This window comes from Schistocerca piceifrons, chromosome X (assembly GCF_021461385.2).
Source record: "Schistocerca piceifrons isolate TAMUIC-IGC-003096 chromosome X, iqSchPice1.1, whole genome shotgun sequence".
NCBI lineage: Eukaryota > Metazoa > Arthropoda > Insecta > Orthoptera > Acrididae > Schistocerca > Schistocerca piceifrons.
The window spans coordinates 233,809,357-233,953,535 of NC_060149.1; the positions used below are offsets into that span (position 1 = coordinate 233,809,357).

A 144,179-nucleotide genomic window follows, 5' to 3' on the forward strand; every position below is an offset into this window, starting at 1 on the left:
TGCAGCACACTTTCCAAACAAATTAGAAGTATTTGGAATATTTTTGAACCTGCTTAGGCTTATTAAAAAAATTACAAAGAAATTGATGCAACTTTTTTTTCCAAAATGCTTCCTCAAATTGAGTTACCATTTAATCCAATGTCATACATTTGAAGGAGACCAAATTTTTACCAGATATGCATGACATGTTGGCTGAGGTACTAGACCTATTTAATTTCACCTACTATGTATATTACAAGGATAAAAAATATCAAATCTTACATTTTAATTTTTATAATTTTTTTCACAATAAAAATATTTTTTCTATAATTTAGTTGATTCTGCTATAAATCATAGGTCTACTACATAAGTATGGACCATTGAAAGTTACAGAAAAAATTAGATCAATGCTTTATAAACTTTAGGAAATATGTGTACCTGAATCCTGAAAAATACAACTTGCGGGAAACTGTGAATGAAGACATGAGTCCAATCAAACTGTTCCTCAGAACATTCCTGAAGCATAGTCTTCATCCTGCAGCATTTCTTCATCTTCAAGCTTCCTCTTAGCATTCATTTTAGCACTTCTTGCTTCTTTGGTAACATGAAGAACGAATCTTTCAGCTTCATGCACCTGTCATCTGTCACACGCAAGCAATTGATCTTCCATGTTAGAGTCACATTTTACGCCTAAATTTCCTAGGTCTTCCAACCTTCCTATCACTTCATCATTGAAACATATCACTTCATCTAGTACACCAACTTTTAATGTATGTAGTCATACAAAAACATTCTTGGGTAATCTTTCCCATAGACGATGGTTGAAACTTTCATTTGTATTTTGAGTGCACCCTTGAAGACATTTACTAAAAAAAACAGGGTCACTCAGGTCTCTAAAAATTTGTTCTATTTCATTCCTAACAGGCTCAGAAAGAGAATGCTTATGATGGTATATTTGACCACTTTCTTTTGCTTTTTGGGAACCACACCAAGAATCTGCTCCTTTAGGGCAAAGTCTGCGAACAGAGTGGTCATCTATGGACAAGTAGGTGGCCCATACAGCTTTTCTCACTGCTGTAACATCATTCAGAGGTGCAGTTCATCTAATGGCCAGTCCATAATAACTCTGAAGATGGTCTATTTCAGTTTCTGTCAATCTGTCCCAGCCAGACAGAGATTTTCCATCTTTCCTTTCATTTCTCTTCGAAGCTTCCTCAATCTAGCACCCATCCTCTTTTGCACATGTTCACAACACTCCAGTTTTGTTACCAGGGTATCACTATAAACATTGAACTCATTAATTTTATTGAAAGCTTTAAGAGTCCCCATCGCCTAGGTACTTTGTATATCTAACGTTATAAATGGGCACCAACCTCTAAAATATTTGTAGAGCTCCATCACACTCCATACCTCCACTGTAACCACCATAATTCTTAGAACACTGGTGTTCAATATGTTCTTCAGTGTTACTGTGGCAGTACTTAGATAAGCACTCAACATCAACAACTTTTGCTTTCTCCAGAGATGTAGCACTTACAACACCATATGAGGAACCACGTCCTCGACATTGCAATGTCCCATCAAGTGCGAAAGCAATACCTCTGGTTCCACTAATATTTACAGTTTCCCCTACTGCACATTTCATAGATGCTTTAGCCACAACTGTCAAGGCACCTAAAAGTATTTTTATCTACTTGCTGAACCTATTGGGAGGAGGAGGAAGGTCCATCAAACCACAAAACGTTTGAGCAGCCTTTTTACCTTTTCCTATTGCACACATTGCATACACTAACTTCAAACTGACATCATACGCATTATGCACAATATTTTAAGTCATTTTCAAGGTAGATTTATTGCAGGATCTACACAGAACAACTAATTTTGACGCTAAGCCCTTCCTGCTACTTTGTTTTTCAGTTACTTCCAGACAGCCTATGCCATCACATTGTTTACATTTTGCAACTTCCTTTATCAAAGAAGATAAGATGCTCACACCAACAACAACAAATCCACTACAAACAGCGTCATTGTTAACACAGAAATTTTAATCACCAGGAGGCATTCCATATGGGAGGTTCTTCCCTGAAGAACTGATACATAGGTTACTTTCAACAGTGTGGCTTGCTTTGTTTGTGAACTGGTTACCACAGAATTTCCTTTCATTGAATTTCTTGATGCGTGGCATAGTTTTCATAGTTCATATTTAATGCACACTAAAGGATATATACTTCCACAAATAGCTGTAGCACTTGGGCAACAAACATTCAGTATCGCGTGAACAAACTGCTTCAGCAAAACAAAAGTAAATACTAGCAAAGATAATCATTTACAGACACTAGAAACGTGCACTGTTACCAACATATACAACGTATCACATGTGTAATTCCTGGAAACAGAAAGTTCACAGTTCTTTTCTAAATAATACTGGTTTCCGTAACAGAAATAAAGGTGGCGTGGTGGCATACATGACCATAACTTTAAAATTTGGTATATATAGGTAATTTTTCATTTGAAACCCTGTAATGTATATATCAATGTAATCAGGAAAGAGTATAAAATTTAATAAAGCCATTAAAACTTGATTTTTCCACAATTTTAAGTACCCTGTATCGTTAAGGAACATACTTCAGTCATTGGCCTTACTCATGATAATCCTCTTTGACAAAGCAGGAGACTGCACTAGACCTAAGTTCTGCTGCTAGCTTCACTATACATCATACAGCTTTGGCTTCATACATAACAGTAACAAATGTAGCAGCCCACCTCTCAACTGCTTCAAAGTCTTCATTTAATTTGACGTAGTGCAGATCCCAAATACTCAAATATGATTCCACAATGGGTAGCACTAGTGTCATATATGCAGTCTCCTTTACAGATGAATAATGTTTTCCTAAAATTCTCCCAATAAACTGAAGTCAACTGTTCACCTTCCCTACTACAGTCCTTACATGTCATTCCATTTCATATTGCTTTGCAATGAGATACTTAATTGACTTGACACTGTCAAACAGCACACTACTAATAATGTATTTGAACATTATGGGTTTGCTTTTCTTACTCATCTGCATTAACTTAAATTTTTCTACACATAGAGTTAGCTGCCATCCATCATACCACCTAGAAATTTTGGCTAAGTCATCTTGTATCCTCCAACAGTCACTCAACAACAACACCTTCCCATGCACAACAGCATCAACAGTAAAAGCTGCATACTGCTGCTTATCCTGTCCGCCAGATCATTTATGTATGTAGAAACTAACAGCACTCCTGACGATACCCTTGTCTCTGATGAACACTCACCATTGAGGACAACATACATTTGAAGTGTCCCAATTCCATGCACACACAGCTACAGAGTCATCCTTTTTTTTTTAACATGTATAATTTGAGCAAGAAACTACCAGTTTTGGCCAACATCAGTCATCTTTAGATTTACAAGATAGACTACAATGAAAATAAGTTTAAAATATGAAACTATATGGAATACATAAAAAATGTTGTTGTTGTTGTTGTGGTCTTCAGTCCTGAGACTGGTTTGATGCAGCTCTCCATGCTACTCTATCCTGTGCAAGCTTCTTCATCTCCCAGTACTTACTGCAACCTACATCCTTCTGAATCTGCTTAGTGTATTCATCTCTTGGTCTCCCTCTACAATTTTTACCCTCCACGCTGCCCTCCAATGCTAAATTTGTGATCCCTTGATGCCTCAGAACATGTCCTACCAACCGATCCCTTTTTCTTGTCAAGTTGTGCCACAAACTCCTCTTCTCCCCAATTCTATTCAATACCTCCTCATTAGTTATGTGATCTACCCATCTAATATTCAGCATTCTTCTGTAGCACCACATTTCGAAAGCTTCTACTCTCTTCTTGTCCAAACTATTTATCGTCCATGTTTCACTTCCATACATGGCTACACTCCATACAAATACTTTCAGAACGACTTCCTGACACTTAAATCTATACTCGATGTTAACAAATTTCAGAGCTATTTTAAAGTGATTCCCCACTCTACTGCTTCCTGTGCAAATAGAAAAGAAGTCCAGCCAACAATGAATTCTTGTCTCATGGGTATGATCAAGTAGCCTGTTATAAATTGCTCTGATATACTGAAAGTGTGGCCTAACAGTTCCTTGGACAAACTGTGCATACTAAAGGATAGCATTAATTTAAATTATATGCCTGCATTTAATTCCATTAAGCTGTGAAGGAATTATAAATATGATTCTTTATTCTCAAATATCCTGCTAGAACATTTAATGAAATATAATTAATTACTCCTATAGAAAACAATTTCAGATCACTGAAATACTTACCATGTCAGTGAAGAAAATAAATAATGGGACAATATGTATTACTGGGCTTATTTCTATGTTATATTGTTATCTTTTATCAGTGGTGAAAAGTGTTTTATGTATCAGCATATATGACAGTGGTCTCTACAACAAGATTTACCAGATCACATCTTGTCTGCACCGAGAGCACCACTCTATGCAGGTGAAACTCGCACCAGAGCCAAATTGGTGTGAAACTGTGGCTCTGGGACTGCATAGGACTAGTGCAGTGAGCTCCAGCATTTGTTTTTGTACACTTAATGTTCATAAGCTAAAATCTGGTCGCTTCTCTGATAACAACTACTGCTATACCCAAAGAGTTTCTACAGTTTGTTGTGTTGGCTGAATTCTCGTTAGTACTTCACTGGTAACTACACCTGGACTTGGTTCTGTCCATTGGAATTTTGCTTTCTACAAACTGTTCTTCAGCTTTGTGTTCAATACATAAGATAAGTATATCTTTACAATGGCAATGAGTAGCTCTGACTCAATGTATGTATACTATGAACTAGGCAATTGTGCAGCTGTTAGCACAGCAACAGCAGCAATTAGGTTTCCCGCAGAAAATACTGATGACTTTAAAACAACAGCTCCAACAACCACAACAAAAACAACAGTAGGCCACAACTCGAGAGGAACAACAGCTTTAGCAGATGGCTGCACAACAACAACAGTTAGCAGCATTGTTAGCTGCATCCTCAGCAACACCTGTTGTTCCACCACTCCTATCATTTCAAGACAGAATTAATGACTAGAAAATGCACCTGCATCGACTACATCATCATCATTTTTCCACTTTCAGTGTAAACGAATTTGATTTTCAGAACTCTTTCTTCCTGCCTTGGTTATCTGAGAGAGTAGTGTGTCTTCTTAGAAAATGAACCCCAAATGACAACTCTGATAAGTTGTCATTCTCTACGATTTGTGAAATTCTTTCAGAATATTACAGTTGCAAAATGCATATAGTAATTTGTAGATTGGGAGTCTAGCACTGCTGGAAATTGTAATCTGAATCATACTGTGACTAGGTGTCAACTCTTACACAATTTTGTGTGTGCAAATCAACAATGCAAACAATCTTATCCTGATTCCCTAATCAGGGAGTGTGTTCTTCACAACACACCTAACAAGGAACTACATTCTCAGATGTTAATGTCTTTGGAAAAAGATTACCAAATTGCACAAGTTTTGCATTCACACAAGAGACTAAAGAGCATTGGCAAACACATACTACATTGTGCGTGGCTATGAGACACAAACAACAGTGAAGAAGCTGGCTGCAATTAGGAATAGAAATCCTAGACAACTGAGTTAACCAAAATGTTTGCTCCTGGAGCAAAATAGGCAAACAACTACACAGTATTGCTCAGATTCCGAATCTTCCTCTGGTGATTCTAGTCACAGTTCAGTTATATTCTTGTTCCAAGTGTTTTGTACAGTGCCAACACTATACTCGGAAATCACAATTCATGAAAACTGTTAATAGGTTTACCCATTTTAGATAAAACAATAGTATTTCACTTGGGCATAGGAGCAGCTGCACCACTTATTAATTTGAATACATATGTAGCTCTTGGATCACCTTCACTGTAACCATTTGCCAAAAAAGTTATGACGTAGTGGTCTCAATTTGCAGATAAAAGCAACATACTAAGCTGAAGTATCATACAAGTATGTAGCTACAAAAATTTCCTTTTTAGTCATTAGTTATTTCCATACTGACATTTTTTGTCTAGTCCTTTCCAACAATTTGATGAATTATGAAGTCTCCTCAAAAAAATAAAAAAATTAAAAAATCTGGAATTTTGCCACAAAATTTTACTACACTTACCTTTTAATCATCTGCGAATTTTCTTTTATCTTGTGTATTGTCACAAATCTTCATCCTTTCAATGAAGTTTGGTCTCAACATCATAACTGCAGACCCATATCTTATCACCAGTTATTATTCTCTTAAGGAACATCTCATTCTCATTTGCACAATCCAAAAGCTCATCACAGATTGTGAGGTGAAAGTCTTTCTGGTCTCAACTCATGAGCCACAGGACGAACTTGGCGACAAGATGTATTCCAAGATGCTGTGTCAAGATTTCATGACGAGATCGAACTGCAATGTTACATTCTTCTGCAACATCTCCGACAATCAGTCTTCGATTGGCATGCACAATTTGATTGATGTTCCCGACATGAGCGTTGTCGGCAGATGGAAGGGCTACCTGAACAAGCGGAATGTTTAACTTACATCCAGCCACTTTTCAAACTGTGTGAAGCATTCCTAACACTGAGTGCAGTTAAGAACTTATCATCGTAGGCTTTCTACATTATTTGGTGTGTCTCTGTAAAGGTTTTCTTGAGTTTCAAACAAAATGTATTGCAGACATGTTGCTCCTCTAACTCTGCCATCTTGAAATTCGCAAACAGTGTGACACAATGTTCTACTCAACACAGCACTGAACAATAACAGACATACAGCACTGAAACTCCTAGCAATTACACATTATACACCGCGATATGCAGGGGTGCCAACCACATTTCGCTCCAACACACCATTGGCGAGAAATTATGAATGTTCTGGAATTTCTTGAACAGACCTCTTATACACAAACTTCTGATCTTTTCTCTTGTGGTTAGGCTGTGAAAAAAAGACATACAAGCTGAAATTCATGTCAAGCCAACTGCAATTCCCCAGTTTGAAGAAGCCTGACCTATAACCCACAATCTGCATGACGGAGTTACAATGAAATATGGCTGCCTACAGAAACATAACGACATTATGCTCATGTCATCTAGTTCCTGGGTGTGTCTGTTAATAATGATTCAGAAGCCAAATGGCTGCCCTAGACTTTATGTGGACTTCAAAGCAGTAAATTCTCCAGTTGTTGTAGATACATTTCCAGTTCCTTGTCCCAAAGATTATTTTCCACACTAAAAGGAGGTGAATATTACATGTAGGTTGATCCATCCAACATATATTTACAACTTCCAGTGCGTCCAGATTTCCAACAGGCTTTAGTTTGAAACACACCATTTGAGTTAGATAGGTATCAGTATCAAAGACATTCATACAGAATTTCCAGTTTCCCTGCAATTTTTCATGTGCTATCCAGAAGAGCTGATCCACAATATTCCTGTTGTTATTTTGCAGACATAATTGTTATGAATGCCAATATACATGAACAGATACAGAACCTGCAGATACTATTTGCTACATTTCAGGATGTGTGCCTGACACGCAGTCTGAAGAAATGTGAATTTTTCCAACTACTTGTGGAATATCTAATTTTCATAATCAACAAAATAGTTATTCTTTCCACATGACAACATGCATAGGCCATTGACAGCATGCCCCCTTCATGTGAAAAGTAAACCATTACAGTGGGTTCATTGTCAACATAGCACAAATGTGTCACCCCTCAACACACTTCAGCAGGAGGGAGCACATTTCATATGGCCATTAGCATATGACAGAGCAATTCGTACCCTCAAACACAAGTTACAGTCTGCACCTTGTCTATCCTGTACTCTCCAAGGAAACAACTGATACTAGCAACTGATGAATTCTAGTATGATATCAGGGCTCTTTCACTCTCCAATAAGACTATATTTGAAGACACTGAACTAGGCCCAGGAGAATTACGCGCAAATAAATAAAAAGTCCTGCAGTTATCTATGCTGTATGCAAATTCCATACATGGTGCCAAGTTTCACCTAATGACCATCCACAAACCACTGTTGGCAACGTTCGTTCATTGATCTCCTTTAGAAGGTAGGGCAGCCCAACGCTTACAATGGTGGGCTCAGTGATTACCAGCATATGTGTATCACATCAAGCCAATGTTGATGCACTACCTAGGCTTCTGGCTGGTCAAGATAATGATGTCAATTCTCAGGACATCATTTGTTTTAAGATTTACACAGAGGTATAACACATTCAAAAAATTTCTATTACCAAACTGACAATTGTGGAAGAGGAAAGGATACCATACTACCAGAAGTCTTGAAAAGGCTGAAGGATGGCTGACAGGACAACTTATGGACACAGAACGATCCCATGTTGAAATGCCTTTTGCTTTAATGCATCACTTAACAGCTCAAGACAGTGAGTTACTATTTGGCACAACAAAACGAGTCCCACAGGATGGCCATTCCATACTCTCTCCACCACTGCCAGATGCAGGACATTGGGGCACAACCCACCTGAAGATACAATTCTGCTGCTATGTCTTTTGGCCAGCAGTAAATAAGGAGATTGAGCTCCTTGCCCGCTCATACTCAGATTGTGCTCCTCAACTAGCTTTTACCCGCAATGTCTTTTCTCCATGGCCTCAACCATTTGGTCCTTGGCATCAGGTTCACATTGATTTCATGAGCCATTTTTTTAACATGATGACTCTTTCTCAAAATTTTCACACATGCAGCAGATACGTTATACAATGGCAGAGACTGCAATCAAGAAACTGACTTGAACCTTCATTACTGAAGGCCCACCATGGACAGTAATCACAGACAAGGGTCCCCAATTCATGTCTGTCCCCTTCACAGTTTTGCGTTCAGTACCTCCTTACTGTCTTCTTAAACCCAAAATCCAATGAGGACATAGAGCAGACTGTCAGCAACTTGTGAGAAGAAAATTAAGGCAGTGATCCAGTCAATATCCACGGAGGATGGCCTAACAATATTTTTAAATATTTACAGGGCCACACTGATTGATGATAAGAGCCTAGTGGAGCTCCTGCATGCCAGACAGCCATGGATCCTCCTCCATTTGTTTCAGCTGCAGCAGCATGAGTGGAGATGATCATGCCATTTTTCACACATGACCACCAATCTGTATGGATGCCTGCAACAGACACTGGAGCCCTGTATGCAGCCCCTACTATGTGGATGGCTGTAGGGCACAAGTCACACCCGCCAGGACCTTGCAGTCCATGTGAATTTCAACCTAGATCACTGATGCCTTGTCTATCACCATCACCACTTCATCACCACCTCCAGGAGCAGTGAACCTTGTAGCTGCTGACACTCCATGAGTACGATGGATTGGCTCTCTGCCTCACCCTCACAGCTGCCAGCTGCAGCCTCTGCCCCATTGACTGGTTCTGAAGACCACAGCACCAACACCTCATCAGTGAGCTGGGATGGTTATCCAACTGTAGCTCCACTGTTCAGAAGAGCCTGAGGAGTACTTTCATCCATTTCACTAATGAATACTCCACCTGGCCAATATGAAATGTTAATGATGCTCCTGTTGATATGCAAGTGGCAAGCTTTAAGAGGTAATGATTAGCAAGTGGTCTTATATGGAATGGAAAATATTATTACTTGGTAGGATTTCACATTCAGTAAATAAAAGCAAGGTCATTTAAGTGTCAGCACTAGTTCAATCAGACAGAGATAGCACAGCCAACATAGCCCAGCAAATGTGATAAGAATTTTCCTGGTGTTCATTTGAAGCAACTAAATAAATCCAAGGAAAGCATGAATTACATTAAACAGAACATGATTTGTACATCCTCTGCTGCCAAATAAACATTTAAGCTACAGTATGACCACTGGTGGGGGTGATAGTGCTGGTGGTGACAGGAATTGTACATCGCAGGATGAAGAGAATAGCGACATGATCAATAGTGAATACTGCTGTGCAGGCGCGGCTCGTGGTTTCTATACCGGGGAAGGCTGTGGCATTTATCGATCGGAGCCAACATAGACCTCGGGTAACGCTACAGATTAGTCTGACATAAACAACTAAGAATTCAGGGGGAGGGGGTGGGAGATCACTCTCTACCCATAAATTTACGTACTGTATCTTCTATAATCAGGTATTAAATATCATTAGAAGCTAACTTCGAGTTAAAATCTTAGGTTAGTGTTTTTATATGTCATCATTACATTTTCTGACACTTTGCAGCAAATCATATGAAAAGATGCGTTTCGGAGAGATCTTTAATGCGGGTCTGGATGCACCAAGTTCTTTCACTTTCATCCTATGGCCGTGTTCCACGTTTTTACCTATTAAATTGCACACTGTATTCATATTGCGCATGTTTCACACTCGCGGTATGTCGCAGATATTCACCAGCAAGTAAAACTCACTAAAATCTTGCAAAATATACTCCGAAAAAGAAACTTGCTAATATCACACGGTATCAACAAAAGCAGTGAGAGCATCAGCAAGCAAGGAAAGTAAAGTAACGGGACAAATTTCGCGCGCTTTGTCCTCTAACCACTTATGAAACTCTCGCTAGATGGCAGTACTGTTATGTTACTGTAGTGTAGTGCACTCTGGCGGGATATTTGCAAATTTATTCTAAATGTGGATAAACTAGCCAACGGCAGAAACAAAACAACTACGTAAAACATTATCAAAACAATAATACTAAACGTCGATTAATGACGCATCGAAGCGTATTAGAGATGTGCAGAGACAGAGACTGGGTAGCGAAGTTTCGGCCACTCTACATTCCTTTCTTACATAGATACTGGAACCTGAAAAATGTGTGGTGGTTGGTATGACACCCTTAGGCTGCAAGCTCTGAGCCTTCAGGTCACCCATAAAGAGAAGTACTATGTACAAGCCACGTCCCCAAACCGCTACAACATGCAGCTTATGGACGTTCCAAGGCGCAGCCTAAACACTACTAACCGTTCGGAAAACATCTATCGATACAAACAGTTCCAAAAACGTTGACTGCCGTTATTTTAATCGGAATGGGAAATATGCGAAATTCGTCCTGATAACTTAAATTATGTAATACGTTCTTGCGAAATTTACTTTAACATATATTTTGGGGCGGCTCCGCCTCAGAGCCTTTAATTACGAGCCGCGCCTGCTGCTGTGGTTTGGAAAAGTGCTACTTTCTGTGAGTAATGACGGAAACGATTCTGTTGTTGAATGAAGACTGAATACATTATGAAAGGCATTACAGATTTCTCATAAAACATATCTTAGCATCATAACTCAATAACTTCATGCATGTTTTGCACATGCAGAGCAAAGTTCTACATGATGTCATTGACTGCATAGATGTTGCTACATTCTTTTAAAGCCACACCTGGCTTTATCAAGTTTACAATCTAATGTAACTTTACAATTTTATTCCTTTTATTAAGTAGAAGCATAAGAAAGATTAGACAGTGAGTAGATAATTGTACAGTTACTTTATTATATTACTGAACTTGGCATCTTCCACATAATGTTCCCCTTAAGTTGAATTTTCACGCTGTTCATTTCTGAAATAATTTGACTTCTTAATTACTTTGATTTTCAGTTTTTGCTTCTAAGAGTTAAATTCCTGTCTTGTGTAATTGTGCTGTAAATTAAATAAATGACCCGAATCAGAGATTGTTGGATGCTGCAGTACCATTTGAGTACTGCTCATTTTTGCTGCACCTATAATTAAGTTCTAGGTACAAATTTAAATTGCACGGATGATGTGTTTTGATATAAATTTTATTCCAGAATGTTTCTTATTGCTATTGATGGTTAAAGTACTACCAAATATTACGCATCTGTATTTTCAGGTAAAAGCTCAAACTTACAGGATAAAATGGAAACAAAATATTACACTGAGAGCTATTTCATTCCATCAATGCCCATTTATTAAATAAGCAAACAATAAAAATATTTTGTACATATATTAACTTCCAGTTTAGTGCTGTGTGGTCCTTTTAATTTCAACAAATAAAATTTACAGAATTAAAAAAATGTAGAACAATTACTTTCAGCCTTTGTGTTATCTGGATAAAGGCTGACACTTTAAACAACTGGCCATTGTCTCTGATGAAAATTCTTCAATCTGTATGGTAAGGTTATGTATTCCATATTTGTGCCTCATCTTATATGTTGCCCTTTCCAGCACTTTCACCGACTCCACTGATGAATCTATAACAAAATAAAACAAAGTACATAAAATACAAGTCAAATACAACATTAAAAAAGACTTAATTGATAAACATTGAGAAATGTAAAGGAACATTTGTTTTTAACTGATTATCTCTGGAAAAAGGGAGGAGGATTAAAGTTAAATGCTGAATTAGTGAAAAGTTCATTTGAGATGGGCTACAAGCTCAAAGAGGACAAAAATGGGGAAAAAGATTGAGAGTAATTATCATGACATTTGCCTTTATCAGTTTACGAAAATCAAAATCTGGATCGTCTTATGAGGACTTGAACACTGCTAAAATACTAGTCCAATTCTCATACACTTGTAATAACAATTTTACAATGTTGAAGTTACTTTTCATGTGCATAACATCGAATTTAAATCATTTCCACGAGAGTACGTCACAACAGACAGGCTTTCAATAAGTGCTGCCAAAGCAACACCAGCAACACACATCCACAAACTACGCCATGTGAATGTACCATTCAAGCAGTTAATTACTTTCACGGGGTTACATGACACATTCCCATAGCACATGTCAGAGGACACAAACTTTTTAATTATGAAATGATCAAAATCCACTGTGATCACATTGGGCATTTCTTTACCAAGATTTCAGGATGAACACTCCCTGCTTCTGGAAGATGACAACAGATATTGTGGCATGTATGTCTCCCGTTATAAAACACTCATAGATACAAGCAAATTTTATATTTCCCCCTGTCGTACTGCAACTCAAAATTATGTAAATGAACTGAGAAAATTTGTAGTTGTTCCTGAATAAAAAAATCCCATGTGCAAACAATAACAGCAGCTGGTAAAGAACACTGAATGCTTAGAACCAGAGCAACTACTAAATGTTAACTATGGTGCCTGGCATATCACTACTTATGCACCTCACTCATGCACATGGGGGTGAAGCTGATTCCTGCACATGGTGTCCTGCGTAGGTACCTGGTTTAGACTTTCAGGTACTGAACTGAACATCAGCACTCCAGAAGCAATTCAATGGTCAATATGGGTAACAAAAAATGCCCCTACTCTGATCCACAACTATCCATCATCTCAATGAATACTGAAAGTCTTTCACCTAATAAGCAAGAATTATTAAGTCAGGTGTGTCATGACCAGCATAGTGATTTAATATGCATTCTGGAAACACACAGAGACTTGAGCCCCTGCTGTCCCAAAATCAAAGGGATGAGCCTAGTACTTGAACATCTTCACTGACAACATAGCACTGCCACCTTTGTCAAGCCTCATATTCAGGTCCTCTCCATGGGAATATCAGTGGAAGAACATACAAAAATTCTCATACTAGAGCTGAGTAACTGTTCCACAACATCTGTGTATAAACCTACAGGCTCTGAATTTAGATTTGTGGAATTTAATAGCTTCCAGTACAATATATTAAGTTTGTGATTGGCGACTTAAGTAACTTTAATGCTGTATAAAGATACTCAAATACTGACAGAAGTGGAGAAGCTGTAGCGGAGTGGGCAGGTTCTCATGTGACCCCAACCTACTACATGATGACAAACTTTCAGTATCATTCAACAGTGCAATATGGAAGCATGGTTCTAATCCAGATCTCATCCTTGTGAGCAAACAAGTCTCCCAATTACTAACGAAATCAGTGCAACTGATAATTCCTTACACATAACACCATCCTGTTATATGCCATATATATACACTGTAATCTGACCACAGACACTTCCTTTTCAAAGAAGGTATAATTTTAAGAAAGCTGAAGGGGATAAATTCATCTCAGTGCTGGACTAGAGCATCCTTACTACTGATTCAATTCCAGACTTGTAACATGACTTTGCAAATTTTGTGAAGCATTGTCCTGTATCCGAATCCCATGAGGCTGCAGATAACAACATATAAAGGGACTGACTTCAGAAACTTAGAAAAATTTGGGGAACTAACCTGATCTCTTGAATAATGACACTCTGAGTAAAGAGACTCTGCAGGCTGGAAAAGATCTATTAACAGCAATTTCTAAGAACAAGGAAGGTGCTTGGTGTAAATTCATGTAGGAGAGAGATTTGAGCAAGAGTAGCCACAAAGCCTGGAAGCTTCTCAGTTGAGCCTGAAAACTACAGGGCAACATCCTTGTTGTGCAATCTGTTCAGAATTTTCTAACAAATGTAGTTGATTGATTGATTCATGTTGTAGAGCCAGTTCTAATACAAGAACAAGCAGGTTTCCGATCAGGAGAAAGCTGTACATTTCAGGACCTCAGTCTCACATAATTTATTGAGAATGGTTCTGAAACCCAGAAAATTATAGACGTAGCTTTGATTCAACTGACAGCTGCTTCTGACACTTTCAGTCACTGTGCATTGTCAAAGAACATCTATGGGATAATGGAAGAGTATGGTTCCATCAATATTGATGATGATGAAGTCCCATATTCCGTGATGGAGCGTAGGGGAACGATGCAGGAAACCCGCACTGCCGTACTAGGCAAGGTCCTAGTGGAGGTGGTTTGCCATTGCCTTCCTTTGACCATAATGGGGATGAATGATGATGATGATGACGACGACACGACGACACAACAACACCCCGTCATCTTGAGGCAGGAAAAATCCCTGACCCCTCCGGGAATCGAACCCGGGACCCCGTGCTCGGGAAGCGAGAACACTACTGCGAGACCACGAGAAGCGGACCCACCAATATTATTCAAAGTTTATTCCAAAACAGTAGATTTAATGTGGTCTTCCACGGTCAGTGTAGTTGATACAGATGTCAAAAGAAATTTCTTACTACAGAGAAGTGCTCTTAACATCTACACAAATCACCAAACACTTCCAGCAAACACAAGGAGTTTCCTTTATGTCGATGACCTGGCATTAGCAAGTCAAGGGAAATCTATAAAATGTTGAATTTCACCTGATATATGAATTGTGGGAGTTGTGTGTCTATTAGTATAACAATCAGTTTTGTCCAAACTTATCTAAAACTCTAGTCAGTTTTCATCTTAAGCACAATCAGACATGTCACAAACATAACGTCACATGGCATGGAATATAAGCAGTAAATATGCCCCTTCCAAAATATCTGGGAGTCACTCTGGATGTCACTCTGAAGTAAATGCAGCACTGCAACAATACAAGAATAAAGATGGAAGCCAGAAATAATATCTTTTACAAGGCTGCTGGTAGCACTTGGTGCTCTAGACCACCAACTTTGAGAACGATAGCAACAGCAACATGCTACTGTGCTGCAGAGTATGCATGCCCAGTGTGGTACAAATCTACCCAAGCAAGCTTGGTGGTCAACATGCTAAATGAGATGTGTAAACTTATTATAGGCTGTTTGAAACCTATACCATTAGGAAAGCTCTATGAGCACGTAGGCACAGTACCTCCAGACATTCATCGTGAATCAGCTGCTAACAGAAAGAACTCATTGGGCTCAATGTGAAACCCATTCATTACAAGTGCGTGTCCAAGTAGCCCCAAGATTGAGGTCCTGAAGAATTTTCATCAAGAACACTTTGGTCTTGCAAACAACAGCAGTTATAGCAAGGAAACAACTGTGGATTTCTTGACTTGACAAAAACTCCACCTGGCCTCTACCTTCAGAACTCCTCCCACCTCGGTCTGAACAGAATTGAATCCTGTGGAAGTCACACAGCTGTCTTCTTTCTGGAGTTTGAAGATTCAGGAGTACCCTCCAGAAATGACACTTCCCTGTGGATAACACCAACTGTGACTGCAGAGAACCGCAGACTGTGGAACACCTTCAGGATTGTCAACTGTATCTTACATCTTGTACAAAACAAGATCTTCTGCTTGTGACTCTGAGTGCAATTGAAGCAGCACAATTTTGATCAAGGGTAATGCACCTTGATTATTCTTTCTTTAACTTACTTTTCATGGTAACAACCATCTATTTTATTTCTTTCTGACTCAAATAACCAATAACTCAACAGATAAAAAAGGATATGTTCCCTGACCAAAACTGATCTGCTGTGTATGACATATCATACGTTAAAAGTTTTTCTCAGTGAGGTCCTGAGACTCATTATATTTAGGATGACAATGAGACAGAAAAATGTCCAATTTGTAGTTGCTGAGGATGGAACAGCTGCTGCTGGACTGAAATACTCACAGTGAATCTTTAATTTTTGTGTCTACAAACAGATCCTTTGTTACAATGAAGGTAAGTAGGAAATAAGAGAAAGTGGAGAACACATGTGCAGATAAAGGAGAGAAGCAGAGAAAACTGCAAATTATACATCAGAGACACTAAAGGAACATCTTATACAGTTAAAGAGACCACAAGAAACAGTATCAGCAGAATGTGAAAAAGGGAGGGGAAATTTGTAAAATGGAGCAAAATAAGGAACCTTCACAGCACACTCGACTTAGTGACTGAAATCACTGAAAGATGTGAAATGAGAAAGGAAACATCACAATCTATTATAGTCACAAGGGAAACTGCCCATTGCACCCCCTCAGATTTAATGGTAAAATGGCCCAGCAGAGAGCCTGTCAAAAATTGAACACATATCAAGCATGAAAACAGGAAGAAGGTGTACTGAACTGTAAAAAAGAAGCTAACTAGAAACAGTGAATGATCCAAGCTCAAGATATGCAATATTGAGCGAGTTGCAAGAAGCACTGTGTCATGGTTGTGTGCTCACTGTGTTGGACTGCAAAGTGAGATATCCGTGTTCAAACCCTCTTGCCCCCCACCCCACTCCCGCCCCCTTCACCCTCTTCTTTTTCTTCTTCTTCTTCTTTTTTGTTCACAAAATTATAGATTTTCCGTCCAGTCACTGATGCATCTGTTCTCCTTCAGTAGTCTTGGCAGTTGTCATATTATACACTGGTTATGGAACACGAGTCGTGGTAAGAATATATTACTGCCACAAGTAAATGTGATGAATAGCAAAAGCAGGCAAGATGCCGCATAGACCTCTCACAGACATGAAAAAAAATGTTACCTATGTTACAACACATGAATTCAAGAGTCAAAATTTCCCAAACAGAATGCAAGAGTCATAACATGTGGTACTTGTGTAGAATAGGAGGTCCCATCCTTCACCCCATTGTTGCAAACAGATGACGTTAGACCATGACACAAATTTAAATACGGTGAACAGATATGTCAATGATCAGATGGACAGTTCATAATTCTGTGAAAAAAAATTATTGGGGTAGGAGGAAGATTTGAACACAGACATTTCTTTTCGCAGTCAAACACCATGACCACATGACTACTACGCTTCGACTACTCATATACGCTCAATGTTGCACATTTTGCACTTGGACGGTTCACTCTTTTGATTTTCCTTTCTTTTTTCACAGTTCACTACACCTTCTTCCTGTTTTCATGCTTGATGTGTGTTCAGTTTTTGACTGTCTGCTGGGCCATCTTACCACTAAATCTGAGGGAGGTGCGATGGATAGTTTCCCTTCTCAGCTTGATGAACAGTGCCAAACTTGGGTTGGAGGATGTGATCGCTGCCATACTTTAAGCAGTATTATCAATGATGATGATGATGATGATGATGGTGATGATGGTATGATTTTGTGGGCACACGACAGCATGGTCTTTAACACTCACAATAAAACATAAGGACACGGGTGTGGAGGAATATCATAAAATGACTATAATGAGAACTGCAAATAAAAAACTAAAGAAAGTCTTGGAAAACTTGAATGCGCACGCGCGTGCACACACAAAATGCAATGAAAATCACATTGCCAAAACTAACACACTAAAAAAAGGAAAAATCAATGGAATGTATTAAAAGGTAAGTGCTGACAACTGTGCTTGGCTGATTGCTGAACCAGCCACTTTGCAATTCACTACAATCTCCAGCCTAAAAGCTTTGGCCACAGTCCAGACACATCACAAAATTTTAAAAGTTTGAGCACACTCATCTCATAATCAATTAAAGTAGAGCACAGAGCCCCACTCAAATTTGCTTCCGCCTGCTTGTCATAAAATAAAATGCACCCAATTAAAATGTGGCATTTGCCAACTTGCATGCCACAGGCATCACAGATAAGGAGGTCCTCTCGCTGGAGTGCAAAGCCACGTGTGAAGGGACAGTGTCCAATGATCATCAAGAGTAAATGATGCATTTAAAATTCTAAGCTTAGTTTAATGATATATTGCTTCCCACACCTTGCTGAGATTATAAGTTTATCAGTACTCGCCCAAATTTTCCTGATAGCATGCCAGTGTACATACAATAAAAAAGCATTGGTTGCCTCTTTCTCCATAACTTTGTCCATTTTCACAAATTGCAGTGTAGTGGAGGGGAAGAGAGCATGCCTAATCTGTCAGTCCTAGTAACCGTTTTGTCTGGAACGCAGTTCTGAGGTTTCCACATCCTGAGAAAAATTCTCTGCATCTAAGGTGGTGCGCCCCCTACGTACTAATGTTTTTAGTACCCCATTCCGCTGTGCAGAATGGTGGCAGCTGTCTGCATGCAAGTACAGGTCAGTGTGCATTTTATTCCAATACACACCTTGACCCAGAGTGCCATCGGCTCTTCTCTTGACCTTGATGTCAAGGAATGGTAGTCCTCCTGCCTCAGTCTCCATAATGAATTTGATGTTGGGATGAATGCAGTTCAGATGTGCAAGGAAGTTATTGAGTTTGTCACTTCCCTGGGACCAGATGGCAAATGTCGTGTCTATATAATGGAAAAAGCAAGTAGGTTTCCATCTGGACGACTTCAAGGCTTCCTCCTGAAAGTGCTCCATATATAAATTCTCAACCACAGGTGAGAGTGGACTGTCCATTGTGACTCTCTCTCTGTTTGTTCATAGTTATTGTTGCCATTAGCTAGTTCAGTAACTTCGTGATGTGACCTCTCTGAGTTGACGTGGAACATAAAATCCCAGTATGTTTTTCCATTTCTGCCAATCTCGGGCTTCCTGTTGCCAACTGAATCCCACTGTCTTTCTTAAGTCCCTCTCCCATCTGTCTGGTGGTCTTCCCCTTGGCCCTTTTTATAAAGTGGGCTCCAATCTCCTATTTGATTTGACCAAGTGCCATCCTTTCTTTGGCCCACATGACCAGTCCATTGTCATTTCAAGGTAATTCTTTTTTTCACTATGTCACTGAGCTTCAGTGTATGTATGATATTTACTACATCTTTCTGTAGCCCAACACTGATCTTCCCATTCCTCTTTGAGCTGCCAGGAGTTTTCTGATAATAAATTCACCCATATCTCACAGCCGTAAGTTGTTATCGGTACTACGCATTGGTCAAAAACGCTTTTCTTCAGCTCAGTCAACATCTTAAAACTTGAAAATTAAATAGTACCTTCCATAAGCCAATTTAACACATCAAAATATTTCTGGTTTTAAGTAATTTTTCGTGTTTAAAAGTTTACTACTCAGATAGATATGTTCCATGACCACTTGTAGTTCTGTACTTCTAGCACATGCATTTCCTTCTGGTGTCAACTCATTTGGTTTTATCGTAATTAGTTTTTAGACCAACATCAGAGCAGACTAATGCAAGTTTGCTAATTAATATTTGAAGTTGTTCTATGTTATTTGCAAGTAGAGCAGTATCATTAGCAAATCTCAGATTATTTAATTTCGTTCACAGAACTTGGATTCCTTTTCTTTTCCAATTCAGTTTACACAAAGATTTTTCAGGGATACTGAAAATAGCCTTTGGAAAAATATAGTCAGCCGGTTTTACACCATTTTCAATGGGAAATTCACTGGTTTCTCCAACAACATTCACAAATGCTGTGGTGGTTTTGTACATGTTGTATACGATTTTAACAAAGCCTTGTTCTACTCCTTGTTCTGTTAGAGCCTCAAACATAGCTGGGGGACTGAGTCAATCAAATGCCTTTCCAAAATTTATAAAGGCAGGGCAACAAGGTAGAGGGTAATCATTTTTTCGCGGAGAGTGAGGATGTGGTCAATTGTATTAAATCATGTGCAGAACCCAGCTTGCTCAATGGGTTGAGCCAGATCAAGTGTAGCGCTCAATCTGCTAGTTGAAATTATAGTGAAAACTTTGTACAGTGAGGACACAAGACTGATAGGGCAAGAGTTGTTTATGCCCTTAGTACTACCTATCTTGTATATAAAGATTATTTTGGCTTTATTCCAATCCCTTGATAATGTTTCACAGTGTAAAGAACTTGAAAATATTTCAGCTAAATGTTTTACAGATTCCTCATCCAACAGCTTTAAAATACGGGCTGAGAAGTCATCACTACCTGGAACAGTTCCTATCTTCTTCTTGTGTTCTTTAATGCTCTGTCTCAGAGTTTTCTACAGTTCTGTGTATTCTCTCTTATTTTGTCTCTTTCTGTTTTCCTTTTTCTTTTCTTCTCCATCATACATATCATTTGATTTCTCAGTTTCTTTGGTTGGTTTTGTGATTTACATAAGCCATCCACTTTTTCAGCTGTCACAATTAGTACCTTTGTTACTTCTTCCATTTTATATTATTTTAATTTTCCTCTTCATTCTTTCTTGACAGTCATTTTTCCGTTCTTTGAGATTTAAAATTTCTCTCTTCCTATGAGTTTCAATCTTTCATTTTTCTTATTGACTTCATATTCTGCACTTATTAGTTGATGATCACTGTTTGTATTGAGCCTGTTCAGCACAGAGATCTTTAACAGTTTGAGGCCTATTTGTGAGAATGAAGCCTATCTCATTTTTCACTTCAAACTTGGATCCCCTCCAATTGTGACAGATGTTTCTTGACAAATGTATATTCGTAATATGTGTTTTCATGCATTCTGCACATTGAACCAATCTCTCACATCTTGCATGTATTCCATATTTGTCGATAACTGAATAACCTTACTTCTGTATTACAACATTGGCATTAAAGTCACCAATTAGGAATTTATGAAAGCAATCTCTCCGTTTTTTACAGGTTTCTTTCAGACACTCATTGAAGGATTCTATCTCTCCATCAGAATGACTAGAAGTAGGTGCATATGCTTGAACTATTTGGATTTTATACCTTTCTGATATATTTAGGACCAAATGTGCAATTCTGCTTGAAGTTCCTTCTAATATTGCTATCTTTTCTTTGATGGTTTTGCTCACTAAAAATTCAATTCCCTTTAGTTTTCCATTGTTCATAGGATTCTCCATTAAATTGAAAATACATAGAGGTCAAGACATGTCAGAAAAGGTTAGTCATCTTCCCGTAAAATTTATGATCAATGAACTCAAGTGACTCTCATAAAGGCACCCTGGTGTAAAGCAAAACAAGTCAAAGCTCACCAGAATATCTGGGTCCTTCAGCCCGAAGTCATCTCTCAAAATCCACAGAATTGCAGATGTGATGTGGGCCTTTACCCACATAAGGGATTAGTATTTCTTTCAGGTATTTTGCCAGCAAATACGTAGGAGCCTGAAGTTGCTGACAATGGGGCATAATGGGACTCCATCTTCATGGAATTTAGGGAGTCCGTAATGCCTTTGTGGTGCTGATGCTGAGTAAGTCTTTAAGAAGATCAAACAGCTAAAGTCATTAGTCTCCTATTCACCCCCATGACAGAAATAGTGTACCTAATCCTTCTGTGTGTAGAGTAAATTCTGTATGCAAGTGTGAGAAAGTATTCTAGATGTTTGCATAGTGTGTATCTGAAGTGGAACATGGGAACCAGCACACTACTCACCTAGTGGGATGTGGGGAACTGCCTAACAACCACATCCAGCCTGACCAGAACACTGACCCCTCATCGTTAACCCACCAGGCAGATTTGATCTGGGATCGGCATACCTATGTGTCATGGAAGGGGTCCCATTAACATGCTTGGCTACCCTGGCAGGTGGTCCTTGTGGTAACAAGATGCCGTCTGATAAGGGCTCTAACATTTCTGAAGAGATGTTGTGTCAAGCATGTTGTGCTGAACTTTGCTAAGGTGACACCTCATATAAATTCAGTGGCAACCAGGGGAATCAGGGAGCAGGCTAGCCTTGCCTTGGTATGTATGAGGAGCATTGAGAACAACTCCCAGGAACTATATTTACACTGGCCACTAATTTTAAACCTCTCCCTGTCCTCCCCAGGAGGCCAGTTTGTTAGTGAATATGATAATGGTGACATGTCTGATACCCAAAATAGTGTGTCCATAGGACACTATGAACTGACAGTACACCCTTGGATTGTTTGACCGACAAATATCAGCCAGAGAAACTGAAGAATCACGTTGCCTCTAACAGTTTGTCACTTTTTCTAGTTTGATTTCATGGTCACTCACTAATGTTTAAATTAGTCATCATTCACAGTGCTTCACTATAGTCCAATTTAAACTAGTTAGCATTTGACAGTGATCAGGCTTGATTGACTTGACCAGCAATAAATCAATGGGAGCCTGCCATTGTCGGTTCCCACTGAACTGCCACTTCCACTGCACAAACCATTAATGTTGGCCATTTATTAGTTGGCTGTCGCAGTAAAGGATTTTCGTAGCATTTAGTTTCGCTTGCCTGACAATTTCTGATGGAAGTAGGCAAAAGAGGAGCATAAGAGAAACCCTTTAAACTTTATATTTGTTACAAGCTAAACATTAACAAAACTGCAAGAATAATTCCATCTTCTAAGGCTTATAAATATAAAACACAATGCAATACACAACTTTTGAAAGGTCTGTTGTTGAGAGATATTGAGAGATCAACAGTTTTTGTGACTTGACATGATAAGTTTGAAGCTGTTTCCTGGGCTGGAAATTTTCACTTGTATAAGTAAATAAATAAACAAATAAAAACTTAAAATATCTCTGAGCTTAATTAACATTAAGTATAGACTTTTTTACATGCTTAGAGGCAGTACAGTGATTCATACCATTCATTAATTTCACATTATTTCAGATTATTAAGTGATTTTCTAAAACCATGGAGAATGGAGCACTATGCCAACTGCCAGCAGACAGTACCTGTCATGGTAATGCCACAGCTTTGAACCTCGAAAGTCAGATGCCAATGAATTTGTATCAGTTCATAATTACCAGAAAAAGTATTAGCTACAAACTGACATTACCATTCTCAAAAACTATTGGTTGTGTGTGCTAATGAAAGTTTGTGTAAACAATGTTGCAGGAACTAAGTGGAAAATGCATCAACCTCACTGTATCTTCCACAACTGTACTTGTTCTGCCTCACACTAAAGGGAAAAACTTCACATCTGTTAACCAAAATCAAATACACATAACAATACAGTAGGATAAGAAGGAATCTGATTTTGATCTTTTTTAAGATCCTATCCGTGTTGAAAAGTTAGTTGCGCCCATTGAGTGGTTATTAGTTTGCATACACTAGCAGCTTTAAAGTAATTACTTAACTACAGCACAAATGCATTGCATTGCAATATTATGAGATAATAAGTGAAATGACATAAGAAACACAGAGACCATTTAGAGATCATGTTTGTGCTTTAAGGCAACTAATTTCATCCCCTCTGCCTAAATTTCAATGTTTCCAAGATACCATTAACCAATTTCTGAACATTAAAAAATTGAATATTATACATGAGAAGGCTATAGTGTAAAGTGTGGTGGTGGCAGCAGTTAGGATGTGGTACACACACCTTCATAAGTATACTATTATCAGTATTACAACTAATGCAAGTACATTTCTTTAGTACAACTCAATGATAAACAAATTAGATCACCAACTAAAGGAATATTGAATTGTCATCTGTCCCAGTCACAGCTCTCAATAGTTCCATTAATACACATTATATGTTTCATGAAAAATTTCTTACCTATAGCGAGATGAACAGTTAAAACCGCTTTGTTGACAGACAAGAGCCACACATGTAAGTCATGTACATTCCGTACACCATCAATGTTGTTAAGTGTCTGCATAATTGTTTCATAATTTAGATGCTTTGGAAAACCCTCCAAGAGAATACGCACTGTTTCCATGAATACTGACACAGTTGTTGTCAACACCAGAATGGAAAACACAAATGTACATAAGGGATCAGCTATCTTTGCCCCAGGCTGAAACAGAAAATGGTTATCATCTGCTAAATGATTATCAGCTGACAAGTGATATAAACAATTGCAAATAATAATAGTGGACATTTATGAAGCCAATTAAATCAGCAGGCTTCTGAAAAAAATTAACTCATACATCTATCCACATATTTTTAACTTATAGTTCAGCAGTTACAAACCAGAAATAAGATACACTAGCTTTCACAAAGAGTATTTCCTTCATCCACCAGAAGAAACAATGGTTTAAGAACATAAGCTTAATCAGGGATTCATTAGGAATGTCCCATAGGATTCTAATTCAACGAAAGAACAAGACAAGATGAGAAGAGAAGAAACTGATCATTGCATCATCATTTGCCTTCACATGTTCACTTTGGAAACACCAAACATGTCACAATGTTTTGTGTCAATAAGAAAGACTGAATATAATCTTATTCAGCATAGTCTTAGATTTCCCCCCGTTTTGCATACATGAAATTCATACGGACATACCTTTTCCCTCTTTCTTCTATTCCTCTCTTACCTTTCATTCTTTATGGTTTTCCCTTTCTCTGTTCATTTTTTTTTTTTTTTAAATTTAATGTGCTTTGAAAGTTCCAGCTTGAGTATTTTATGTTTCAACTCTATAAAAGTTGCTTAATTTTAATGGCATGCTGGCAATAACATAAAGGCGTGCAACCGTTTTACATTATTTATCTGAATTTGTTTTTTGATAAGTTCTATCTTGAGCAAACACAATTTTTTCTCCTTTCTAGATAAACATGTTTTGCTGAAGTTACAGCATCATCAATTGGTTTTTAATTTTCTTTCTTGTTAGCACAAGCTGTGATGTTCTATATTCTGAATTGTAGACTTTTTCTTTCACGTTTCCCCATTAATTTTCACAGTGAAAATGCACTTTTAAACTTGAGCTGTGTCACTGTTTACAAGCTACAGAAAAAAAAGAAAAATTGTGTTTCTCAACACGGAATAATCCACAAACAAATTTATTAGTAAGCCAACATGGGTACAGAGAGTGAGCTTCAACATCAAGATGAATAATAGTTATCTTTGTTTCTTTTTTGGATACTGTGTCAGATATGTATGTACGTTCCCTGAAATGTTATGTTACCCTATTGTGTGCTATCACATAACCCTGACAGAGTTCTAAGATGGGATCTTGGCCTCTGCTTTCTGTCTCCTCATCTCAGCTTTGTCTCTCAAAATATAACTTATTTTTCACAGACATAATCTATTTTTTGGCGAATTTTGTATCAACTAATAATTTTTCCTTACAAAGGTACCTTCAATTAACATGTCTGCAAGAATTAACCTATGCTTCTTACTGAAGTAGTTGAACTGTAAACTTAACAACAGAAACATTAGAGTGCCACTGTAGTTAACTTTTTTTCTTTTTTGCTGAAAATGATTTATTCTGCTTCACTTTTTGATTCATGAATAATTGATAAATTAGTGTCATAAAAGTGAGATTTCATTGTTTTTCAGATGCCATTAGTAATCAAGGGTGTAGATCTCAACCACTTTTGATTTGGAATAATGAAACAGATATAACAGTTTATAAATGGCACATGCTGACCTGTCTTATGCTAGAGAGACCGTTACCTTCTAAATAATACAGATTTCCTTTATTGTATCTGTATTTCAATTCTGCAGTTTAAAAAATTCCATTTCAGCCAATGAAGTGCCCAATAAAAAGTGTAAAATCTACTTCTTTGTCTTCTTCCTGGTCTTTATCCCATATCTTCATGGGGTGGGTTTGTTAATTTCTGGATTTTTCAATGTTACTGGTTGAAGGTGGCCCCTATGCCATTGCTGTCGCCATACTGATCATACTTCCAAACTCTATCATTAATGGTAAGTACATGCAATTTGGCAAGACACAACTCTTGTCATCTAAAGAGTTTTAATGATAACATACAGAGTAATTATTTGAGCCATTATCCACCTACTCACAAAACGAGGTTACTTCATATTTCCTTGTAGAGCATTCAAGGTCTTTTAATGCAAGATGAAATATTTTATGAAGTATGCAAACTGCACAATTGTAATTGTTCCAGACTGAAGCTAGAACATGTACGGTACCTAAACCATACGGGAGGTGGCAGGAGATGAAAAATAGTAATACTAAAAAGGAGGAGGAGGACAAGCAAGATTCGAAAAGCTGTCTTGTACTACAATTCAAACAGGTTACATCAGATTTCTGCTGGTATTACTAAAATGTATATACTGGAGAGAAAACAGTGAAGATGACACAACACAGCAAAATGCAAAGACATATGAAAATAAAATACATATTACATCAGAATGAAATATTCAGTTTTCATAAAATTATAAGAGGACAAAATGCCAGCCAGGAATTACCTTCAGAATGGGAAATTCAAAGCACTGCCCACAGACCAAAAAAGAAAGAAAGAAATTCTATTCTTGAATGAGTTTTTCACTCTGCCGCGGAGCGTGCGCTGATATGAAACTTCCTGGCAGATTAAAACTGTGTGCCCGACCGAGACTTGAACTCGGGACCTTTGCCTTTCGCGGGCAAGTGCTCTACCATCTGAGCTACCGAAGCACGACTCACGCCCGGTACTCACAGCTTTACTTCTGCCAGTATCTGTAAAGTTTGGAAGGTAGGAGACAAATAAATCTCCTCGGTCACTGCTCCCACGAATGAACTCAGAACACTTTCCTTATCACTGAGTGCCACTCAAGCCTTGAATGCCTTAATAAATTAATTACATTGCCACAGTTATGAATTTCTCAAGTCAAGCCTTGAAATGAGATCATGTCTATCAGATACCCTCCCCACAATACCCACTGTCACCTTCCACTGTTCTCCTAACCTCTGCAACATCCTTACAAACAGTATGAAAACCCCAGACTGCTATCCCTACCCCAAGGTTCCTAATCTTGCAATAACTCTCACTGTAAAATCTGCTCCATCCACCCAGCCACAACCATTTACTCCAGCCACATCACTCATACACATTGCAACATCAGAGCAGAGCAACATGTGAAGCCAAACACTTCCACTTTCCTCCTAGTTCTTAATTGCACTAATCATTTCAATTCTCATTTTTATTCCTCTCAATCCATCGTTACTTTTCATTCTGTCTTCCTATCACCTCTGGACTGAAGCTAATACAGCCCTTACCAATGCACAATATTTGACCTCCTACTTTCTCTGACATCTCCCCTTCATCTTAGTCCCCTCTTGTCCTTACAAGAGGTGGCAACATGTGACCTGTCCCTCCTTTTTAACCTCACTCATCATACCTCTGTTACCTCCACGAGAAAGGAACTTAGACTAGGATACTTTTTTGTATGTTGGTGTATGTCTAACAGCAGTACTTAATATTTTGCCTGTCTCCATGTACTTTTATAAATTTCTCAGGTGTATTTTCCTTTCCACAACATTAGTTTTCAGATTACTTATTGCAAAGACTGTACCACAATATGCTTGTGGGTCACAATAAAAGTAAAACTGTCCTCAACCTGAAGATTGGTTTTGAACACCACAGTGCTTCTCAAATGGATGTTACATGTTTTTTCTGTCTTACGGAGGGAATTACTCAGTCACTTACGGGGGCTTTTTTTTTTTTAAAAAAAAAAAAGGTGCTGACCAGCCGCCGTGTCATCCTCAGCCCACAGGCGTCACTGGATGAGGATATGGAGGGGCATGTGGTCAGCACACCGCTCTCCCGGCCGTATGTCAGTTTCCGAGACTGGAGCTGCTACTTCTCAATTAAGTAGCTCGTCAGTTTGCCTCACAAGGGCTGAGTGCACCCCGCTTGCCAACAGCGCTAGGCAGACTGGATGGTCACCCATCCAAGTGCTAGCCCAACCTGACAGCACTTAACTTCAGTGATCTGATGGGAACCGGTGTTACCACTGCAGCAAGGCCATTGGCCACTTATGGGGAAGCTACAGTTTAATGTGGACTTCAAAAAAATGCTACATCTTGATATTTTTCACATATACCAATCACTGATGGTAATGAAAGAAATGATAACTTAAAAAAATCTGTGGACTGACCAGGATTAAATCCTAACCATTGGATTTTTAGTATGACATCCACTCAGTCAAAGTGCCATATATGGACTACAAACACACAATTTTATTATTTGCAATAGAGGCATGTACTACTTTCTTTAACGGTGTCAGCCTAAAGAGGGGAAATATTTTTAAAATTGTGTATAACAGCTGAAAAAGATATGACTGGAGGTAATTAATAATTATTCGAAACACTCTTTTAAGTTGTTGTACGTATAATGCACATGGTATCATTTTTTTGAATATCAATGAAAAAACACGAAATGAATGAAATCATAGAAGTTTGTCAGTGTTTCACAGAATAAAACCAAACTTGTCACTAACAGAATTTACCAGTTCAGTTTCCCTGTATAATCAAAGAACACTATGAAAAAGCTCGATTAAGAAAGGTTACCATGTGGAAATCCTGCACTGACAAAGTAACTTGTGCAGACTAATACTACATATAGTGAACATAACATTTTAAAGAGGACAATGGGTGCACTTGTGCCAATGCTATTCTATACTAAAAAAAAAACTGAAATAAAGAGCAACTTGTTGCCATATGCATATTTAGTTACAAAGTTACACCCACAAGGCTCCAGTTTGTTCTGGAAGCTGGAAGAAAGTTTCACCAATTAAAACTTTCTTCATAGTACAAGGTAGTTTAAAGGATAGTCTCTTGGCTGTTTCCATATAGATTACCTTGAATTAACGTGGCTCATAGATGATCTGGTCTTGCACTTTATCTTCACCCCTTCGACCATTTGCTTCTCCATAGCCCACAGCAAGTATGTTAGGAGGTTGTAACAATAAGCAAGTGTTGCATATGGCTCAATTAAGATTAAGAGAGGACACAGTGACATATCTTGGGTTTCATGAGATATTTCAGGAGGCTCTTTCCTTCCAAGATTTATGGGCAGGGCTATCAGAGCATTATCAGAGGAAAAATATATTTAGATACCACTGGAAACAGCTGAACAGCATATCTCAAAGACAGCGAGAGCCATAGAAAATTTTGTAGGTAGGATTAGGAAACTGAATATCAACACTTAACTGACAATGATAGCACTCATAAAGCCCTACTACATGAAGCAAAACAAAGATAGCTACACACAGTCCTGTGGGGCTTGCTGCTGGAGTTTCATGAAAGGTGCAAACAAAATTTTCTAAATCAGTGAATAAAGTTGTGGTGACTGCAATGGCTGTGTCAAAAACAGAGGCAGTGGGTGGAACTAAAGAGAAAATGTTAATATTTAACACTGAAGTTAAGAGTAAATGACATCTCTGCTAAAGGGATAGTAGGAAGATGCAACCAATACAAACTAAAACTGGTGGGGAGAGAGAGGCAGTTATGTTGAATGTGTTTTTCACATCTATTTTAAGTACGGTTATGAGATTTTTGATTACATACAGTAATGTGACATAAGAGTGTTTGCAAAGCAAGAGTTCTCCAGAAATAAGGGATCAGTCACTGATGGTTGATTTAACTGTAACAGTATGATGTAAAACCAAAAGCCCCAAACATGATTTTTTCCTGTGTTTAGTACTGTGTGTAATTTTTTTCTATGTTTTTTCCATACAAGTCTTCTAATATTTAACGCTCTAATACAGCTGAATGTAAATACCCACTGGCACACACTGACACTGTTGCGTAGAACCACAGTAAGACAGCAGTACTAGGAATTTAAGTGTTGTATGAAACAGTGTCAACCACTGATTTTGTTGATCAATCTACATACTTTAAATAAGTGTGAAAACAGTATAAAATTGCAGCCCAGAACATCAGGTGTTCAAGTGTGTATACATAACAGCTAATGTAGTCTCTTTTACAAGCATCCATTTAATAGTTTCTCAGGAACCAGTCCCAAGGGAGAATTCGTCGATTAAATTCCCTGAAGAGGGAAGGAACATGTGATCTAATATTATATCACACTTTCCACATTTGTTACTGAACATTGCACACAGCTAACAATTTCAGTGGTGCACTGATCACTACAAGTATTATTGCAGCATTATGGCAAGCCATCAGGATGGGTGCCAAATCAGCATTGCAGCTACCAGTTCTGTATGAAGCCACTGCAAACAGCAGCAAAACAAACTACCACCAAGGCATTATTTATGAATTCCCAACCAGTAAACAGGGCATCAAACTATTCAGCCACTCAATCTGTCCAGTCACCATCTGGCTATAAGCAGTGTAGTGTAGACAGCCAGCTGCCATCACATGAGCTCTCAGCTGGAGCCTGACATAACACTGTGTAAGGTGCGTCCATCCCACAGCCACTTCCCCAGCTGGGTCCTCATGTTTCCTGCAATTTCCAAAGAGCCACACTCCACATGGTCTGGGGAATGATAACAGATAGCAGTTGCAGGATGTGGGTGCCTGTTTGAATCCAGCAATGTTCTACCCTGTTGTTAATATGAGAATTTGTGCAGTTGCTGGCATCTCACTGACTGGACCAAGACCACCACAACCATCGTTCAAATGAAATACGCCTGGATAGTGCGATGCCATCCTGATCAAGAAAAGATGGCTTTGCACCCCTCCAGTAGCAGTCTTACAAACCTCACTGCTACACATATAACACACAATTATGACACATTTCTTTACTTGTCACGGAAATGAAAATATCAAGTTTAAATTAAGTGGTTACAATACAGAAGAACGGTATACTATGCACACCTGACAAGAGCAATACATAAACATTTTGCTACTACTGCAATGTGGACACTTCTAAAATGTTATAGCATGTCCACATATTGTTGTTATTAAGTGGGTATACTGTTCCATTCCACTGTGTTTTAATACCTTCATGGAAACTCTACATTTGAAATTTGATGACAAATAAGGGAGGAACATATGACAACATAGCAACTTCTATTTTGAGCACTACAGCTCTGCAAGCTTTTTGCCAAATAATACCTTATTTATGGCTTGTAAATCTGATGACCATAATTATTCCTTACTGCACTCATGTTCAGGAAAAAATAGAACACCTCAAATGACTAGAGATAGGAGATCCATATTCACAGGACATGTACATTAGTATGTTCTGCAGAAATGATTAATATTTCACTCACCTCCATTCTGCATGTGTCCTGTTGCCTAGTAGGCACAGGGTCCACCACGGATCCTCACAACTTGTAATATGCATGATGACATTGATGTATATAAAACATGAATAGCGCCCTGTGGTATAGCCATTCATACTGCATTCACCTGGTTCCAAAGTTCATCCGTGGTGGTTGGCACTGGGTCACAGCACAGCATCCATTGTTTCACCATATTCCACACATTTTTGACTGGCAACAAGTCTGATGATTCGGCAAACCAGGGCAAATGGCTGACATCCTGTGACACCATGAAGGCACGTGTTCATGCAGTAACATGTGGTCATGCATTGTCATACTGAAAAATGGCACCTGGGGTACTGCGTAGAAACAGTATGGCTACTGGTCACAGGATGTCATTCACGTAGGGCACACCGGTCACAGTGCCCTGGACACATACCAACAGTGATTTGTGGTTGTACCCAATAGCACCCCACATCATAAGGCCATGAGTTGGCACTGTATGTCTTGCATCAATGCAATCCCTCCGATTCCGCTCCCCTTGTCTGTGACAAAACAAAATGCAGTCATCATTTTCAAATAAACAGAATCTGGATTCGTCCAACAACACTGTATGATGCCATTCTTGTCCCCAGTGGCGTGGTTCCATCCGCCGTTGCTGTCTAGCACATTTCTGAACATTTGTCAATGGTACGTGGAGAAGTGGAGGACACGCATGTAACCCATGCCATAATAAACGGCTGTGGGTGGTCACCCCTGATAGTGTATGCAGATCTGTCTTGCAATGCTATTCAGATGAGGTGTCGATCTTCTTGCAGGGGGGTCTGGGTGCTGTGACCTTACCCATTTCGTCATATTCTACGGCCTTCAGCGAACCATTCTGCACACACAAGTTGCACTGCTGAAACACTTCATTCCACATGAGCAGCAAGCTATTCAGCCACTTGCTGCTCATGTGGAAGATGGATGCATCATACTCTCTCATGTCAATAATTTGTTCTCTTTCAAACTCACTGATTTGATGGTACGGTTCGTGTATATGTCTGCTCAAGTCACACTGATTCATTACCTTTGGTTTATAGCGACAAAGAGAGCCACAGTCATATTTTACTGGTAGGTGGTGTTGCACTGTGATATCGAAGTTGACCTTGAACCCGCAGGTTGACATGGTTCAAATGTTAATCATTTCTGCAGAACATACTAATGTGCATGTCCTGTGAATATGAATGTCCTATCTCTAACCATTCAAGGTGTTCTGTTTTTCTTCCTGAACATGAGTATACATGGCACAACTTCTTCAGCAACCTGTGCCTCTGTTAGTCTTTAGATTTGTTAACTTTCAAACACTTTTGTACACAGATGCAGAATCTTACAGATACATTACCTTGACATATGCTAGAACAGGCACATCTCTGTATTTCTAAATAATTTTTATTTTGTTTTATCTATTCAAGCTGGGGTACTTCCCTTGTTACTTTTTTGTAACGAAATTATTGTTTTGCAAATCATATGCACAAAACATGGACACACAATTTTCAATCTTCAGACAAGATTTATACCTTAATAACTAAAAATAATAATTGGATCCATTGTAATGATCTGTTTATAAAGTTAAGGAGTCTAACTGTGCCATGTGAAAACATCCAGCAATCTATTATGAACATTACTATAAAACATGCACCAATTCTAACCATGATCTTGGAGCACAAGACAGCTTTATTTTCATTCAACAAGGAAAAAATAAATGATAAACTCAAAACAACATTTTCTACCAGGGAATATAACTGTGCAACAAGATTACTTGGGTAACTAAAACAAACATATTTAAGATGATAGTAAAAGAGTATCTTTACAAAATACATTCTACGTAAACAGAGTGATTATAATTAAAGTTACACTTTCAAAAAACTGTAAAGAAAGAACCACTGCCCCAGAACATCATCAAATTTGAACAGGATATTATCAAAGAAGGGTGAAACATTATGGGAAAAAAAATTACCACTAGATGGCAGTGCAAGTGGCAGAAAGATGTGAGGTACATGGCTGTTCCTCTATTTGCATCTGAGACATTTACCATGACTGTCTAAATGCAGGATCATGCACTGCCAGTAAAACTCTTTCACAAGAATGATGATTGTGTGCCAACAGCTTTGCAGAAGTTCTGGAAGCTTGAGGGAATGAAAAAAGGCATAGGTTCAATGTCTGCCAAGGGTTTGGAAAAAATTATTACAAAATTTGAAAAGACAGGTTCTTCTGAAGTGAAATGTAGCAGAGGGAAGAAAACTATTGAACCAATGCCAGTACATGACATATCCACAGAATAGCAGGAGGGGGCGAGCAGTGATGCACAAATATCGACTGCATGGGGAACTGCCCCAGCTTTGAACACATGTGTGAGCTCTGTGCATAAAATTCTACAGAACATCCTGGATTGTTATCCGCACAAAATTATCCATGTTCAGGAGTTACTTCATACTGACCTGCCAGTAAGATTAGTGTTTGCTCCAGAATATCTTGCTCTCATGAAAGTGGACAATGAATGGCTATGTAACATTCTGTGAACAGGCAAAACCCATTTCAATCTACAAGGGCATGTCAATACACAGAACTGCAGGATATGGGCAACATGAAATCCTCTTGCACATCAATTGTTACTGCTTCATTTTGCAAAGGTAACTGTGTGCTGCAGGTTGATGGAATCATTTATCATAGGGCAGAGAGACTTCCATGCACCACCATCATTCCAATCCTTCAACAGTATGGATGTATGGATAGGATCACTTTTTTGCAAGATGGCGCTCCTCCACACATTGCACAGGCAGTGAAGTAGCTGCTACAGAGACATTTTGGGAATGATAGAATTATCGGCCAGCCAGCCTGGCCATCCAGATCATCTGATCTTAATCCGTGTGACTTCTGGCTGTTGGGTTATCTGAAAGATGCTGTGTTCAGTGCTCTGATTCCAAAAGCAGCTGAACTGAAGGTACACATTGTGCAACATATTCTGAGCGAGACCCCCTGTGACACTCTAATCTGTTATGGGACATGTTGTTTCCTGATTTCAATTTGTGACAGAAAACTGTGGACACCATACTGAACAGGTCTTGCACCAGTCTGATGACAATTAGAAACTGATTTCATTGTTGATTTCCATGCAGTTTATAGCCTCGGAACAATTAAAAACTTATGTCATTGTTGCTTCTGTGTGTTTTTGACCTCGGGGCAATTAAAAACTGGTTTTTCCCATCTGATGTGGTATGACCTTGGCATGGTGGGCAGGCTTACCTAACAGTGCCACAACTGTTGAATGCCAAACTTGTGCAGCTCACATCTTGGCCATCTTATTGTGATCCATCTGTCATTTGTAGCCAAATCCATTCATGTTATGATGCTTACAGTGGCATCTAGTGTGAAAATTTTTGTCAATATCTTTTTTTCCCCTTCTTACAGCAATTTTGAAAGTGGAACTTTACTTATAATCACTCTGTATTAAAGTTATCTAGATAACATACAATAGAGGTTGGTAAAAAAAATAACATAAATAAAATATTAATCACCTTTGTCATTCTAAACTATATCTTCACAGCAAAACACATCATATAAAAAACTATATTACTTGTGATGTTTAATAATGATCTTCTTTCATCTTTCTGAAATGAACATTTCATTCATTGTGGAGGGATGGTGGCCCAATCAACCAGATAGAAAATTACGAAAGCTCGAAGGTCATAACCAAAAAAGCACGAGTATTGAGTACTGTCAGGACCATGAGATTAGCAGAGAGAGAGAGAGAGAGAGAGAGAGAGAGAGAGAGAGAGAGAGAGAGAGAATGTGGGGGCACTGAGTAATTAGTGATCACGTGTGACTGAATAATGAAAAACTAATTTTGACACTCTCAGATAATTTGTTTGTAGCTACGTAAATGCAAAAAAAAGCCGACCTGTAAGCAATTAAAAGCCTGTAAGTATGAATTAACTAGTTTTTCATTATGTTTTCTCTTTATGTTAAGCTGATATATTATTACTGCAAAAATAATTCGCGGGTAAGTACACAATTACTATTTATACTTTTTACACTCTTGCAGACTGCATTGTTTTCTTTTTCTCTCACCTGCTGAGAAAGTGCATCTGCTATTTTGTTTTTCCTGTTACTCATCAAAATTCTTCCGCAACACCAATATCCAATTAAATATGTAGGAAGTTTCATAATACGCACATTTCTCTTGGCAGTATACTTGAATGGGGTTTATTTTATGGTGACTGAACCACATATCTGCAACTACTTGCTGGTTCCTGGAGGAGATTTATGTTAGCTGGTATTATTTCATTTCTCTTTGACAAATGATATTTTTTGATTCCTGCATATTAATCAATATGGCAAGTTCTAATTACTGTAGATTATAGCATATAACTTATTTCACATATACTACACAAGTCATTTCAGACTGGAAGACCCCCCAGTTATTGAACAATCTGTTAAAACCAGCCATGGTAAAACCGTTAAGCAGATGTGGTAAAATTTGTAATTGAATCCTACCACTCACCACACAGATCGTGGATGCATAGTTCTCGCTGGTTCATAAACAAGCTTTTATTTTTTCATGTCAGCTAGTCATGTCACCCTGCCTGGACTCTGTGGTAAGTGGCAGCTTCCAGTTTATATCACAAAGTGGTCTGGAAGAACAGACATTGTAGTAAGATTATTTGAAAACACCTTGAAACAGCAGGGAACGTTTTATCCATACCTATGAGAACTGGACATTTTTATGTGAAAGAAGTCAGTAAGTTGAAAGAGTGAGAAAACATTCTAGTTCTTGATACGGGTAAATATCACCGAATTTCAGTAAATCAAGTTCATAATAGTTGGATTATCGCCATAAGAATACATGCATTAATGGTTGTGAAGAAATGTATCCATACATTGGCTTCAGAAATACAGACAATCTAATGTTCTCATGTGTTAGTTACCATTACAGTTGTAGCTATAAACATAAGAAAATGTATCTGCAATATTGCTTTCAATCAAAGGAAACAAAATTAAATCACTGATTTCAAGAAATTTCAAAATTCTGTGTAGCTCTCCCCACCTCCCCTTCATCATTCTATTGCATATGTTGCACTTCATCTTAAATGTTAATGAAATCTTTCTTCTCAGTCATTGTTTGTATTACATCAAGAGTTTCTCATTATTGTCATAAAGCATATACCAGTGGCACAGCTAGCAGTCTCAACAGTATAAGCATTGAGTACAGAAGAGCCTAAAACAGCTTTTATCTCATCTTGCACATTTAATATTTGTATTATGCAGGACAAGATACACCATGTGGCATGTAAGTCACAAGGTATTAGCACCATTTGCCCCCTACCTAGTCCACAAATCAATTAGATGGTGAGTATGAACGAATTATAATGACTGCCAGTAAATGAGCCTGTACTATTTCAATCATTACATGACAGGTTCGTGGACCATATGCCGGGGTAGTAATATGTTCATGGATGGCACGGTCTCTGGAAACTACATATTGCACACTATTGGCTATTAAAATTGCAACATCAGAAAGGATAGAAAATAATGAAATTTTTTTACTGTGCATACACAGTATAGTACGAAAAATACATGATTATACACTGACTGACAAAAAAAGTGAAGCACCCAAAAGACATGGTCGGACATCAATGTAACTCTGTACAACTACATACCCTTGGTGGCTATGTAAATGATTAGAGTCAGTGACGGGTAGAACTGCCACCAGTTCGTTAGTTTATTCAGTTTAATTGTTGTTACCAGGCCTGGTAGGGTATATAAGGGGAATGAACAGCATCAGATGTTGACTGATCACTGTGAAGGACACAGAGGTGTCTTGTACTTGTTTGTGACAGTGTTATCAGCACCTAACAGAGTTTGAAAGGGGCCTCATTGTGAGTCTCCTTTTGGCTGGCTGATCGAATCAAGCAAGATCAAGATTTGATGGGTATTCAGATGTGACAGTGACTCGATGTTGGACTGCATGGGAACATGAGGGAGCCATACTCGTCAAAAAGTTCTGGTCAATCACATCTGACCACCACAAGGAAGATGTGCAACAAGCACATTATAGCCCTTCACGTCTGCACCTGCAATCCGAGAGCAAATAATGGACTTCCAGCAACATTCTGTCATTCCACATCATTGGTTAGAGAGTAGCAGTGACCAGATTAGGGAATTATTGTCCTATGCACAGGCTGCCGTTAACACCACAACAAAATGGCTGTGTTTGGGATGGTCCCATGACTGGGAAGCATGGCCTACTGATGAACTGCATCAAATTGTGTTCAGCAAAGAATCATGGTTCTGCACTACCTCGTATGACCACTGTCGGTGAGTATGCTGGTGACCTGAGGAGAGGTCTCATTCTTCCAATGTTTTGGAGAAGCACAATGGTGGTGTGGTGTAGGGAGCTATAGGGCATGACTTCAGGTCATGGCTGACAGCGACTGAGGGAACTCTGATAGCACAACAGTACAGCATGGGCATCCTGAGCCCTCATGTGTTGCTCACATGTAACACTATTGCAGTACCATTTTTCAAAAGGATAATGCTTGTAAACATATGACATGTCTCTTTGTCAAATGTTTGAGTGATGTTGAGGTACTCCTGTGGCCAGTACGAACCTGAGATCATCTCTGGTAGAACATGTGTGGCATCAGCTTGGATGCACGCTCTGCCCCATACCAGTGCCCCAGATATCAAGGACCAGTTACAACAGCTGCAGGCCAGCTTGCCTCAGGGAAGGATACAATGGCTTTATCAGGGTGTATATGCAGATGAGGAAAATAAATTCCTGGATTTTTCCAGATTTCCCAGTTAAAAATACACTTTTTTCCGGGTGAAAATACACTTTTCCCATGTTAGGCGATGGTATACTTTTCCTCTGAACTGTAAAACTTATCAATCCATTGAATCGTTATGGTCTTATAAATGGGGGAAAAAACACGTTTTGAAAAGATCTGTTATGTGCAGCAACATGTACGCTGCACATTTTCATATTATGAAAGTATAAAGTCTAATTCCACCACACACCACATGTTACTTTCCGAAGCATTGACATCGAGATTGCCGTTCACTTTTGTAAGCCAGTCATAGCTCATGTCACTCGATCTCGCCAGCTGATAATGGCGGATATTCAGAGCATAGGACACGTGATGTAATCAGCCAATAGCAACATCACTATTAAGTAGCGAGACCACACAAATAGGAAACGTTAATGGTTTAAATTAATATAAATAGTGTTGCTACAAGAAAAGCAAAGCTTTCGCACGTAATATTGGTCTCTAAGATTATTCGGCTGCAAATTTAAGCTTTCATCTATAATGTTGATCTGTTTTGAACATTACACTTTAAGATACATCACACAAATGTGCCAGTAAAATGTTTAATAACAACATTAATGTCTGATCAACTAGGCTAGAAATTCTTCAAATGATTATCCTCACAGAGTTGATTTTTAAATGAGAGTCAAATGCTCTGTGATTTAAGAAATTCATTATACATTCTCACACACAGTTCATCTTGTGTAAAAGGAAATTTACTTTGAAAGTAATGCTTTTCGAACCACCATTCCCAATATTTCCCAGTGACCTGTTAGAAATAAGTTCGTTTCATCAGTTGCCAGAGAGTGCCAGGTAACAGGCGTCATTGCACTTGCACAGCTACGATGAAGCAGGTAGCCCATATGATCGTACATGTAAAACATTAAAGGATCTTATATTACGCCATAAAAGAAACAAGACATCAGAGGATACTCCAAGAGCATCGGAATTTTGTGAACCATACTAAAATGCATAATTTGGCTTAAATTGCACATTCGGATGTAAATTTTCTTGGAGTACCAGTACTATATTATCTCGTGTTTGGTTCTTTATTATGGCATAATGCCATACGTGCTAGAAGATGAAAACGTGCACTTGAAATGCAACGAACAGTTGAAAGCAGCCAGTAGTATGGAATTAAACACTTCATTTCAAATAAACGGATTGTCTCAGCGGAAAAAGAGTAATAAAAGCCAAATTTCTTTAGCAAATCAGCAAAAATAACTTCATTGTTCTGCAAGGCAACTAATGGTTGACAGTTAGAAAGGTGGAAATAAAATCAAATCTGAATCTAATAACTTATTTTAGCCTTCCGTAATTATGTGAATGTATTTTAATTCACGATAGCTCCCGGCCACAGAAATTTGTTCTGTTTTCATTTGATGTGACAGCAATAAATGAAGAGGAAACAGCAAAGTCACTAAACGTAAACACGGGTCACGTGGAGGCTACCCTCCTCCCCACTACAACTCAAGAGAGTCCTCTGTCACGGATCTATGATATTTCTGAAGCGGGGCAATACTAGATAGTGGCGCCATCCCTCACCCCCATTCCTCCAGCATTTGAGGTAGGACGCTGAAAATTAAATCACCTTTTCAAAAAATGTTCGTTTTATCGCGCATATCTTTCTGCAGAGTCTGATACATAAAACATGTGTCTTTGAGGAAATGTGTGCCAAAGTGCAGTGTCACACCACTTCACACAGCATTCTTTCATCGCACTTCACTGTATTTTGCTCTGTTGAATTCACATGTGTATATTTTGTAACAGATGCCATCAAACTATATTCAGGACAGTGGAAATTAAAATGTCCTGTGGTGCCTAACCTGCTCCATCAGCCGGTTTCACATCCTGCACTTTTTTTTTTTTAAAACCCTTGCAATTAATACTGGATGGGATTATTTGTAACCAGGACAGAACAAGAGCTCTTCAGAAAATTTGCACTCTTTATTGCCTATTAGCTAACAACTTGTAGTTTTGTGTGACATAAAAGTAAATATAGGATACATAAAACCAGTAAAGACAAGAGACAAGTAAGACACAGTACACATTTCTCCAATCCTTAAGTCCTAGGATTTTTTTCTCTCTCTAATCGTGCTACAGCTTTACATGGCATGTTTTCCTTTCTGCGAAAGAATTTATTACCTCATCGAAGTTTGTCAAACCTTTTGGCATATGAAAAAACGAAATGTCGTCGTCTAATACTGAAAAAGCTGTTAATACAAATAGTACCCAAGACTGGTGTTGTTTCTGGAGCTGATTACATGTATTTTGTCAATGTCTGCTAGATAAAACAAAATAGGCCTGTCTAATATTGCAGCAATTGTAATACACCCCACATAAACGAGACTGTTTTGGAGCAAATGGTCATTTTTACGACACGACAGAATATAATTCACGAAGAACCACTATCAAACGTCCAATAGGCCTACTACAAGCAAAAAGCTTTATGTTAGGAAATAGTTTCACATTTCATTCATGCGCTCCAGCTTCTCATCTTCTCCTTCCTCATTCTAACAATCAATCTTTTCATCAGTAATTCTGTAGCTATTCCTACCTGTGTCAAAACTTATTCTCCGGTTAATTTCACTAACCCTGCTACAATCACCGATTTAGTTATCCTGCATTTATTCTCTGGTTAGGCGTTATTATGTGTTCGCACAACACTTTTTCCGTGCTACTCCCAGAATAGAACTTAAGGCCTGCTGGCCGGGGACTGTACAACTGGCCCTTACTAGTGTAGCGGTCTGGCCAAAAACTTTCTATCAAAATTTCATTTTCTTGGATACACCAAGAAGATAACAAGTAATCTTTCTTACCTGTTATTCCTGTTAATCATTTATTTCCACTCTGGTAGTCTGAATCTTTGGCTTTCACTAGTAATTATAACAACGCCGATCATTTGCAAACCCAGTCAACCACACAAACAATGGCATTCACCCGTTCAGCTTCATTCCGCTCAGCTCGTATGGCCCCGTCCCCTTTTGTCTGCAAGGAAGTTTATTTCTAGATTCAACAGGGATTCCCCTGGCAGCAACATCACGTACACTATGCACGCATTCAAAAATCAGCTTACGATTCATTCAGAAATCAACTCAGAATGCATTCAAAAATTTCAAAAACCAACAGGGATGTGTTTCAAAATCATGTGGATAATTGATAGAGACCAACATGCGCTGGATGCTAGTCACTTCGTGAAACAAGGTTTCCCCCCCCCCCCCCCCCCTCTCCACACCCTGAAATTGCAGCCCAGGGCAGACACCCTGGTTTGTCCCTCCCCTCTTCTGTCCCCTAGATCTGGGCCTGTTGTGCAAGAATGAATTTGGCAGCTTGGGCGCGCCAGTAAAATTTTTCCATGTAGCATCTGGCTGCTTGATGCTACTGCTTATATAGCTAACAACCACACTTCCATAGCCAGAAGCGGGAGAAGGTACTACTCATACGTGACTTAACTGTGCATGCTCATGAGCCTGCTCACGCCTGCTCACAACTGCTCAAAGGAATCAAATGTAAACAGTTGTGACGTCACTCTCATCAGTGGTACTTTCTTGTTCTGAAGCATTGCATAGTCTTCCTAAAGCCTTTGACACATTTTGCTGTTGTCAGATGCTTGTATGAGCACTGTGTTTTGTTGTTGTATATGGAGCATTTCATTTGTAACTTAAGTTTTATTTTCTTTTTTTTCCTCTCATTCATGTCTTATTGCTGCAGTATTATTCTGCAGTACCGGCATACAGTAATATCCTTTGTTAGAATATTGGTTCTTACGAGCCAAATCTACGAAAATCTAACTGAAAACTAAAACAATGAAAAATTCCTTGAATTCTGCAGAATTACCAGGCTTTTCCCCTTTTCTCCCGGATGAAAAAATTCCCGTATTTTTGCCAGATCTCCTGGTTGTCCCGGGTCGTATACACCCTGTTTATGGCACTTCACAAATGAATCAGTGCACGCATCCAGGATAGATGGGGTGTATCATCATACAGATAAATGTGCTCTTACTGTCAAGTTCTTTGTAAATGTGACTCAAGTTTATAAGCACTGAAATAACATCACATGCCCTCTCAACCTATGGAGTTTCATTTTGTTCCCTACTCTCCTTGTGGGGTGCCTCACCTTTTTTGTCAGGTAGTGTATTTGTAGCCGATTTTGTGGTCTACAAGGTGTGGAATTTGTGACACAGAACTATCACTTCTGGCAGTTAACAACGACATTAACCCATCTGGGCAGTGAGTCAAACTGTGTGTGAATGACAAATATGGGTATGTCAATCCATGCTGTTTGAACTCTATGCCAGAATTCATTAATCATAGTGGCTTTTGAGCTAGTCTCTAAGGAATACATGATCAGTTATTTTCAGTGGGTTAGAGATATGGAAAACATGCTGATCAAGACGACAGTTGAACACCCTCTGCATTGAGGTAGGTCATGACAGCATGGGAAACATGTAGTCTTAAATTACCTTGTTGAAACATAATGTTACAGAGACCTCAAATACGGGGCACACACCCACTGGCTTTAAAATGTCGGAAGTGTTAATATCTTCTGTCCAGATTAAAACCTATGCAAACCAGACGTGATTATGTTGTGTACCCAATGGCATCTCATATCATACACCAGGTGCTGGACCTGTACTACAATGATGAATGCAGTTTGAAAACGTTCATTCTCCTTGGAGCCTCTACACCAGCATACACTCATCATGGTGTTGTATACAGAATGAGAGCGTATCTGAAAAGATAACACGGTGCCACTCCTGAGAACAGTGTTGTCATATGATGCGCCACTGTCAGCATGACTCACTCTGCTGTTATTCCAAGTGAAGCTGCAACAGTGGTTCATGGTGCTCTAGACATTGTCATCTTATCCATGAGGATACTTGTATTGCTGCAAATAAGTCCATTTTACAACTCAGGGTATTCCAAATTCATAAGACAGCCATGAGATCCTAAACAACATACAACAACAACAATAAACTAGTCTTGATAGACCACAAACCTGCCACTATGGAATTCCGACACACACACACACACACACACACACACACACACACACACCGGTAGCTGTTTCTCCTTCCACACGAGGCAGCATAACGTTCTCGCGAACAACCAAGATTCAAATGTTTTTAAATTTCTGAATGAGTAATCTTTACTTACATATAGAATGTACATAGCTTTACTCCTACCTACTTTGCCCAGCTGTATTGGAATGTTTATCATTTGTGTATCCCAAGTATGCACGACACTACGTGCCAATTTGACATTTGTTGCACATTGTCTTCATAGTGTTGCAATTTTAATGGTTAGCAGTGTATGTAGCTTCTCTCTCAGCAAATAGTCGATCACTTTTATGACTCTCTGGTGATAACAAAATAAACCCATGCAAAATTATGTAACTGTTCTTTGTACCATTTCCCTGTGAGAAAACAGGGAGATGCTACATGGAAGAGGAACATTATGAATGTAATGTGGTAAGACATGGAGACAGGGAAACAATACTCAACAACAGGTCTTACATGTGTTCTGAAAATAATTTCTTCACAGATTTGTAAAGCTTCCCAGAAACTCGCTCAACAATTCTCTGTCTCATGATTACTTCCTTTATTAAGAGATTTTTGTGACTGTTCCATATTGTCACATGCTCATCGCACCTAATTCATAAACACAAGCAGCTATCTAATTTTATACTCATTAAAGATTGTGGAATGTTGACAGACTGCAATAAATGCCATTAATTGCGTAATGATAGAAATATGCCATATACACATTTTATACTTGGGGAAGCAACTACAAGATCTTACCTCACACATTATTGGGTAATTGGTACATTGATGCGTGCCACATAAAGTCTACTTATGCAATACATTTGTCACTAAACAACCATTTCTTTCAAACTTCTTGGCAGATTAAAACTGTGTGCCAGACCGTGACTCAAACTTGGGATCTTTGCCTCTCATGGGGCAAGTACTCTACAACTCGGCTAACCAAGTACGACACACAACCAGTCCTCACAGCCTTACTTCCATCAGTACCTCATCGCTTACCTTCCAAACTTAACAGATGCTCTCCTGTGAAACTTGCAACACTAGTACTTCTGGAAGAAAGACTAATGCAGAGACATGGCTTACCTACAGCATGGGGGATGCTTCCAGAATGAAATATTCACTCTGCAGCAGAGTGTACAGTGATATGAAACTTCCTGGCAGATTAAAACTGTGTTCAGCAACTCTCTCGCATACACACGACCATTGCACTCCACTATATGATGAGTAGCAATCTATCTCTTTCATAATATTGTCATTATTCTATCCCAGATTTTCCACTGTTTCTTGGTGTTACAATAACTGTGATTTTAACATTTTTTTATCTAACTGGAAAAGCTCAAACAACAGTGTTATTTCTCTGAGTGAAAGACTGAAATCCTCACCAAAACTACAGAAATACAGTTAGTGAAAATGAATATAAAAACAAAAGGCCATATATGTCATCTATTGCTAAGTTCATTTTTCTAACTGAAAGCTGAGATATGGGATATAAAAAACAGCAAAAGAAAAATAACCACTGTACATAGCTGAAATGTATCTGCTAGAATGCAATACAAATTAATGACATCACATGCGGTGATCACAAATGACAATCAGTCAGGCACTCATGCACAAACACGAGGGGAACAGTTTTTTAAATGCTTTTTCCTTTTCCACATATGACACTTCACCTCAATGAAGAACCGTTTTTCTTGTTTTGTTTCAAACATCATAAAATTCTACAAAGTGATGGAGCAATTACAATGACAAGGTACATGAAATTGAAAATCAGTAGGGAACAATGGCAGCAATTAATTTAGACCTAAAATCAAATGTCTGAGAATAACTACTTCTAAAATAAAGGCTTCCAAAGCAAAGCAAAGCAAAGAGTTTCAGAAAACATATTTCATAGCAGAGCCAGAACTGGAGATACAAATGTTCAGCGAGAAAAAATACATTCAAATAACCTTTGAATCCTTAAAATATGTTTACAAAAGTGCAGTATGTTGAATAAAACCAGAATATATAAACTGTAACTCACATAAAAATGTATTACAACTGCTGATACAAAAACACCTATGCTCTGGAGCAAGTCTCCAATTACATGTATCACTGCTGCCCTGACGTTTATGCCAGATCTGCTATGGCTGAATTCACTGTGGGTGTGCCCGTGTGCACCTCTGAGACTGTTACAGGATCCATGCAGCACCAATCCCATGCTAAAACAAAATTAAATCATAAATATCCTCTCCACAACTTTCCATATTAACTGCAATACACCACCGTATTTCATACCATATTTTAATTATTCAAATAACTCTTTAAATAAATCATTCATAAATAAATTAATCTTTTGAGAGTTTTAAAAATGGCACAGACCTAGTGGGAGTAATGTTTCCAATAGAAACACAGAAAGAAAAAATTTCAAGCTTATAAAAACTACACCACCGAGAGCCACAAGGGGAAACAATGTGGAAGATAAGGGCTGAGTAGCTGCAATGATGAATGTGACCAAAAGTTGGTAATTACAAAGTAAAAACCTTCCTTGTCTTTACCCCCCCCCCCCCCCCCCCCACACACACACACAAATAAAATAAAACCACACACAAAGAGATGAATGCAGCAGTCAACTACTTCCGAAATTTTTAGCAAGATTTGTCTAATCTAATAAACCTGCCACATGCATTAACAGTAGCAGAATTTAATAGAAGGGTTGGATGAGTATCCAATGGGGCTGTGACACAATGATTAACTTCCATGAAATACAAGATCGTAAGTATCTTAAAAGGGTTGCATGAGCTCAGAAAGTCACTTTTCGATCCACAAAGGATTTCCTACAAATATTAATTCATGACTGACTCTCTGAAGGGATGTTTGGAGAACATCTGACCCCCCCCCCCCCCCCCCCCCCACAATTTAATCCAGTTGGCATATCCGCAAAATGCTGTGATAAATAATAAAAAAGAAGGATACACTTATTTACAAGCAAGGAATTTCCAAATGCTCAAAACTAGGTTGGAGCACTACCATGGCATGAAAACCCCATTTTTTCTAATTTGAACCCACATAACCTTTTACAAATTGTGTTACAGAGATCGGTTTATGTTGGTTGACTTTGTCTTACAGTGTCAGGCTACTGCTGGAAACTAATGAAATGCTATAGCTCAGTATTTTTTATATTTCTTCCATCCACTTGTTGAGGTAATGATACACACCAAATCTGGCTCTCTATCAAGCTGACTGAAGACATATGTGCTATTAGGTACTTATTCCATAACATTTCCATCCTGTCAATGTCCTATCATTTATATTTTCATTTTAGCTGTTCTATTTGTTCATATGTATACACTTTAGTGATATTATAATGACCACCTACTAAAACTGTAAGTAAGTGTTTCCCATCTGCACTATGCACAACAGCCAGAAAAGGTGTACGAGAGAGATGTCTGGTGCTGACATGTCTTCTTGTGTGTATGGAGCTAAGTTGTCTGTAGAGCTACCCACAACTGATGAAGGCTGTGATGTGAATGATTCACAAAGTGAACATGACACAGGTACAAAGTACCTTCCAAAATGCACTGTATGGTGGCTTCCCACGTATATGAGTAGGCGATGTGGTCTCACAGATGTTCAATTGGTCAAGATCTGACATTCCCTGATATACATACATCCTTGACCAGTAACACATCTACATATGTAGTCTGCAAATCACTGAACAGTGCATGATGGAGGGTACTGTGTACCAATATTTATTGCTTCCTTTCTTATTCAGTTTGCAGATGAAGCATGGGAAAAAGAAGAGTCAGTATGTTTCCAAATTCACTGAAATTCGTGTTATTTATTCCAATGGTGCCAAAGCAAGATATATGATGCAGTAGAACTGTTACACAGAGTACACTGAATAGTGGTTTTCTAAAGTTACCAACAGGGTTTCAAAGGAAATAATGTCAATGCCTTTCATCAGGACTACTTGATAAGTAATTACATATTTAAATTATATGCTAGCTGTCACATCTAGGCAGTTGTAATAATAATGAGAGCCGAGAGTGTCCTTTGTTTTGGCAGTTTATTTTAATATTGCCCATGCTCTTCCTGATTTCATGACTGCTCTGATATTTTGAGGAGATTATAATTATGTAAGGCAAGCAGTTAACCTATGATGTGTCACACACTTCTTGCTGTTACAGCTTTTTCTTACCTAAATTCTACAGGTGACAGATTTGACAAGCAGCAGCTCCAAAAAAGTTTCGAAGTTTCCAGAAATATGAGGCTGAGTATTTAGCTACACCTCAATGTATTTACTCTGCTAGCAGCCTTAGCACATCTGAGAGATGGTACTTCACGCATACTGTCACTTAGCTCGATTCCTGCTCCAGCCACAGATACTGTTGGGGGAAGAATAGCTTTTAGTAAGCCTCAGTGTGAGTTCAAAGAATTCTAATTTTACTTTCATTGCCTTTTCATGAGATTATGTAAGTTGACTATTATGAAAGTACACTCTTGGAATTTTAACAGTAAACCACATCACGGCACAGTGCTCGTCTCTTTGTAATATCTGCTACTGAAGTTAGATAAATATTTTCATTATACTTTTGCACTTACTAAGTCAACCCATGATGAAATGTCATGCTCTTCCTTGTATCTTGTCTATTTCCCCTCTCAATACTACAGTGAAACCCCGCTTTTACACTTTTCAAGGGACTTTTAAAAAAATTGTGTAAAATGTGGGGAAAATAATGTTTTAAGCTGTGAAAGTTACGTATAGGATACCACTTGTATTTTAGCACTTTGTGTATGTGCACATAACAGGCATCAAAATACTTGTTAGGGACTTGTTTATTATCTAATAAAAACTGATGATATAATGGGAACTGATAATTGGGATGCAGAAATGTTTGTCTCAATTTCATACGTCATTATCAATGTTTTTGGAATGCCTGCAGCTGTTATTCATTATTTAAATAATGAAACTCTGCATCAGTTACATATTTTTTCATGCTTAGCACAGTGTTTTTCGAGAATTTTTTCTCGATATCAAGTGCAAATATTTACATAAGTATTTTGTGTGGTGTTTGCATATGTGGTGTTCTGCGTCTTTTGAACTGTAGTCATCTTTTTCATGTTATCTGGTACTGGGCTTCTTCAGTTATGTTGGAAACCACAAACACACAAACTATCATTCACATTGTTTTTTGTGTAACATCACAAAAAATACATACATAAATATTGCACTTAACAAAGAGAATAAATCTTTGAAACATGTTTTGCTCAGCATGAGAATATACATAATTCGCGCTGTGTTTAAACCAAAAAGATTTGAGCAATGCAAACTGAATGAAGGTGTCAACGAGTGCTACAAGCAGCCAAACGAAAAAACACAATAAATATGGTTCAACAGAGGTGTGATGATGATTACGACAATCACAAAACTGTGCATGCGCTGTAGAGACAGTTTGGAAATGGTTGTGATTGGTCATTATGCCTTTATTCATACGAACCTAGTTACTTCTATCAGTCACCATGCAGAGTAGAGTTTGGCAGTGGGAGGAGATACAGCATGAATTGTTCCAACTTATACATGTTTAGCAGTTTAAATCTGCTAAGTAGAGCACCCTGGTGTCAAGAAACTTAACCACACAATGTCTGTAAACACTACTTGAAGGCCAACATCATGCCAGCGTCATTTTATGTCAGTTTTTTCCCCCATGAACAATTTTTCATAACGCATAAATTGTGGGAAAATTATAAATATGTTGATGCAAAATCAGGTGTGAATTAACATTGTGGACATAGGAAATTTGACGGGAGCAATAAAAAATGTCATAAACGGAGGGAAATTGTTAATTCTGGGAAAATAAAACCAAACTTATACTGTACCTAGTAAGGGCCCTGGACTCGGGAGCAATACTCAAACTTCTGTCGGATGACGGTTTTGTATGGTCTCTCTCCTTTATGGATAGACTACAGTTACTGAGGATTCTTCCAATGAATCTCAGTCTGCCTTCCCTACAATTCGTTTTATGTGGTCAAACCACTTAAAATCACTCTGTACACATACTCCCAGATATTAAAAGGATGTGACTGTTCAGCAACCATGTAATCAAATAACAACAGATCTCCCTGCATACTTAGCATAGTACATTTCATTTGTTTATGATGAGGGTCAACTGAAGATCCCAGCACCAAGCATCAAGTCCCTGCAGATCTTCCGGCATGGTGTTACAATTTTCTATCACTGCTATTTCTGTATATACAACAGCATCATCTGTATAAAGCCTCTTAGAGCTTCTAATGTTATCCACCAGGTCATTTATGTGAACTGCAAACTCTAATGTTTTTTTTTTATTCAAAAAACTTTACCAACAGCCGTATGTTTTGTTTATTTTATTTTATACCTCAAATGCTACCAGTTTTGGCAACTCAATATTGCCACCTTCAGGACCTATACACTATTATTGTATTAACAATCTTATTGAATGGTGCCAGTGTCACCCATTGGAGTTAGTGTCACCTGTTCACAGGAATCTATTGCATGACGATTGGATTTATGATTCGAGTTTTATGGCACCATTCGATAAGATTGTTAATATGATAATAGTGTATGGGGCCTGAAGATGGCAATAATGAGTTGTCGAAACTGTTAGTATTTGAGATATAAAATAAAATAAACCAAAACATGTGGCTGTTGGTAAAGTTTTTGGAATGAAGAAAAATATACCAGCCAATGCCCCCAGGCCATAATGGACTGACAGAAATAGCAAACTCTAATGGTCGTTCACATTTAACTGGGGGTAGGTTGAAAGATGCTTTTACATCAGACCCGAGTGAGATGACATAGTGGTTAGCAGACTGGACTCGCATTCGGGAGAACAGTGATTCAAATCCGTATCCAGCCATTGTGATTCCCCTACATTGCTCCAGGAAAATGCTGGGATGGTCCCTTTGAAAGGCCGTGGTCAATTTTCTTCCCCATCCTTGAAACAATCCAAGCTTGTGCTCCATTTCTAATGACCTCAATGTCGATTGGATATTAAACCCGAATCTTTCTTCTTTTTTACAACAGAAGATTTCTCTGCATTAAGAGTGATGGATTTTCTACACACTCTTTAGGTCAATCACAATTCTGATATGATTTTTCTTATGCTTATATTCTGTTCATTACTATTACTAAGCACCAACTGCACATAAATGTATCATTATGAACATGTCGTTTTGTATATTCCAAGTATGGAGTTCCATTACATACTATGATGGATTACTAATCTAAATAAACAAGTATTTTCTTTAAAGCCAGAATCAGGAGGAAACAACAATAAAAAAACAACCAGAACATTATCTATATGTCTTGTCTAGAATTTCTGGAGGGAAAATTGACACACAATTTTTGGTGTGACATCATGTGCGCTGGACTGCTGTTGAAATTGCTCGTCAATATTCTTAAAGTTTTAGTCTTCAGTTACTTATTTTAAAATTTATTTGTGTTAATATTTGCTGTAAAAGTAACTTATCAGTGGATTTTCATTAATCTCAGTCTTTCTTCCTGTTTTAGTGACTCGAGTAGTCTGTTATTTGTGAGTGTGCTTACGTCGTTCGTCCAAGCCTCACGCCTCAGTAGTGTGTTTACATTTTGTGGCGTGCAGTTGCACCTGTAGTAGTCATAAAGCTAAGTACTGACAAAGTTATTTGTGCACTGTTATGCAATTATTAAATTTAATAGTTTTTAGTGGTGTTTGTGGTGAAATAACGAAGTTGTTTAGTAAATTTCATGCTTTAGTTTTCAGCTGATGTTTCTTACTGTTTCTTGTGAAATATTTCAGTAAAATTTTCATTCAGTGTTTTAACTTTGTTGAGTGTTCCAGTGGCCACTTGAATTTTTGGTTTTAGCTAATAATTTTGTGAAGTTTTGTTGGTATTGGTATTAGTTGTGGTTTAGTAGTATTAATACAAGTAGTTGCTTTCTTAGTACAGACAGAATTTTGAGAGCGTTATTGTTAGTTCTATAAATAGCTCTACTGGTGTAACTGAACTTACGTAACGTACACGTATAGTTTATTTTCCAGTAACTGTAGAATTTTACCATGAGTGAGAAGTGTGGCCTCTTTTGTAGGTTTGTGAGTAGTGGGTTAAGGTGTGGGATTTGTTCAAAGTATTTGCATTGGGGGGAATGCAGTGGGGAAGCCTGTGGGCATTCTACCGCTCTCCTCTCCTGGGAATGCAGAATCTGTAGTAGAAATAAGTTGATAGAGGAGCAAGAGCGTAAGATCTGTGGCCTTCAGGTGCAGTTACAACACGCAGAGAAGGAACTAGATACGTTGAAGAGGGTGAAGCGTGCTGGGGAACGGGAACTGGCAGTTGACAAGAAAGCAGCTAGGAGGAGGAGGTATTCAGACAGTTACACCTTGTGTATATGCAATACATTTGACCAACTGTCAGAGTTGAGTGGAGAGGAGCCTCTTGTAACTGTAGGTGTAGGGAACATTTTGTATATGATGGTGCAAGAAAAATGATGTTGGTAGATCTCCTAAACTAATATGATCTGATGCAGACTGTTTTTTTCCAACTAGGGTACAGGGGAACAGTAGCACAGCCATAGACAATATTTTTATCCATTCTTCATTACTAGATGGGCATTCTGTTAGTAAAAGGGTGAGTGGCCTTTCAGACCATGATGCACAAATTTTAACACTAAAAGGCCTTTGTACTCAAACCAATGTCATATTTAATTACAAACTATGTAGAAAAGTTAATCCAACAGCAATACAGAGTTTTTTAAACCTTGTCAAGGAGCAAGAGTGGCAGGATGTTTATAGTATCGATAACTTAGATGATAAATACACTATTGGCCATTAAAATTGCTACACCACGAAGATGACGTGCTACAGACGCGAAATTTAACCAACAGGAAGAAGATGCTGTGATATGCAAATGATTAGCTTTTCAGAGCATTTACACAAGGTTGGCGCTGGCGACACCTACAATGTGCTGACATGAGGAAAGTTTCCAACCGATTTCTCATACGCAAACAGCAGTTGACTGGCATTGCCTGGTGAAACGTTGTTGTGATGCCTTGTGTAAGGAGGAGAAATGCGTACCATCACATTTCCGACTTTGATAAAGGTCAGATTGTAGCCTATCACGATTGCGGTTTATCAGATCGCAACATTGCTGCTCGCGTTGGTCGAGATCCAATCACTGTTCGCAGAATATGGAATCAGTGGATTCAGGAGGGTAATACAGAACACCGTGCTGGATCCCAACGGCCTCGTATCACTAGCAGTCGAGATGACAGGCATCTTATCCGCATCACTGTAACGGATCATGCAGCCACGTCTCGATCTCTGAGTCCACAGATGGGGACGTTTGCAAGACAACAACCACCTGCATAAACAGTTCGACGACATTTACAGCAGCATGGACTATCAGCTCTGAGACCATGGCTGCGGTTACCCTTGATGCTGCATCACAGACAGGAGCGCCTGCAATGCTGTACTCAACAACGAACCTGGGTGCACAAATGGCAAAATGTCATTTTTCGGATGAATCCAGGTTCTGTTTACAGCATCACGATGGTCGCATCCATGTTTGGCGACATCGCGGTGAACGCACATTGGAAGCGTGTATTCGTCATCGCCATACTGGCATATCACCCGGCGTGATGGTATGGGGTGACATTGGAAACACGTCTCAGTCACCTCTTGTTCGCATTGATGGCACTTTGAACAGTGGATGTTACATTTCAGATGTGTTACGACCCGTGGCTCTATCCTTCATTCGATCCCTCCGAAACCATACATTTCAGCAGGTCGTGTATGGGCCTTTCTGGATACAGAAAATGTTCTACTGCTGCCCTGGCCAGCACATTCTCCAGATCTCTCACCAATTGAAAACGTCTGGTCAATGGTGGCAGAGCAACTGGCTCGTCACAATATGCCAGTCACTACTCTTGATGAACTGTGGTATTGTGTTGAAGCTGCATGGGCAGCTTTACCTGTACACGCCATTCAAGCTCTGTTTGACTCAATGCCCAGGCATATCAAGGCCGTTATTACGGCCAGAGTTGGTTGTTCTGGATACTGATTTCTCAGGATCTATGCACCCAAATTGAATGAAAATGTAATCACATGTCATTTCTAGTATAATATATTTGTCCAATGAATACCCGTTTATCATCTGCATTTCTTCTTGGCGTAGCAATTTTAATGGCCAGTAGTGTACAATGCTTTCCTTAACACATTTCTCATGCTCTTTGAGAGTTGCTTTACATTAGAACACTTTTAACGAGGTACTAGCAGTAATGGGCAGCCCAGGTGGGTGACTAGTGGGATTAGGATATCATGTAGAACAAAGCGGGAATTATATCAAAATGTTAGACGTAGTCACAATCAATCTACAGTAGCCCATTACAAACAGTATTGTAAGGCACTTAAAAATATTCTTAGGAAGGCAAAGAGTATGTGGTATGCAAATAGAATAGCTAATTCACACGCTAAAATCAAAACCATATGGCCAGTAGTGAAGGAAGTGTGTGGTCAGCAACACAAGGTTGACAATATAAAGTCAGTTCGCAGTAAAAATGTGTCTGTTACTGATAAATCAGATATATGTACAGTATTTAACAATCGTTTTCTGAGCATTGATGGTGAATTAAATAAAATTTAGTTTCTACAGGAAATCATAACTTTCTTCGCAAATGCCTTTCTGAGATTGATGTCTGAAATACTCCTCTGTAATACAGACAAGAGGGAGATTGAGTCAATAACTAAATCAATGAAGACTAAGGACTCTCATGGTTATGATGGAGTGTCTAGCAGAACATTCAAGTACTGTGCTGCACATATTAGCCCTGTATATAGCCATATTTGTTATTTTTCCTTTAGGAATGGTCAGTTTCCTGAGTGATTAAAGTACTCAGTAGTAAACCCGCTTTATAAAAATGGAGAAAGGGATAATGTAGATAATTTTAGACCTATTTCTATGCCATCAGTTTTTGCAAACGTTATTGAAAAGGCTGTGTATGTAAGGATAAATGATCATTTTATATCACACGATTTGCTATCAAATGTACATATTGGCTTTAGATGTCGTTTAACAACTGAAAATGCTATATTCTCTTTTCTCTGTAAGCTACTGGATGGGCTAAACAAAAAGGCTTCGAACGCTTGGCATATTTTTTGATTTAACTAAGGAATTTGTGTTGATCACAAAATATTGCTCCAGGTGTTGGACCATTACGGAATACGGGGAGTAGCTCACAATTGGTTCACCTCTTACTTTAGCAACAGGCAGCAGAAGGTAATTTTTCACAATGTTGACAATGACTGTGATGTGGAGTATGAGTGGGGTACAGTCAAGTGGGAGGTGCCCCAGGGATCAGTGTTGGGGCCACTCCTGTTCCTTATTTATATAGATGATATGCCCACTAATATTATAGGTAACTCTGAAATATTTCTGTTTGCTGATAACACTAGCTTGATATAAAGGATGTTGTGCGCAACATTTGCTTGGTTTCAAATAGTGCAGTTTACAGTTACTAACACACAATTCAACAAATCCTGACATTTTAATTTCACAGAATAGACATACAATTAGTGAAACTGAACAGTTCAAATTTCTAGGTGTTCAGATACATAGTAAACTGTCGTGGAAAGTCCATGTTCACGATCTTGTTCAAAGACTTAATGCTGCCGTTTTTACTGCTGGAACAGTATCTGAAGTGAGTGATCGTTCAACACAAAGATTAGTCTACTTTGCTTATTTTCATTCACTTATGTAATATGGTATTATATTTTGGGTAACTCTTCCCATTCTAAAAGGATATTTTTGGCTCAGAAGTGGGTGGTTCGGGCAATAAGTGGTATAAGTTCACGAACCACTTGTAGACCCCTGTTCACGAGCCTGAATATTTTGACATCGTCTTCTCAATGTCTATATTCCTTACTGGCATTTCTTGTTAACAATATTAACTTATTCCCAAGAATAATCAACTTTCACTCAGTTAATACTTGCCAGAAATCAAACCTGCATTTGGATCAGACTTCCTTAACTCTTGCGCAGGAAGGTGTGCAGTATACTGCAGCATCCATTTTCAATAAGCTACCACCAGAATTCAAAAATCTTAGCAGTAATCCATGTGCTTTCAAATCGAAACTGAAGAGTTTCCTCATGGGTCACTCCTCCTATTCTGTCGAGGAGTTCCTTGAAAAATTAAGCTGATTCTTGTCATATTGTTGATTGTGTTTACTTACCAAACTTATGGCTTGACTTTTTTTAGGTCCATAAACATAATATTTTTATCTGTTATTACTTTTAAGTTGTAATTTCATGTATTGGCACATTCCATGACCTTGGAGATTTGCTCCTCAATTTGGTCTTATGGAACTTTTTTGAAGTGTAAATAATAAATGAATAAAGTGGTTAACCATTTCGACATACTTCACAAAGCCAACGTAACACAACAAATATTTTTGTATAAATTTGCACCATGCAAAAGTAATGACAATTATTAGTGCTAAATAATGCAGATTTACACTATGATTATGATGATCATGGTGCTGAAACTGTTATTTGTTTTCAGTGTCCCATTTGTCAGTAGCATATGAAATATTATGCAAGCAATTGCCTTACTCACTATGTCATTTCTCTTGGCAAAAGTTCTTTAATGAAGATTAATTGCTTCCTTTTACATGCAGTACTTAAAAAGATCCTCTTTCATCCCATTTTGTTGCATGTGCTGCTTTTCCATCAGTTGAAGCAAATTTATGATGGTTTTTGACAATTTTCAATTTTTATGCACATCACAACATCCTGATATTTACACCCACCTCTGCTACTAGATCCAAAGAACCACTTGCAAAATTCCTGCAATTTCTGATGAAAACCTAAGTAAGACATGAAAAGACATACAAGTATTTCTCAGTAACCTGAAACCTTTTCTCCCTGAAAAGTGACCTGAAGGGAGTTAACACAAAAAGTTTAAGGGAAGAATTATGTGTCATTACCAGAATAGCTACTGAGTCAATGGACCATGGCTCGTCACAAGAAAACGCTACACACACAATGTTCTGTTGCGTTAGCAACTTACTAGTTCTCTCCGATTTTAATAAATGTATGGGCAATATCAGTATATATTAATACTTGCTACTTCTACAGAGACAGCAGTTTTACATTCCATAGTACGGCAAGTGTTTGTATGATATTTATCTGAGCTTGGTTGTCGGTAGGGTTCTTTCCCTTAATCCAGTTTGTTTATTATGGTCTATGGTACTTTATGAATCTGACAGCATTTCAAATTCCCCACCCAGCCCACATACTGACATCAACATTCAGTCAGAAATAATTAGGTTGTCCAGCCTGTCTGTTCTAGTGGTCTCTGTGGAACTGTTCAGTGCAAATTCTCACGGACATGAAATTTGTTTCCACCTATTCCCGAGTAGGATAGACAAGTGGGAATGAGAACATCCCTCACTGTGTAACTAGTCAGCATTCAGCCTAAGTCCTGAGTTTCTGAAGTTGTGTCAGCAGCAGTGGAATTGCATCAGCAAATGTTCCAACAGCAGTTTACCAACCAACAAGAACAGCATGGAGAATAGAAAGTGACATTAGCAGCAACTGGGAACAGCAACAGCAGCAGATATTGTAGCAGCAGCTAGCAAACCAATAGCAAAACAGTGGCAGATGTTAAAACTGCTATAACAGCAGCAGCACAACAACAACAACAACAACAACAACCACAAACTACTCTGATGAAACGAAGAAGAGTTGGATGGTCTACTTGCATAATTTTTTTATTCATTGCAAGGTACGTCGAATAACTGAGCCTGATCATTAGAGTACCCTTTTACTGTTTTCTTATAACAAAATGTATGAAGCAATAAAGAAATTACGGTTGCTCTTGGGCCCCAGGAGTTTTTCTAATGTTTGTGGTTAGCTGACTGACTACTAAGGCCACCAAACCCCGGTGGTGGTGACTAGTCTCAAATTTAATTAGTGTGTTAAGCAATGTATACAAACATACACAGAATGGGCTGCAGATCCGCGAGACTTAGTATGTAAGCAGAGGTAGAGTTGCAGAAGCTCACATTAGTACTGGAAGTCACCAGTGAAGGTCAGACTTTCAGTTGGACACAGGCACAGATGTATGTTCGATTAACATGAAAATGTACTCGCTCACTGATTCATCACGGCTGTAGTACATTCAGCACAAAGTGTTGACATATGATAGGCAGTCAATGCCATTACAGGACCAAATGTCAATCCAAATGAAGAAAACAAAAGCTAGACATCTAAACTTGTGGGTATTAAATTCTTGGACAGTAACTAATTTTTTGGGACAGATACTTTTGCACTTTTTGGCTTTCAAATTCAAGACCACGTAAATATAGTTTCAACCATGATTCTATTCCAGGCATATTATTTTGTATGTGCACAGTTCACGCAACTGTTCAAAACTACATTATGGTTTGCATGGTATTTTCAAGCACACACAGCATTAAAGCTATCTGCAGCACCTAAGTTTTGCAGAGCATGCCTAGAGCCATTCACCATGCTTGATTAAGTTAAGGCAGAAGTAGATACATTAAAAATCACTGGAGTAATATCCCTGATTTCTTCTTCAGTATCCAACAGTGATTTGTACTCCCTACCCACCCCAAGTATCAATATGGAGGAAAGATCAAGGATACTTGAGCTTCATACCATGGCTGCACAGTACAATTGCAGGTATGTAATATGGGCCCATCCACCGATGTGACAGTGTCCATAAATATCATGGCACCACACTTGTCCGGCAGCTCTCACTACTCTCTGAAGCTTTCAATACTCGCCACTGATGGCAGACTGCTTTACCTGCTTACGTTTCTCAAATCAGGTCACTCTCTAGAAAATTTGTTTATGCTTTTGATGACTTTCACTGTACTCTGAACTTTTCTTCTAGCTAGCCATTCACTTTGTGAACTCCACTGTCATTGAAAAATGGAACTGACTGTTTGTTCCACAGGTTTCTGCGTTACCATGAGTGCAAGTGCTTGTAATCTGTGTTCTACCTATGCTGAGATGCACACGATATTCTTCAAGCCAGTGGCCAAATCAAATGGTAGTCATAAAAATGCCTAATGGCTCAATCAGAACATGTGGTCATTATAATTCTAATGTTAATCTCCAATTACACACAGATTTGCATCAAATTCCAAGGTTAGAGGTATTGTTAACCAGTTTGGGTCTGAAACAGATCTTTCTTATGCTTATTTACAGTTGTCTGTCAATAGCAGGACTAAACAAATTGAAGTAATTAATATGCTATTCACTAATGTACCAGTGCAGCTGATTACCATTTGAGGTTCAAAGTACCCACACAATATTTAAGACAGGCAGCCAAAACATCAGCTCGCAAGCCCTGCCCTGGTCCATGTGACATAGCACTCAGCCAGGATGAACACTTCCACCATTGTCACACCACACTGTGTGGGAGGAGGGGGACGAGGGGAAAACTGCAAATATGCTGTATTTAGATGGCAATGCAGTCGCATTGCATATAACTCTGTTTTATATTTCATACTCCTCAACAACATAGATCACAAAGAAAACAACTTTTCACTATTTTATTATTATTTTTGGTACACTGATGGCATAACATAATTTTTATCTGTTACACACTGTGGGAAATACAGACAGTCACAGACAATTTCACAGATTTTTGCACTCAGGTTGCCACGTAATAGTAACTGACTTAGTTGCGTGACAGAGAAAGGTTCTTCCACACACTTATGTTAACTGAAATATTGTAGCACTTTTGCAACCTCATTATGGAGTTGTGAAAATGCTACCTAAGGAAAACAATTTTGATGTCCTGGGCAGTTTTAACATAAAACTATTTGTGTTTGAAACAAGAGTTACAGTGCAGATCAATCAATTACATCTGCAAGTGCACAGGAGTGCTTCCAACTGAAATGGCAAATCGTCTTGAAAACAGCTTCGAAATAGATACAAGATGAGCAGTGTCCTCAAAATATTAGTAAACTATTGCTGTAATTCTTTCAAGGTTACAATGAATTTTCATATCTTTTTTTTCTCTTTAATACCATTAAGCTTAGGGAACTGGACTGTTTTTGTCAGAATGTGCCTCTTCTACAACACGATTTTCTTTTTAAATGCATCCTCATGAAATCAGAAAGAAGTTGTTTCCCATCTTGCAGTGTGTGATGGTGGGCAGTGTGCAGTCAAGTCCACTTAAAATGTGCGGTCTGTAGTCCATTCTGCATGTTCTAATTTTCATTCCTGCCCTCCCTCCTTCCTTCATAAATTCACCAATAACGAATGGTCAGCAGTGCTGACAGCACAATTCTACTGAACAGAAATGAGTTGTGTCAACCAAAAAATGGCACCCTGCAATACTAAATGAAATGGCACATCATGGCCAGCCCTGATTTAAGAGGTACCCCAACTACCAATTCATGGCATTCCAAACTTTGCAAATTGCTTAGATGACATAATGGTAATGGGGTCATGTGGGAGCAGCATTTGCAAAGTCTACTAGCATTATTTGACTGACTTAAAGTCTATGGTCTGCATTTTCAGCTATTTTCTTTTTACAATGAGTGTAAAATACTGGTGGAGCATGTTGAGTAAGAAAGAGCTAATGCTCATGCAGGTCCACGCAGCTGCGATAAACTTACCAGTTCATAAGAATGTAAAAGAGTTACAGCCATTTGTAGGAAAAGTTAATTATTACAGGCTGCCCAACTCTCCCATTTCCTCATCAATGAAGTAAAAAGGGGTTCACATTTTTTTTGGACAGAAACATGTAAGAAAGCATTTTATAACCTTAAAATAGAACTAAGAACTTCCACCTACCAATGACTTGGATACTGGCACAGTGTTATCTAACAAATATACCAATGACACATAAAAGCAAATGCATTCACTTTGAAAATGTTAACTGCAGCTCAACAAAACTTCAAAAACTGAAGTGGTGTTAAGATTCATACACAGTGTCATCAAATTTCACGTTTATCCATATGCAACAAAACTATATCTGAATGCAGATCACAAGTCCCTAGTTGCTATGTTTGACCACCAATCTAAGCTCTCTGATAACACAGCCTAATGACTGCATGAGTACGGCTTATTTCTTAGTAATTACAATTACAAAATCCACTATCGACCCAACACACAGCACGCAAATTCAGTTGCACTTTAACATGTGCCTTGCAGACCAGACAAAAATTTGACAGGCACAAAGCACAGTGTTCTGCCTTGGACATAACCAGCCATGCATCCCTGGAAAATTCCCAATCACAGCACACTAAGTAACAAAAGACACAGGCTGTAGCTTGCAGCATTAATGTCCACTAAGAAGTGTCCAGATATTTTTGAATAGATAGTGTAACAGTTCATCCGTGCCAACAGATGAAGTCCAGCTGAAGTATGTTATGGGCATGGATCACATACTCTCAACATACTGCTGCACCTGGACCAGTGAGCCCATTGTTCTTGCACAGTCATATTACAATGCAGTCTCCCACAGATGGGTTCATACATGGTGACAAATGTTTGAAGTTGTGTCTAGTCCAAACATTAGAACTGGCTGCGCAGTCATCAACCACAGCAAGCACCACAGCCACATCTCTGATTCCTCCACAACAGACTTGGGCCCATAGACACAGACACAACCACAACAAAACCACACTGCTTTCCCAACCTCCCCTATAGCCTGCCTGTCACTATCATTATACTCCTGCCCCCTAGCACCAGTGATAAAAGGGGTCACAACGACCCCCGTTGGGAACTGATGGAGGTGTAACCATTGCCATCCCCTAAGCCTCTTCTTGTTCCCACCACCGAAGACCTTCTTGACAAAGCAGAAAATGGAGTGGAAATCAAATGTTAAGACAATGAGATGTCTGCAGACACAGAGCAGCTGCTGCTGCCCACCAAGGCACTACTGACATCCATTTCCCTGCAGGTATGTCCAAGTAGTTCCCCATAGGCAATCAGTCACTACTACTACCCATGGTCCTCACACTGATATCAGATCTCGTCAATCACAACAGAAATGCCATGAGTCCCTCTGCTGGGGAATCCAGCATCTTTCTCTCACCTTCTTTGGTGGTTCAGTTGCAAATATGTCCATCTCAAGTCCTACATGCCACTTTAAGGGGGAGATGTTTAATATCTGATAGCGACTCAGATTCCCTGTCCAGCCAGAGTATTGATATTGATGCACAGTAAGAGATACTCAGACTGCCCAGTCAGTAAGCTGTCCCGTACAGCCGTGGAGGGCACAACTGATGTGTCACAACACAAGTAATAAATACTGCAAACACAGACAGCTCAGGCACTCTGTTGTCTTCTATGAAACTACAGATATCGCACCTCACATAGAGTTCTCTGCTGATAATTTATTATTGATCTCCCTATGGATCACACAATGTACACATTTATCATGCTTTACTACAATATTCTCTGTGTTCTGGATTTTGCTTCTGACCAACCATTCACTCTGCCACTGTTAACTGACTGGACCTGCCTGTCAGTTCCACCAGTCTCTGTATCACTGTCTATGTGGCTAATCACAGGCCTTGTTTCTATCAACTCACAAGACAGAAAACTCCTCAAAATGAATTTTTTTAAGCTCATGATGGGCAAGCTGTTATAACACACACATTGTAGTCCAATCACGTCAAAAACCCATTGAGTCACATATAGTACCAACACTGGTTGAGTGCTCCAACACTTTTTTAGCTTGATTTTCTCAATAAATTTATAAAATGTTGATCTTAAAGCTACTGGTGAACTATTTATTCAATAGAAAAGGAGAAACATCATCAAAACCTGCAACCTGAAGGTACTGATTAGTTGAAATGACAACTGCAGGCTGCCTGCAAAAGTTCATCTCATTTTCACTATCATGTCTATATTCACATATTGGCTTCAGGTGGTTCTCATGATGCTAGTATTCTATGGAACTTCCTGATATATCTTGTTTATCTCTTAGCGGGATCCTCTTTGTTTATGTGCAATGGTTTCAGTTTAATTTTTACCTTCATTTTGGCGTTTTAATTGTATTCTGTCTACAAGTTTGGTTTAGAGTAGATTGTGTCCTTATAGTTTTTTTTTTCCCATCCTGTTTTGCTTTCTTCATAATTTCTACACATCATTTTAGTGGTTGTGTGTTTCTTTCCATTTTATGGATGAAACAACAAGGGTACATTAAACTAGAATACGCACAAAATAAATAAGAAATTTTAAAAATTCCAGGAGATTTATTTTGAAGTCTGAGTTGCAGTTGCTATGTGGCAACATGTTAATATATATGCTCAGTCATCCTAAAGCTTGTAATGATGCAAGATTGATGGCCTATAATCTTTACTACATCCATTGACACCCATAAATAAAATTACTGATGCTGTTTTGTATAAATTTGCAGATATTTCAGTTTTTGCAGGGATCTTGTTGTATCCATATTATTTTCAGTATTAGATTTCCTTTCTTCTGATTGAAGTTTATTTGAGAATTTTGTATATAGTGTGCCCCAGAGGTATTGTCAATATTGAAGGATGTGACAGGAATGATCATTCAAAATAAAAAGTTAAGTAAACATGGGTTCTCAAAAGGCATACCTTTCTGAAACATATCTCTTCTACTGACTACTTGCTGATTGCTTTTAAGGGGTGCATTTTGAAGCTCATGTTTACTAGACCTTTTTGCTTGAAATGATCATTCCTGTCATATTCCTGAATACTGACCATTCCTCCTGGTACACCATGTATACTCAGAAGACATAATTATAACATCTCTCAAAAGGTTAGTCATCCAGGGAGTCTTATGGTCTATTAAAATAGAACTTACACCTTTGAAAGTTATCTTTGCTACATTATAGTCCTCAGTCGTACATTGGAACCAAGTGTGGCAAGCGAGTTGTTCTGAGGTATGGTTAAGTTACGGACTGTGGTGGCAATGTACTGAATTTGTTATGAGCAGCATTTGCTGTTAATGTAATTACTTCAAGAGTTTGACAAGTTTATATGAAATGATTTGTGAACTTTATGGATGTGGCATCAAAGCATATAATAAAAATGTCGAGATCTAAGAAAAGTACTTCAGTCATTTTGTAGCAAGCTCATTTTTGGAATATCTCCACGGAATTTAGCTGCCCCTGGACACTTATACCTCAGCAAGATAAGTTGAAACGATATTTTTCTTTTTTTAATTTATGAAGTCAGTACCACACATGAAATCATCTTCAATTGGATAGATTAGTAGTTTCGGCCAACATCTAGCCGTCTTCAGATATAAGCTATAAAACAGATTTTATAGTATGTTACCCACATACAACAGCTTACAGAGCTGTGCATAATATTGTAGTAGGGTTCAATAATATATTCCAATAAAACATTCTTGATTAGTGGTGGTGACACTGCAGCTTCACACTTCATCAAAATCTTTCTTAAAATGACAACACCCATGTATGACAGGTAAAAACAGCTTTTCAATCATTCATGGCCAGGGTAATTGAACAATGGTCATAAAACTGGAAATTTACATTAATATAAAGAAGATGCAGTGCAAATAAAAGAACAATATTTGCATATGGAACTATTCACTAAAATCACTTCATGTAAAAAGTTTTGTCTCCTGTAATTAATTCATGGATATACTGTAGAACCCTATTAAAATCTTACATGCAGTTCTATAAACTGTTGCATGCTGCTTACATGTGAAAAAATCTGTTTATATCTTAGATCTGAAGATGGCTAAATGTTAGCCGAAACTAGTAATCCATTCAAATAAAGAAGATATCACGTGCAATCTTGACTTCATGGGTTTCCAATCCCTCACATAAATAAAAATACGGTTGATGATCAAACAGTCTTGATCTTTTTTCTCCTTTCTTCCACCATTACTGTTATAATATTCATGCCATTGCAATAAATATGGTACAAACATAATATGCAATGCTGATAATTCATCTACACAATTCATTATTATTTACTGCTTGACAGTTGTCAGGGTTTAGGAACCTAATTTTCCTCCTTTCTTCACCTAAACCTTTCTTTATTATCTGTGAGTAATTCACTTTTTCAGATGCCATCAGCTCCAATCATTTAGGAACAGTTCCCTTTTATTCAAAACTGTATTCCCCTTCTTTTCCTAACACAATAATGATATAACAGGTGCAGAGGCTAAATGCTGTAGCTGTAATTCGGTAGGCCCATGTTAAAATTCTGTTCTAGCCTTTTAGCACCATCTCACACGGTTCCTTTCAAATGACTGAAGCCTCCATCAACGTTTAAATTAAAACTGTGCCACGAACCCCCCCCCCCCCCCCAATAATCGTGTTGTGGCTGATGTGAACACTCAACAGAGATGAACTGGAAAGAAAAAGATGTGTCAAAGGAATGGGTTTGACTCTTGAAGAAATGGTTCACGGGTGAATGGGTGGATATCAGTATCCAATGGGCACAATGTTTCGGCAAGCAACCACATTCCCATCATCAGGTGCACTGATGAACTGAGCACTGGGGGCCCCCCGCAAATATCTATTATATCTATTCCTCCCTTTCTTATGATCTGCCGTTCTATGCGCTGCCCATGCCCAGCATCTCCTCACCCACTCTTCCCACCAACACATTGCTCTGTCCTAGGTTCACGCTCAGGTACATTTGCTGTTGGCACTTCTGCTGTTCCTCCACCTGCCCCTAAAGTCAGTTTGTAGTGGAATATCTCCTTCCTAAGGCAAATTGTGGGTACCCTGACTTTAAGAAGGATGTAGCCACTCTCAGGACTGATCAGTGGTTCCCTTACTTGAATTTTGATAGATTAAATAATGACACAGTTAAATGTGTGTCAGAACCAAGGTGTGGTCATAATCTATTTTGTATAATTTGGGAAGGCTAGGTTCTGCAACTGCCAACTTGTTAGGGTGGTGGAATCCGGTGTGCCGTTGATGCTCTCTGGAACAATCTTTGACAGTTCACACCATCTGTTCTATATATGCCTGACACATTGGCAGAGTATCTGACATACGCAAGAGATGTTCACATTCTTAGTTGAGACTTTGTCAGAGGGAATACGAGCCCTATAAATGAATGTTTTGAGCATGCCATTCCTCTGTGCCCGATGGCGGCAACTGCCTGAATATGGGATCTGTTCAAAAAATTATGGAATGTTCATAATTTCAGGCCACTGGTGTGTTTGAGCAAAGTCGGTTGGCATCCCCTGCATGTGCCTGTGTTTAACGTGTAGCTGCCAAAACTTTCATTGTTGTGTGTTACTGTTCAGTACTGTATTGTTGTGTCGCACAGTTTGAGAACTTTGAGATGGCAGAGTTAGAGGAGCAATGCATCTACATTAAATTTTGCGTGAAACTCAAGAAAACCTTTACAGATACACACCAAATGATGCAGGAAGCCTACGATGATGAGTGCTTAATCCATACTCGGTGTTACAAATGGTTCACACAATTTACAAATGGTCAGTTGGAGTCAATGATGACCTTCATTCAGGACGTCTACCGACGATGCTCATGTTAGTAATGTCAACGAAACTGTGCATGCCAATTGAAGACTGACAGTCAGCAAGACTGCAGAAGAATGTAACATTTCAGCTGGATTATGTCATGAAATCCTGACACAGCATCTTGAGATGCATCGTGTTGCAGTCAAGTTCGTCGCACAGCTCATGAGTCAAGACCAAAAATACCTTTCCTCGCAATCTATGAAGAGGTTTTGGATCATGCTAATGAGAATGAGATGTTCCTTAAGATAATTGTATGGCCCCTCCAGACTTTTTTTTTAATTTCCAAAGCTGAAAATCTTGTTGAAAGGATGAAGATTTGCAATGACACACGAGATAAAAGAAAATTCGCAAATGGCACTTCGCACAATCCAGCAAGAGGCATACCAAGACTGCTTCTGGAAGTGGAAACCGCATTGGGAGCAGTGTATCAATTGTGGAGGAGAATATTTCGCAGGAGACTATGGACAGTAAGTTAAAGTAAGTGTAGAAAAATTTTGTGGACAAAGTTACAGAATTTTTTGAAAAGGCCTCGTATAAGTATAGGTTGGTGTGTGTCTTCTTCCGGTACACAATACAGCCCAATGTGCCTGCCACTCTTCATTTTAACAAGACTTCCAGAAAGGGGAGCACTCCATCCACTTTCACTTCCATGGTAAAACTGATGTTTGGGTGTATGGAACTGAGATGTATGATGAAGTAATTCAGCTTCTCTCTTCCATATAGCCATATTACAATGGTGTCATCTACATATCAGAAGAAAAAGGCAGCCAATTGGGCGGAGTCCAGGGTTTCCTCCTCAAAATGTTCCACATACATGTTGGCAAAACTGGTGGAAGTGGACACTCCATGGCTACTAGTTCCGTCTGCTCGTAGTAGCCACAGTCGAAAAAAGAAAGTACATCAACATCAAAACACGCCTAAAAAGGTTGGTCTTCTCTATGTCAAATTTACGGCCAATAAGTTCAAAGGATTCTTGTAAAGGCACTTGCACTCTAATCAAAACAGACACAAAATCAAAATTTTCGAGGACGATGGTGTCCTTAAAATTAATGCTGTTAAGGTGTCCCACAAAATCCACATAGTAGTGAATGCGATGTGAACACTTCCTGACGTAAGTGTTAAGCAAATTCTTCAGGTATTTAGTGAGTAGGTACGTTGGGGCAGCATTGTTACTAATGAGGCATAAAGGTACCCCATATTTGTGAACTTTCGGCAGTCGCTAAAGTCCCAGTGGAAATGATGCTCTGTTGCAGCTTCTTAACAACCTTGCCTGAAAAGCCAGATACTTGGAGAAGTGCCATGGTCTTCCTCTCCGCCTTCTTCATAGAATTTTGTCGATTTTCCAGTATGCACCGTCTTCCAGCAGGCCAAACATTTTCTCAATCTAATCTTTGTGAGATAGGACAACAGTTGCTTTGCCTTTGATGACTGATAAAAGTGCATATCTGAATCTCCTCTTAATTCCCATAAGGCTGCCCACTACCTGCAAAAGACAATCAGTTTCCCATGTCTTGTTCATGTGACAGCACAATAGATTTCACGATGCACTTCTTCAGCTGCTTCAGGTGAAATGCATGTGGTTGCCTGTTCCACTGCACTGATGATGTCCATGATAGGTGAGAATTTAGGAGTGGGTGCAAAACTGAGACCTTTCTTAAGAACTGAAACCACAACATCATCCAGTTGCTTGGCCGTGAGATTGCTGATAATCTTACAGGGAGCATCAGAAGGCTGTCTCTCTGATGTGTTCCAATTTTGATGTTTGATGTCTGGTGGCCTTCCTTTGCGCGGAGTTCTTTGTGGCCCACGTGACAGCACCAATCCATTTCCAGGTCCAGGAACTGAACTACTGCTCCAGCTGTAGATGTAATTTAAAAAGTTCTTTGTTAGTCGAGTCCAGGCTGCAGCAAGTGGCTAGGCTGGTGTGTTTATCAATTCTTATGGCTGCCTCTGAGTCGATGTGATGTGTTATCTTGGTGAAGTTCAGCACCAGATGTTCTTCACAGCATCTCATAAGAAATACAAATGCACTCAGCAAGTGGCTCATCTGGTGGTGCAGCTTGTCAAGTCTTTTCATGCTGCAATACATTTCCTCCCAACAGAATTATGTGATGACTCTTGTTCTGATACTTTCTTACATCAACATGAAGAAATTTTAACACAATTTGCCATTTATTAATTAAGTTACAATTTTAATTGTGAATGTACACTACTACTTCAAATGAAGTACGTATAATTATACTAAACATGAAATTGTTCACATGGAAACATTAACACTTTCACCAGAAAATGAATTCACACATTATCCACCTAAGTGCTCCATGTAGTATGTCGGTCAGGCATAAGACTACTCTGACTTTCCCTCATTTCATTATTCTGAAACTGTCTAAATAATGTGTACATTAATTATTTCAGGAAGAGGGACACATTCAGAATAAGGTAATATTTCATAATATATACTTACATTGCATTTACCACAATTCCTAATCCTGCTACCAGCATCATTGTTTGTGTTTTTATTGCATATTTCCCACTTAACATTCGATGTACTGCCAAGTACACAAAAACTGCAGTTATTAACCATATGAGCAGTATGCTTGCAAGGGCACATAAAATTTCTGAAAAAGGAAAAAAAGTCAGTACCTTCAGTTGAAACAACTACACTACTCCATATCAATAGCCAAAAATAAACCCCAACACAAATTAAACAAGTTAGAAATCATGTAATCTTCCTTAATGAATATAATGCACACAAAAGCTTTGAATAAATTACTGACATTAATTCTTTTGTAACACATTTCAACTGTTTAAGACTTCAACTTCAATGTAGAATCCTCCTGTAGAATACAGGGTACTTCAACAAAGCAAAACCATGCTCTTCACAATACAAGATATACACTCCTGGAAATGGAAAAAAGAACACATTGACACCGGTGTGTCAGACCCACCATACTTGCTCCGGACACTGCGAGAGGGCTGTACAAGCAATGATCACACGCACGGCACAGCGGACACACCAGGAACCGCGGTGTTGGCCGTCGAATGGCGCTAGCTGCGCAGCATTTGTGCACCGCCGCCGTCAGTGTCAGCCAGTTTGCCGTGGCATACGGAGCTCCATCGCAGTCTTTAACACTGGTAGCATGCCGTGACAGTGTGGACGTGAACCGTATGTGCAGTTGACGGACTTTGAGCGAGGGCGTATAGTGGGCATGCGTGAGGCCGGGTGGACGTACCGCCGAATTGCTCAGCACGTGGGGCGTGAGGTCTCCACGGTACATCGATGTTGTCGCCAGTGGTCGGCGGAAGGTGCACGTGCCCGTCGACCTGGGACCGGACCGCAGCGACGCACGGATGCACGCCAAGACCGTAGGATCCTACGCAGTGCCGTAGGGGACCGCACTGCCACTTCCCAGCAAATTAGGGACACTGTTGCTCCTGGGGTATCGGCGAGGACCATTTGCAACCGTCTCCATGAAGCTGGGCTACGGTCCCGCACGCCGTTAGGCCGTCTTCCGCTCACGCCCCAACATCGTGCAGCCCGCCTCCAGTGGTGTCGCGACAGGCGTGAATGGAGGGACGAATGGAGACGTGTCGTCTTCAGCGATGAGAGTCGCTTCTGCCTTGGTGCCAATGATGGTCGTATGCGTGTTTGGCGCCGTGCAGGTGAGCGCCACAATCAGGACTGCATACGACCGAGGCACACAGGGCCAACACCCGGCATCATGGTGTGGGGAGCGATCTCCTACACTGGCCGTACACCACTGGTAATCGTCGAGGGGACGCTGAATAGTGCACGGTACATCCAAACCGTCATCGAACCCATCGTTCTACCATTCCTAGACCGGCAAGGGAACTTGCTGTTCCAACAGGACAATGCACGTCCGCATGCATCCCGTGCCACCCAACGTGCTCTAGAAGGTGTAAGTCAACTACCCTGGCCAGCAAGATCTCCGGATCTGTCCCCCATTGAGCATGTTTGGGACTGGATGAAGCGTCGTCTCACGCGGTCTGCACGTCCAGCACGAACGCTGGTCCAACTGAGGCGCCAGGTGGAAATGGCATAGCAAGCCGTTCCACAGGACTACATCTAGCATCTCTACGATCGTCTCCATGGGAGAATAGCAGCCTGCATTGCTGCGACAGGTGGATATACACTGTACTAGTGCCGACATTGTGCATGCTCTGTTGCCTGTGTCTATGTGCCTGTGGTTCTGTCAGTGTGATCATGTGATGTATCTGACCCCAGGAATGTGTCAATAAAGTTTCCCCTTCCTGGGACAATGAATTCACGGTGTTCTTATTTCAATTTCCAGGAGTGTAGTTTACGGCATAAAATCAAATCAGTGTATACCAAGGAAATTGTTTTTAGGGGGAGCCGGATTGATCCATCTCCTCCGTGTTAATTTTAGCAAATAGAAAGAACATTTTTTCTAAAACCATTAAATATATTGCTCTGAAATTTGGACTAACATGTTCAGTGAATATTTATCTACAAAGTTATACTGCCATGTTAAGAAATATTTATTGGTTTTTGTTTTACAATTTTTTTTAACAGATGTTTATTTTTTTCTCTAAAATTTTGCACTGTTTCTTCTATAACTCTTGAATTATACAATACAAATTCATTGATATACTGTTAGCAGTTTTTGAGAAAATGTTCCTCGAAGATGAAAATTTTAAAGTTACAGGAAATGGCTTCCAAAGTTTTTTAATACATTCCTGCCCCATACGATGGGCATCCTCTTCTTTTTCCAGTGTTAGTTTCCTTTTCACTGGTCTTTTCTTTCATTTTCCTGCATGTTGTAGGCTTTTGTCTCTTCTTCCTGCACATCTTAGTCTTTCTTCATCAATCAGGCGCATTGTGGAAATGGTGGTGTGTCCTGGTTGGAAACCGAAACCTTTCAGCACATCACATTTGATAATGTTTCCTTCATTGTATGTTGCCACTGCATCATACACTCCAAAATGAAATGTTTTTATCTGTACAAACACACTTTTCGGAATCCTAATCCAAATTAAATTATTTACACTTTCGTTTGGATTTTGTGTTTTCCCATGTAAACACTTTTCCAATAAACTTGGCTGTGATAAATCTCTCAATATGGGATTAATTACATCAATTACAGCATTTGGCAAACTGCTTTTACAGGCATCTTCCTTTCCTGATTGGTACTTACACCATGAGTCATCACCTGTGGGGCACAGTACATGTTGCGGGTGCTCATTTGTTGATGCAGTATGAAAAAATAATGCCCATACTGCTCTCCTCATATGCTTAATGCTTTTTGTATTTTGCCTAATTGCTCACCCATAATACTTCTGTAATCTATCTATTGCTTGATCTGTCAATCTTCCTCTTCCTCCAAGGGTCTTACCATTACTAAGCTTCTGGGATCCTAATGTCTGCTTTAGTTTGTGCAAGTGAGCCCCCATGTGTTTCTGCACATGTCCAATGCACTCCTGTTTTTTAATGTGGATTTCATGGCAATAAGGTTTGGGTTCCTCTACAGCTTTATATCCCTTAGACTCACCATCTCCTGCATAGTTAGTGTATCGTACATTATACCACTCCTGTGATCTGGAAAAAATTGCTTTCACTCCCTCTACTTCATCGCTCCACTCGTGCCATAAAAATTTGCTTCACAGCTTTCACTATGTTCGACCTTGGAACTGCCCTTACATCTACAATGTTTTGAGAAAATAGCAACATCAATTACTTTGCAACTATCTCCACTGGTAGCTGTCACAACTCCATTTAGAGATTTATGACCTCTACGTTGCCATGATCCATCTAAAGCAACAGTTAAATCTCTACAATTCCCATTATCTGTCACAGCTTCTTCAACTGCTTTCTTCATTGTTGTTTGAGCAATATCTTCAGCAGAAGATCCCACCAATTCATTATAAAATCTAAACTTTGTTGGTGGTTTTGGGAAGTTCATAATTCCACATAACATTGTCCCTGCAGCACTGCCCTTGCCAATGCAACGCAAGCCATACACTAGCCTAAAATTTATATCATACACCTTCTTTCCACTATTACCACTATGAGGAATACTGTTTGAATTAGAAAATGAAACTTCTGCAGCACATTTGTTACACTTCAATAACGTTTTACATGCCAAACCACTGTGTGAAGTTATTTTCAATTCCAGTCCTCTTTCTTTGCAAACTTGGCATAATACATTATGTTTCAAAATATTAGAAAGCAAGGAAATGTTAATTATTTCATTCACGTAATTACTGTCACTTTCATAGTTTTCACATTTTTCTTTGCTGTCACAAAGTTTCTTGCTGGAAGAAGTTATATCACATTCATTTGGAGTAGTCGGTGAAGCAGTCTGAGCAGCATCTCCCTTCGATACAACAAAATATTTCTTCTTCCACTCATTGTGCCTTTTCTTAAGCACTCAATTGCTGAAACGGAGCATATTGATATCCACAAACCAAATACGTAAAACAGGTACGAGCAAAATTCGTCAAATACGCAGAATTGAACAGCTAAACAACACAAAGCAAACTCTACAAGTAAACACACATGGTATAGCGTTTATGTTTACTGATATGAACAGTCACTTGTCACAGAGATAAAGCCATACAACACTGGAAAACAAAACACTGTCTAATTCCACAAAGATACCCTGCTTGCAGCCAGCGAGCGTCGTCGTCAGAGGTGACACACAAAGTCGCTACAACCGTTTGCACGTCGCGTCAACTTTGCAGTGATAAAACACACTTAGAATTCACTTAGAAGAGTGAAACTTGATTTGTTTTACTCAGAAAACTCCAAATAATTTTACAATGAAAAAACCAAAAAACGTTAATTTGGTCATTTTCATTGTTCCGGCTCCCCGTAACTTTTACTGATCATTGTGATAAAAAAATTAAAAAAGGAAAAGCATTGCTGTAGTGCAGGTTCCAAATTCACAAGACTCACAAGGCAAAAATTATACAAGACAATTAAATAGAGTAATACAGAAAGAAACACATTAATGAGGATACTCACTAAGGAAATAATTAAACAGGCCAAACAAACATGACATCCAATGTCAAGTTCACAGGAATGCTTTCAGAGTCCATCAAGATAAAAGCCAGAGTCAGGCAGGAAGATGGGGGATCTTCCCCCTACTCTTTAATTACATCCTTGATAAAATGTCAGGGAATGGATATGAAAAATGAAAGGAATGGATGTAATTTGATTTGTGTACAAGAAAAAAAGGAAACAAAGACAGACTGTCTGACACGACTGTGGTAGTCAAAAGTACTCAGGTCCAGAGACGAGGCTAAGCAAGTTTACAGATCTCTCCTCAGAAGATATGTATATAACCAACATCAAGACAGCTCCTAGATGGATGACATTATGAATAGAGAAATCCCTAAGCAAAGGGATAGAAACTACTCTGACAGAAAAAGCAGCTGTGTGGACACAATGAATTTAGCATACAAGCTCATTGTGAACATCTACTAGATTAGATTAGATACACTTTGTTACATCGATCCATAAAGAGAAGATCATCAAGGTTGTAGAACACATCACAAAACAAGCATATATAACTCATATTTATAAAAAAAATATATAAGGTGTTATAACCTTTATTCACCAATAATTGCGTGGATATTCAAACACACTCACTTAGAAACAATAGCTGGTTACATGATAACAACTCAGTATCTCTTATTCGACTGCCGTGCCGTGACATGCGGCCGGCGCCGTTCATAGCCAGGTGGCGCTCCCGCACTCAGCCGAGTTGCGGAGCACCTCTATCGCCGTTTGCGCGTACTGTCGTGGCAGCACTGTTAAATGTCGTGGCACTGTCACAACACTTTTCCCCCCCCTTGGAAAAAAAAACACACTCACTTCCTTGGAGACATGGACAGTGTGGAGACATCCATGGCCTCTTGCGAGGCCCCGAGAAGATCCCGCGGAGAGACACGAGAGTATGGTCGAAAATGTCCAGGACGGAAGCTTGTGCGTGGAACGTGCCTCCTGGACGAGATGATGGGTGAAAACTCCGGAGCTGCATCCATAGGTGTCGTGGACCTGGGGGTGTGCTCCAGCGAGATGGGTCCCGGAGAAGGCGGCGTCGCGACTGGGGCCGGTTCCGGCGTACTCTGAAGCAGTAGCGACGTCGGCTGCATCAACACGTACGGTAGATAGGCAGCAGCGACAGGACTGGCTTCTCGGGCTGGTGGAGGCAAAGGAAGGGGCAGTGGCACCGGCGTGGCCACCACTCGTGGGCGCATCTGGTCATAATGGCGAACAACCATGCCGTCGTCCGTACGTATTTCACAAAGCCAGCGGCCGCGAAGAGCCTTGACCACCCCTGGAATACATTTAGGGCGAGATCCATACCCTCGAGCCCACATGTCGGCACCCACCGAGTATTTTCCCGCACTAGGGGACACAGCACAAGGCCTGACAGGATGAAGCATGAGCAGTAGAGCGCGCGGTTGGCGGCCATGCAAGACTTCAGCAGGGCTGCGATCACCCAGAGGCGTGAAGCGATAAGAACTCAGAAATTGCAGCAGAGCATCATCTGTGGAAAAATCACTAAAGAATTTATTCATCTGGCTTTTGAAAGTGCGGACAAGGCACTCGACCTCCCCATTCGATTGCGAATGGAAGGGCAGTGCTGTAACATGATGAATCCCTTGTCCAGTACAAAAATCATGGAAGGCCTGCGAAGAGAACTGAGGGCCATTGTCCGTGACGATCGTGGATGGAAGAGCTTCTAGCGCAAAGATTTTGGACAAAGCCAGTGTCGTCACCACAGTGGTGGGCGATGGACATCGAACAACAAACGGAAACTTCGAGAAGGCGTCAATCAGCAATAAGTACCGAGGAAGGGGCCGGCAAAGTCAGCGTGCACCCGTTCCCATGGCTGCGCCGGATCAGGCCACGGAGAGGGCATTGTACGAGGTGCAGCCAGTTGTTGAGCACACTGACCACGCGCAGCAACCATGTGGGCGATGTCCGAATCAATACCGGCCAATAAATGTGCCTGCGGGCCAGGGACTTAGTCCGAGAAATACCCCAATGGCCTTCATGCAACAGTTTGAGAGCATCTTTGCGAAGAGAGGCTGGCACCACGACCTGTGGAGATGCGCCATCCGTAGGCAGAAGAACAACACCATCACAAACAGACAGACGAAGGTGCAAGGCATGGTAGTTGCGAAGGGGATCCGATGCCCGGCCCTGGGTCCTGTCCGGCCAACCCCGTTGAACAAAACCGATCACCTGACGCAGGACCGGGTCCCGCGCAGTAGGCGACGTGACCTGCGAACCTGTAAGTGGAAAACCCTCGACCGCATGACGTTCTTCCTCATCAATGTGGAAACAGAGTAGTTCATCACGATCGCAAACCGGGCCGGGGCCCATCGGCAATCGCGACAATGTGTCAGCGTTGGCGTGCTGGGCCGTGGGGCGATAGTGAATCTCATAGTGAAAACGAGACAAGTATAAGGCCCAACGTTGCAGGCGGTGAGCTGCCTTATCCGGAAGCGACGCCGATGGGCTGAACAGAGAGACCAGCGGCTTGTGGTCGGTGATGAGGTGAAACTTAGAACCATACAAAAAAACGCTGAACTTTTTTAGAGCATAAACGATAGCGAGCGCCTCATTTTCGATTTGAGAGTAACGCCGTTGCGCATCATTGAGGGTCTTGGAAGCACAGGCGATGGCTCGTTCCCACCCATCCTCATACTGATGGGCGCGAACAGCCCCTAGGCCATACTGTGATGCATCAGTCGCCAGAACCAAGCGCAGACCCGGACGGAATGTGGCAAGACAAGGCTCCGACTGCAAATGAGCCTTCAGGCGGACAAAAGCCTGCTCACACTTGTCGGACCAACAGAAAGAGACGTTTTTGCATAACAGTTGATGCAGAGGATGAGCTACCGCCACCGCGGATGGAATGAATTTGTGGTAATAAGCAATCTTGCCTAGAAATGGCTGAAGTTCTTTGACCGTAGACGGCCGGGGTAGAGCGTTAATGGCCGCAACGTGCTGACGTAGAGGACGTATACCCTCACGGGAGAAGTGGAAACCAAGATACACAATGAAGGGTTGGAAGAACTGTGACTTGTCCAGATTGCACCTCAACCCAGCCGAATGCAAAACCCGAAACAGTGAACGCAAATTGCGAAGGTGCTCCTCAGTGGAGGCCCCCATGACAACAATGTCATCCAGATAGTTTATGCAGCCGGGAACGGAAGCCGTGAGCTGTTCCAAAAACCGCTGAAAAATGGCCAGCGCGCTAGCGACGCCAAATGGTAACCGCTGGTACTGATACAACCCACAAGGTGTGTTGATGATGAGAAATTCCATGGAAGAAGCATCCAACGGCAACTGATGGTACGCCTCCGATAAGTCAAGTTTGGAAACTGGCCCCCAGCGAGCTTGGTAAATAACTCCTCAGGACGGGGAAGAGGATAAGTGTCAATGAGGCTCTGAGCGTTGACAGTGGCTTTAAAATCACAACACAATCGCAGACTCCCGTTTGGTTTAGAAACCACCACGATTGGCGATGCCCATTCGCTGGAGGTAACAGGAAGGAGAATCCCTGAAGCTGTTAACCTGTCTATCTCAGCCTTGACAGGTGCACGCAACGCCACCGGAATAGGGCATGCCCGGAAAAACTTAGGGCGAGCTGTAGGTCTAAGAGTAATGTGGGCATCAAAATCCTTGGCACGACCCAGACCAGCAAAGAACACGGACGAAAATTCAGAACACAATCCATCCAGCTGTTGATACGGAATATCCTCAGATATGAGGTGCACATCATCATCAATGGAGAACAACTGGAAAGCATCATAAGCGAACAGGTTTTCAGTGCCCGCATGATCCACCACATAAAACGTGAGGGGCCTAACAACAGACTTGTAGGCAGTGGAAGCATCAAACTGGCCAATGATAGGAATTTTCTGTTTATTATAAGTTCTCAGATTTCGCGTAACTGGAGACAAGGGAGGGGAACCCAACTCCAAATACGTGTGAGAATTAATGAGAGTTACCGCAGAGCCAGTGTCCACTTGCATGCGAATGTCTTTATCCAGAACACGAACAGTAACAAACTTATTTGTTTGAGAAAGCACACAGTTAACGTCCATGTCCGATGCCTCGTCCTTGTCGACAGGAACCTTAGGGGACTGACACACAGAAGCAATGTGGCCTTTTTTCCTACATGAATTACATGTGGCCCAACGTTTTGGACACGCGGCCCTGTCACGCTGTACGAAACAACATGGACAAGAAGGAAGTGCGGATCGAACCTGCTTCTGTGGTTGCTGTTTTCGCTGTGAGCGTTGCGGCCCAACGCGACGTTGTTTACGCGAGTGAACCGCCGCCACATCTTCGTTCTCCTGTGAAACAGGCAAATTGTCCGTGTCGGAAGTTGACTGTACAGCGTCTACATCACACCACGTGTTTCAAAGGATTGAGCGATGCTTAGAACTTCCGACAATGACGGGTTTGGCAGTTGTAGGGCACGTTGCCGAACTTCTTTATCAGGAGCAAGCCATAGAATAGCATCCCTAACCATTGAATCAGCATAAGACTCATGATGAGTGTCCGTGACACTCAGACCGTGTAGTTCCGCCGCCCAAGCCCGGTAAGATTGATGGGGCTGTTTACGACACCGGTAGAACGCCACGCGGGCGGCAACGACGTGGGTGTTTTTTCGGTAATAGTTAGACAATAAGTCACACATTTCTTGGAAGGACAGAGAGGCAGGTTCCCGCAGAGGGGCTAACTGAGATAGCAGCTGATAGATCCGTGGGGAAATCCAAGATAGAAATAACGACTTACACATAGGAGCGTCGACAATGCCAAAAGCCAAGAAGTGTTGCCACAAACGCTTCTCATAATCCTCCCCAGTCTTCAGCAGCCTCATCGTAAGGAGGGAATGGAGGCGGAGAAGAGGAAGACAGACGATGAGTAAGCGACGTCGACAACGCCTGAATAGCAGCCATCAGCTGTGTTTGTTGTTCAATGAGCGCTTGCATAAGCTGTTCCATGTCTGCCCCGTCACGAACACACAAATCCACAACGCAGTGAAAATATCCAACCTCGTCGCCAAAAAGTGTTATAACCTTTAATCACCAATAATTGCGTGAATATTCAAACACACTCACTTAGAAACAATAGCTGGTTACATGATAACAACTCAGTATCTCTTATTCGACTGCCGTGCCGTGACATGCGGCCGGCGCCGTTCGTAGCTAGGTGGCGCTCCCGCGCTCAGCCGAGTTGCGGAGCACCTCTATCGCCGTTTGCGCGTACTGTCGTGGCGGCACTGTTAAATGTCGTGGCACTGTCACAACATAAGGTAATGTCCGTTTAACAAATCCTAAGTGAAATGGTCATTATGAATGTAGAATAAATCAAAAAATATTTTTGCTCAATAGGTAATACCAAACTTGTTTAAAAGAATTCGTTTGATCGATGCAACATTATGACATTACCAGACAGTGGGCTGCTATGAAGCCTTATACACAGCAGGAAGTCTGAATCTATTAAGAACAAGATTGCTTAGGAGGATAGCAACTGTCGAACACAAACTCACAGCAGGATATTGAAATCTTAAAGAACAGCAGACAGTGAAATCAAGAATTATATACCCAATTAGAGAGGAAGTTGAACACCATCAAGAAAAGAAGGAATATGTTTTCACTGTCGCACTCAGTGCAGGTACCAAAAGTTTAGTTTCACTCACCAGAAAGTGAAGCAGTGGCTTGTGGAACTAATGACATTTCCAAGTGATTGGTAATCACAAAGTTCACTTAGTTAATGGCTGTTAGAAACAGAGTCCAAAACAGCGCAATGTTGTCATAAGTGCACAAGATCAGTCAAGAGCGAACACCAAAAGATCAAAAACTACAAAACAATGACCCTACAGTGTATCAAATGGTGTGAACTGAAGGCTACAAGTGATATCAGGTAAATAGCAGTATGCGACTATGTCCATGTATTTAAGAGCAGAATGCCGCTAGAGGGCATGCTCATGCTCATGCTCATGCTCATTGTACTCTCATGCTCACTGTACTCTTGGCTTGTGCCATCTGCAGAGACACAAGGAACTGTATCTACTTGCTGGCTGCTGTATTCAGACCCCATGGTGAACGTGCAGTTTGATGGGAATCTGCATTACCCTGATACAAAAACGTTAAATGGACATGTCCTTAGAAAGGACCACAGCAGGGAAACAACAGATATTAAAATTTCTGGCGAGTAAGAGAAACAAACTAGACTGGATTCAACAGGTTAAAAGGGATTTGAAAGAAATGTGATTTCAGGAAACAGATTTACAACAAGGTAAGTTTCAAATACAAATTAAGGCTGTCATAGGTTTTCAGGGCAGAATTAGATCAGGACAAAAACAACATGCACAAAAGAGCAAAGTAAGTTCCAAAGTATGAGAATGAAAGAATACTAGACATGGACAAAGACTATAAGAAAATAAGCTGACACGATGAAACAGCCAGAATAAAACTTATAATGTGATATTTTAGAAAAATGTTCAGAAGAGTGAAGAAGCAGTCAGTACATGCTCAGTTCCCAAGAAAGTATGAACATTCTGGGTAACATATGATTTGATTTTTTCATGCAGGAATATAGTGCTGATGTGAGCAACCATTATCCATTTAACCAAAATAAATGTTGATATTCTGTGATGTCCTACCTAACCACTACTTTTAATTCTATACAATGCAGCCAAATACAGTGTGAATCAGTTATGGCAAGGGCGTTGCTGCAGACCATATTTTAATATGTTGCATTAGACAAGTATGACTACACGACACGCAATTTGAAATTATCGACAATCCTGCCTGTGTGAATTAGATATCAGCTATTGCTTTGGAGAAGTTTTAACAAAACTGTTGTGGATTGGCAAGAGAGCCAACCCGTTACGAGAGGAAGCCGAAAGGCACACGTTTTAGCTCACGCAAGCTGGCTTGAGGTCTGGAACAGGTCAAGGAAATTAGACTAGCAAAAACGGACGTAGCTGTGGAATACTTAACTTTAATCCATAAATGGTGAACATCGCTCTTGAAGGTACATGTTTTACAGCATCAATAGTAACTGGTAATGGTGCCTTGCTAGGTCGTAGCAAATGACGTAGCTGAAGGCTATGCTAACTATTGTCTCGGCAAATGAGAGCGTATTTTGTCAGTGAACCATCGCTAGCAAAGTCGGCTGTACAACTGGGGCGAGTGCTAGGAAGTCTCTCTAGACCTGGCGTGTGGCGGCGCTCGGTCTGCAATCACTGATAGTGGCGACACGCGGGTCCGACGTATACTAACGGACCGCTGCGGATTTAAAGGCTACCACCTAGCAAGTGTGGTGTCTGGAGGTGACACCACAAAAACATCACAGGAGTCTGCTTCAGTAAACACCACAAACTATACTTCTCAAGTCTCCTTAAGAACTCAAAAGACACTATTTCTTGTCTAGCCTGCTCATATGGCGTGATGAGTATGAAAAAGTGTGAGGTACAATGTAAAAGTCAATATAGACTATCGACATACTATCAGCAGATGTGGTTTCTTGTTTTGTTTCACAAGATTCTGTAGGCTCACTTTAAGATTAATTGGTCACAGTCACAATTAGCAGTTTTAAAAACAAAGTGATGTGTTAACTCAAGACATCCTATGAATATGGGCATTCTAACTACAAAATGGATCTCATGAGCCCTGAACTGTTACCCTGTGTCTCATTTTGTTATGACGTTAAAAATGATGTTGATATTGCCTTTTAGACAATAAAAACATATGTAAATATGCAGATGTATTTGTGTCAATAACCAAAAGAAATCAATGAAAAGTAGAAGACCCTGTTAACCACCAGTTGTGCAAATGTTTCAAAATGAATGGGAATTAAATCTTTGGCACAATTCATTTTCATATTACTGCTTCAGATACAATTGTAACAGAAACTACAACATTTCTATATCACAATAGGTTTAAGGCTGTGATCTGCTTTATGAACACCATAGTTTTCCCAGACAACAAGCCACATTTCAGTAGTACTGAGGTACCTTCAGAGAGAATGTTTTTATTGGCTAACCCGCAAATATTTCCAATGGGAGAAAACTATTACATTATCTGTTAGATGACAATTTTATCTACACTATATGATAAAAAATGTTAGCTTGCTTTATGTTAACCTACCTGGTTCTGAGTTCTTAGTATAGGGGATGGGGTGGACAAAACTGGCAGTTAGGAAGGAAAATATGCAACTAAACAACAGTAACTAGTAGGCTTTAATCCTGGTTCTGGCAATGTCAAAGTACATTCTGTTATATAAATCTTTGAAGTGCGTCCAGAAGAGATAAAAATAGTTTCTGCCAATTTACTGTTTGCTATATGATTTGGGAACATGAAGATCATTGCTATGTTTTCTGAATTTTTGCATAGATTGAACAAATAATGTATATGAGAAGTTTACCTGCCCTGAAGAATCCAAAAGTAAATTTCCTTGTAGGAGAATGTCTGCTCAACCAGATAGCAAATAAACTCACAAGGAATGCAACAACATCAGACATAAGATGCACTGCATCTGTCATGACAGCTAAGCTCCCAGCTGCATAGCCACCTATTATTTCTGCAACCTGCAAAATCAAATGCCATTACAACAAACATGTTGATATAAAATGTGATGCTTAATTTGTAGTAATTATTGTATAAAATGAGTATAATGTATCCATCCACAAGTCATACCATCAAAAACAACAGATTCTCTTTTAGGTGGTGTAACGATAAAATACTGAGCCTTTATTTGAGAGCAGTACAAATCTCAATATGATTGTTCTGACTAACATTTATAGTCATTAAAATACTCAAGATACGAAATGAAAATTCTTGAAGGAGGTCATATCTGTTCTCCAACAGTTCCCAAACTGGCATGTGTTCTGTTCCTGTAGTCCAAGCCATCAATGGTACATCCTACTATAAGAAATAAAGAGAGTGAAACATTCCAAATTTAACATTATTTCTTTATTAATGAGTTTGCTTTGTCCACTTTTATCTCAATCCCACACAGTATGAATTCTCGTATAGCTTCTCCTCCCCTTTTTGGCAGCATGAAACAAACTGAAACTACATGGCAAATTAAAGCTGTGTGCCAGACTAAGACTCATACTCTGGACCCCTGCCTTTTGCGGGCAAGTGCTCTACCAACTGAGCTACCCAGGCCTGACTCACAACCCATCTTTGCAGCTTTATTTCCACCAGTACCTAATCTCCTACCTTCTAAACTTCACAGAAGCTCCCCTAGAAACCTGCAAAACCAGTGCTCCTGGAAGCAAGGATATTGTGGAGACATGGCTTAGCCACAGCCTGCGGGATGTTTCCAGAATGAAATTCTCACTATGCAGCAGAGTTACACTGATATGAACCTTGATGCCGAATTAAATCTGTGTGCTAGATTGAGATTCGAACTCGGGACCCATCCTCACAGCTTTAGGTTCACCAGTAAAAAAAATCCTCACAATTCAATTTGGAGAACTGTGATCAAGTACAACTGGTTTATGAACAATCTACACATTGAGTACAGATAAAATTTGTCTTACAATCAGAATACAATCTGGATTTTATAGCCATATAAAAAGGTCACTGTACTTTCTTTTTTCTTCCTGTCCATGCTCCTGCATTTGGCTACACTATTAGATGCAACCAACTGTATCAGAATAGGCTGCATGCGCCAGAACAAAAGCCAGCAGAAAGAGCATTTGGAGTTTCGGTGATAGCTGCAATTGGGTGATATCTTGGTCTTACTTCTCAAGTCTTAATTGAAACACAATAGAAGCACTAAGCTAGGAAGAAAGATTAAGGTTTCAAGCCCCTTGGACAATAAAATCATACAAGATGGAGCACAAGCTCGGATTTAGCAGAGATGGGGAAGGAAAGTGGATATGTTCCTTGGGGGTTGTTTGGGAAAGGAGACTAGACAGCGAGGTCATCGGTCTCATTGGATTAGGGAAGGATGGGGAAGGAAGTCGGCCGTGCCCTTTCAGAGGAACCATCCCGGCATTTGCCTGGAGTCATTTAGGGAAATCACGGAAAACCTAAATCAGGATGGCCGGACGCGGGATTGAACCGTCGTCCTCTCGAATGCGAGTCCAGTGTCTAACCACTGCGCCACCTCGCTCGGTATGTTCCTTGAGCATACAAGAAACTGAACTAGAGGGTTACAGGCACTTGGGAAAGTCTCACATGTCTGTGATGTGTGTGTGTGTGTGAGAGAGAGAGAGAGAGAGAGAGAGAGAGAGAGAGAGAGAGAGAGAGAGAGAATGAACTTCACACAGCTTGGTGGAAATGGTTGAAGATGGCAAATACTACCTCATCTAATGACAGTGCTGAGTGCTCAGTGCATATGGCCATGCACACTCGCTCGGATGTGCCCACTTGCGCATATGTTGCGAAATCTCATGGGCAAAATGTGCTTCAGTTACTCACCGCAACACTTTACACTGCACGGTTAACACCAGCATTTTATATACCGGTACTGAAATCAATACAGTCCATTCCACATTTAGACATAGATTCTACAATAACCACCATTCTTTTAAATATTGATGGTGTTATCAAGATTGAGGCCATTAAATACAGAATATTTGTGAATATCTATATCTTATTGCCAGGAAGTTTAATATCTATATGGGTCGCAAAATAAAATGTTCATCGCCTTGCAAAAGGATCTAATTCTGTGATTACCTCAACTGATTAGCAAACAATGAGAAAATTCTATACGCTGAGGTGGCAAAAATCATGGGATAATTCCTAATATTGTGTTGGATCTCCTTTTACCTGGCATAGTGCAGCAACTCAGTGTGGCATGGATTCAACAAGGTGCATGTAAACACAGTCCACATCATTATGGAGCCACCACCAGCTTGCACAGTGCCTTAGTGACAACCTGGGTCTATGCCTTCATGGGATCTGCACCACACTTTAACCCTACCATCAGCTCTTACCGACTGAAATTGGGACTCGTCTGACCAGGTCACATTTTTGCAGTCATTCAGGGTCCAACCATTTGAGCCCAGGACAGGTACTGCTGCCAATGTCATGCTGTCAGCAATGGCACTCACATCAGTCATCTGCTGCCATAGCCCATGAACGCCAAATTTCGTGGCACTGTCCTAACGGATACATTCGTAATGCGTCCCACATTGATTTCTGTGGTTAATTCACACAGTGTTGCTTTCTGTTAGCACTGACAACTCTACGCAAATTCCGCTGCTCTCAGTAGTTAAGTGAAGGCTGTTTGCTACTGTTTTGTCCATGGTGAGAGGTAATGCTTCAAATCTGGTATTCTCTGTACACTCTCGAAATAATGAATTCCCTAACGATGTCAAAGCTGGAATATCCCTCAAGTCTAGCTTCAACTGCAATTCCATGTTCAAAGTCTGTTAATTCCCATCATGCTGCCATAATCATGCCAGAAACCTTTCCACATGGATTACCTGAGTACTAACGACAGCTCTCCCAATGCACTGCCCTGTTATACCTTGTGTACACGATACGACCATCATCTGTATGTATCACCTCATTGTATTCCACTACTATGTTATTATCTGACTGGCAGCAGCAGACGTCAAGAAGAACTTGTTACTCTGAATAAAAAATACAGATACAGGATATTGTAGAAATGAAGATGCAGTCCCTTAACAAATTCACTACTTACCATGAAGACAATGCACATGCCAGTAGCCAACAACAGTTTCCTGCATTCTGATGAAGTATAAGGTTGCGATGAAACATGATGACAGTGTGTTGTCTCACAAGGTGTGAATGTTGTGATGTTGCTGTCGCCATTAGAAAACTGAAAATAACAGAACAGAGCTATAGCCAGTTTAGTGAAAGCAGCCACTAAAAAACAAACCTCACATACAACAAAAACAAAAAGAACGACACATGATGAAGAAATTATCTCAATGGGATGGAGATCAGTAGATGTGAAGTACATGTACACACAAAAAATTATTACAATTTCAGAAAACTTGGATGATTTACTCAAGAGAAAGAGCTTGACAAATCGAGCAAGTCAATAGCATGTTAATCCATCTCTGGCCCTTGTGCAAGCACTTATTTGGTTTGGCATTGACCGATAGAGCTGTTGGATGCCTTACTGAGGGAAATCGTGTCAAATTCTGTCCAATTGGCATTTTAGATCAACAAATCCAAAGCTGGTTGGAGGCCCTTGCCCATATTGTTCCAAACATTGTCAACTGGGGAGAGATTGGCAACCTTGTTGGACATGGTAGAGTTTGTCAAGCATGAAGACTGGCTGAAGAAACTAACTGTGTGCAGCCATGCACCATCTTGCTGAAATGTAAGCCCAGGATGGCTTGCCATGAAGGGCAATGAAACAAGGTGTCGAATATTGTCAAGATACCGCTGTGCCGTGTGAGTGCTGTGGATGACAAGGAAAGGGGTTCTGCTATGAAATGTGCTGTCCCGTAAGAGTGCTGTGGATGACAACCAAAGGGATCCTGCTATGAAACATAATGGCACCCCACACCATGACTCCCAGTTGTCAGGCCATATGGTGGGCGACAGTCAGGTTGGTATCCCACTGCTGCCCATGGTGTCTCCAGACATCTCTGGTCTGGAATCTCCCTGACTGAAGTAAAATTGTCTTCAATGGTGAGTCGCAAGCTGATACCTGAAGACCAGAGGAGATATGCCAGGATATGCCCGAGACGGCAGTGGGTACCAACCTGACAGTCACCTGCCACAAGCCCAACAACCAGGAGTGATGCTCTAGGGTGCCACTTCATTTCATAGCAGGCTCTCTTTGATTGTCATTTGCAGTACTCTTACAGCACAACAGTATGTCAATAATATTTTATGCCCTGTTTTGTTGTCCTTCACAGCAAGCCATCATGGGCTTACGTATCACCAAGATGCCCTTCCACAAATGGCGAGGATTTCTACTGCATGTCTACACGTTTGCCAAACCCTACCTTGGCCAAGAAGGTCACTGGATTTCTCGTCAACTGGAACTTTACAAGCATGGCCCTCCAACCATCTCAGTATTTTGATGATCTAACCTGCCAATTGGGTAGAATTTGACATAATAGCTCTCAGGAGGGCATCCAACAATTCTAACAATCAATGCTAAACCGAATAACTGTGTGCAAAAGGGCCAGAGATGCACCAACACATCACTGACTTGCTCAATTTGTGACACACTTCCTCTTGGATGAATCATCCATTTTTCTGAAATTGTATCATTTGTTTGTCTGTACATTAATATGACATCTACTGATTTCCATCCCATTTGGATAATTCCTTCATGGAGCATCATCTTTCCTTTTGTCTTACACTGTGTATCAATTCTGTAACAGGCACCATCCATAAATTTTCACCTTCCTGTTGCATTTACATTTATCTGAAACTTTGGAGTTTCATACACTTAAATATTGTACAGCATAACTGCAAGAATTATTCAGGGCAAGAAATATCTTAACAGGACTCACATGGAGTATTCAAAATAAAGTCTGAATTGAATGAATATCTCTCTGCAATTGCTTTTGATTTGTACTGCTAATGGGTAACAACTGCGATTCTTAAAATTTTCTTGGACGATTAAATGGTGTGCTATTTTTTGGGCATGCATCAAGAACATAATTATGTTCTGAAATTCTGGGCCTATACCTTTCTGCCACAGCCACGGTGAAGCTGTGACGGACCTCTGGCATGAATTTACACTTCAAAGTCAGTTATGGATTTGATAAGATTATGTTTGCAAGATTTTCTGCTTAAATAATGGAAGAAGAAACAAAATGTTCCAGTTCCATGCCTGACTTCTGGTGAAACAAGTACTGGTACATCTTGGCATCCAGAATGTAAGACCACATACAGTCATTACCAAGTTGTTGTTAACATATGCTCCATAGGGGGCAAAATATACAGGTATTGGCACATTACACGGGCATTCACAGGAACTACAATGAGTTAAATGCAAACATCTTTAGTAATGGGTGTAATATTGGTTGGAAATAATAAATTACATGACATGAGAGGTGTAGTTGTTTATCAGCTTGTATTTACTGGCCACTAGAGGGTGACCCAAACGAATGATCAATATTCTAGGACATCAATGAAAGCAAAAATCACGCAGAAATATGCTCTATTCTAAATGTGTCTAAGTCAGAACACATTTAATTTATATCTTTTTCCACTATTGATGAGGGACTTTTATTTTGTCAGGCTATTGGTCTATTCTTTGCTTTGTACGTGTGTGATCTGAATATCTTTTCTGCCGTGAAACTCTGCAATAAAATTCACATCAACTGTTGTTTGTTTTGAATAAATGAGTTTGACTGATTACAAACTCATCAGAGGGAAATAACAGGTTACTCTGTATCTCCAGCATGGTGGAATTAAACAGGTCAGCAACTTTCATGTTATTATAAAACTGTTAAACTGTCTTCAGTTATGCTGGAATTTTATTTATTCCCTGATGACTAGTTTCGGGCAGTATTATCAAATCATCCAGAGGAAAAAACACAATAGATGTTACAATAAATCACAATAGAGACAAAATTCCAACACTGTCCAAAGGTACGTTTAAACATTGCACTATACTGCTCTAACAGTCCACAGGTGTACTGCTGGTCCATAGTGTCCAATGAGCTGTATACATGTGGACTGTTCGAGCAAAAAATGCGCAAGGAGAAACTGAAGAATCACATTGCACTATACTGATTGCACACTTTTACTTGGCCCCTGAGCAGAGGATCCTGGGAGTGGAAGCTTGCGACTAGCTCACAGCACATACACTGCTCAGAAAAGCTCCGCCTCCTTCTGCCATAGTAGCCAGCTTATAGCTTATAAAAGATATGAATATGGAATGGATTAAAGTGATACAAAAGATCACGGCCAGTTGGTAGCATGTCCAGGTATAGCCTATCCGCTCATTTCTGTAAATGATATGAACAATCAGTATGCATAACACTGCACATGGATAAACTCTGCATTCATAACTGTTACTTATTGTTACAGCACACATTTCTGTTTCACAGTTAAGGCTGCCACTGAGCATAAACATTCCAGAGTGCCACAAAGCCAGTCGACTTCCACTGATCACAAAGGAGAAAAGTAAAAGTGTGTGATCAGTACCACATAGTGTCAGCATGTGAACATTGCCGTGTGTCAGAATGTAAACTGATACTGAGGAGTACCTCCAGTGAACATATAAGCTAGGCCAGAGGCCGCTAGTGGCGGCATGTATCAATGGATTGGGGCACTTTATTCTAAAATAACTGAAGTTTACAAAATCATTGGTAAAGTACAATATTAACAAATTGCGAAGAGTCTACATGATAAAATGTTATAAAATATAAAAATGAATGAACATTTGGTAATCTCATGCCACACGTGGTGTACTCTAAAACTGTCACACAAGGGAAGGCTTTATGGCAGATCAGCTACACTAGAAACAGATCAACAAAACATAGACTGGTGTAAGGTGTTTGTATTGTGTGGGTGTGATGTCCCATATTATACAAACTTGCACAGTTGTAGTTATGTTCTTCATTAATATCAAACATAAACACAACAAAATATCATTCTAACTACAGAAGTAAATACATGAAATGAGAAAATAATAATAATAAAAAGAAGGGTTATGGTAGCACTTGTACAAAAGGGTTTGTATGTTTGACAAAGATAAGAGCCATCTAGGTGGAAGCGTTACACTAACAGTACTGTTAAGACATAAAATTACAAAGCTACTGTTGAAGCGGAACAACCCACCACGTTAGCCGAGAGCGCTAATGCGCTGCTTCCTGGACTCGGATAGGCGCGCCAGCCCCATACCAAATCCACCTGGTGGACTGAAGACGAGGGCCGGTGTGCTGGCCAGCCTGGATATGGTTTTTAGGCAGTTTTCCACATCCCACTAGGTGAATACCGGGCTGGTCCCCACATACTGCCTCAGTTACATGCCTTGCAGACATTTGAAAAACGTTCGCACTCTTTCATGGTTACACTAGACGCAGACAGCTGGGGTACACTACTGCCGTCCCAAGGGGGTATGGGGTGGCGGCAGGAAGGGCATCTGGCCACCCCTTAAAATTAGCCATGTCAAATCTCTACTTAACCCTGCCAACCATGTGCACAATTTGGGACACAGGTAGTAGCAAAAGACTGTTGAAGCAGAACTGCAAACATTTCTGGGGTTACAAAGGAGTATAATACCAGACTATGATATCTGCATAAAAAGTATTGTATGCCACCCAGCAGTATTTTTTATAAAACATTATATAATAAACTGAAACGGAGGAATACACTGAAACCCAGATAATGCAAAGGTGCACATCTGTAACTCCATTGTACGGCTGTGTGCCACTTTGCTTAACCATATGTATTGTATATGATATTGTCATCCCCTCCCCTTCTGTTATGTTAAATCTCTTCACATATGTTTGGACACATAGAAGGTTTACAGTATTAACATATACCGCTTTATTATATAGTGTACTAAAAAAATGCTGCCATGCAGCATACAATGGTTTTTATGTAAATGTCTTAGTCTGCAGTTATACTTCTTTGTAACTCTCGGTAATTTTTGCATTCTGCTTCAACAGTAGCAATGCAATTTTATGTCTCCATGTTTTGTACTGTAAGAACAATGCTTCAGCAGAGATGACTTGTTATCTTTGTCAAACATACATACAAACAAACAAACCCTATTGTGCAAGGGCTACCATAACCCTTAATTTTACCATTTTGTATATTTACCTTCTGTAGTCAAGATGGAATATTGTTCCATTTATATTTGATGTACGTGAAGAATGTAACTGCATCCATGCCGTTTTGTATAATGTGAAACACCATGCCTACATTATACAAATGCCTTACATCAGGCTACAATTCGTTAATCTGTTCGTATTGCAGTTGACCCGCCATAAAGTGTTTCCTTGTTTCCCAGTGTGATAGTTTTAGAGTACACTGTGCGCTGTCAGTATACCTGATGTACATTTATTCTTTAATTCTATAACGTTTTATCACATAGACTCTATGCAACTTGTTGAGATTGTACTTTATCAATGATTTTGTAAACTGTAATTGTGTTACAATAAAGTACCCCAATTCTTTGATGTTTACTGCCACTAGTGGCCTCCGACTAGTTTACATGGTCGCTGGAGGTACTCCTCTGTATAGGTTTACAGTCTGACATACAAAAATGTTCATATGTTGATGCAACATCTACATATTTTGTGGCCCCCATGAACCATAGACCTTGCCATTGGTGCAGAGGCTTGCGATACAGATAGCTGTACCGTAGGTGCAACCACAACGGAGGTTGTCCTTCCATGTAGACACATTCTTGTTTGCATTAAATGTGCACCTTCTAGTTCACAGTATGATGTGTGTTGGAAAGATGTTTCAACTGCACTAAGAACATATTGTCATAATGTTTTTCATTTATTAGTATAAAGGAGCAGTATCTGTTGAGAGACCAGATAAATGTGTGGTTCCTGAAGAGGGGCAGCAGCCTTTTCAATAGTTGCAGGGGCAACAGTCTGGATGATTGATTGATTTGGCCTTGTAACATTAACCAAAACGGCCTTGCTATGCTGGTACTGCGAATGGCTGAAAGCAAGGGGAAACTAAAGTCGTAATTTTTCCCGAGGGCATGCGGCTTTACTGTATGGTTAAATGATAATGGCTTCCTCTTGGGTAAAATATTCCAGAGGTAAAATAGTCCCCCATTCGGATCTCCAGGCGGGGACTACTCAGGAGGACGTCGTCGTCAGGAGAAAGAAAACTGGCGTTCTACGGATCAGAGCATGGAATGTCAGATGCCTTAATCGGGCAGGTAGGTTGCAAAATTTAAAAAGGGAAATGGATAGGTTAAAGTTAGATGTAGTGGGAATTAGTGAAGTTTGGTGGAAGGAGGAACAAGACTTCTGGTCAAGTGAATGCAGGGCTATAAATGTGAAATCAAATGGGGGTAATGCAGGAGTAGGTTTAATAATGAATAAAAAATAGGAGTGCCGGTAAGCTACTATGAACAGCACAGTGAACGCATTATTGTAGCCAAGATAGACACGAAGCCCACGCCTACTACAGTAGTACAAGTTTATATGCCAACTAGCTCTGCAGATGACAAAGAAATTGAAGAAATGTATGATGAGAAAAAAGAAATTATTCAGACAGTGAAGGGAGACGAAAATTTAATAGTCATGGGTGACTGGAATTCGATGGTAGGAAAAGGAAGAGAAGGAAACGTGGTAGGTGAATATGGGTTGGGGGTAAGAAATGAAAGAGGAAGCAGTCTAGTAGAATTTTCAACAGAGCATAACTTAATCATAGCTAACACTTGGTACAAGAGTCATGAAAGAAGGTTGTATACATGGAAGAAGCCTGGAGATCCTAGAAGGTATCAGACAGATTATATAATGGTAAGACAGAGATTTAGGAACCATGTTTTAAATTGTAAGACATTTCCAGGGGCAGATGTGGACTGATCACAATCTATCAAGTAGGTAAAAAGACGAGGGCTCGTAAAAATCCTTGGGTAACAGAAGAAATATTGAATTTATTTGATGAAAGGAGAAAATATAAAAATGCAGTAAATGAAGCAGGCAAAAAGGATTACAAACATCTCAAAAATGAAATCGACAGGAAGTACAAAATTGCTAACCAGGGATGGCTAGAGGACAAATGTAAGGATGTAGAGGCTTATCTCACTAGGGGTAAGATAGATACTGCCTACAGGAAAATTAAAGAGACCTTTGTAGAAAAGAGAACCACTTGTATGAATATCAAGAGCTCAGATGGAAACCCAGTTCTAAGCAAAGAAGGGAAAGCAGAAAGGTGGAAGGAGTGCATAGAGGGTCTATACAAGGGCGATGTACTTGAGGACAATATTATAGAAATGGAAGAGGATGTAGATGAAGATGAAATGGGAGATATGATACAGTGTGAAGAGTTTGACAGAGCACTGAAAAACCTAAGTCGAAACAAGGCCCCAGGAGTAGACAACATTCCATTTGAACTACTGACAGCCTCGGGAGAGCCTGACCTGACAAAACTCTTCCATCTGGTGAGCAAGATGTATGAGACTGGCAAAATACCTTCAGACTTCAAGAAGAATAGAATTATTCCAATCCCAAAGAAAGCAGGTGTTAACAGATGTGAAAATTACTGAACTATCAGTTTAATAAGTCACGGCTACAAAATACTAATGCTAATTCTTTACAGACGAATGGAAAAACTGGTAGTAGCTGACCTCGGGGAAGATCAGTTTGGATTCCGTAGAAATACGGGAACACGTGAGGCAATACTGACCCTATGACTTATCTTAGAAGCTAGATTAAGGAAAAGCAAACCTACGTTTCTAGCAATTGTAGACTTAGAGAAAGCTTTTGACAATGTTGATTGGAATACTCTTGCAAATTCTGAAGGTGGCAGGGGTAAAATACAGGGAGCGAAAGCCTATTTACAATTTGTACAGAAACCAGATGGCAGTTATAAGAGTCGAGGGGCATGAAAGGGAAGCAGGGGTTGGGAAGGGAGTGAGACAGGGTTGTAGCCTCTCCCCGATGTTATTCAATCTGTATACTGAGGAAGCAGTTAAGGAAACAAAATAAAAATTTGTAGTAGGTATTAAAATCCATGGAGAAGAAATAAAAACTTTGAGGTTTGCCGATGACATTGTAATTCTGCCAGACACATCAAAGGACCTGGAAGAGCAGCTGAACAGAATGGACAGTGTCTTGAAAGGAGGATATAAGATGAACATCAACAAAAGCAAAACGAGGATAATGGAATGTAGTCTAATTAAATCAGGTTATGCTGAGGGAATTGGATTAGGAAATGAGACACTTAAAGTAGTAAAGGAGTTTTGCTATTTGGGGAGCAAAATAACTGATGATGGTCGAAGTAGAGAGGATATAAAATGTAGACTGGCAATGGCATGGAAAGCGTTTCTGAAGAAGAGAAATTTGTTAACAGAGTACAGATTTAAGTGTCAGAAAGTCGTTTCTGGAAGTATGTGTATGGAGTGTAGCCATGTATGGAAGTGAAACGTGGATGATAAATAGTTTGGACAAGAAGAGAATAGGAGCTTTCGAAATGTGGTGCTACAGAAGAATGCTGAAGATTAGATGGGTACATCACATAACTAATGAGGAGGTATTGAACAGAATTGGAGACAAGAGGAGTTTGTGGCACAACTTGACTAGAAGATGGGATCGGTTGGTAGGACGTATTCTGAGGCATCAAGGGATCACCAATTTAGTATTGGAGGGCAGTGTGGAGGGTAAAAATCATAGAGGGAGACCAAGAGATGAATACACTAACCAGATTCAGAAGGATGTAGGCTGCAGTATGTACTGGGAGATGAAGCAGCTTGCACAGCATCGAGTATCGTGGAGAGCTGCATGAAACCAGCCTCAGGACTGAAGACCACAACAACAATAACGCAAGTCTGGTTGTAATACAAGACTTATCTACATGGTATGTTATCTACCTTTGGACAGTACTGGAATTTTATTTTGCCTTCGCTACTACGTATTGTAACATTTACTGTATTTTTTTCATCAGGATGATTTTATAACAGGCAAGCTGCCCAAAAGTAGTCATCAGTGAATAAACTTCCCACGAAACTTAAGATGGTTTCTTTAAGAGTTAATGTAACAAGAAGTAATTGTTGGTAGAAGTTGACAATAAAATTACACCCCTCCACTATGTGGAATAGATGGATATGGTTTATGTTTACGATGTCCACTTTGAAAATGCTTTTGCTGCTGTAGATGAAAACCATCAACATAGAGTAACTTCTTGTGTTTCAGATCACAAAGTGTTTTCCACAGCTTTCAGTACACTGAAGGAGGTAGGTTGCAACATGAAGTATGTTGTTGGTTAAATGTCACTGATGTTCTACTGTTAACACTATTTACTTATGAGCTCATATTTATACAGGAAGGGATCAATATAAAATGTCATAACAATAGGCAGTTACAGGCCAACCCACATGACACAGGAATACCAAACTTCCAAGTTTATTTCTCAGTTAATGTGTGATGACAAAATCAGTGATATTTTCATAGATCCCACTAATCTGGAAGAACAAATAGCAGGACATTATTACTTGAATTTTTTTTGAGAAGCCCTTAATGTGCCTGCACAGTATGATCAAGCATAGTGTGGATAACTGAGATGAGCTATTAGGCCACAGTGTGTTGTCATAAAGAAACGTAGAGCTGCACTACAAGAAGCATCACAATATACTCTCCTGAGAGCACAAAAACCCCACTTAAGCTAAACCTGGATTCTTTGAAAACCTTATGCAAATTGTTTAAAATTTACTTTGAAATACTGAATATTCAGAATTGTGAAAAATGTGTTATGAACAACTGTAAATCTGTTATCTGACAAATAATAAACAATGGAGTAACATTATTTTGTAATGATGATGAACATTTATAAGCATTTTTGTTAGGACACACTTGAGTATCATACATCTATATTAACTTTTGTGCTTCTGTAAATCTCGCAAAATATGACCCCTCTTGCTGAAAACAAAACCACAATCACTGTACTTTAGTAAACATACACAGATCTTTTGCCCAGGATGCCTAGTTTCAAGAAATGGGCCAGAAAATTGGTTTCCAGTCCTTTTTAAATAAAAATGTGGGTAGATAAAAGTTCTTCACAGCATGCAGATACAATAGAAGCTTTTCTTGTTGCCAACAACAATTCAATCTGCAGGACTGTGTATGATTTTCAGGAAGCATATTCTTCATTCTCAGCTTGTAGTGAACTGCCTCTGGCTAATAATTCAGTTCCTCATACAGGTATTGGGTGTGTGTGTGTTTTTTTTTAGGACAGTTTAATTTTTTACCTTCGAAAAATCTTGGCGATCACTTTGGAACCATTCATACATATAAGCAAGATTATGCTCCACTGCAGTGGGCAGTGAAGAGCCATCCATCAAACAGGGCCAAGCAACTGTTACATTTCTTGCAGTGACTGTTACCATTATTCAAATGACAGCATATAAGAAAATGAATTAACACACTAGCACTACACCAGAAGAAGAGAGGAGAAAATGTGCTTCTAAAATATCTGTGGGCACACACTGTTACAGTACTGTGAAGCTTTTATACCAATGTTGCGGTGCCACGCAGGTTTTTGTGGCCAGTGTTTATTTCCATTGTGACACCTTAATTGTGAGACTTAGCTGTGGTCTATGGCATATGTTTCTGTCTAAGATGTTGTCATCTGCTGCAAGAGACTTTGTCAGATTACCTACATACTCTGTAAGCCGCCATATGGTGAATAACAGAGGATACTTTGTACCACTACTTGTCATTCCATTTCCCATTCCACTTGCAAATGGAGCATGGGAAAAACGACTGTCTATATGCCTCGGTATAAGTGTGAAATTCTCTTATCTCGTCTTTGCAGTCCTAACACAAAAAGTACATTGGTGGCAGTAGAATAGTTCTGCAGCCAGCTGCAAATGTCGGTTATCTAAATTTGACCATCTGTCTTTTCACAAAAAGAACATTGTCTTCCCTCCATAGATTCCCATTTGAGTTCACAAAGCATCTTTGAAATACTCATGTGTTGGCTGTACCTCCTGGTATCAAATATAACAGCATGCCTCTGAATTACCATGACATCCTTTAAAGAGACCTGGCGGGGATCCCAAACTCTTAAGCAGTACTCAAGATTTAGTTGCAGTGGTGTTCTATGTGCTTTCCTCCTTTATAGGTGAGCTACACTTTCCTAGAATTCTCCCAGTAAACTGAAATCGATCCTTCACCTTTTTAGTACCAACCTTACAAGTTCACTCCATTTCATATCACTTTGCAATATAATGCCTATATAATTTTATCAACATAATTGTGTCAAGCTGCACATCACTAATACTGTATTTGAACAATACAGATTTATTTTTCCTACTCATTAACTTACATTTTTCTACATTTAGAAGCTGTCATCCACCACACCAACTAGAAACTTTGTCTACATCATCTCATATCTTCCTACAGTCACTCAAGAATGATACCTTCCCACACACCACAGCAATACCAGCAAACTGTCACAGATTGCTGCTCACGCTATCCATCAGATCATTTATGTATACGGAGAATAAGAGCGGTCCTGCCACACCTTCCTGGGCACTCCTGACAATACACTTGACCCTGATGAACACTCGCTGCCCAGGACAACATACTTGGTTCTATTATGTAAGAAGTATCTGAGCCCCTCACATGTCTGAGAACCTATTCTATATGCCTGGATATTCTTAACAGTCTGTGAGTTATATTAAATTTAATTGCATGATTGTACTCATTGCTGGTGTGCTTAATATTTGTAACTGATACATACAGAATTCATGACCCAATTCTTCTCAGTTATGCAGCTACCATAAAACATCACATACACAGTATATCATTCGTGCCTTTATTAATATTGTCTCAGTTCTCCGCTTAAAAACAGTCACAAATGAGCAGATCTATGAACAATTTTAATTTCTCATTTTAAGATGGCTACCATGATTTGTATCATACAAATCAGATCTCCGCAAGCCACCTGACGGTGTGTGGCAGAGGGTACTTTGAGTACCTCTATTGGTTCTGCTTTCTATTCCAGTCTTGTATTGTTTGTGGAAAGAAAGACTGTCGGTACGCCTCTGTGTGGGCTCTAACCTCTCTGATTTTATCCCCATGGTCTCTTCATGAGATATATATAGGAGGGAGCAATATACTGCTTGACTCCTCGGTGAAGGTATGTTCTCGAAACTTTAACAAAAGCCCATACCGAGCTACTGAGCGTCTCTCTTGCAGAGTCTTCCACGGGAGTTTATCTATTATCTTAACGCTTTCGCGATTACTAAATGATCCTATAACGAAGTGTGCTGCTCTCCGTTGGATCTTCTCCATCTCTTCTATCAACCCTATCTGGTACGGATCCCACACTGGTGAGCAGTATTCAAGCAGTGGGTGAACAAGTGTACTGTAACCTACTTCCTTTGTTTTCAGACGGCATTTCCTTAGGACTCTTCCAATGAATCTCAGTCTGGCATTTGCTTTACCGACGATTAATTGTATATGGTCATTCCATTTTAAATCACTCCTAATGCGTACTCCCAGATAATTTATGGCATTAACTGCTTCCAGTTGCTGACCTGCTATATTATAGCTAAATGATAAAGGATCTTTCTTTCTATGTATTCACAGCACATTACACTTGTCTACACTTAGATTCAATTGCCAGTCCCTGCACAATGCGTCAATTCGTTGCAGATCCTCCTGCATTTCAGTACAATTTTCCATTGTTACAACCTCTCGATATACTACAGCATCATCCGCAAATAGCCTAAGTGAACTTCCGATGTTATCCACAATGTCATTTATATATATATTGTGAATAGCAACGGTCCTATGACACTCCTCTGTGGCACACCCGAAATCACTCTTACTTCGGAAGACTTCTCTCCATTGAGAATGACATGCTGCGTTCTGTTATCTAGGACCTCTACAATCCAATCACACAATTCCGACCTTTCCACTATTTCCCTAAGGGGCTCCATCACCCGCCTAACATTGGAGCTCCCAACCACTAAAAACCCTTCCCCCCGTGTGCCTGCCGGCCACATGTCTACTCACAGACAGAGCCGGCGATGCCACATGGCCAGCCTCCACATCGACCCTCCGCCTCGTGCGATACGAACGCCGTTGAACCCACCACTCCCCTCGGGGAGAGGATGGCCCAACCACGACCAGTACCCGCGAAGATGTCTCAACAGCAGGGACCGTGGGTGAAGCATGCAACACCTGGGGTGTACTATGCGACACACCAGACTCCCCACTGCTGCTACACTCTGAGGCAGCAGTCTGAAGATGGCTGACCATGGCCATCAGCACGTTCAGCTGTTCGCGAACAGAGGCCAGCTCCTCCTGCGTCCGTACACAGCAGCCACACATCCTATCCATCCTAAGAAATCAACAATTTACTGTAGAGAGTTAAGTAATCAACTTTTAACTAGACTGGTAATTCAGTAAAGGCGGCTGATAGCTGACTAAACTGCGCTTACTAGGCACTTCTTGTTGGAAACAATGAAAATAAGCACTAACTGTCTCTGGACTGTATTCAAAACAAACACGAAATCTATGGAACACTATTACTATTACTTGAAAATTAAAGCTTCCTTAAAGCAAAAACGCACAGAAAAAGAAGTGACAAGTAAGAAAAACACAGTTAATACTTAAATTTATGTAGCTTGCTGCACAGGAGATGTGAAGCAGACGGCAGTTATGACGACACTTGGAAGTTCTACATGTAATAAGCTTTCACATACCAACATAAGTTAACCAGGCAATATATGGAAAACTTTTACCATAGATGTAAATATTTTAAAACAGAAAATACCTCACATTATGTGGGGAGGTGCAAGATTTGTACCAACTTTCCCAGAATCTAAAAGTTCAAAATAAATTCCTTAAAATACATACATCTATTGCATATCTCTGAATATGTATGGGCTATGATTCAACTGGAGTAGAGAATGAAACAGAGAGCCTTATGAGTCAAAAATAAATATCTTTACTGTAAAAACAAATAAATATCAGTACGTTTGAATGTGCACACCTTTGCACATCTATGAAATAAAAATCTGCTGCCGAGTAATGTTCAATACTGAGTTGCTACATCTTGTGCATTGTAACAATATTGGCCCTCGTCCTTGTAGGCATACTGTCTACAAGGTTGTTGATATATTGCCACTCTTTGATTATGATCCTCCTGAGGCCACTTAATGTGAAGACAGTTCCTGTGATAATGCACTGCACATTACAAGTGGTTCCAAGCATGCTCAATTGGGTTCATGTCAGCAGATTCTATAGGCTTTTTCATTTATTCTCCCTGGAGAAATGTGGTGATGAGATGGATGTGTTGTGATCATGTCTTATCTTGAAAGATGAATCCATTGCCAAAATGTCAACAGCATGGCTGGAAAATAGATTGGAGGACCCTGAACAAACACTGCACAACCCCTAGAATACTCTAAATAGCAGTGACAATATCCAACATCTGTACACGATACACGCTCATGACTGATCCCTCCTTGCTGTACCTGTGGGTTTGTGTGTCAGAGAACTACACTGAAACCTGAATGCCTCCATAAACTTCTATGATTATCAACAGGTGCCAGACTAACGCAATTGCCAGTGGAACAAACATGGTGTCATTGATCCAGGGCCCATTCTAGGTGTTCCTTGTTCACCTTCTTTACGAATGACAGCACTAGGGGCATCTAATGATACTTACAATGGATGCCTAGAAGCCATATTAATTGTATGAAGACAGTTGCATACTGTCCAGGTTAGCACAGCTTTCCCTTATGCCTCCAGTAAGGCAGCACATAGTTCTGTTGCATCTTGCTCAGTATACCCACCAGTCATAATTTGTAGATAAGTCACAGAATGATCTTTTTTTACAATGTGCAACCACTACAAGGTAAACCTACAACGTTTTGGGTGCTACAAAGCAATGGAATATTCAAATGCTGTCACTGTGGTATGTACCAGTTTGATGGACAACTTGCCACACAGACAACCCTTCTTACTGTAAAGTGACTATGCAGACATGCTCTACACTTGAAATGACCCTGTGAGCCACACTCACAGACTAAACAAGGTACACAAGTCACTTTCTCCCATTCGCAACTGGAGACAGTGTTCTACTGAACTGCTCTGAGAATGAAGTTAGCTTCACAGGTGGCAACACACAGCCATCTTCAGTGGTTGACACAATACTGAGAAAGAGGTAAAATATAACCATGCAATGATTGTCATAATCACTGGTGCAGCTTCCAGGTTGGAAGGCCGTGCTCCATGGAACTTTTTCAATCCTGACATTTTGTCCAACTTAGCATCGGACATCTTTAGAGGTGTTCCCTATTCTGCAGAGTTGACAAGACTCCGTGGATCCAGGAGAACCTCTAAGGATGTCCCATGAAACAACCTGAAAGATCCTTAGCAGCTATTTCAATACTGGTTGATTTGTATGTGTCACGAAAGCCACCTTGCTGTCCTACATTAGAATTTATGTAATAAGTTACTCAAAAATAAAGTTTTTACTGATCAATATACTTATAACTTCATATTGCCTCAAGAAACACAATATGAGCATGTGCCTAATGTACACTCATTACACAACTCCAGCCTTTCTGAAAGTTCAGCTGCCACGGCCCGCCAGGCATTACAACAATGTGTCTGCATCCAAATGAATGCTATGTCAAGCAATACATTTCCTAAGGCAATTGAGACATTTCTGTCACTGAATTAAACTCTCTGATGAATTAGTTCTCTTAAGTTAAGCCACGTTTGCAACATTAACAACATTACATCCAAAAACGAAGTGTGTGCCAAGTAAAACTAACATGCAAATGCCATATTATCATCATTTAATTAATGTGTACTAATATTCTATAGAGCCACATTCCACTGCAAGATGCATTAGGAGTCAGCGAATGCAAATATTGATATTGTGTATGTAGCTGTTAAATTTACGCCCAGTGTCATTACATATTACTACCATGCAAATCACTCACTATATACACAATGACTTCTGAGTACAGAGTAATGTTAAATGCGGACGTAAGCGTACGTTGACAAGTAGGTCACGAACGGACTACGAAATTGCGTGGCTTGATGAAACATGCTATCCAACTCAGTGGATTTGGTATGTAAATAATTTTGAACGACGTTACTCATATGACCCTCTGTTACAAACAAACGACAACTAGGGAATAATAACAATTATGTTACAAATGGGGCGTCTGCTACTAACAAGATTTTTGTCATTCGTGTCTTCCGCGCTCGAAGCACATACGTTATTGACGCTCACACACAAGTGTCTACTACTCCTGCCTTCTGAACATCTCATGCAAAAACTCGCTTCTTCCGTTTTAAGCAGAGGATTAGAAAGCGACGCGTCCTCCTCGAAAGTTTCTTCGTCTGATGAATTGTCAGCATGCTGTTGTTCATACATTCCAGTTAGTCATGTAACAATGATGTTAACGCACATTTACTGTTACGGGGTCATACTAATTCCACTAAATGCAAGCACATACGATCAAAATACTTTTTACGCGCACTCACTATAAAGTATTTGTTTTTAAACCACGACACCAAAATACACCAGAGAAATATATGCAATAATATGCATTCAAAGATATTACTGCCAAAGGTGGCCTTTTAAATATATCTACACGAAGCTTTGTTTACTACAGTTTCATTTCTGCCTATATAAGACATTTCGTCAGTAAGAGCAGGATGAAAACATGATGTTTTCTCTATTAAGTAGGCATAGTTTTACCAGAAGTCAACATTGCGTAACAGCTAACTACCCACACAAGGGACCGATTGATCCAACCAACCACACAAATCTGAATCAGAGTACAATTTATAACATGTTAATCTACACGTTTCCTCAGTAGTGTACTCCAGCAGTCTCAAATATTGAGCTATATGAACCTTGCAAATGGAAAAGAATACGTTATGGAAAGATAAGTTTGTTTGGAGATTGTAAATACTATGTTCGTTAGTAGTTCAAGAGTAGTAGACCAAGCGCTGGATATATACGTACCTAGTAGAACAGTTCATAATGGGAAGGATAATTCATGATATACGCTGTTAAGAAACTTCTAAATAGACAACAATTACTGTATAGTGTCATAGGGCTACATAGCTGAATGAAACGCATTCGGCTCTCAAAATGGTAATACGCAAAGTCTTCTTGCTCATCGTTGCTGAATCTCATCAAAAGATCTCTGACAAAACCCAAATAAATTTTGTTTGTTTGTAAAGGACGTTAACGGTAACAAAATTAGTGTAAAGACTAGTCAAATGAAGCTATATGGCTCCAGAGACCTTTTCAAGACTCTAACATATATTATGTATATATGCTGACTGAAGCGACGAATGAAAATTTATACCAAGCCCATGTTAGAATGCTGGCCTTGGTACAAATTTTCATTTGTCGCTTCAATCTGCATATATACGTCATAGTGTAAAAACATTCATGAATGACAGAGAAATCGAAACTGAGTGAATCAAAGTGAAAGCAGAAACGCTGAACTCCATTTTCAAATGTTCCCTTAGAAAGAAGGTACACTTGCAGTACCTCAGTTTAATTCTCGCACCACTGCAAAGACAGGGATACGGATATTAGAGGCAAGGCGTTCAAAAATAGTTGCAAGTAAACAAGGTTCCAGGGTCCGATATAATACCTCTCAGATACTACACTGAATTAACCGTTGAAGTAGCTCTCATTTCTGCCATAGTATACCATAGATCACTTGAACAAAAAATCTCGCCCACTTGTTGAGAGAATGCACAGGTCATCTCTGTCTTCAAGAAGGGTAGCAGAAGTGATCCATGAAACTACTGTCAAAATCTCTTTGACACTCCTCTGATGAAGAACACATTCTTAGCTGAAAAGTTGTGAGGTATATATAGAGCGTCCTGAAGACCACACATGAAAGCATGCAGTGTTTCTTGACATCCCAAAACTTTTAACCAGATACTAAACCAACGTTTACTAACAAAAGTACAATCACATGGAGCATCAAATTAAATTTATTGCTGGATTGAGAACGATTTCATAGGAAGGCCGCAGTAACAGAAGCAGAAGTAACTCCAGGTTAGCCTTAGGAAAGTGTGCTTGGAGTCTTATTGTTCAAATTTATATTCAAACTTTTTGCAAATGCTGCATTCTTTGTAATTAAGTATTACTGGTGAAGGAAAAAACCTGCACAGTGAGCTACTGACAGGGTTTGAAAATGGTGGAAAGATTGGCAATTTGCTTTAAATGTACAGAAATGTAAAGCTGCACTCTGCACAAAATGAAGAAAGTAGTATCCTATGGCTACAACAGCAATGAATCACAGCTAGAATCAGTCACATCATACAAATACATCGCTGAAACCTTTTTTATGGATATGAAATTCAATGGTCATATATGCTCAGTCATAATTGCAGTAGGTGACTTTCTTTAGTATATTGGCAGAATGCTGGGAAAAGGCAGCCAGTCTATAGAGACGATTGAAAATGAAATACTCATTCGATCCACCCTACAGTACTGTTCAAATGTATGAGAAATGTACCAAATAGGACTAACTGGATATACTGAAAGTGTTCAAAGAAGGGCATCAAGGATGCTCACATGTGTGTTTGACTCACTGGAGAGTATCACAGAAATACCGAAGAATAAGAACTGGCTAAAATTTGAAGACAGACGTAAATTATTCACTGAAAACCTAATTACAAATTTTCCAAAACTAGCATTAACTGAAGGCTCTAGAAATATACATCAGCCCCCTAGAATCGCTCCTGTAGGGACCGAGAAGACAAGGTTAAACAAAGTACAGCGCACACAGAATCATTTGGGTAATCATTCTCTCCATGCTCCACACGCCATCGGAACGGGATTGACCTTACCAATGGTACAGCACTAAGTACGATCTACTACATATTTCATAGTCGTTTGTTGATTACATGTGTAAACAAGGACTGTTAATTGTTTGATCACTTATATTCACAATAATTATGTAGTGGAGCTATATTTCTGGAACAGCTCACACAGTTCATCAAAATTGATTTTATATACAAGCCATTGACGGAATGCTGACTGAAAAACTAGATGTAAGGCTCTGTCTGTCTGTCTGTCTGTCTCTCTCTCTCTCTCTCTCTCTCTCTCTCTCTCTCTCTCTCTCACACACACACACACACACACACACACACACACACATACCCACTTATTCATAACATTTCTATAATGGAAATCATTTTTAGAGAAATCATTCATGATGTTGACAGATTCTGTAAATGAAGAACACCTTCATTGATTGATTTAAATTTTTTTTTCTTGTTATAATATGATACCACTTTTACAATTGTGATATTAGGGTAACTTCAAAGTGAGTAAGATCTAATTTTTTTCTCTTGGTTCTTGTGAATGACTCTAGTAAGTGGAAAGCGAAATCAATTGTTGTAACGAATTCAATCAGAGAGCAAGGGCATTGACGAAGGGACTGCACCTACTGGTCATCATCAACTTCGTCCAATTTTATGGTATGTGCAGGGATTGGCCAGAAATGAAACCAACAGATGTGGGAGGTCCAGATAGTCAAGTGTTTAACAAAAATAGTATTTTTGGCGTGGGTTGGGCGAGGCAGCATGGTTTTCCTGCTGTGGTTGCCACAGTGGTAAGAGTATAGAGTTATTTTATCTGAAGCGTCGTGTGATTGGGGCCCCCTTTGAAAAAATTCGTTTTATTTTCAATTTTTACGTTACTTACACTGCAAATAAACCGAAATAATGCTCAATATACTGTACTGTATTTATTAATATTTTCGTAAAAGACATGAAAAGGAAATACAAAATAATATTTGCGATTGAAATTAAAGTTCAAGGAGGGGACTGTAAGGTGTACAGAAGAACTATGTATTTAAAAATAGATACTTCTATTAGTTTGCCTCCCCACGAAACAATTAACAGAAGAAATTTGTTATACTGCACAAAGAGATTCATCGCATCAGTTAGAAAATTTTTATATAAGGCTGATGTAAGTTTCCTAGATTTTGATGAAGTAATGATGATATTCCTACATTTTGCTGCACACTCATCCACTGTTTTCAGAATCCTCAGTTCAAAAGAACCAGTACTTTCTTGTGGGCATATATACACTGTTGGCAATAATTTTCCAGAAAGTGCTATAACATACTATGCTGTATACAATGGGTTACTACTTTTGCTCCGCAATGGTCCATGGTTCAGTTATAGGTGGACTGGTACTTGCAACCTGTAAAGACAACACACAAATACAAATGTTTTACTTTACATGACGTTAAAAAGAGTATTTCACTTGATGTTGATGAATGAGAATTCTCAACTTGCTGTCCAATCGGTGTTGATAACAAAATCCTTTGTTGTAATTGGGGATAAGAGCCCGAGTTTGACCTCTTAAACTTCTCTGTTGCAGCAAGGGCTTCCTCAATAGTGGCAGCCTCTCTTTCAAACATAAATTTCGTACTTTTCCTCTGACAAATCTCACACTTTCGTTTGAACTCTCTGACCCACGTTTATGAGACTTTGAATTACAAATTTGGAAACTGATTTACAGCAGGAAGTATGCATTGCTGCAAGTTTCTTGTGATGACTTGTTGATTACAACTCTGCACTTCCACGGAGCAATTATATGTCCACGTATCAATAGCGTTGTCTCCAGTTGCTGTTGGGTCGAGTTTACCTGCTCCAAGTGGCTTATTGCTCACAAGCAGCTGTCATGGTCTGCTCGAAGGTTAAAGTGAAATTAACGAATGCGAAGCTCTGTATGCTTAAATTACAATCCTTTCTTAGATAGTTACTAGGAGATTTCTCATAGACGTTAGTACATCCTTTCTTGAAAAATAATTTGCAGCAACAGATTTTTCTTTCCCTGCCCTTTATGAAACTATTAATAAGTACTATATAGTGCGCATTATTTAGGTTTATTTACAGTGTAAGTAACTTAAAAATTGGGAAAAAAGATTCTCCACATACAGACTCGACCCCCACGACCGACCAATTAGCATTCTGTATTCTTTCTAAATGCCTGGTAGCTATGTTAAACTAAATGGCTCATATCTCATCAGGCTGCCACCAAAAATGCCATTTTTTCTAAACGCTTGGCCATCCGGAGCTCCCTGTTCTCTCACTTTCATTTCTGGCCAAGCCCTGCATGTATCATAAGCTTTGATAAAATCGATGATGACGAGTAGGCGTGGTCTCATTGTGAGTTTCTTTTGATATCACCAATCGCTTTAACTGATATCTGCAGGATTCAGATATCTGAATGTGAAACACAACTGAAATATTTGTTACAATAAAACATGTTTCAGCTAATGCAGGAAATGCTCCAAAAAGTTATGTCAAAGGAAATCGCCCACTATAAGGAGGAAAGTGTGCTGTCTTAATGACATCTTTGTTGGAGGAATGGGCAACTCTCAGCAGTGGAAGTTACTGAAAGTAGCATGGTAGAAAAAAATGAAGGTGAGATGTTTCTAAATTTTAGTCCTGATCGGGATTATTTCTTTATTGGGGCATTCCTGAAGATAATGTGATGGAAAATAAAGGAGAAGGGGGTGTAAACGAGTCTGGTGTGCAATACTGTGAGAAGAGTTTAACAAAGCACTGAAACACCAAAGACAAAAAAGACATCTGGAGTAGATGACATTCCAGTAGAATTATTAAGGTCACTGAAGGAATAACTATGACTTAAATACTTCGCTGAAGTCACACATGTAAGATATGTGTGTACTGATACTTCTGACACTTTCATGCTGCTGTGTTTATAGCACTCAGTTAGCAAATATTAAGTATATTTTACTCTTTAGTTTTATCTAATTAATTATCCATGTTGTCATTATATTAACAATGCCTTAGTTCCACCAAGAGATAAATTATTTATTAGCATCTTTTGGTAGAACTTGTCTTCCTGAAGGCCTTGGAATATACCATCATTAGTCTTTTGCCTACTATGCTACACATGCTTCCTTGTCTATTGAGACATGCGTAAAGAGTGACAAATGATGTTTATGTTCACATATAGAGGTCACATATTACTAGGTTCCCATTGTATTGTATTGTACTGTATGTTAACCGGGGACCTAGAAACGACGGAGAGGCTCCGTCCCCACTGCAGCCCCAGTGGTCCACCCCATGACGACTACCGCAGTCCATTTCACGCCCCTCCGCCGCCCCACACCAAACCTAGGGTTATTGTGCGGTTCAGCCCCCGGTGGACACCCCCCCCCCCCCAGGAACGTCTCACACCAGACGAGTGTAGCCCCTATGGTTTGCGTGGTAGAGTAATGGTGGTGTACGCATACGTGGAGAACTTGTCTGCGCAGCAATCGCCGACATAGTGTAACTGAGGTGGAATGAGGGGAACCAACCCGCATTCGCCGAGGGAGATGGAAAACCGCCTAAAAACCATATACTGACTGGTTAGTTCACCGGATCTCGACACAAATCCTCCGGGCGGATTCGTGCCGAGGATCAGGCACTCCTTCCCGCCCGGTAAGCCATGCGTTAGACTGCATGGCCAACCGGGCGGGCACTAGATCCCCATTAGTTTTTGTTACTCTTGCACATCTAGATTTCAGCTGTAAATAGCCATCTTCAGTACTAAACTACAAGAAAATCACAGAATCAGAATTAATTTACTTTAAAAAGAACAATAACTAAAACATCATGTTATCCAATAACAGGTATCCACTCTGGTCAACATACCATTTGAATTACAACCCAACAAATTCGTGGCTGCACATCTCACCACAAGATCTTACTGGTGCATAGGCAGAAGGAAACTGAGGTTGCTAAATAACTGACAGTGGCCAAAGTCACAAAGTCAAGAGGATAAAAAAATGCAGAATGGGAACAGCAAGAAAAACATTTCAGAAAAAGAGAAATATGGTAACAATGAATATAAATTTAACTGTTAGAAAGTTTTTTTGAAAGTATTTTTATAGAGAGTAGCTTTACATTGAAGGGAAATGTGGACAATAAAACCTGTAAATCAGAAGAGAAGTGAACCTTATGGAATGTGGTGCTACAGAAGATTAGATAGGTAGTTCAAGTAACTAAATGAAGAGTACTGCATCGAATAGTTGGTTTGATAATTGTAGGAAGTGTAGGTGATAGAAATTGTTGAGGGACACCAGGGCTTGAAAGCAGTCAGCAGGTGGAAATGGATGTAAGGTGCAGTATATTTCCAGATATGAAAATATTTATGTAAGATAGACTAGCACAGAGGGTTGCAGCTATCCAGCCTTCTGACTGATGACTTTTACAAAATAAGAGAAGCAGTCAGGCAGTCATAATATATTTATTTATTTATTCATTAATCCATCTGTAGAGAACTTCTATTGTATAGATATAGACAGGACATGCACAATTTCAGTTTCATTTATACATGCAAGATAACACAGACACATCTAATTTAGCCGAAATTTAATTTATTATCCTTTAGATAAACACCCAACGCCAAACAAAGATTTCATTAACAATAGCTGAATGAGAGAAGAGCTCAAATAACAACAATATAATGTCCACAAGGAATTCACTCACTCATGATTCAATCTTTACATTTTCACAATTTTGCATTAATCTTTACTATCTTAACCTCCACGAACCTGACTTAGTAGCGTCACGTCTATCCAAGACACTCAGAATAATAAAAAAAGAGCAAACAAGAACAGTATCATTCTTATATTACGAGAAGAAACGTATATTGTGTATTTATGCTTCCTGGTTGATGTATACACAGACATTTTATACTGTCCTTCTCGTTTTGAATGACATCCTCTATACCTTTTAGCTTCTATGTATTCCTTTAGGCTATGCAGAGATAAAGAGAGAAAATAGCCTCTTAATCTATTTTCGAAAACATAAGTTTTTTCAATGGATTTTTTTCTGTGCGGTAATTTTTGTACAAAATGCGCCCAACGGTTATGGGCTCTTTCTCTGTTAACTTGATCCAATTCCGATCTAGATAATCTTCTTGTTCCTTATACTGTACTCTCGCATGTCTCTATTTAACTGTATAGTACTATTTGCTTTGAAGCACATAATTGTTGCAAATATACAGAGTGTCTCCCCTTAGAGTTGTCAGGCTCTCTTTCTCTGGTGTTTTGGCAGATATTTGCAACTTCGTTTTTGCATCATGTGGCTGAACCTTTTTTATTTGTTTCTTAACAACATGGTCTATTATGCAATATTCGTAATACTATATGTATGCATTTTCTGTGCATGTATGTAGTGTAACGTTTGTGTCATATGACGGTGATGATGAGGGAAGGGAGAGGGCAAAACCTGGTGCCGGTGCATAGCCTACTCCTGACAAATAACATATGCAAATGGCTCACCATCAACAGTGTCACATGCCATCACTTCAGAAGACACTGCGGAGAAGTCTGGTATTTGAACCATGAGATTGGCGTAAGGTCTGGCGATCAGGAACTTTATGCGACCACCTCGCCTCTGCTTGCCAGCCAAATATTGGCAGTGAACATTTTTTCCACCTCCAGTATTCGAACCGGCTTACCCCTGGGTGTGTCGAACTGGAGTCAGCCCAAACAAATACAGCTTGTCACCTCTTTCATGTGACTCCCATTGTCAACAGAAAGAGTCAGTTTGTTTCCCATTACAAGTGAAATTATTTTTAAATCAGTATTTTACGTGCCCATTCGGTAAAGCACTCTGAAATTATTCTAGTCCGATATTTGTTTTATCGATATGTATTGATAGGGACACGAAGAATAAACAGCAATCCAGCGGCGACTCAATTGAGCTGCATGCTTGGCAGTAGCAATCAGCGCAGACCAGGACAGCGCTGTTGCTGCTGGAGTGGTTGGTGGTTAGTGTTTAATGTCCCGTCGACAACGAGGTCATTAGAGACGGAGCGCAAGCTCGGGTGAGGGAAGGATTGGGAAGGAAATCGGCCGTGCCCTTTCAAAGGAACCATCCCAGCATTTGCCTGAAACGATTTAGGGAAATCACGTAAAACCTAAATCAGGATGGCCGGAGACGGGATTGAACCGTCGTCCTCCCGAATGCGAGTCCAGTGAGCTAACCACTGCGCCACCTCGCTCGGTGCTGCTGGAGTAACGGTTATTCTTCGTGTTTTACTGTCCCTGTTAATACATATCGATGAAACAAATATCGAACTAGACCAATTTGAGACAGCTCCATCGAATGGCACCTAAAATTCCGCTATAAAAATTAGTTAAGGGGAAACGAATAGCCCATTGCATGAAAGATGTGATGAGCAATATTTGTTTGGGCTGACTCCAGCTGCACAATACAAAAACAAAATTGCAAATATCTGCTGAAACTCCAGAGGAAATGAGTCATATTAGAGACACCCTGTATATAGTGAGTAATGTCACGATATTTAGCCCTCTAAACTTATTTCTGCAGAATTTCTGTGGGGTTATATTTGCAATGCATTCCTTTGATGCAGCACTAATCTATGTGCTGCATTTCTCCAGACTGTAGTGCAGTATGATGGGTGAGAGTAGACTAGGCCATAGTACAGTCTTAACTGTACACCTATGTTTATAGTCCTAGACATCTTTCCCCAAGAATTTGTGATTCCCTACCTCTTTGAGAACTAAATTACCAATTTCAAGGGAGATATTATCAGTCCCTATAGTTTTAGTTGCTTGAAACTATACATGCAAATACAAACAAGTTGTTTTCACTGTAATATTTAAAAGCCTCCCTCAGATTTGCAGTGACACTTGGTTCCAATATGTTTTACTACAGGTGAAGTGTTATATGCAAATATTACTACATTGTCACCTACTGCTGATGTCACATCGTTTACAGAATGAAAGGAAGGGTTCCCAGAAATGATCCCTGTGTACTTTAAATTTTACTAGCTGCATAATTTGGTTTTATTTGTAGGATTTCCTTTTGTGATTTACTTGAATGACTGAATATATCTCCCAGCACACTTTTCCTTAAATTATTAGTGCATCAGTCAAAATATACGTAGATAGCAAATATCATTAAAGTGGTACATCTTTTACAGAACATTATAATTTACATAATAATGTACTATGATAAATTCCAAGATTCCACATTTAGAAATTTGTTTCCTAGGAACTTGAGTGTCTTGTTTGTGAATGTGCACTTCTTTAGTATGACTGTGTTGAAGTATAGCATTATGGCAAATGATAGTATGTTGAAGTGTAGCGTTGTGGCAAGTGATAAACCTACATCCATTTGAACTTCCTTACTGTAGTTTAGTCTTGGTCTCCCTTTAAAAATTGTAGCCCCTCCCTCCAAATGTCACTCCATAACCATATCAATTATTCTGTGATGCCTCAAGATGTAGTCAAACAACTGAGCCCTTATTTCACCCAAGTAGTCCCATATTTTTCTTTTCTCCCTAATTTGATTCAGTATCTCTTAATTGGTTAGCTGAGCTACACATCTAACGTTTGGCACTCTTCTATAGCAAAACATTTCAAAAACTTCTATAATCTTTTGGTGTGAACTGTTTATTGTCCACATTTCACTTCCATGCAACACTATATACCAGACATATAACCTCAAAAAAGACTTCCTAAACATTAAATTTATATTTGATATCAACCAATTTCTGTTTTTCAGATTTTTTTGTTATTGCTAGTTTACATTTCATATCTTCACTAATTTGGCAATAATCAGTTATTTGGTTCCCCAAATAGCTAAACCCATTTACCTCTTTTAGTGTTTCATTTTCTAATGTAATTCCATCATCATCAACCGAGTTCAGCTACATTCGATTACTCTTGCTTATTTTTTATTCATCTTATAACCACTTTCTAAGATCCATTCTGTGTAACTGATTTTCCAGTTTCTTTGCTATCTCTGACGGAATTATAATGTCACTGGAAAACCATAAAATTTTAATTTCTTCTCCCTGAACTTCAATTTCCTTTTCAGATTTGTCCTTGACTTACATTATTGTGTGTTTAATATACACGATGGATAACAGTGGGGATAGACTAAGCCTCTTCTCACTCCCTTATGAATTACTCATTCCCATTCATGTCCTTCAACTTTTATAACTGCAATTTGGTTTTTGCAAAAGTTCTAGGTAAAGGGACAAAGAGGTAGGTATTGACATATATAATAACAGTCGTTTTGTAGAGAATCTTCGTAATGCCGAATTTCGGTGTGTGTAACTAAAAACATTCCACTGGTCCATATACTGATTTTTTTAACGAATCTAGTATTGCAGTGAGTGGATTCGTCTCATTTTTGGGTGCTAAATTTAATGGGGCAACCAGATTTCCTATATCAAATTACATTTCTTAGATACAATATAATAATAAAATTGTATCGATTTTATTTCCACAGTGTCTGGAACATCAATAAAAATCAATGTATGATATGCATAACCTGAAAACTATCCTAATATTTACATAAAACAACAAAACAATCATCATATTATAAAAGTCACATTACCATCAGGGCATTAATCATAATTAGAAATGTTAATGTATTTCAGAGTTTTAATATAATTTTACCTGGCCAATTTGGGTGAAGACTTTATCATTTGTGAGATGTCTCATCAGTCGCCCTAAAAACAAACTAGCGATAAGCAATCATTATCGAAGGGTTTCAGTGTCATTCATATCGATGTTCTATGGTAAGACTGACTTGGTGGTGTTCACCCCTGTTCATCGCTAGAAGTATCCAAGTTTTATGGGAAAATTGAAGGTGTGAATTTAAAAAGTCAATTTTTAGTGACATTCTGTAACCCATTTTTTAGTTGTTCAATTGTTGTGTCACCACAGAAACATATTTATGTTCTCTCCTATAGCCCAAAATTCCATGACCAATGACTTCAAAAGACATCCAAGTATGTAATTTGACATTCATGAGATTAGCATCAGAGATCTCACCATGAACATAAAGTCACCTTCTTTCAACTTAACCTCACTGATCTTGCGAAAAACCTGTTTAAAATGTGCTGGAAGCAACACCTTGTTTAATAACAACTGTCACAAAATACTACACCACGCATAAAATAATATGAAGTGGAGGCAGTATGACTTTATTTGAAACAGCTAATGGTCTGTACCTAGTATTTTCCTTTCATGCAGTATTCATTTGTCTCATAAACCATTCTTTCATACAAAACATGTTCCAAAAGCAAGTGTACTAGATTTTTATATCTTTTTAGAAAAAATATAGTTGAAAAATTACTGAATATTATTGATACACTGACCAATCCTCCACATAATCACCATTCCATTCAATGCATTTGATGAGACATGGCACAAGCTCCTTCATGCCTTCCTCAAATAACTCTCCTGCCAGCTCCTTCCTCCACTTCAGAACCTAATTCTGCACCTGCTGGTTGGTTGAAAATTTAATTTCACTTATGTGTACCGTCAGTAAGGTGGAAAGATGATCATCTAAAGGCATTAAGTCAGGAAAATCCGGGGGGCATTGAAAACATCCCAACTAAGTGAGTCCAAGAGTTCCATGGTGGCAAAGGCTGTGCGAGTGCAGGCACTGTTATGCAACAAGCATACTCCTCTGGTCATCATCCCCCTCCTTTTGCTTTCAATGGTCTTTTTTGATTTTTTTAGGGTATCACAGCATAGCTCTGCATTGATGGTCTCCCCCTGAGGCAGACGTTGATCAAAATGTTGCCTGTTCGGCCCCAAAACACTGAGGCCATGGTTTTTTGCCCAAAATTGTGTTTTTGAAATTTTTGGTAGATAGGCAATTGGTATGACGCCACTGTGACGACTGTATTTGTCTCTCAGGTGTATAATGAGTCACCCACATTCCATCTCTATCCACAACTGAGCTCATAACATCTTCACCTTCCAATTTAAGTCCCTCACTACTAACCTTACCTTTCTTGTGTTGCTCTGTCTTCTGTTTTGAGACCCATCTTGACCAACGGTTCCAGTATTCCAGCGTTTCTGTGAGTGTCTCATGTAAGAGAGTTCTGGAGAGTTGTGGGAAATATTGCAAAAATTTCATTCACTTTCAGTCATCAGTCTTCATGAACAGTTTCCTCGATGTTTTGCGCCATCTCATGGGTCAAAATGGAAGGTCTTCCACTTCTCTACTCGCCATGAACATTTGGTCTCCCACCACTAAACTCCCTACACCACTTAAATACACTCTTTCTGTTCATAACATCTTCGCCGTAAACAGTTTTTATTCGCGAAAAAATTTCTGTAGGTGTTATTCCTTCTGCAAGTAGGAAGCGGAACCCACAGCACTTGGCGGCGTTTCTTACTGACATTTTGCATGCATCTGGGCAGCACACCATAAGTTTAGGTATTACCATGTTCCTGCTATGCTCACTATCGTCAGCTGATTCCCTCTATCAGTCAGTGTTGCCAAGCCTCAAAAAACAAAAATCCATATCCAGTTATGATCACAGTATATATATTTTTAATGTTTACTTTCTGAACATGCCTTGTACACATCCCTCCATCCACAAGACCATAAAAAATTGAAAAAAAATTAGCACTCGAAAATATTGCACCAGCAGCTGCAAAAAGGAATCATAGAGCAGACAAAGGTGTGTCTACATGGGTATTCACTGTGGGACAGTTCGTTCTTGTTAGAACTCACTTATTATTTAATAAAGGAAAACAGATTTACCATAAATTTTATCCAATTTATATGGGACCCATGTTAATTAGTAATGTGGTTCATGGAAATGTGGTAGAATTCGGGAACCCAAGAACGGGTAAAATAAAGGTCTACATCACATCAGCCACCTTAAGGATTATAATGAATGATAACTCTTGCAGTGGTCATATGGCATGAAAACTAAAATATAAATGGATCACAAATGACACAGCAAGAGAATGTAGATGTTCCAGGTAGCAGCAGATCTCAAGAGACAGACAGGATGAACTACAAACATATAAATATTCAAATATAGGTACCATAATACTAATTACTTAAATGACCAAAGTGGGTTAGAAAAAAATAAAAAAACTAATTGCATGATGTACTAATTAACTAACCTACACATAATCAATCCATGGTCATTCGAGAAGTAAAGGAACAGCTATAAAATGAAGTAACTTAATGTGTCAGAGTTATATTTTTTTTTCTTTTGTAAAGTACTGAAAAAATAACTGTTTAAATGTTCATTTTGTATTATTGATGTAAATGTTCAAATGTAAAGCTTAAAGTAAATTTAGATAAAGAAACTTGTAAGTAGTAGCATTAAGCAAAAGTCATTGTAAAACAAATGAAAGAAAGGAGGCACGCAGCACAACTTCACTACAATCGTCTGAGGAAGGAAGCCAAGCTGACGACAGAAGTAGAAAGTCGACGGGTAGCTACTGTCTGAGTGTGAGAGTTTATACGATTGCACAATATGACACTGACGACAAACTGGAGACAGAAGTAAGGGATTTACTTTCTCATACTTCATATTAGTATGGAGACCGAGCCAGGTGTATTTTGAAGAATATTGTCCCATGCCTCACCCCAATAGCGAGAGGACGGGAAAACCCAGTAGCAGCAAGGGACACAAAGGCCGTACACTTGCGAGGAAGGCCAAGCGAACCCATTAGAAGCGATGCACAATGGCAAACAGTCTGCAACAGCTCATTTGTACAACCACCTGGAAAAATAAACTCCGAATATTTCCCTCAATATGCCAGATGAAGAAGCTGATAACTGAAAACAGATATATCATTTCAGAAATTGTCTATTCAGACTTGACCATATCTCATAGCAACATAACTGGTAGTCCTTCCGAATAACTTTCGCTGAATAACATATCCTCTCCCTATGCCTGAGTAGTTCCAAATTCCAAGAAAGAAGACATGAAGACACAGCAAGTAACGAAGAGAAGAAAGGGTCCCAAGATGAGGGCAGAAGAAAGCAATATTCCTTCTAAATCCCATACATTAAACCAGTATGAGATTTAGCAAAATCAACAGAAAGCAATATTCAACAAAACCATGGCAGTTGTTTCATACTAACTATCAAAGGACTGATGACCTTAGAAGTTAAGTCCCATAGTGCTCAGAGCCATTTGAGCCAACTATCAAAGCAACCAAAGGAGGTCAAACCATCAGACAGAGTACACATAATGGGGACATCAAAATGCAGCATCCATTGAGGGGCTACATGTATCACCCTCGATGACAAGTACACCAAAAAAGGACTATGCCATGCCACCTATGTTGTCACATCATGGCATTGCCTTGGACGAGGAGTTTGTCATCAAAACAATGAAATATGGAATCGACCATGTAATGGCATTCGTGCTTGAACACTTAGAGCTGTAAATGTCGATAATCTTCATCAACATCTCGCAGAGTCTACAACTGACTAGCAGTGTCAACCACCACTGATCGACAGCAGCATTGGGAACCAAAGCCAGCCCTAATTTTAAAGTGTAAAGTGCATTATTAAAGAAAGTGATGTGTGTGACAAATTCATTGTAATATTTTCAAAAGTGTAGAAGATAATCACTTCGGCAAGGAGTTGAGATGATTGTAAATATTCAGTTGCACACTGAGAATTTGTAAATTATATGTTTCATTTGTATTTTGTAATTCGATTTGTAAATTGTTAAAGTATATTCATAAATGTACCATGTTTTATATTTTGTATTTCATGTGTAATTTGTAAATGTCCATTCAATCTAAATATATGTTAATAAGAATTTGTGTGTTGTAGATATTATGGAAACATATGTTTTAATGAAAAATAGTTTCATTTAATATAAAGTTTGTGTTAATGTGCACGTAAGTATACAAAAATATTAACTATTTTAAAAATATAATGCCCACTTAAGTACATAAAGGTCTGTTTACGAAGACAGTTTTCAATAGTGATGTAGTATTTAAGTGTTGAGGCTAGAGACACGAACACTTCCTTAATTTCACTCATCTTTAACAGTCATGAATATCATGAATGTTTGAGAATTGTGGAATGCCTGAAGTTATTGTAAAGAGAAAATCTAAAGGGTGGATGAACCATTTCAATACAATTTAACCACAGGTACTAGAGAAAAATGTTGCAAGATTAGTCAAATAACTATCGCTAAAGGACTGTAAAGCCACATAATAATCATCTAAATAGAAAATGCCTTGTAAAGCAATTCATTTCAAAACAAAATATAATGTTAAAACGACACCATCTAGCATAAGACAAGTAGCTGGACAATGATTAAATTATTTGAAGTTTAATTTTGCACTGCAATGAGCAATGCCTCAACCACTGATCACAGCTACACAAAATTAATTCAGAAGGGACAGCATGTGTAAGGCATCCAGATTTTATGGACCTTACATGAGCTTGATCCATAACGACAGGACAATACAGTATGAGATCCTCAGAAAATAACGATTACATTATATCAACAAAAGGCAATTGCAATTAGTCTCATGTACCGAAAACTAACAAAACAATCTCTACCAATATGGACCATGGCATGGAACAAACAAGTTAAAGTGAAACGAGCGGGTGGTTAATGAAATCGTAAAACTCCCATTTAACAAGAGAACAGTGTGCTTCAGTGCAGAAAGGGATAAGACCAGAACAATACATTATTCCTTTTAACGTAAAAAAGGCCGGGACTGAGGGTAAGTGGCTGCACATCATTAACAGGGTTAGGCTGCGACCCAGCAAGAAAAATAAATATGTGTTCAGCTCTAGCAAGATGGTGATTTGCTGAACCCATACTTGGCAACACGGATGCGACACGGTGGGGAGATCCCCATTATACAAAAGCATTTTGAGACCTAAAATTTCTATCTCTCTCTCTTGTCTCGTGGTTGACTGCACAAGTGCGTGGAAATAAGTGAAAGCGATGAGAGCTTTGCTTTCTGTGAAGTGAGGATGATACACTTCAAGTATCATGGCGACAGATGGCAAAGCAATAGTTCATTATTCCTATGGGAATTTTTGAGGGCAAAGAAATGTACACATCACTCCAACCCATAGTGAATGTTCAACAGCCATTATTAACGTTCTACAGAATGCAGGAAAGTTGCGACTCAGTGAATTCAGTCAAGGCCAGAGGAGGGAATTAGTGTTTCAGATCCAGCATGGTGACAATGCCCTTGCAGATGCTGCTTGGTAAAGTACAATCGCGCATTAACCCACAGTAAATGTTGAGTCTAGATTTTGCTCACTCCAGCTTTTGTACATTTTGACCATTGAATATCAAAAGCTAGGATACTAACCTACCCTCAGATTAAGTACATCAAAGTTTTTTTCAGTGGTTCAAAAAGTAAATTTATTCTCCACCAATCAGTGCATTGACCAGATATGACAAAATATAGATTTAAATGAGCTGATGAGGACTTTTAATAATCATTCTTTCCTGTGATAAAATTTTTTTCGTGTGTAAAGATAACGATTTTATTAATCATCATTTCAATACGCCCAAGAATTAAATATTTTGTTATTGAGTGACAAAAGTAATTGCACATGATTGTCGTTTATCACTTGACCCCAGAAAGCAACAGTTGATAAATTATATGTAGAATGAAAAAGGGAATAGCTGTTTTGTCTTTCTAGAATTGAACCCAAACTTGCACTTTTATTAATTCATGCATTCTAGGTGCGTGACAGCAGCGTTTCTAATGATTTTGTTATGATCCGCACCTGATATTAACTGCTTTCCAGGGCCAGGGTCATATTTATTTAGAATAGCTGTTTGACAACCTGGGGTTGAGGAGACAGTTCAGATGATTTGTCCATTTGGGAGCTAAGTGGTAAGCTAAGTTTGCACACATTAGTACACTCACTGTGCAGATACAATGTTGGGATGTACGACAAGTGTGCTCGATGTTTTGCGCCATCTTATCAGTCAAAATGGAAAACCTTACACTCCTCTGCTTGTCATGAAAATTTATTCTCCCATCATTAAACTCCCTACACCAGTTAAATACACTCTTTCTGTTCATAACATCTTTGCCGTAAACAGTTTTGATTCGTGAAAAACTTTCTCTATGTGTTATTCCTTCCACAAGTAGGAAGTGGAATCTACAGCACATGGTTCGCACTTGGTGGGATTTTTTTACCGACATTTTTCAAGTATCTGGACAGTACAACATGAGTTTACGTATTATCATGTGCCTGCGATGCTCACTCTGGTCAGCTGATTCCCTCTACCAGTCAGTGTTGCCAAGCCTCAAAAAACAAAAATCCATAGCCAGTTATGATCACAGCACATTTTTTTAATACTTACTTTCTGAACATGCCTCATACTGCAGTGGCTTTTGATGTTTCAGTTGTCCCAGAAACACAGAAAACCACAGTGTTTTGTGAAACTAGCACGTAAACATGCAAGCAGTGCAGCAACTTTTAAATAACAGGAGATCATTCACATATGTTCCTTATATTTGATGGGCTCCAGTACCAGGACTAAGGTTTCATATGTTCCTTCTTCTCCGTTAAATGAGACAAATATATGAACACTTAAGGTACTTAAATACTCACCTTTCAATACATACTGAAATCATCACCTCAAACCATTCTGTCAAGGACTCTGGTAAATGAATCTAACCTCCCACCTAACAACTGTTTTCAAAACTGACATTATGTAACGAAAAACTAAGAAAATAATTTCATGGTGAAACTTTTTGTATTTTGAATATATAAGTAAATAAATAAAATCAGCTGAAAAGTAAACAACAATAACATCTCGAAACTCTTCTGTGATACCACATTTTTACGGGTACATTTTGATTCTATAACCACAAATGAATAGGAACTGATACATGACAAAACAGATACAAGATTAATGTAGACTAATGTTAGCTTTCAAATATTATTTATAAAGCTGACAATTCTTTCCTGTAGAAGGAATTTTGGCACAAATTATGCTTTTCAAAAGTATGTTGTATGTGGACAGTTAGGTAAGACCTGGGTAAATACATGGCACATCATTTACTTCTAAGTATATTTCAAATTTCTCTTGTGATAGCCGTAAGGACTGGCAAAATTTGTTCATATTCTATTGCAGATTTTGCGCATTTTAACTCTGATGTGCACTGTAGTGTTCAAGGTACAGTAAATCCTTGCATGACTTTGCTGACTTGTAATATTGTCTGTGTGACCAGAAGTTTAAATTATTTTCGCAAAGTATTGGACTTATACCTCTAAGAATGAACTGTAAATCAAAAAGATAAGCATATCAATATGTTTTTGCACTCATAGCATATAAGGACATATGAAATAAATAATTTATTTGGTAAACCGTAGCCATAATGTATTGAGGAAGCTTGTTTTATGTCAGCCACATCCTGCCTGCAGCTAAACAAATTTTCAGCAATTAACAGAATAGTTATAGGGTGATGTGACACCTGTGTGACGCCCGCCTGTACACCAATATAACCAATGAACATTAATGCTGGTCACACACATTGTTAAGTGCTGTCACACGACAAATATCATTATCTGTTATACAGTTGCGACATCAACACCATCTAATTGCAAAAGTGATGGAAATGATTTCGGTGCAGTTCTTGTACAGTGGTGCTTTCGGCGTTCCTAGTGCAGTGTTGAGAGATCTACTGCTTTTAGTTTAGTTCTTGTAAAAAATTTATAACAAGGTCTCGTCATCGTTCACAGCGGATGCTGATGGTTGTCCCAGGACATTAAATCCTTGAGATACAACAGACACATCATACTTCCACAGCAAGTTTCCACTGAACCAAAATTTTTTGCTGATTGGAGGTGGTTGTTTGGAAATATTTACTGTAGGAGTTGTCTTACAACTTGTGTACTTCCAACTCTATCTCTACTAGTAATGTACGTACGTACCTGGATATTTGATAATTGTGAATGTGGTCATGAAAGTAGCAGTGTGCATCATTTGTTGAAAACTGTTGATGTGACGCATATCACCCAGAGTAAAACAGCAGAATGGTGGTGTAAAAAGAACATGCACAACACATCCTTCCTTGAACCATTGACTGCTCTTTCCATTTACAGCTTATATTTCATATAACAGAAAAATGTACAGTCTATCACTGTTGGCGAACTGTGCATCCGAAGTTCTCATATGGTTCCTCACTCTGAATGATAAGATGAGCTATTGGACATATCATCGAAGCACTGGCTGATGCAAATCCGAACACGCATGTATCAAGTGTGGTTTCTGTGGGAACATAATGTGTGTAAAGCTTGAGTCCTCCAATGTTCTCTCAAACTGTTGAAGTTTTCTACTACTTTTTTCTATAAATAACATATCCAAAAAAGAATAGTTGAACAAACCAATGTGAAGAATATTTTTCCTCATTTGTGATTCACCATATGTTGGCAATAAAGCATTTGGTGTTTATAGAAATCTGTCAGGAAAGGCGTGGAATAAATTCATATTAACAGACAAAAGTAATTTAACAGTCACAACATTGGTGCTATAAAAAGTTGTTATTCAGCCTACAGAACCTAAGCATTATAATATCTATGGGATTTTATCCATATTAAAAATAAAATTATGTATTATGACATATGTCTAATAAGCTGTACGATTTCTGTTTGTACATCTAATATCCAGTGTCAAGTCATTAGGCTGGTCTACACATTTAATTATCAGAAAACAGATGTTTAACAACTAGCAATATTTATTAATTAACTTGCTGCAACGCTAGAAAATTACTGTCGTTCAGATATGGAGTGACACAGTAGGTCTATTGTACACACACTTACGGTAACAGAACTTAATACACCATGAAAGGCTCATACAATTGACTTAAAGCTCCCAAAACGTCCAGTGCAAATTACGACTGCCAACTGATTACAATAAACGAATAAATAATATGCAATCAAATTAAATAATCGATTGCTTACACAGTGTGGGGCAGTGTCATTTGAATCGCTATATATAGCACACATTAGTACACAAAAGGTACTGAAAATTGAGGGCTATTTTCTATACATGGTAAAGATTACATGGAGGATCACTGTTCATTGTCAACACAGCAGCGAAACGTACAACAGGTTTGTAGAGTAGGCCTACCATATGATTGGAGATTGGTCAGCAACCTCACATTTTCAGCAAAACTTACTGCTTGTCATCTATGTTTTTCTATTTGGTGTGATGACATTTTGTTTCTTGTACTTAACAGTATAACACGCATTCTAAAGAAATTATCTTCAGATGGGGGATGGCGCTTGCTTGAATGTCGTCATAATATTCGTCTTTCATGTGATACTTCAGTAATAAAAATACAAAAATGTCACACAAAACTAAATCCTATGCATGTGGGGTTTTCTTTCACATCAGTTATCGATCAGTTTCACAACCACTTCAGGACAAAACAAATACAAGGAGTTCTACTAGCACAATATGCAACTGAACCCTTGTGCATCAGATATTTCTATCTGGAATATAACGATTAATACCATCTATCTTTTAGATTTAGGCATTTTTATTAATTTTATTAATCCTACTCGTGTTAACAGCAGCCTATCTCTAAATAACAATTTGGCCCATGATGTGTTGTAGTACATGTGTATGAAAGCAATGTGACTTGCCATCCATGATAATTTTTGAAGCAAAGAATGGGTATCATTTGAGGTTTCATAGAAGTTTTATAGGCATTCAGATTTTATTTTAAAGTCAAACTGTGTGCTATGAATTAATCAGATACGATTTTTTACTGTAATAAATGTTTCGGATAACCTCTTGAACCAAAGTCCCTTTTAATTTTTACTTACTTTTACAATCATTCTGCGGGTAAGGTACTGGTAACTGAAACTGACTAAGAGATTACCAATTGTCGCTTTTGTCGAAAATATTTCTGGGATTAAGTCCTGATGCTGTACGGGACTTTATACCTATTGTGAATATTTTGTACATTTCGAGGACTTTAGAGGTCACAGAACTGATATTTCGTTTAGTGCATGCATGGGTAAAAGTGAGACTAAACACTGAAACAGCTGTGGATTGCTCCGCTGTAGTATGCAGGACGCAGGATTTAGTTGAGGCACTCAAAGTGACTTTCATTTTTAAGATTCCTTTTTACATGTAAAAAAAAAAAATAGGGATTCGAGTTGAACAGTAGGTCAACCTATTATCGATTGGCTCTCAGGATGTCGTAAAGCAAGAACGTAATCACCACTTCCAACTAGTCTTCGTAGACGAGGTAACTGAAACGAATTAATTGCTTGGCGACAGTTATGTTTCAAACTTCCATTACTGTAAGCACTTTTCAGAGACTGGTATGTTTTTGTGACTGCTTGATTGATTCTGATTGGTTTGTCGCGGTCTGGCACGAATTCCTCTCGGGTGCCAACCTTTACATCGCACAAAGGAACAGGGGAAGCGATGTGATCTCTCGACGAGAAATTGAGACTTAAGAGAGGTGAACAGGCATGCAACAGAAACAATATGTCGGAAATATGGCACTTCGCAGTGGGTCACTACCCCCGGACGAGGACGTGCAAATTATGTTAATGGCACGTCAAAGGATATGAAACACGGACATCGACAACGGCAATAGCAATAACATGATGTGCATGTACATTTCATGTTTGTGTATTCTCCTACATTAAATGTACAGCAACAGACAGAATGATACCATAGATCCAAATTATATAGTCTTTGTACTTCTTACATGTGTCTTTGACATACATTGCACAGACGAAAACGTTATTGGTATGTACTCATTTCTGCTTGCACTACAAGCATTGTCCTGATCGTTCCTTGCACAGTATGTCCAAATCTTAATACGACGATTCCCGTCAGAATCATGCGCAGGATGCCAAATCAGGCGATACACAAATAAACTATCAGACACACCCCCATACATCAACGTAACAAAAGTACTCTATAAAAACCCCATACAACCTACGTTACCCCACGACATGGTAATGTGGCGGGAGAAGAAAACGATGTAAGCAAAGAGGCTGTGTACACCACGAACAGATCATGACGACACTCGATTCGCACTCGGGAGCGTTGCACATTTCAACTGCAGCAAAGGTGATGTCCAACACATTGCTTTCCATGCATAGCGAAGCATTAGTTGATATTGTGGTGCACAGAATGGATTATATAAATGAATACAACCTGACAATGAAGAATCTGTCATACAGATTGTTGGCATGATTCTCGTCACAACGTATATACTCCTCCATGCTGCCTTTGAATAGTTTATATGGGCAAAAGAAGTATACATCTAGAGGCTGGTAGTACTTTGTAGATTTCTGTGGTATGATCATTGTCTGCAACTGTACGTCTCTGTTGCCGAAGGCTTTAGTTTGCACATTCGAGTCAATTTGACCTGACCACGAATCCAGCAACAAAACGGCAGGACCTGTTATTTCCGGTTCAAGTACCTTCTGCATCCAAGACGAAACAAGTGTTGTGGACATATTTTTATTAGCACTGCAGTTATATTCTATGTTCTGTGGTTTGTTGCGTTGTGGCGTTTGGGTCAAACGTTTGTCAGACTTCCCACCCGATTCCTGAAAGCAGCTATTACAATGTCTTTGCAAGGTGTACTGACATGGACAAAAGCTTGAATTGCTTAAGAGTGTGAAGTACATGCGACAGAAAGCACAACGGCTTCATTTGCCTTATTTCGAGTGACTCATAGTTCGTACTCAAATCGACGTTGTTCGGTATTGAACACCGTGTCTGCATCAATGTATTTGGAAGTAATATAATCCGTCAGTCATCTTATGCATGAACTTCAATGCTCTCATTCTCACGGTATGTCCACGGTAATTACCCATCTTGCAACGAACCGTGGGATATTGCGTGAAGTTATTTTATGGCGGCGTTTGAAATGATGAAGGAAATAGGTGCTAGACTTAAAAATCAAGGATGCCTGGAGCAATAGATGCTTGCTTCACCCACGTCTTTAAATGCAAATAGCGAATTGAGAGTCCCACGTGAGGCACCTTCTGGAATTTGGTATACGTATGCTGGTGATTGCTTGCCACCTTGTGTTCTACTTCTACATCTACGTGATTACTCTGCTATTCATAATAAAGTGCCTGGCAGAGGATTCAATGAACCACCTTCAAGCTGTCTCGATACCGTCCCACTCTCGAACGGCGCGCGGGAAAAACGAGCACTTAAAATTTTTCTGTGCGAGCCCTGATTTCTCTTATTTTATCGAGATGATCATTTCTCCCTACGTAGGTGGGCGCCAACAGAATGTTTTCGCAATCGGAGGAGAAAACGGGCGTCTGAAATTTCATGAGAAGATCCCGTCGCAACGAAAAACGCTTTTGTTTTAATGATTGCCACTCCAATTCACTTTTCATGTCTGTGACACTATCTCCCCTATTTCGCGATAATACAAAACGAGCTGTCCTTCTTTGTACTTTTTCGATGTCATCCGTCAATCCCACCTGATGCGGTTCTCACACCGCACAGCAATACTTCAGAATAGGGCGGAAAAGCATGGTGTGAGCAGTCTCTTTGGTAGACCTGTTGCACCTTCTAAGTGTTCTGTCAATGAATCGCAGTCTTTGGTTTGCTCCTTCGACCATAAATGTGGTCGAAGGGTTGCTCTACCCACAACATTATCTATCTGATCGTCCCAATTTAGGTTATTTGTAATTGTAATCCCTAAGTATTTAGTTGAACTTATAGCCTTCAGAATTGCGTGACTTAACGGTTAATCGAAATTTAGCGGATTTCTTTTAGTATTCATGTGACTAACTTCACACTTTTCTTTATTCAGGGTCAACTGCCACTTTTCGTACCATACAGATATCTTATCTAAATCATTTTGCAATTCGTTTTGGTCATCTGATGACTTTACAAGACGGTAAATGAAAGCATCATCTGAAAATAATCTAAGAGGGCTACTCAGATTGTCTCCTATGACGCTAATATAGATCAGGGACAATAGAGGGCCTATAACACTTCCCTGGGGAACTCCGGATAGTATTTCTGTTTTACTTGATTACTTCCCGTCTGTTACTACGAACTGTGACCTTTCTGACAGCAAATCACGAATCCAGTCGCACAACTGAGGCACATAGGCACGCAGTTCGGTTAGAAGACGCTTGTGAGGAACGGTGTCGAAAGTCTTCTGGAAATCAAAAAATATGGAATCAGTTTGACATCCCCTGTCGATAGCACTCATTACTTCATGAGTATAAAGAGCTAGTTGTGTTTCGCAAGAACGATATTTTCTGAATCCGTGCTGACTATGTATCAATAATTCGTTTTCTTCGAGGTACTTCATAATATTCCAAAACCCTACCGGAAATCGACGTTAGCGATGCGGGCCTGTAATTCAATGGATTACTCCTACTTCCCTTTTTGGGTATTGGTGTGACTTGAGCAATTTTCCGGTCTTTAGGTACGGATCTTTCTGTGAGCGAGCGGCTGTATATAATTGCTAAGTATGGAGCTATTGTATCAGCAATCTCTGAGAGGAACCTGACTCGTATACAGTCTGCACCGGAGGCCTTGGCTTTATTAAATGATTTAAGCTGCCTTGCTACACCAAGGATATCTACTTCTGTGTTTCTCATCTTGGCAGTTGTTCTTGATTGGAATTCAGGGATATTTGCTTCGTCTTCTTTGATGAAGGAGTTTCGGAAAACCGCGTTTAATAACTCTGCTTTAACGACACTGTCATCAGTGACGTCTTATATATGGCCAGAATCTCTTTGGGTTTTCTGCCAGATTTCGAGACAGAATTTCGTTGTAGAAATTATTAAAAGCATCTCGCATTGAAGTATGCGCTATGTTTTGAACTTCTGCAAAATTTTGCTAGTCTTGGGGATTTTGCGTTCTTTTAAATTTGGCATGCTTTTTTCGTTGCTACTTCATCAGCGATCTGACCCGTTTTATGTACCATGGGCGATCAGTACCATCACATATTAATTTATGTGGCATATATCTCTCAACTGCTGTCGATATTATCTCTTTGAAATCATTCCACAACTCTTCTACGCTTACATGATCACATCGGAAGGAGTGAAGACTGTCTCTTAAAAAGGCGTTAAGAGCATTTTTATCAGATTTTTAATTAGATATACTATGCGTTTCTTTTTGATGGTTGTAGGTGTTACGGTATTCAGCCTAGCAGCAACTACCTTGTGATCGTTAATCCCTGTATTCGTCACGATACTCACCATTTGTCCAGGATTATTTGTTGCTAAGAGATCAAATATGCTTTTTCAACAAGTAACGCTTCGAGTGGGGGCTCATGAACTAATTGCGCAAAATAACTTTCTGAGGAAGCATTCAGTATAATTTCGGATGACGCTTTATGCCTTTAAACGTATAATTTTTCCAGCATATCGAGGGTAGGTTGTAGTTATTACCAACTATAATTGCATGAGTGGGTCACATATTTGAAATGAGACTCAAGTTTTCTTTGAACTGATCAGCAACTGTATCTTCTGAGTCAGGGGGTCGGTAAAACAATCCAATTAATAGTTTTCTTGATGCAACTTCTTGATGCAATAAAATTAATAGTTTAGTCCGATTGTCAAGTATAACCTCTACCAATACTATTTCTCAGGAATTGTCTACCTCAGTTTCACTAAAAGGCAAACCACTTCTGACTGCAGTAAATACTCCACCACCAACTATATTTAATCTATCCTTTCTGAACACTGTTAAATCGTTTGAAAAGATTTTGGCTGAACTTGTTTCCGGCTTTAGCCAGCTTTCTGTACCTATAACTATTTGAGCTTCAGCGTTTTCTATTAGGGCTTCAAGCTCTGGTTCTTTCCCAACACAGCTACGACAATTTACAGCTACAGTACCGATCGTTTCTACAACTAACTTACTGTGTTTTACTTGCCTCTTTTAGACGGGCGCCCTTTTTATGGTTCCCTGAGACTCTCTAACCTAAAAAAACCCCCTGTCCCCTCCACACAGCCACCGCTACACGTGTAGCCGCCTCCTGTGCGTAGTGGACTCCTGACCTATTAAGCGGAACCCGGAAACCCACCTCCCGATGGCACAAGTCAAGGAATCTGCAGCCTACACGGTCACAGAACCGCTTGAGCCTCTGATTCAGATCCTCCACTCGGCTCTGCACCATAGGACCACAGTCGGTTCTGTCGACGATGCTGCAAATGGTGAGCTCCGTCTTAATCTAGCAAGCAAGACTGGCAGTCTTTACGATTTCCACTAGCCGCCCGAAACCAGACAGAATCTGCTCCGACCCAAAGCGACACACGTCATTGGTACCGACATGAGCCACCACCTGCAGCTGGCTGCACTTGTACTCTTCATGGCATCCGGAAGCACCTTTTCCACATCCGGAATGAATCCTCCCGGTATGCACACGGAGTGCTCACAGGCTTCCTTCCCCTCCTTGGCAGCCATGTTCCTATGGGGCCCTATTACTCGCCTAACGTTGGAGCTCCCAACTACCAGCGTTCCACCCTGTGTGAATGCCCAGACCTTGCGGGCCGAGAAGCTTCCACTGGAACAGGGTGGACGACTGCATCCAGCTCAATCAGCCACAGATAACGAACGGGACCTGTTCGTTAAACGAACTGGGGAGGCCCTACGATTGGCTGCTAGGAAAGTTTTTCGCTGCCTGCCAGACTTTGACATGCTCTCCCACTCGACCACAGGTGAGGGGTCAACCTCAGTGCACGCGGTACCTAGGGTGGCCACAGCAGTGGACCGATCGGGGGACACATGGGACGTGCTCGATGTCCGTCGCATCGCCGCATCTGACCCCCCACAGTGATGCCCCTTGGTAGCAGCCTCAAGCTGTGTGACAGAAGCCAACGCAGCCTGGTGCTGTGAGCGAAGGGTACCCAACTCGGTTCGCATCTGTACACAGCGATCAAAGTTCCTATCCATTACTGCAGTCGCTCCTGTTTTAAGCCAGTAAAAAAATGTAACAAACGAACAGTGTACTCGGGTTATAAGCAGCAGGAATTCGACGTGTTCTCTCACCGACGGTCTAACCTACACTGAGCTACACTAACCAAAACAAACAAAAGCCTATACGATACGTGGGTCGATAACAACTGGGGTACTGAATGCTACACTGTTATTAACATAAAAGATTGTGCCTAGTAAGCACTCGAACACGCAAGAAATTACAAAAATAATCTCGTAACTACACGGGTATCTGTAAATAAGTAGCTCCTGTTGAAAGCTCGTAAAGCTATATAACAAACGAACGGTGTACTCGCCTTATTAGCAGCAGGAACACGAGATGCTCTGTCTCTGACGGTCTATCCGTAGTACCGCCAGTACCACGTTTAGACCTGCCGACTATGGGGTGCCACTGTCGGACAATGTCTCTGTCCTCCCACCACTTGCACGATCATTACTATCATACCATAACGTGTGTCCTTCCAGCATGATAGCACAGCCTTCAACATGCTCCAACGGGTTCGACAACTCCCGTTCAATACGCTGTCAGTGTACGTGGGAGCTGTGACGTCTGGTGGATACCTCTGTGTCACCTTCGTTATTATTAATTGTACCACAGCATGGGGATTACACGCCATTTAGGTTACCCGCTACTAAGGCCCTCCACGATTAAACAGCACTACCGTACGACACGCGCACCATCTTCCACGATGCCTTCTCACATGACCACGTAATGCACGTCAGATATATTGTGTGTTTTTCCATCTAGGGCTGCAAGTATTTCTGGTGGGTGGTAACTCTCGTTGTCTTGTACTCGCGTTTACCGGTGGGATACACGTGGTTCGGCAAACACGTTTAACTGTAGTCCTCGTCGTTCGAAGCTCCGTCTGTCGTATAGGACGTTTATCACAAACTCTGTCACTGTACATGTTGCGAGCGGATGTCTCCTTTGCATGTCCTAGTCTGCGGGTTGGACGCAATTGCACCATACGACCGATCGCACATGTTAAAAGTTACGGGCAGGTAAAAAATTAGTGATTATCCTTATTGTTCGTGAAAGGCTAGCCCAAAATCATGTGCCACATGGCCCCTACCGATCTCAACTCTGTGAACTGAATCCAACATGGCGTATTTAACAATGACCGCGATGATGACTATTAGGACCATGATGTGCGAATCTATCTCTGTTACGATGATCACACCTCTAATGTACCTTAGACAAGCTGTTTTCAGAGTACAAGGTTAGATATGGAATTTAGCCTAGTACTGTATTGCGACCAGACCCCTACATTACATGTCCTCATTCGGGGGTTGCGAGCTATTATGAAACGCCGTATTTCGCACAAATTGTTTCCTTTGCATGTCTGTTCACTTCTCAAAGTCTCGTGCAAATTCTCGTCGGGAGATCCCGTAGCTTCCCTTGTCAGAGTAGCACTTGCATCCTATGTTCTCAATGTTTTATTTTTCCTTTCAAGGTAACGGAATTCCTTAACTTCATTTACTTCACGGTCGCCACTTTTGATGTTAGGTTTATTTTAATCTCATTTCTGCTTCTCCTCGTCACTTGTGTCATTCTCTGGTTTACTCTCAATCCATGTTCTGTATTCATTAGGTAGGTCATTTCACTCGACAGGTCCTACATTTACCTACAAAAAAAAAAAAAAAAAAAAGCTTCAAAGGCTCGTTGTGAGACCAATTTATAAAATTATGTGATCAGCTGACAAAGTATTGCGCTCTTTGAGCTAAATGTTTTAAGTGTTCCTGAAGAAAAAAACCTTTGAAAATGCATACTGATCGCTTTGGGGTGCTTGAGATGGTGCAGTGCTGGTACCAGGCAATCATATGAGCCTCCACTGCTGACGTGACAACAGTGTAGTGGTGTGTATGCGCCACAGTCCCTTGGTGCGCCGCTAAAAGAGCCAAAACAAAATGGCGCAACCTGTTGGCCGTGGAGTATCATGTGGCGATTAGTTTTCGGCAGCAGCGAAAACGTTGTAGCTGTTTTAGGTCAATGCTAGAGACTCTAGAAGTCATTGTATGTATTGTATGTGAACCGGGGGCCTAGAAACAACGGAGAGGCTCCATCCCCGCGGCAGCCACAGTGGTCCACAACCCCACGACGACTACCGCAGTCCACTTTACACCTCCGCCGCCCCACACCGAACCCAGGATTATTGTGCGGTTCGGCCCCCGGTGGACACCCACTCCCCCCCCCATCCCCCCCTCTCCCCCACCCCAGGGAACGTCTCACACCAGACGAGTGTAACCACTATGTTTGCGCGGTAAAGTAATGGTGGTGTACGCGTACGTGGAAAACTTGTTTCCGCAGCAATCGCCGACGTAGTGTAGCTGAGGGGGAATGGTTCAAATGGCTCTGAGCCCTATGGGACTTAACATCCATGGTCATCAGTACCCTAGAACTTAGAACTACTTAAACCTAACTAACCTAAGGACAGCACACAACACCCAGTCATCACGAGGCAGAGAAAATCCCTGACCCCGCCGGGAATCGAACCCGGGAACCCGGGCGCGGGAAGCGAGAACGCTACCGCACGACCACGAGCTGCGGACTGAGGGGGAATAAGGGGAACCAGCCCGCATTCGCCGTGGCGGATAGAAAACCGCCTAAAGACTATCCACAGACTGGCCGGCTCATCGGACCTCGACCCAAGTCCGCTGGGCGGATCTGTGCCGGGGACCGCACGGCTAACCGGGCGGGCCTAGAAATGATATGGGCTGGCTTGATACAGCTGCAATACTTCCTCTAGTGGTGAAAACGAATTACCCCACAATACTCCATATTATCAACGGACTGGCCGTTCTGTTTTGTCTACTCGAGCGACACGCTACAGCTGTAGTGCTGAGATTTCAGTGTAGCCCAGGATTTCAGACTTGCGCCGGGTGGTTATAATTAAAGTGCTGCTATTCACAGAGATCCAACGTGGGCTGTAATTATCATATGGCAGCAAAACTTGTTAGATATTCTAATACGCTAATGCAGAACCGATTCATGCAGGAAAAAAATTAATTTCAATTTCGGCCACCAGGTGCGAGTTTTGGAGCTGTGAACACAAGAAAGCCATATAGAAATGTAATACATTGTGATTTCATTCATATAGAAATGTTCTCCTATGTAATGGATTAGAAACGGGACGTGGACGGAAAAGGGCAAACAAGTTAAAAGGCATAGTGTTGATGCTATTATTAATTGTGCAAATTTGTTCACCATAAGCACCAGAGTTGTCAACGTGATGCTGTACAGCGCCAGATTTGCACCTGCTGCCAAAAATCGGAATTAATATTTTTCCAGTGTAAATCTATTCCCATTTATGCATTAGAATATCTACCAAGTTTAGCTGTAATACGATAGATACAGCCCACACTGGACCTCTGTGAGTAGCTGCACGTTAATTGTAACCACCTGGTACCTGCAAACTAAGAAAAAATTGATAAAATTTTCTCGAGCTTCCAGCCACGTCAAGTTTAAACTCCACGAGGTTTCGTATCGAGTTGTGACTGCCTTTTGGTTGCTGCTACCGTCCTTAGATAGATACGCTGTCTTTTAAGACGTCACTAGTGCACGCTCCAGCACCATATAAAGTAATGTTTTCGTTCCAGGACCACCGTACCCGCTTCAACCTTCCGACGGCCGGGTCCCAAGCCGTCTTTATGGAGTGTGTTGTCATAAATTTTTATCTCGATTGCTTCTTTTGTTACTCTATCCCAGAAACTATTAGTCCATGTAATAAATGATGCCTCGTCGAATGTAATACGATGTCCATTTTATAAAGCATGCTTTGCTACAGCTGATTTTTCAGGGTACTGTAGGCGAAAACATCCTTCGTATTCTACACAGCACTGTTCAGTGGTACGCACAGCCTGTCCGATAAAAAACTGTCCACACTCACGTGGTACTCTGTGGGCTCTGGCGTTCTGAGGCCTATATCGTCTTTCACAGGCCTCGCGAATTATCAAGTTTTTGCTCTTTAGTTGCCGGCTAATCTTTCCTTTTACTGAGCCACAGAACGGCAAAAACGCATGCTTCTTCGAGTCCTCCGCAAGGTCATTCTGCTTACGTGTTTTCGGAAAGATGGCTTACGAAATCTGATGGTTGTTGCCGCCATTTTTCTTGAATATTTTCCGTAAGAAGGTCAGTTCCTTCGGCGATGTTTCAGAGTCTGTGACGGCTTCCGCTCGAGGCCCTAATGTCCTCAGAGCAGAAAGTTTCTGCGACGGATGGTGATAGCTGTTAGCGTGCAGATATCGGTACGTGTGGGAGTTCGGTTCCGGTAAATACTGTGGCTGACCCACTCATTTGCGCTACATAGGACGAGGACTTCATGGAATAGCAAGGAGCCACATGTCTCCTCCTTCATCGTGAACTTGATGTTGTCATGGATATTTTAGATGCGGTCCAAGAATTCTCTCGGCTTTTCACGTCCATACGAACAGACAACGAAAGTGTCGTCGACGTAACGATGAAAGCAACTAGGCTTTGCAGGAGCCGTGTCTGGTGCGATATCCTTAAGGTACTCTATAAACAGGTTGGCTAGAACTGGAGCTAATGGGCTCCCCATCGCGACGCCGTCCGTCGGTCTGGTTAAAATATTCTCGATCGTACAAGAAATAAGATGAAGTCAGAGGGTGCTTAAATAAATACAGAACAGCGACGTCAAATAACTGGGAGAGCAGATCTATAGAATCTTTGGTGGAAACGCTCGTGAATAATGACACCGCATCAAAGCTGACCATAATATGCCTTTCTCCAAGACGGAGGCATTTAAGTCGACTGATGTAATTGGTCGTATTCTTGATGTGGTACACCCATTGACCAATGTGCAGAGTGAGCAAGCCGGCCAGATGTATTGCGAGTCTGTAAGTCTGCGATTCAATGAGGCTCACATTGGGACGTAGAGGTGTGTTCTTCTTGTCAACCTTTGGAAGGCCATGCAATGTAGGTGGTCGAGGTACCCGAGGGAGGAGATTTTTAATGGTATTCTCTTCCAGTGAAGACTTCTTGAGAAGGTTCGACGTCTTCCTCACTATTCTGGATGTTGGGTTCCTTGACAATTTATGATACGTATCTTCCTCCAGCCTCAACAGAATCTTCGCCTTATAATCGGCGCGTTTCATAATGTCGCATGCATTGCCCTTGTTAGCTGGCAGGACTATGAGGAGAGGATCGTTGCAGAGTTCGTTAAGACCATTACGCTCAGCTCTCGTCATCTTCGAGATTGACAGCTTGGATTTTGAAAGAATGCGGCTCTTACCTCGATTTTAAACTACTTGACGCAGCTGGAAGCTCGAGGGAATTTTATCGGTACACATCGCCGCGAAAGCATGCATTCGTATAAAAAAAAAATAAAAAAATCACAAAACTATATTTTGAGGTGATAATCAGTAATTCAAAGCTGCCCCTTGTAATTTATTGTTTGACTTTTGTCTGTGATTTACCTGTTATCATCTTCCCTGTAGCAATTGGCTGCTGAGCTGCACACGCTTAGCTGGTACAGTCAGTTACATTTTCTGAAATTCGGGGCTCACCGACGCCAACTTGTTAGCGTCTTTGTGTATGAATTTGCCACATGTCACTAGTTTCCCCTACAGGAAGGTGTTTTTGGCCTGTTATGTATTCATCAACGATTGTGGTAATAATTCCCCAGATTCAGGATGAAGGTGTTATTTGAATGTCCCGAGTTCTTGTATAGTCTTGTGGCGAATTTCAGGAATACTTCCAAGAGGGTCTCGAGGTGGCATTTATCGTGCATGTCCATGATGAGTGTATAGTGCAGTGTTGCTTATGATTCGTATATCCTTGTGCTGTATGAGTTGCAGGTGGCGCAGTTATTTTGGAGCTGCATATCACCAGGCTGGAGCTGCGTAAGTTATTAGCGGTCGAATGAGCTTGATGCACATAAACCTCCAGGTCCTCTTATTTAGAGTACTTTGAGTATTAAGGAATATTCAAACCGTTGAGAGGTGAAGGCTATGTTAAAGGCAGATTAGAATGTTCCGTGGTCCGACTGGGAACCGATCAGGCAACATTTCTGTTTCCAGGTACGCTCTTTAGCTTTAGACAACGAGGCCTAACTTGCTTTATGGGGAATAGCAGTGCGTGCCTCATATTTAATCCTCGCTGAAGAAGTGAAGTATACTCGATCCTGCAAAGTGAGGACTGAGAATAAGACAAGTTGGGACATAATTATAATTTTACGTCGTTTCATCCAACTCATATGAATATTTTTAATTTCGAACTCACCACTGTCAGGAGTCATCACCACGCCAAAGAGCCAACGTGCAATACTTCTGAAGTGCAAAACTGACAAATTTATCAAAAACGGCCAAAAATATAGTTTCTGGAACTCGATCCAGTGATCCCAGAGCGTGAACACACACTCAAGGAGATCGTTTTCAGTCCAGACAGGAGGTGAGGGGAGGAAACTTGAGGTCTTGCGGTTTTCCGATTTTACTCTTAACCTCCTACAGTAGGAAGGGGCGGAGTTGGGATGGAAGTAATGTCTGGTGAGGAGGTACCACAAGTGACGTTTTCCTGGACCTTGGTTTGTATCGGAATCACCATAACATCATTGAGTGTTCAGTAGTACATTTATATAGATCTGTATGAAAAATCTGTAACATCGTATAAGATCTACCGTTGCCGCAGCATAGGACACGCGGGTAGTAAGCCTCAGGGCCCCTAAATTGAAGGGCCAGGGCCATTACGTATTAGTTTTGGTTTTTGTATAAATTTTGTTTCTCGCTATAGGTGTCCACATAATTTTGTGACAAAAGAAAACCCATTCTTAACAGTCCCACCACATGTATGTATCTTTAAATGAAGATCAGGTGCCGTACTTTGTTTTCTTCTTTCTTTCTCGTGTTCCGGACTTAATTGTCCATGAAGAGTCTCGAGTCTGCTACCGTTTATGCAGATTTTCGTGTAGTGTCGACCTATGTTCGAATGTTTCTGTGATGGTTCAAATGGCTCTGAGCACTATGGGACTTAACATCTATGGCCATCAGTCCCCTAGAACTTAGAACTACTTAAACCTAACTAACCTAAGGACATCACACATCACCCAGTCATCACGAGGCAGAGAAAATCCCTGACCCCGCCGGGAATCGAACCCGGGAATCCGAGCGTGGGAAGCGAGAACGCTACCGCATGACCACGGGCTGCGGACTGTTTCTGTGATCCCGCATAACTACACTACTGAGCAGTTGAATGCAACATAGCAGGCATGCTGGAGAGACAGCACTCTTGTTGCCCGTGGGAATGGATTAGTTCAGCTCAATTCGTGCTCGTAAGATCCGGTACTGGCTACAATGGCGAGGACGTCACAGAGAGTAAGAAATACATTTGGTCCCCAAGTGAGTTTCACGACCTTCAGTAAGTTGTTCAGAGTCTCCTTGATTTTGGTCATCGTGGCATGAGACTACTGTATGTAGTTCGAATCTGGAAAAACTGGCTCTCTCAGCATCATCTGCCATGGCCAACAACATGTTTGTTGTAAGGCCATCTATCGGCTACCAAGGACTGGAACAAGGTTGAGCTGACACAACGCACAAGATAATTCACCAAGATATTGTTATCTTAGCAATAACAATATGTGAATATACATAGACCGTCTGTCCAAAAAGTTCCGAGGCTGATTTTATTCATGGCATACAAGCGAGGTCAGTGCAGTAACTACTGTGTCAGCTTGAACAGACAACTATAAATTACAGATGTGCACTCGACCTGTCACTTGAGAGATGGTAGCGTTAAGTAGAAGACATGTGATCGTTCAATGCCAACATTGTTGTGTCACAAACCACAATGAAGTGGCATCTCTAAATTAAAGTATTCAAGACATACTGCAGAATATCTTGAAGAAGATGAAAGTGTGTGCAAAGTCTGTCCTGCACACCTCAACTCCCGAACTCAAGCAACGACATGTGGACGCCTGCTGCGACTTGACTGAAGGGCAAAGAGCAGGTAATTCTTTTCTGGGAAAAATCATCGCAGGTGACGTTACCTTGCCTTATTAGTATAAAAACACAAAACGATAAAGTGCGAAATTCACACGAACGGTCAACCATTGACGACATAACAGAAAATCAAGTCATTGTGACGCTCGAATTGAAGCACATCTCAGAGACGTTCTGTGCGTTGTACGCAAGTGAGGGGAGACCGTGCAGAACACCTGAAGCATTAAAAGCAACTCTTACATTCCAGAATGAGATTTTCACTCTGCAGTGGAGTGTGCGCTGATACGAAACTTCCTGGCACATTAAAACTGTGTGCCGGACCGATACTCGAACTCGGGACCTTTGCCTTTCGCGGGCAAGTGCTCTACCATCTGAGCTACCCAAGCACGACTCACGCCCCGTCCTCACAGCTTTACTTCTGCCAGTACCTCGTCTCCTATCTTCCAAACTTTTGTAGAGCACTTTCCTGCGAAAGGCAAAGGTCCCGAGTTCGAGTCTCAGTCCGGCACACAGTTTTAATCTGCCAGGAAGTTTCAACTCTTACATTGTTTATCCATTTTTTATTAATCCGGTCTCGAAACTTTTAGAACGGTAGGGGAACGCTTCGCAAACATGACACACTTCTCAGTGGAGCACATAAGCTAAAATCCCACGTGAATTACTTTGCATGTGACCGTAATTAAGATTAAATGCTAGACTAGACATGACGCAGAAATACCATCATCGGATATTCCAAGTATGAGGAAAGGTCACCTGGGTTGTATTACTTGTAGGTATAGGTTTCTAAATTTTTTTATCCTGTTTTCAGGTAACCACGTCTGACAGCAGATGTTACTTATCTGTTACGCCAGGAAGTAGTTCCAGGCACTTGGTTTAGAGATAAAGTGGGATTGTCAACAAATGGCCGTATGTACGAGGTGACCTACTGTAAAGAAGATACGGGGAACAACTGAATAGGTGTACTGTGCTCGTTTTAATAACAAGCTGAATCCAGCTTCAAAACGCAATTAAAATTCACACTCAAGTGATGAGGAACTGTTACCCAGCTAACTCATACAGGGAAAAACAATAAACTGCCAAACCGTGTAGTTGGCCGTTCAAGTTTCCACAGTGCGAGTCGAGTCTCAATCATTGAACAGGACACTTCAAAAGGCACTTAAAAATATTAATATCAGCGTGAAGCAATAATCTTCTTCCAAAACACGAAGAGAGACAGATAACACATTGATGTGTCTGCTCGACATCCAGAAAACATGTTGTTCTATTACGAGTCAACCTTTATGATACCCTTTGACTTGTTTGCATAATTAATAAGAAACGTTCAGACAACAGCAATCTGGAGTCACCAAACAGCAAAACTCGCATTGCCATTAGCTTAACAATCTCAAGATGTACGAGAGCAAAGTTTTTTTTTTTTTCAAGTCCAGGCCATAAAATAATTACAAAAATTAATAAGTATTGATTCACATAATAAATTTGCAAAGTTAAATATGTACAGTAGTATTTATGCCACAGATTCAATAATATATACAAACAAGCAGCAGATAAACAAGCAGCAAGATGGTTATATTTTTTGACGGGCCCAGAATTCGGCGGTTATCACAGCAGTTTCGCTGGCTACAGCAAGATCACAGATATTGCATGCAGCCGGTAGGTTCCTGCAGACTAGCAGATGTTCGTCCTGTACGTCACCACACTGACAAGTTTCCTCCTCATTACTGAAGCCCCAATTCCTGAGGTTGGCTTTGCACCTTGACACCCCAACTCGCAGTCTGTTCAAAGTCTTCCAGGTCACGTATGAAAGGTGTGAACCTTCGGCTATTTCCTCCTTGACCGTTATGTGATTGTCTTCAGCTAGGGAGTCTCGCCAAGGCTCCTCTCTGCGAGTTCTGGGAGATGAACGAATTGCCATAGTTTTCTGTAGGAAGCTTTTTCTTGACCTCAGTTTTGGCTGTTGAGGGTCATGTCCGAACAAAGGATGTCTAGTGTCGATTTCTTGTTTTTTCTTCTCTACTTCTGTTGCAGCTTGCCTTAGAATGCGTGGCGGTGCTGTACCCATAATTTGGTACAGCTTATTGACAGGAGTAGGTCGTAAGCAGCCTGTAACAATGCGTCCTGTCTCGTTCAGGGCTGTATCTACATGTTTAGCACGTGCAGAGTTTTGCCAGACGGGTGCTACGTATTCTACGGCGGAGAAACATAGTGCCAAGGCAGATGTTCTAAGCACTTTTGGCTGGGCACCCCAGGTGCTTCCTGCAGGTTTGCGGGTGATGTTGTCCCGCGCTTTTACTTTGAGGCTCGTTTCTTCACAGTGGGCTTTGAATGTGAGGGAACGGTACATCTTCACCTCAAGGTGGTTCAAGTGGCTCTGAGCACAATGCGACTTAACTGCTGAGGTCATCAGTCGCCTAGAACTTAGAACTAATTAAACCTAACTAACCTAAGGACAACGCACACATCCATGCCCAAGGCAGGATTCGAACCTGCGACCGTAGCGGTCACACGGTTCCAGACTGAAGCGCCTTTAACCGCACGGCCACACCGGCCGGCACCCCAAGGTGTTTAGGAGTTTCGCAGTGGAGTAGTTGTTCTCCTCTCTAAGTGATGTTCAGCTTCCTTTTGGCTTCCCTATTTCTAAGATGGAATGCACAGACTTGGGTCTTCCCAGGGGTCGGTTTCAGTTGGTTTTCATCGTAGTAGTTGGCCAAATTTTCAAGAGCTGTTGTCAGTTTCACCTCTACTTCCTCAAAGGTCTCACCTTGGGCAGCAAGTGCTGTATCATCAGCGTATATGAATGCCTTAGTTGAAGAGTTAATTGCCTGGTCATTTGTGTAGATATTATGTAACGGCGGAGGCAGCACACTTCCCTGATGGAGACCATTTTTCTGCATTCTCCATCGACTCTTCTTGTCTTGGAGAGAGACGAAGTGTCTCCTGTTTTGCAGCATACACTGAAGGATCTGAGTTCGTCAGTAATCCTTTGTAGCTAAGTATACTTTTGTAATCAGCTTTTTGTGGTTAACAGTATCATAAGCCGCCTTGAGGTCGATGAAAGCCACACCTGTTATTTCGCCTCTCTCATACCCATCCTCAATATGCTGAATCAAATTAAGGATCTGTCCACAGCAAGACCTTCCCGGTCGGAAGCCGGACTGCTCTTTTATGAGTATTTTATCAGTATACTCTGATAATCGATTTAGGATCAGCCTTTCGAATACCTTGAACAGATGACAAAGGAGTGAAACCGGACGGAAACTTTGTGAGATTTTATATACATGTGTTTTTAGTTCAATGCGTTTTCTCTATCGTTTCTCGAACGGGTATATTCCACCTTGGAAGTGCCATTCTGGAAAATCTCCAAAATACGTATCTAGGGCTGGCATAGCCTTTTCAATGGACTCATACCGTTTTCCAGGGATAAATTGCTTGAGATTTGGGAAAGGGGCATGAAATAAGGGCGGCAAAATCTAGTGAGTAGAGCAGATATTCCAAAACTATGAACTTAAAATACCGCAGTTTACTCGTTACCAAAGCCCCAGTTCATTCTCCAGGTGAAGAACTATCATTTTCTTTTACCATTCAGGTCTCTTCTCATAAAATTTTTATTAGCTATTACAGAAGAATTGTGTAGTACTCGAAATCCATTATTTCATCATTTACGAGGTAAAAAATGTAAACACAAATAGCTTCCTCATTTAGCAAACCACTGGTCATAACCTATTCTGCAGATGAAGTTGACTTCCCCAGTTTGGTACAGGGCTACTGACTTCTAGCCACCGCCTCGTTCCTGTCGTGAAATGGTGACACCTGTCTCGGAGTATAAATGGGAGCTCAAAATCAGTTGGATTCTTTTTAAAACTGTAAAATTATTACTGGTAGTTTGTTCTTGGTCAGTGTTCAACAAATGCGTTACCAATTTCGTACAACGCTTTTTTATAGCAAATTGTTCATGCAAAATTTATCCTACCATGTAATTATGGGTCGATATTGACGTGGATCATCTTCAACAGAAGTACGGACTCGTTTGAAATCAGATGTCTATTTTTTTATTGTTAGAAAAAAAGACCACACTATCGACAAACCTTTGGCGGGTTGAGATGAATTTCCGTTGCTGATAAAGCAACTGAAATTGTCGTAAGGTCTTATGGGACCAAACTGCTGAGGTCACCGGTCCCTGAGCTTACGCACTACTTAATCTAACTTAAATTAACTTACACTAAGGACAACACACACACCCATGCCCGAGGGAGGACTCGAACCTCGGACGGGGGGAGCTGCGCGGACCGTGGCAAGGAGACTGAGATCGTGCGGCTAGCCCGCGCGCCAAAGTGACTGAAACAAGCAGTTCTATGACGACAAAATTTTTTATGTTTATCCATTTGAACCCATCCACCCCCCCTCCCCCCCCCCCCCCCCCACACACACGCACAACACGACTAAATTCAAATAAATAAATGTGTTTAACTGATCATCTTTCTTCTTGCCCTCGTATTTGTTTTTGCAATCGATTTTTCCTTTTTGTACTAACTGGTCTTCATAAAGTTTTCGTTTTATCTTGTTGTGTCATCATAATAGCTGCCATTTCGAATTTAAATAATGGTTTTGAACTGCTATCTGCAGTTGCACTGAACATGACTTAACAATGGTTAAGTAACGTAGAAGAGCTCGGTCCTGATGTTAATTAAGGAGTTATACATTTTTTTCCAGGAATAAACATACGAGAAACTTAATTAAAATCAGTGATACTGGAATCCGCACACCATCCTAAGTCTACATCAGCAGGTTCGATGGGAGAGAAAAATGTTGCAGTTAAGGGTGCCGAACTGACGCACAATTTCTATTCCCTCTTGTGCAATGGGAGAATATATTGTAGGACGAAGACCACTGAGACTGGCTCATAATTTTTCTGCTTTCTTAATGAAGTAATCAAAAAATGGTTCAAATGGCTCTGAGCACTATGGGACTTAACTTCTGAGGTCATCAGTCCCCTAGAACTTAGAACTACTTAAACCTAACTAACCTAAGGACATCACACACACCCATGCCCGAGGCAGGATTCGAACCTTCGACCGTAGCGGTCTCGCAGTGCCAGACTGTAGCGCCTAGAAACGCTCAGACACTCCGGCCGGCAATAAAGTAATCACCTGCTACATCTACTGATGGTTTGAGGTTATTTTTATTTCGTTTACATCAGTAGGAACACTAATTTAGATCGTACAAAATAATGGGAGTTGTCAGTGCCTTAATTTCTTCAGATGATGAGTTGTGGTGACTCTGTCTCCGTCATAACACTTTTCTGTGAGATAATGCTGCTGCCATATTCCAGATTCGAAAAGTGCTTGCGTTTAAAGATAAACATTTGAGAATACTGATATTTATTTTGTGTTTTAGACTGAATGACACACTACACGTAAGTTTATGGGTGTAATTTTTAGAATATTGAGAATCAAATGAAAACAATACAAGAGCATTTTATTTCCATAGAAAATATAAGGGAGGATTGTAACTGAGAGCAACGCTCTAATCACTGTTCTACAAAAGGAGAAATCAGCTATCTTTGAATATAATAATCAATAAATCGTCTTAAGGAACACGCGCAATGTTTGGTAACGCTACACCCCAGTTTCTGTGGGTTGATGAACGAAATGATTGTAGCTGTACTAGTAATCTCTGCACTGAAAAAATACAATAGGATAATGTCAAATCGGTGAAACTTACTATCATATTCTGACAACCATTCCACTAAAGAAATTTCAGTGACCAAGAGAGAAATAGAAGTTTTTTCAACTTTGTTGTTTAATATATATATCTAACCAACAGCTTACGTGTAACGAGAAATGGGAAGAACTGATGCTGCAATAAGTGCTATTTTTTTTAAGTTGTAGTAGGTAGTAATTAGTAGAATTAAAAGACTGCGATACTGTTGTAAGTAAATAAGGCTCTGTCGCAGTTGTCTCTATGATGCAACCAACGTTCCATTATGAATACCACATCTCCCCCGATGGAACGCCGTTTGTGGCAATGAGTTATCGAAAAATAGAAAAAAAATGCTAGTTTTATAAGCCCTTTTATCCCATGAGTACTCGTCAGGGACAATAAATCACTAACTTTGTTTTTCTTTGTTCTTTTTTGCTCTTAATGTAGAAACTAAATCGATGTATTTGTTCCAGCAGCTTTAGGAACTGTTACCGTAATTTAACGTATACGTGAGCCTGGTTGATTGCTGTTGATATAATTGCAGTTTAAATTAAAAGTACTCAGGAATCTTCCTGCTCAGCAATTTTTGAAATAATAAATTTCTCCCTTTGCCATTAACAATTGTCTTTTCTTATGTGCGCATAGCCTTGTCCCAAGCGCAGAGTCGTTTCAGCATATCTACGTGTGGGCGGCTTGTGCAATATACAGTATCTTAATCTGCCTGGCCTTGCCTGCACGAAATTGACGCTGAATTTAAAAGCTTCGCCAGACGGTATCAGTCATGAACAATGTCTTGGAGTTCGACATTTTATAACCCCAATAAATTTTTACATATATCAGCTAAATGCTCACGGTTCTAGAAAGACAGGACCTGCGACTGCATGATACACCAATCAACAATAACGACAATTCATTGTTTTCTGTGGAAATAAGTCTACAAATGTAAACTTCTTGTTTTCTGGTATTCACATTTCGCTTTACCTAATTTAAAATTTTAACAGTTGTTGAAGAAGTAAAATATTTTCTGATATTCAAATACTCAGAAACAACTCTGTATTTGTATTAATGCATATAGCGGCTAGTTTTATGGGATTCACGTTTCGCTTTACGAATTTAAAATTTTAACAGTTGGTGAAGAAGTAAAATATATTTCTGATGTTCAAATACCTAGAAACAACCCTGTTTTTGTATTAATGTATATAGTGGCGAGCTATGCTGCGTGCGGTGAAGTGGAGTGGTTTGGGCCTCTGCCTGACGTGTTACTAGATGCTTTCTTAAACCAGTTCACCAACAGTTTTTTGTTATTTAGTATTTTTCATATTTGGAAAGTTCTAGAAATATCTTATATCTGTAATGTTTGTATACTTTGGAATTTCGGTGTTTGTAGAAATACCAGCATTCTGGAATATTCGATTTTTGTATAGGTGGACTCTCCGTCCAAGAGGTTACTTCAGTTTCGCTGTACATTGGTAGCAGTAATAAACGTGCTTCCAGTGCTAAGTGTTGTATTTCGTTGATGACCCCGTCTTCGGATTTGGTCTTCATTGTGGTTTCAACGTTTCAGTACTGCATACTGGCTTAGAGTGTCAACGACTTATCTTGGATGATTTCCTTTACATGCTCATTTCAGGTTGCACAATAATGAAAAGTAAACAACCTCTCAGATTAAGAAAACATTTTGACGATAATTTTATTCATTTCCACATCCGATGTAGCCTCGACGCATTTTTGATAAGCTTAACAGCATAGAAGAAACCACTATGTAGGCTCCTAAATGAAACTAGAACCGATTTCTGCCACCAAAGACGGCACATTTGTGCTATGTAAAATTTTTGTTGGGGAAAAAACATCAAATTACAATGGCGAAGAACTCGAATAAGCCACTTGTACTAATACGAAACAACGTCCAATGTGTTCGAGCTCCTTTCACGTACACAAACACCCATTAAGTTTTTTTGAAAAATCCGTAGTAATATATACAGTCTCCATACTCTTGGTTCAGTTCCATCAAAAACAGTTGCAACTGACGATGAAATAATGCGCGTGACTTCCGAAAATTTACTATTCGCATCACAAATTCCATCACATATTCCACACCTGCATATTTAACACAAAAAGCTTCTTTATGTACCGAACAATGAAGCCCGTACAAATCATCTGTCGATAGTTACAATTTTTGCTTTTTCATCGTCAACTAAATCTTCAAATTCTTTCTGTATGGTGTTGTAACGCTGTTTCATAGCAAATTTGCGGTACGCGTCGATTATGCAGACTGAGATTTCTCATCCTTCTCCTTTATGATTTATATCCTTTTAAAGGATCGTTAGCCGGTCTTACGTTGAAATACCTAGACTACCTCTTTTTAGGCAAATAGCCATTGCACCTGTGAACTTCCTCTATACCAAGAACAACACCACGATCCTGTAGAGCTCGAGAAAGTCGTGACCACCAAAATAAGCCGCACTAAATTCTGGAACAAAGTGTCGCATCTCACTTCTAAATGA

General features: G+C 39.9%; 1 protein-coding gene and 1 pseudogene across 1 annotated transcript; both read right to left on the bottom strand.

Annotated features, from left to right (window-relative positions):
* Window positions 1–11,889: 11,889 nt before the first annotated feature.
* On the bottom strand, window positions 11,890–100,837 carry LOC124721919 (zinc transporter 2-like). Its single transcript, XM_047247071.1, has 7 exons — window positions 100,477–100,837; window positions 84,338–84,475; window positions 81,098–81,260; window positions 68,117–68,270; window positions 45,179–45,356; window positions 23,928–24,168; window positions 11,890–12,195 (listed from the first exon to the last, which is right to left on the bottom strand). Exons 1-7 carry the CDS (start codon window positions 100,675–100,677, stop codon window positions 12,047–12,049), a joined length of 1,224 nt encoding a protein of 407 aa, XP_047103027.1. The 5' UTR covers window positions 100,678–100,837; the 3' UTR covers window positions 11,890–12,046.
* On the bottom strand, window positions 27,952–28,069 carry LOC124723262 (annotated as a pseudogene).
* Window positions 100,838–144,179: the final 43,342 nt, after the last annotated feature.

Coding starts and splice junctions, on each gene's coding strand:
- LOC124721919 (XM_047247071.1), bottom strand. CDS start 100,677: ATGTATGAACAACAGCATGCTGACAATTCATCAGACGAAGAAACTTTC. Junction 45,357..68,116: donor GGAATTGTGGTAAATGCAAT/GTAAGTATATAT, acceptor ATTTTGTTTTAG/CATGGGATTGGTGCTGCATG. Junction 24,169..45,178: donor CAGTTGTAATACATTTTTAT/GTGAGTTACAGT, acceptor TTTCTGTTTCAG/CCTGGGGCAAAGATAGCTGA.